The 143720-nt window shown below is 47.0% G+C and overlaps 1 protein-coding gene across 9 annotated transcripts; it reads left to right on the top strand.

Moving 5' to 3' along the window:
* Nucleotides 1-49659: 49659 nt before the first annotated feature.
* Nucleotides 49660-138945, top strand: LOC310711811 (maestro heat-like repeat-containing protein family member 2B). Of its 9 annotated transcripts, none has more exons than XR_014528645.1 (44): nt 49660-49887; nt 52890-53017; nt 56013-56178; nt 57541-57639; nt 60770-60921; nt 61977-62117; nt 63890-63982; nt 65311-65421; nt 67951-68020; nt 70594-70710; nt 71587-71660; nt 72205-72327; nt 73000-73107; nt 77394-77532; nt 77719-77759; nt 80038-80191; nt 81554-81600; nt 83178-83285; nt 87998-88117; nt 89562-89687; nt 92654-92806; nt 93243-93269; nt 93901-94023; nt 97521-97600; nt 97933-98059; nt 100788-100883; nt 102145-102246; nt 104843-104966; nt 105080-105189; nt 106353-106505; nt 109828-109982; nt 110131-110293; nt 112728-112918; nt 116282-116419; nt 117499-117610; nt 118871-119017; nt 122915-123088; nt 126594-126749; nt 128499-128630; nt 129667-129769; nt 132068-132133; nt 135484-135696; nt 138023-138081; nt 138801-138945. XR_014528645.1 is itself a non-coding variant. In XM_083514084.1 (43 exons), the coding sequence occupies exons 1-42, from the start codon at nt 49854-49856 to the stop codon at nt 135693-135695; spliced, it is 4995 nt and encodes a 1664-aa protein (XP_083370210.1). In that variant the 5' UTR covers nt 49660-49853; the 3' UTR covers nt 135696; nt 138801-138945. The 9 variants fall into 9 exon arrangements, 5 of the variants coding, with proteins under 5 accessions (XP_083370210.1, XP_083370208.1, XP_083370209.1 ...); XR_014528646.1 differs by having other exon boundaries at nt 72970-73107; XR_014528647.1 differs by having other exon boundaries at nt 72970-73107; nt 135484-135705.
* Nucleotides 138946-143720: the final 4775 nt, after the last annotated feature.

Below are 143720 nucleotides of genomic sequence, written 5' to 3'. Positions count from 1 at the left end.
TATCATTTTCAACAATAATTAAACATACTTTTACATCTTATACAATTTTTTCCGACTTCCATCAATCACATCTGAAAATTTCCCAATCTGTACACTTAATTTACATTTCTTATTTTCACTATTACATTTAAATCTCATAACTAATATCTCTCTTCTTTCTCTTCTTTGCAGTATTTCATATATTCCTCCTTACAAAACTTCTTGTAGTCCTACTAGCGTAATTTGTTGATTACAGTTGCTCTTCAAATAATTCCTGTATTTCTTCCAATCTTCTGTAAATCTCTGGTCCCACAGGTTTCAAATCCTTCCCGTCATTTTATCCAATTCTGTGTAGTCCATTAATTTTGTCTGCCATGTAATTTAAGAAGGATATTGACAAGCTGGAATGTATGCAGAGGATGGAGACCAAGTTGATCAAGGGTGTGGAAACCAAGTCTGATGAGGAACAGTTGAAGGAGCTGGGTATGTTTAGCCTGGAGAAGAGGAGACTGAGAAGATATATGAGAGCCATCTTCAAATATCTCAAGGGCCGTTACATGAAAGATGGAGCAAACTTGCTTTCTCCTGCTCTGGAGGGCAGGACTTGAAGCAATGGACAGCATTAGGGGGTTCTGTGTCCAACCCCCCCCCCCCCCCCGTCCCCAACAGCTGAAATTAGAGAGGGAAATCATGGCAAAGAAGCAGGAGATAAACAGGAAGCAATGGCCAAAAATTCCATTCTCATACTAAGGGGCTTTGTTTCCGTGTTACTGGATTCTTTGGTAACGTGCCACTAAAGCGAGACAATGTGGTGTAGTGGTCACATTGTTGGACGAATACATGGCAGACAAGGATTCTAGTTCCCACCCAGCCATGAAGCTCACGGGGGGGGGGGGCGGACCTTGGTTCAATCTCTGTCTCTCAGCCTGGCCTACCTCACAGGGTCGTTGTGAGGTTAAAACAAGGAGAGAGAGAAAACTGCTCCAGCTAAGCAAAAGACACTAAGGCAAACAAGAGGGAAGGGGGTGTTGAAAGGAAGCCGCTAAGCAGCTGATCGGCAAGCAGTCGGGAGGGAGATAAGGGAGGCTAGCGATAAAGGAGGCTGCCTGGGAGGGGGGAGGTAAAAGCACATGGATCCTCAGGATTTTTGCATTGGGTCGCCCCAAATTCACCATCAGATCACATAGCATGTCCATGGCTACAGCCTGCACCAAAAAACCAAAACACATCCACTGTTTTGTGGGGCCACAATGGCACAAAAATGTGGTTACAAAGCACGGATCCACATGGATCCTCTGGATTTTTGAATTGGGTCACCCCAAATTCACCGTCAAATCACATATCATGTCTGTAGCCACAGCATGAACCCCCAAATTAATAAATCCACTGTTTCTTTCAGAATATTTTTTTTTTGTTTTCCTCCTCTAAAAACTAGGTGCATCTTATGGTCAGGTGCATCTTATGGAGCGAAAAATACGGCATACCAAATTTATGGGACATGCTTTGCTCTCCTGGTGGCTGTTGTTGAACTGGAAGGTATCACCTTCTTGGCAATCAGCAAACCGCGGAGAGAAATGTTGCTTCCATATTTGCCCTGCCCTGTTCAATATTTGTTATTGGAGGAAAAAGCCTATCTCCTTTTGATGTGATCTGGAGCAGAACAGGCCCAGCTAAGAGATTACTTTCATATCTTAATTTCCCCCCCGAGGAAGAGCTTGTATGTTCAAAATGTGTCAGGGAATTAGTTTGGCCGTAAATTATATTCTGCACCTGGACGTCACTGCGCTACAGAGCCTCCTTGCTCTGCGGCTGAGCTCTCCTCCGTCTGCCTGAAATCCCTGGCGAATGTCCACCATGTGTCCCCAAGTGTTTTGCGATGAACGTCTCCCTCCTTTGCACTGAACGCGTTCGGCTCAGCACACCCCACGGCGCACGCAAAGCGAACCTCTTGGCTGGCTGAAGGAGAGAAACCGTCCCTCAAAAGCTCCCGAGAACGGACAGCCACTAGGAATCGTATCCAGTTAGCCTGCATTTTTATTGCCTTAAATTTATGCAGCTCCGTGCTGGGGAGGAGGGAGGGAGGGAGGGAGGGAATCCCTCTCCCCCACCGCTGCATTTTCATAAAAGTTTGCAACAAGTCAAAAGGTAAATAGGTTAGCTTCGTGCTGCAATAAATTGTGCTTTCCCCTCTCTTTACAAGCTCTCCAGCTGTTTATGCAAAAATGTAGCAGTAACAATAAAAGCGAACCGATAGTCCCTGCACATTCATTTCGCCGTAATGAAACCTCTCCCCACCCCACCCCACGTGGGCTCCTGCAACCACCTTCCCAAGAGAGGTGTGTAAGGTAAAGGTAAAGGTAACAAAGGTCCGTATAGTTCAAGCTATGGTTTTCCCAGTAGTGATGTATGGAAGCGAGAGTTGGACCATAAAGAAGGCTGATCGACAAAGAATGGGTGCTTTTGAATGATGGTGCTGGAGGAGACTCTGGAGAGGCCCATGGACTGCAAGAAGATCAAACCTCTCCATTCAGAAGGAAATCAGCCCTGAGTGCTCACTGGAAGGACAGATCCTGAAGCTGAGGCTCCAGTCCTTTGGCCACATCATGAGAAGAGAAGACTCCCTGGAAAAGACCCTGATGTTGGGAAAGATGGAGGGCACAAGGAGAAGGGGACGACAGAGGACGAGATGGTGGGACAGTGTTCTCCAAGCTATGAACATGAGTTTGACCAAACTGCGGGAGGCAGTGGAAGACAGGAGTGCCTGGCCTGCTCTGGTCCATGGGGTCACGAAGAGTTGGACACGACTAAACGACTAAACAACAAAAGGTAAAGGAGCCCTGGACAGTTAAGTCCAGTCAAAGGCGACTATGAGTTTTGTGGTGCTCACCTCGCTTTCAGGCCAAGGAAGCTGGTGTTTGTCCACAGATAGCTTTCCTGGTCATGTGGCTAGCAGGACTAAACGGCTTCTGGCGCAACAGACACCGTGACGGAATCCAGAGCGCACGGAAACGCTGTTTACCTTCCTGCTGCAGCGGTACCTATTTATCTACTTGTACTCGTGTGCTTTCGAACTGCTAGGTTAGCAGGAGCTGGGCCAGAGAAATGGAAGCTCACCCCGTCGCAGGGATTCGAACCGTGACCTTCTGATCGACAAGCCCAAGAGGCTCAGTGGTTTAGACCACAGCGCCCCCTTATGCTCAAGAGAGATGTGCATGGCATTCTGCACCGTGCAAAGGCATCGTTTTACTTCACCAGCTGGAAGGAAAAGGCATCTGTGAGCGCCTTCCCAGACTCCTAAACCATTGGTTTCAATGACATCTCCAGGGTGAATTTTGCCAAGGCGAACCCAAAACCTTTCTCCAGCTGCAGAAGGAACAAAGAGGTGCAGCTGAGGATCCATTGCGATGTCGCAGAAGATACTGATCCCAGCTTTTATCCACCTACTTTCTCCAGGCCACGCATCATTTTACAAACTCATAATCCTGATTTCTCAGGGGCAGTCCCAGAATTACGAAAGCCATTGCCACTTCCGATTTGAACCTGGAATGTCCCTTCCCCTTCCCCTCCCCCCCGTACCGCAAGCACCGAGCTTGGATAGGAGGATGAGCTGGTGCTTCTCGCGAGCAGCGATGGAGGCCGTGGCAGCTGCAAGGGAGCACCCTGTTGCCTGTCCGTGGCCTCTCCGTGGCTGCTGCTGCCAGCCTCCTCCCTAGTAATAAAAATAAATTTTTATTTATACCCCGTCCTTCCCGGTTCAAAAACCGGGCTCAGGGTGGCTAACAACAAATTTAAAACACTTAATTGTAAAAGGCAGCATAAAATACAGTATAAAAACATGAATAACAATAAAAATCAAAAAACCATTAGATAATCCCCAGGGCTAGCTGGCTGAATTGGTCCTACTTGGGGCAGCGAGGAGACCAGGGGAGAATTAGCTGTGGGGTCTCAGAGCGGGTGATCTTCATAAAAGGGGAGAGGGAGGGAAGGGAAGGGAGATAAAAGATCAGGCTGAATTCAGATTAAAGGACAGGCGGAATAGCTCTGTCTTACAGGCTTGACAGAAGGTTAAATCCTGCAGGGCCCTGGTCTCATGGGACAGAGCATTCCACCAGGTCGGAGCCATCACTGAGAAGGCCCTGGCCCTGGTGGACGGTAGTCTGACTTCCTTAGGGCCTGGGACCTCTAAACTATGCTTATTCATGGACCTTGAGGTCCTCTGCAGGGCAGACCAGGGGCATCCCGCAGCTCGTAGCAGCTGTGGGAGAGCAAGTGAGGAAGAGGAGAGGCCACCACTGCCAAGGCCCAGCCCGTGTGGCGTGGCCAGGTCTGAGGGGCTGGCAGAGGGCATGGCCGCCCTGGGCGGGCAGAAAGAGGAAATGGAATGGAGCGCAAGGGTGTGTGTGTGTGTGTGTATGATGCATTGTGCATCTAATCTTGCCCCTTTCTAAAATTTATTAGTGCATGTGTTGTTTTTTTAATCTACCAAAAAATGAAATAAAATAAAATCAGGATTAAGATGTTTTATCAGGAGGGTGGGGGACGGGTGTGTTGGGATACTGCCAGGGAGACAAAGTCCATCATGGCCCCAAGCCGTCTGCCGGACGATCCATCGATCTCCCGTAGGCACGCAGTATCAGCAATTAGTGACATGAGTTTCCTGATACAGATAGGTAGCCGTGTTGGTCTGCCATAGTCAAAACAAAAAAATTCATTCCAGTAGCACCTTAAAGACCAACTAAGTTAGTTCTTGGTATGAGCTTTCGTGTGCAAGCACGTGTATCTGAAGAAGTGTGCATGCACACGAAAGCTCATACCAAGAACTAACTTAGTTGGTCTTTAAGGTGCTACTGGAATGAATTTTTTTGTTATGAGTTTCCTGAAATATCTTGCCACATTCCGGAGCTCATGCACACTCTATCAGCAGATAGTTCACAGCAAAAGTCGCACTCAGGAGAGCATTATTTACAGGTTTTATTCAGCGTTGATCAGAACAAAGAAAACCATGACTGCCTGCGTCAGTGTCTCCAGACACAGAGAGAAAATGAAAGCAATAGGAAACATAAACATCCTGTGAACAGGAAATACGCAGACTCTGTGACTCACAGCCTGCTCCCTTTTAAGGTGGAACGGAAATATGTAGTGGCTGGTGCTGATGCTCGCCCTTCTGATAGGAAATGCTTTGCAACGGGATGGGGGACGAAAAATGGGGGGGGGGTCGGGGGTCAAGGTGGATCAGTTTGGGGGGGGGAGCGAGAAATGTCCACCTTTTCATCTGAGGGATGTTGGAGAGTAAGTAAAGTTCTGTCATGCCGGTGTGGTGTAGTGGTTAAGAGTGGTAGATTTGTAATCTGGTGTACCGGGTTCGCTTCCCCGCTCCTCCACATGCAGCTGCTGGGTGACCTTGGGCCAGTCACACTTCTCTGAAGTCTCTCAGCCCCACTCACCTCACAGAGTGTTTGTTGGGGGGGGAGGAAGGGAAATTTGATTCTTAGCCGCTTTGAGACTCCTGAAGGGGAGTGAAAGGCGGGATATCAAATCCAAACTCTTCTTCTTCTGTTACTCACTCTTATTAATCCTGATTTGTTTGTCTGGAGGTTACACACAACGTTGCACTAAGTGTTATCCCGCCTTTTCCATCATCATATTCCTTATCGCAAAAGCTCTTATCTTTGGGGGAAGAGGGTTTGTTGTGCAAAACCTGCCAATCAACTGTAATTGCACAACCTGAACTTGCTGGTATGTGCTGAATGCAAAACTAGCAACAGTCTAGAAGTGTCCTGTACAGTGGTACCTCAGGTTAAGTACTTAATTCGTTCCGGAACACTGTTCTTAACCTTAAACTATTCTTAACCTGAAGCATCCCTTTAGCTAATGGGGCCTCCTGCTGCCGCCATGCCGCCGGAGCCCGATTTCTGTTCTTATCCTGAAGCAAAGTTCTTAACCTGAAGCACTATTTCTGGGTTAGAGGAGTCTGTAACCTGAAGCGTATGTAACCCGAGGTATCACTGTATCTAGTTTCTGTTGAGCTTTCATTCTGACTCCTTTTCAGGGAAGCCAGCAAGCCTCCCTCTCAATTTGCTTGGGTAGTGTTTAGACATCTTCCTGTTCATCATTTGTTCATTCGCCTGTTTCTTTCCAAACTGCAAGAAGTCTGCTTCTTCTTTTAAAACGTGGATTACTTGCACTAGGGCACTGAAGCACTTTACTCCTCTTGAATCTATTTTTAAAAATATTTATATGAACTGTAAAAAAAACAACACCAGAGCAATTTACAGCAATTGTACATAAAAACCATACCACAAAACATACCATGGAAAGTATAAATCAGAAATCAAGTAACGGTTGTGCAAAGATGTGTTCTTAATGGCCTGCATAAGCTTGCCAAAAATGTTTTCAGCTGGCATTTAAATGATGAAACATAGGACACCTGCTGAATCTCTTATTAGCAGAGTATCCCACAAAAGGTTTCTTCTTGTTGTCAGATGAGCCGCACCGACTCAGGGAGTTGTGCAAAATCTACTTCCAAGCTAGGGAGGAGGTGGGATTGCGAGCTTCACGCCCCACCCCACACTCGCGGGGGCTGGCTCCAGCCCCACACGATAGCAGGGAATCCTCGGACGCGTCATACCCCGAGCCAGCCAATCAGCTGGCACGGGGGGCGTGGCCTCGCCTACTTAGGTCTGGCGCTGCCGAGGGTCTCCCTCTTTCCCGCACCACAGTTGACCCGGTTTTCCCTCCCCTCCCACCCGTTAGGCTAGGTTCTCTGACGTCGCTTTGAACCTCGGTTGGTCGCCGTGAAGGGGCCTGGTAGGAATTTTTCCAACTGGCAGATTGGCACCAGCCATTTGGTTTTTGCCTACCTCGGAGCAAACCGTCACAACTCCACGGTATTGGCGGTTAGGCATTGGTGGGGGTACTGTTTTATTGTTATGCAGATTAAGGGGGGAAGGAGCGCCATCACCTTCCCCCAAACAAAGGGTAGTCCGGTAAAGGACTCCGGGGGCCGTGGCCTCATCCTAAGCCTATGGAGGTGTGGGCCCACGGCACGCCCCCACGCGGTGACCCCAGGGGAGGTCCTAGTTGACGTGCCTCAGCAGGACTCCTCCCACTGGTGGTAATAATAATAATAATAATAATAATAATAATAATAATAATAATAATAATAATTTATTATTTATACCCCGCCCATCTGGCTGAGTTTCCCCAGCCACTCTGGGCGGCTCCCAATCAGTGTTAAAAACAGTACAGCGTTACATATTAGAAAGTTCCCTGAACAGGGCTGCCTTAAGATGTCTTCTGAATGTCAGGTAATTATTTATCTCTTTGACATCTGATGGGAGGGTGTTCCACAGGGCAGGTGCCACTACCGAGGAGGCCGGTTAGTTGTAGGACCAATGCCTAAGCCAATACCGCTTAATTCCTGTAATCAATAAAGTTGTGGCCTAATTTGACCCATTAACTCGAATTCTTGTGTCCTGTGTCTTTATTTCTATGGGGGGAGGCTGGAACTCACCACGCAACCTAAATTTCTCGTACGCACTCGAATCCCTCCTGCAAAATACGGACAGTCTGGAGGTGAGCAAAAGAGGTCCGGATTGAGTGAGCTCCTCATTTCTGACTTTTCCATTTCATTTCGCTTCAAAGCTGCCATCTTCCCATTCCGCTAATAAACAGCACCCGCGTCCGCTCCTCAGTAGTTCCTACTGGGCTGGCTCAGCAGAATCACAAAGCAACGTTCCTGAAAATATTGCCCTTTCGAAAAGCAGCATCTTTTTCCACGCGGCTTCATAGCAACACCTGGTTCCCGTTGTTTAAACAGCACTGCTGTGCCTGATCTCACAGGGGAGTCCTCCGAGCAGCTTTTAAACACCTGCTTGCAGTTTTACAGCCAACAGCATGCATACCTTCCTAAGTACAAACTAGGTGCAAAAATTCATGCAGCAGGTGAAACCGCTCATCTGCTCATTAAATTGTGGCTTTTACCATGCAGCTCCACAGTGCAGGCACACACAATACGTTAAGCATTAAAAACTTCCCTAAACAGGGCTGCCTTCAAATGTCTTCTAAAAGTTATGCAGTTCTTTATCTCCTTGACATCTGATGGGAGGGCGTTCCACAGGGAGGGCGCCACCACCGAGAAGGCCCTCTGCCTGGTTCCCTGTAACTTCGCTTCTCACAGTGAGGGAACCGCCGGAAGGCCCTCAGAGTTGGACCTCAGTGTCCAGGCTGAACGATGGGGATGGAGACGCTCCTTCAGGTATCCAGGGCCAAGGCTGCTTAGGGCTTTCAATGTCAGCACCAGCACTTTGAATTGTGCTCAGAAACACAGCTGTCATTTTGGGCCGACGAAGCATGAATACGGGAAAAGAGGTGTCACGTTTGAAGTCCAAAGAGGTGTGCTGGGCCCAGGGGTAACCCGAGAACCATGGTTCAGGTCCAGTCCAGAATCCATAGGTTCCGCTAGGAGTCAGTCCAACAGGGCCAAGGCAGGAAACCAGGCAAGGACAGGTGCAGGATCTGGCATACAACAATGTTGCTCCCGCAACCTGGGGCGGGGTCCGACAGCCTTTTATTTTTGTCGGGGTAGCGGCCGGTCCTGATCCCCTGGTGACTCACCTCCCTGTCTTGCCCAAAGGCAAGCACTCCTCCTGCGAGTACTCAGGTCTCTCCTTCTCTCAGACCTGAGTCTCTGCAGCTCGGGAGACGTCAGTGGGTTACTAGACCCAGGGGCCGCCTCAGCCTCTCCTGACCCAACCGGTAGTGGAGCAGCTGTAAGTGATGGCCCAGCTGGAGGCAACGAGGTCATCCCCGCATCTAGAGCCAGGGCAGGATCAGGCCCCTGACTTGGCCCAGCTGGTGCTTGTTGCAGGGGAACCTGTGCAGACTGGGACTCTTCAGGATCAGGCCCCAGACTTGGTTCAGATGATGCCTGAGGCAAAGGATCCGGTGCAGACTGAGACTCCTCTGGTTCCAAGTCCGAGCCCCAGTCCCAAGCCATCACAACAGGACAGGGACCACTTTTGTCCAAAAACATTGGTGTCGTGAGAGTGCGTGTGACCCCCACCCCCCTGACCTATCCTGCATTTTGCCTGACCAAAGGTGGCAACCCACACACGTCCACTGTTCAAAACAGGCCTCATCCATGCGTCACGTCCTACACGAACAACTTCCACACACCTCACCCAAATGGCCCGCTGGAGACTTAGAGTCACTTCCTGGTGTCACATCTGAAAAAAGATAATCTTGGGATCTGACCCCCTCCCCTAAGGTACACAGAGCATTTAAATCTTCCAGCACCTCACAGCTCTCTAATCCTTTCTGCCAGGCACATCAATAAATATCCCCAAGATGCATGGCAAAACATTTCTTCTTTTAATAACTCCAGCAGCATGGCAGGACTCTTCCTCCCCACTCCATTACATCATCATTATCAAAGTCGAAAGGAAATTAATTTTGTTTTCCGAAGGCTTGGCAGCGAGTCGGCTCAGGGCTTCGCCCGACATCTGCTGTTTTCCTACCTAGGTCATTCTCTGAAGCGCAGTTTCCCCCCTTCTTACTTCTCATAACAGTTTATCATGCGCTGCTCTTTGCCAGGGAAATAAAACGTGCGGCGAGATTTCTCACCGGCCCTGTAAAAACGTGTAAAGCTAACCCTAAAGCCGATAGTCATCGTCTATATTTCACTTTCAAAATAGTTTGGGGGTTTTTTTTGCTGGTTTCGAAAGAGAGAGGCGGAAAGAAAAGAGAGCGGTTTGGCCGGGGGCGGGGAGAGCTGGGGGCGGACATTGGAGGAACTTCTCACCAAAGACTGTCAAGCAAAAAAATAACCTCTCTTGGTCTCTGCCTGAAATTTATTACTCTCTCTGCTGAATTTTGTTTTAACAGATGGGGCTTTATCAGCAGGGTCTATGGGCAGGCTACCAGTTCCTTTTAGGAATGGGGGACTGTCTCTATTGACTTGGGCTCTTATCTCGGCACTTAGAGCTATATTCGGACCACAACATTCTAGCGGTTTTATTTTCATTTATTGATGCAGAAGATAAAGCACAGAGAATCTTATGTTCTCCCGAGTGCAGGCAGGCTACATCTCACAAGCCTTCCCTGGCCCCGTGCGTTGTCGACAGATATCGAGGGTGGCTGTCACGTACATAGCCTCCAAGCGTCCCGATTTCCCAGGGACAGTCCCAGAATTACAAAAGCCACCCTGGCTCCAGATTTGATCCCAGAATGAATGAATGAATGAATGGATCTTTATTTGCACCAGCCACCGGCCTTAACAATAAAACAACAATACGATATACAAAGAACAAAGATTTTTTTTAAAAGTCAGTTATATAAAATGCATCTGAGGGTTTTGAATCAATAGTCAAATAGTGGATCTTATTCTGGTGGCCCCAGCTAGAAACCTTGCCACCTTTGCTGTCCCCTGCTCATCTTGATCTGCGAAGAGAAGGGACACTGTGGCAGTGGCTGGGCAACCCAGAATGGACAGTAAAAGAGGGGTGATAACCTCATTCCTCAAGTCTTTATAAAGAGTGCAAGCCAGAAGGGCGTACGCCACCAATTCGGTACTGCCATCTCCACAGGGACGTAAGTGCTTTTCGTGTGGAATTTGTTGGAATGATCCCAGAATGTTCCTATTTCGCCCGCCAGTACTGAACTCGGGCAAGAGGATGAACCGGTGTCTGTCCTGACCGACTGCGGTTGCGAATGCCTGCTTTCTTACATGCTCTGTTACTTCCGGGTCGCTGCAGAGCGCAACCTGAAAATATTTAAGCTGAGGCGTATTCATCCTGAGGTATGACTGTAAATATTATTTTTAAAAAGAGAGAGAGAGATGCAATTTAAATAAAAGGACAAGTTCTACTCATGTAAAAACACCAGGCAGGGCCCACAAATAACCCAGAGATGCATATTAAATAAAAGGACACATTCTACTCATGTAAAGTTATAGATAGGTAGCTGTGTTGGTCTGCCATAGTCAAAATAAAAAAATTCCTTCCAGTAGCACCTTAAAGACCAACTAAGTTAGTTCTTGGTATGAGCTTTCGTGTGCATGCACACTTCTTAAGATACACTGTGTATCTGAAAGAAATCAGCCCTGAGTGCTCACTGGAAGGACAGATCCTGAAGCTGAGGCTCCAATACTTTGGCCACCTCATGAGAAGAGAAGACGCCCTGGAAAAGACCCTGATGTTGGGAAAGATGGAGGGCACAAGGAGAAGGGGACGACAGAGGACGAGATGTTGGATAGTGTTCTCGAAGCTACCAGCATGAGTTTGACCAAACTGCGGGAGGCAGTGGAAGACAGGAGGGCCTGGCGTGCTCTGGTCCAGGGGGTCACGAAGAGTCGGACACGACTAAACGACTCAACAACAAAGCTCTGCATGAAGATGTACAAATGATCCTCGCTGTCTAACCTGCCTGTAAACAAAACACAGCAAATACTGAATAAACAGCCATCCTCGTCAAATCTCCTTGCAGTATTTGTGCAGACAAGTCAACACGAATGATCAAGAAAGCAAACAATTTGGAAAGCCCCTGCATTTTAAAACTGAATGGGGTGGGGGAGTTAAACCCCTCCCCATTTTTCCTGCCTGCACCCTGATGCTTGGAGCACTTTCTTCCCAGCCCAGTTCTGACACCAGAAGGGAAGTGGCTCAGAGGAGAAAAGTTATTCATGCTGCAAGTTGCAGGAAGTGGAGAGCTCAGTTCCTCTCTCCAATAGGCACCATTGCTCCACTGGGTTAGGATGGAGAAACAAGGTTTTCCCCAGGCTTTGCGGTCAAGGTACAACTAAGGGTAGGGGTGGAATTCAATTCAGCTCGCATTCAAAGGAAAATACATGAATTGAAACACAGCCATTCTTCCCAATTTGCACGTCCCTGAATTTTGCAGTGCCCTTCTCTAGCCCTCTGATAGCTACAAAAAATGGAACTGCTAGGGTAAATTGTGCATAGAAATGTGAATATTAATAATAATATATAATAATAATTTATTATTTATACCCCACCCATCTGGCTGGGCTTCCCCAGCCACTCTGGGCAGCTTCCAACAAAATATTAAAATACAACAATCTATTAAACATTAAAAGCTTCCCTAAACAGGGCTGCCTTCTGATGTCTTCTAAAAGTCTGGTAGTTGTTGTTCTCTTCAACATCTGGTGGGAGGGCAATCCACAGGGTGGGTGCCACCACTGAGAAGGCCCTCTGCCTGGTTCCCTGGAACTTGGCTTCTCACAGTGAGGGAACCGCCAGAAGGCCCTCGGTGCTGGACCTCAGTGTCCGGGTAGAACGTTGGTTAGTGAAAATAACAAAGTAATTAGTGAAAATAGGGACGCGGGTGGCGCTGTGGGTAAAACTTCAGTGCCTAGGACTTGCCAATCGTATGGTCGGCGGTTTGAATCCCCGCGGCGGGGTGAGCTCCCATCTGCGGTCCCAGCTCTTGCCCACCTAGCAGTTCGAAAGCACTCTTAAGTGCAAGTAGATAAATAGGTACCGCTTGATAGCGGGAAGGTAAACGGCGTTTCCGTGCGCTGCGCTGGTGCTGGCTCGCCAAAGCAGCTTCGTCACGCTGGCCACGTGATCCGGAAGTGTCTCCGGACAGCGCTGGCCCCCGGCCTCTTAAGCGAGATGAGCACGCAACCCCAGAGTCGGACACGACTGGCCCGTACGGGCAGGGGTACCTTTACCTTTAAATTTGTGAAAATAACACGCAGAAATGCATTCTATAAGGAGAAGTAGCTTTGCAAAAATGTGCATACCAAGTGGAATTGTGTATATTAGCAGAAATTCGCACTAAAATGCTAATGAATTTTCATTCGGTTTTTTAATAAAGGTAATTGCAAATCACTGCAGAAACAAAGGAACCGACGTTACAAGTGGGAAAATGAGACAATGAAACCAAAATTGACAGATTTGCTCCTCTTTAAATATAGTCAAATGGTAGTCGAAGTTGCCCACCTATGAAATGATGCCTCTCTCCCACAAACTTAGTTTCTAAAGTAAAATTCGAATGGGTCTGCAATGGCACAAACATAGGCGATTTCTAGAAATCTGCTGCCTGGTAAGCAGGTGAGATAAGACCTGGGTGCTGAGCCTCTCATCCCTTGGTCTCCTTCTTGCAAGAGCCCACGCCGGTCACTTCCCAGAAAGAAAGGCTGCCCCACATCAGAGCCACCAGAGAACAAGGCAGACACATGAGCCCCGCGCTCTACCTTTGAAGGTGACCCGGAAACTGCAATTAATCCAGAATGCGGCAGCTGGACTGGTGACTGGGAGTGGCCGCCGAGACCATATAACACCGGTTCTGAGAGATCTGCATTGGCTCCCAGTACGTTTCCGAGCACAATTCAAAGTGTTGGTGCTGACCTTGAAAGCCCTAAACGGCCTCGGTCCAGTATACCTGAAGGAGCGTCTCCATCCCCATCGTTCTGCCCGGACACTGAGATCCAGCGCCGAGGGCCTTCTGGCGGTTCCCTCATTGCGAGAAGTGAGGTTACAGGGAACCAGGCAGAGGGCCTTCTCGGTAGTGGCGCCTGCCCTGTGGAACGCCCTCCCAGCAGATGTCAAAGCAATAAACAACTATTTTACTTTTAAAAGTCATCTGAAGGCAGCCCTCTTTAGGGAAGTTTTTAATGTTTGAAGCTGTACTGTTTTTAATATTCAGTTGGAAGCCGCCCAGAGTGGCTGGGGAAACCCAGCCAGATGGGCGGGGTATAAATAATAAATTATTATTATTATTATTATTATTATTATTATTATTATTATTATTATTATAAATGAACATTTAGGTCCTGTCTGCACCATACTCTGAAAACACATGGCTTCATACACTGAATCCTGGGAACTGTGGTTTGTTCAGGGCACCGGGAATTCTAGCTCTATGGGAATAAACTGCATTTCCCAGCAGGGCCTTCTTAAGCATATCCGGTGCCGTGGTGCAAAGATCCCTCCGGCCACCCCACCCCCCTTCCCAGCGTTGTCAACCTTTTTTAGGGCTGGAGGAGGCGGGCAGTGGCTGGAGGGCAACTCCTACGGCAGGGAAGAGGCGGAGGCTGGACGCAGTGCCTCCCAGCTCAGCTGGACGCTTTGTGCTACAGTGGCCATGGCAGGCAGCACACCGAGTGAGCGAACGTGCGCCGAGCGAGAGAGGGCGTGTGCACTGCTCCCGCTGAGCGCCGGCTCGGGTTTTTTCCCTTTCAGTCTTCTGGCGCTCCGCAGAATTCGGTGCCTGCAGACTAAAAGGGGGGAAACTGAGCTGATGCTAAGCGCACACGCACCCTCGCTCACTCAGCGCGCTCGTTCGGTGTTCCCTGGCGCCCTGCGCCACTAGCCTCTATGTGTAAGACAGGCCTGTTGTTGTTGTTTAGTCGTTTAGTTGTGTCCAACTCTTCGTGTCCCCCTGGACCAGAGCACACCAGGCCCTTCTGTCCTCCACTGCCTCCCGCAGTTTGATCAAACTCATGCTGGTAGCTTCAAGAACACCATCCAACCATCTCGTCCTCTGTCGTCCCTTTCTCCTTGTGCCCTCAATCTTTCCCAACATCAGGGTCTTTTCCAGGGAGTCTTCTCTTCTCATGAGGTGGCCAAAGTATTGGAGCCTCAGCTTCAGGATCTGTCCTTCCAGCGAGCACTCAGGGCTGATTTCCTTCAGAATGGAGAGGTTTGATCTTCTTGCAGTCCATGGGACTCTCAAGAGTCTCCTCCAGCACCAGAATTCAAAAGCATCAATTCTTCAGAGATCAGCCTTCTTTATGGTCCAGCTCTCACTTCCATACATCACTACTGGGAAAACCATGGCTTTAACTATACGGACCTTTGTTGGTAAGGTGATGTCTCTGCTTTTTAAGATGTTGTCTAGGTTTGTCATTGCTTTTCTCCCAAGGAGCAGGCGTCTTTTAATTTCGTGACTGCTGTCACCATCTGCAGTGATCATGGAGCCCAAGAAAGTAAAATCTCTCACTGCCTCCATTTCTTCCCCTTCTATTTGCCAGGAGGTGATGGGCCCAGTGGCCATGATCTTCGTTTTTTTGATGTTGAGCTTCAAACCATATTTTGAGCTCTCCTCTTTCACCCTCATTAAAAGGTTCTTTAATTCCTCCTCACTTTCTGCCATCAAGGTTGTGTCATCTGCATATCTGAGGTTGTTGATATTTCTTCCGGCAATCTTAATTCCAGCTTGGGATTCATCCAGCCCAGCCTTTCGCATGATGAATTCTGCATATAAGTTAAATAAGCAGGGAGACAATATACAGCCTTGCCGGGCCTGTATCTGTGCCTTAAATGCATGGTCTGAATGTGACCCCAGTTGCATCTGCTTTGGTCCTCGGCCTTACTAGCGAAGGAGAGAGAAAAGGAAATCTGGGTGCATGAGCAACAACTGTTTCTAGGCTGGGTTTTGAATCATAACGAAAGCATATCGGGCTTCTTGGGAGTGTCACCCAGCTGCAAGAAATTCCTCCCCTCCAGCCCCCTTTGATGGGTCCCCTGCCTTCTTTGTGTTACACTCGGCTAAGGACCACATGCCCTTCTGAAGTGCGGCCATGCTTGAATTACTTCATCTGCGTATAAATTTCATAGTTATTTGAAACACATGCAAAACGCAGATACCAATGTACTCTAAAATTGATTAAATATCTGCCTCATTAAAGTATAAAACCTGGAGCGTAAGAGGCCCCTCTGGAGTCTTCACTTTGCATTAAGGCTGCTAACCTTTGCCAGCAAAATACTATTCTCATTTTGGCCGGGGTTTAAGGGTGCCACATCCGAACTGTAACAGCTGCCTCTTTCCATGAGAAACGGGCGCACAAAAAGCTCGCAGAGAGAGGCCACGACAAAACTTTGGCTCGCCTTTGAGTACAGCAGGGGGTGAGGGAGGTTTCTTCAGTCCAAGGGCCATTTTACCTTCTGAGCAGCATCCCGAGAAACATGTGCCTAGGAGAGGCAGGATTGGAGGCAAAAGTGGGCAGAGGGTATTTTAGGGACGTGGGTGGTGCTGTGGTCCAAACCACTGAGCCTCTCGGGCTTGCCGATTGGAAGGTCAGCAGTTCGAATCCCCGCGACGGGGTGAGCTCCCGTTGCTCTGTCCCAGCTCCTGCCAACCTAGCAGTTCGAAAGCACACCAGCACAAGTAGATAAATAGGTACCACTGCGGCGGGAAGGTAAATGGTGTTTCTGTGCGCTGCTCTGGTTTCGGTGTTCCGTTGCGCCAGAAGCGGTTAGGTCCTGCTGGCCACATGACCCGGAAAACTGTCTGCGGACAAACGCCGACTCCCTCGGCCTGAAAATGAAATGAGCACCACAACCCCATAGTCGCCCTGGAGTGGACTTAAACATCCAGGGGTCCTTTACCTTTACCTTTTTACCTATTTTATGAACGAAAACATTACCTTTGGCAAGCCCCTTCCAACTTTACAATTCTAGGATTCTGTGATTGGATGTTCATAAGTTCTAATGCCTCAAGGTCCATAAATAGCAACACCCTAGTGGTCCCAGGCCCTAAGGAAGTTAGATGGGCTTCAACCAGAGGCAGGGCCTTTTACACACTGGCCCCAGCCTGGTGGAACGCTCTGCCTCATGAGACCAGGGCCCTGCAGGATCTGATTTCTTTCCGCAGGGCCTGTAAGACAGAGTTGTTCCACCTGGCCTTTGGCTTGGAGCCAATTTGATTCCCTCCCCCTCTTTCTTTTTTTCTTTTTCCTTTCTCCTCCTGTGATGAGGCTGCATTTTAATATTTTAATGTTTCAATATTTTAATGTTGTATTTTCATTTTGTTTTTAAGTTGTATTCATTCAACTTATTATTGCTTGTTAGCTGCCCTGAGCCCGGCCTTGGCTGGGGAGGGCGGGGTATAAATAAAAATTATTGTTGTTGGTGTTGTTAATGTTACAGGAGAGGGAGAAGAAACTTTTCTCTATCCACTTTCTTCGAGCCGTGCGTAATTGTATAAATTATCATGCTACCTCTTACTAATCTTTTCTCTAAATGAAAAAGCCCTGAATGCACCAACCTTCCTTGCCTGTTGCTGCACCACTTTGCTAAACGCTACCTCAGCTGGAATAAGGGACGCAGGTGGTGCTGTGGGTTAAACCACAGAGTCTAAGGCTTGCTGATCAGAAGGTCGGTGTTTCGAATCCCCGTGATGGGGTGAGCTCCCGTTCCTCGGTCCCAGCTCCTGCCAACCTAGCAGTTTGAAAGCACGTCAAAGTGCAAGTAGATAAATAGGTACCGCTCCAGCGGGAAGGTAAACGGAATTTCCGTGCGCTGCTCTGGTTCGCCAGAAGCAGCTTAGTCATGTTGGCCACATGACCCGGAAGCTGTATGCCGGCTCCCTCGGCCAGTAAAGCGAGATGAGCGCCGCAACCCCAGAGTCGGCTACGACTGGACCTAATGGTCAGGGGTCCCTTTACCCTTTACCTTTACCTCATCTGAAACCCACTTTCCTGTTGCTTGGAGCCCAAACAAGGCAGAGCAGGATGAATACTGGGATCCTGGCCGTCTACTCTCCTCCGTATTTTTTACCTGCTGCTCTTCCAGCTCTGGCTGAACCTGGAGCACAAACTCTGGTTCCAGAGCAACCAGCTCTCTCTTTCAGAAACAGGACTCAGCGATCCTCAATTAGGGTTCTGTTCGCCAATCCATAGCCTCTTCCTGGCCCTGACGTAAACAATGCCACGGGGAAATGCAAACGTAGAGAAAAACACATTTTGCTTTCATGATTCTTATTAATCTAATCTTGTTATTGGCATACCATGATGGTCCGTGAGAAATTTGGAGATGTGGTCAGTGGCCCCCCAAATCTTTGGGGTGGTGTGAAAACGGAACTGAAATGAAAATATCTGGCAAACCCCCAATCTGAGTGTACCTAAACTCTTCTCTGGAAACTGAAATGAGTTCTAAATTAACTTCCCCCGGTCAAATGCCAATTTTCCTGGAGCCTGATTCCCCCAATAAAGCAAAGCAAAGCAGTCAGGAAGTAAAGATGGAGAGCAAAAGGAAAGCTGCAAAATTAAATAGCTATTCCTTTGCATGTGGAATCTGGTGCAAAATACTTCCCTATAAATAGTTGTCGATAAACACAACTGCAGCAAACGTATTTGGTAAATGCCGGGGTCAAAGGTCTTCGATGTTTATAGCCTTGTAAACTCAAAGGCAAGTAAATTTATTGCTGGAATGAGTTTCTGAGTATTGGCCACCATAAAAACCCTCCACTCCAGGTACGAAAGGCCTCATCAGTTCTCTCTGCAGCTATTGCAGGCTTGGGGAGCCACCATTTGCTCAGAAATTCAAGCAGATATCTAGCCAGGTTTGCCATTTTGAATCCATCCTGGGCTGCCTGCTCAGTCATTGGCCATTTCCTGGGTAGAGATGCACCACTAGGTGAGCAGCTATAGGGCTTCCCTTGGATCTGGTCCTATAGTTACAAACCCACAAAGAACCTTCCGTCAGCCATGGTTGATACAATCACAGCTGTGACTCCTCCAAGAGAGAGAGATAGATTGACGTCAGTTCTTCATGCCCTGACAACATCTGGTTTGGACTACTGTAATGTGACGGACATGGTGCTGTCCTTGGAGACCACTCAAAAGTTCAACAAGTACAAAACACAATGTCTAGATGCCCAGGGTCAGCAGAAGACCTTTTGCTGCAAGAAGAAGAAGAAGAAGAAGAAGAAGAAGAAGAAGAAGAAGAGGAGGAGGAGGAGGAGTTTGGATTTGATATCCCGCTTTATCACTACCCTAAGGAGTCTCAAAGCGGCTAACATTCTCCTTTCCCTTCCTCCCCCACAACAAACACTCTGTGAGGTGAGTGGGGCTGAGAGACTTCAGAGAAGTGTGACTGGCCCAAGGTCACCCAGCGGCTGCATGTGGAGGAGCGGAGACGCGAACCCGGTTCCCCAGATTACGAGTCCACCACTCTTAACCACTACACCACACTGGCTCTGAAGGAGAAGGAGGTGTCTCTTCCCATTTCACACTCAGAAGCCAACAACAGTGGCAGCTGACTCTTGTTCCAAGCCATAGGAACCAACTCTAGGAGCTGAGGTCCCTTTAGCCACCGCCAATAAATTATTTGAGGGGCCCACAAAGTTGGTGGGCATTGCCATTCAAATGTTTTGCATGAGCCACATCTTGCAATTGATTGTACGGGGTGGGGCTTATCCTCCAATATTTTACTCAAGCGGGTACCCCTGTTCTAAACTAGCAATTGGGTAGCATCTTTCCCTGCACCTAAGAGAGCAGACCAGCTTAGGGCTGCCCAAGATAGTCTATGTAGTATACAAGGTAAGGGATGTGGGTGGCACTGTGGTCTAAACCACGGAGCCTTGCCGATCAGAAGGTTGGTGGTTTGAATCCCTCAGCAGAATGAGCTACCATTGCTCTGTCCCAGCTTTTGCCAACCTAGCAGTTCGAAAGCATGCCAGTGCAAGTAGATAAATAGGTGCTGCTGTGGCGGGAAGGTAAATGGCGTTTCCGTGCACTCTGGTTTCTGTCAAAGTGTCCCATTTTGCCTGAAGCAGTTTAGTCCTGCTGGTCACATGACCCGGAAAGCTGTCTGTGGACAAACACTGGCTCCCTTGGCCAGAAAGTGAGGTGAGCACCACAACCCCATAGTCGCATTTGACTGGACTTAACCATCCAGGGGTCATTTACCTTTCTTTTTTTTTAACCTATGTAGTATACACAGCTCTGTCCTCCAACAAGGGGGAACAGCTGAGGGAGAGCTCAGGAGGAACCACGGGCATCATCCGTCAGAGAAGGGCAGGACATACTGGTAAATGTGGATGTCAAAGTTTTGATGGGCATGCTTTTAATTCAACGGGCATAGAGAAGAGAAAGGACCAACTTTCCCATTCCATTCAGTCATTTGCTTTCTATGATCAACTGAAGTTTCTGCATCCATCTTTACAGAATCTTCTCACTGGGTTCTGAGGCTACCTGCAAGCAATTTATTTGGTTATTTCTTGAGAATGTCTCAAGAGTCTACTTCTGAGGAGGACCATATTGCTCAAAATGTGTAAGGTATTCCTTTTTTGCTTTTACCAGCACCTCAGACCCCCTCTGTGTGTGTTGTTCCATAAATTTTTGGACATGTTTTAATTGTTGTAACCCATCTTGGGACCTTAGGGTGAAGGGCAGGTAATAACATGTGATGATGAAACCTTTTCCTGATGTTTAGTCAGAATCTCCTTTCTTGTCCAAAACATCTGGAAAGCATCATGCTGGGGAAGGCTGCTCTAGAACACTGATATGTGCCTCAGCACTCCACTTGCCATCAAACACTGGAACTATTGGGATTTACTTTCCAGTAAGACCATCACTGAGCATAACCCAGCTACAGGGAATCATAGCAGGGCCTGCTCAGTGATGGCACCTTGTGCTCCCACAATAAGGTAGGTTGTAAACTGCCCTGTGATCGCTGGATGCAGGGTGGTACATAGATTTAATTAATAAATGTCAATAATAAGCTCAACTGGGTAGCAGGGGTCAACAAACTTTTTCAGCAGGGGGCCAGTCCACTGTCCCTCAGACCTTGTGGGGGGCTGGACTATATTTTGGGGGGGAATGAACCGAATCCTATGCCCCACAAATAACCCAAAGATGTGTTTTAAATAAAAGGACACATTCTACTCGTGTAAAAACACGCTGATTTCCGGACCGTCCGCGGGCTGGATTTAGAAGGCGATTGAGCCGCATCCGGCCCCCGGGCCTTAGTTTGCCTACCCCTGGGCTAGAGCGTTGTGCTGATAACGCCAAAGTTGCAGGTTCGATCCCCATAATGGACAGCTGTATATTCCTGGATTGCAAAGGGTTGGACTACATGATCCTTAGCGTCTTTTCCAATTCTACGATTCTCTGGATAAGGCAAGCTCTGATTTAGGCTGGTTATCCATTCCTCCTAAAAACATTCCTCTTCTGCCAGGCTTTTTGAGTCCGGATTATTGCCACATCCACGGAAGCGGGGCAGATCCATGCTTTTCCTTTGTGAAATTGTGCATGTTGTGATTCTGTACGGTTTTTGCGATTGTTTCTAATTGTTTTTTACCCATTCTGTGTGCCGCGGCCCACGCTGGAATTGTTTTTACAGCATAGGAAGGGATATAAATCTGGGAAATAAATATAGGCTGTTTTGACACGGATCAGGAATGTGGTTCACAGGGAGTTTTTCGGCTATTTTATGGGCAGACTCCCACCTCGCCTGCCCTTCCGCATGCGCTGGGCTGCATGCATGATTGAACTGAAATCAGGTATTCCACAGGCGACGGCAGCCAACATCTCAAAACATTTTAGGACTTTTTTCCTTTTTTTTTTTAAGGGCATGAAAAATCAACCTTATAAATCAAATTCACAACACTGTAGATTTCAGGAGGCTTTGTGACACCTCCTGGAGAATATCGGTAGCGCAAAGAGACATGTACAATCTCATCTCCTCACAAAGAAACGTTTGAGACCTACTGGAGCAAAATCTAATCTTTCCTCCGGTATTTTAATAGGAGGGCAAAGAATGTGTTTCCTGCCTTAATCCAGACAGAATTTTGAATAAGTCTCTGTGTGGAGAAATTAATCCCTGTCACTTTTGGTTGTCTTTGCATTTCAAATCGCCGCCGATAATGCGCCGAGTTCCAAGGCGCACCAGATAATAGAACTTGAAGGTGGATTCCAAACTCCCCCCTTTCCCCCTCCACATCAGCCCCCCCCCAATTACGTCAACACGGCATGTTGCGAAGGATTATCAGTGGGGTGGGGTGCACTCACAGTTTGCAAAAGATGCCAGCAGGCTTAGTGCCCTGCGCAAAACAATGGTTTATTCCAATACGGGGATGGCGAACCCATGGCTTTTGCAAATCCCATCATCTCTGACCATTATCCATGATGGCCAAGGTTGATAGGAAATGGAGTCCACCTTCTGAAGGTCCAGAGCTCCCCCATGCCAGCTCTAATGGACAGCTGACTGGGTGCAGCCTCATCCCAGCCTAGTGGGAAGAGGAACTCCGTGAGGAAGAGTAGACATTGCCGCTGCTTACTTAAACTAGGGGACTCGCTCCTGCAGGAGACCGTGGGGCCCACAGGTTTGGAGGGTTTCAAAAGAAGATTAGGCAAATTCAGGGAGAAGAGAGCTATCAGCTGGCCATGATGGCTCTGCCTCCACAGTCAGAGGCAGCAATAATAATAATAATAATAATAATAATAATAATAATATTTATTATTTATACCCCGCCCATCTGGCTGGGCTTTGTTGGGATACTGCCAAGGAGATAAAGTCCATCATGGCCCAAGCCGTCTGCCGGATGATCCATCGATCTCCCGTAGGTGCGCAGTATCATCTATTAGCGACACGAGTTTCCTGAAATATCTTGCCTCATGCACACCCTTTATCAGCAGATAATGCACAGCCAAAAGTTGCACTCAGGAGAGCATTATTTACAAGCTTTTAGTCAGCGTTGATCAGAACAAAGAAAGACATGACTGTCTGCGTCAGTGTCTCCGACAGAGAGAGAAAACGAAAGCAATAGCAAACATAAACATCCTGTGAACAGGACATGCGCAGACTCTCTGACTCACAAAGCCTGCTCCCTTTTAAGGTGGAACGGAAATATCCTAACAGGCTTCCCCAGCCACTCTGAGTGGCTTCCAACAAAATATTAAAATACAGTACAGTGGTACCTCAGGTTACAGGCACTTCAGGTTACAGGCGCTTCAGGTTACAGAGTCCGCTAACCCAGAAATAGTACCTCAGGTTAAGAACTTTACCTCCGGATGAGAACAGAAATCGCGTGGCGGCGGCGCGGCAGCAGCGGGAAACCCCATTAGCTAAAGTGGTACCTCAGGTTAAGAACAGTTTCAGGTTAAGAACGGACCTCCGGAACGAATTAAGTTCTTAACCCGAGGTACCACTGTAATGCATCAAACATTAAAAGCTTCCCTAAACAGGGCTGGCTTCAGATGTCTTTTAAAGATAAGATAGCTACTTATTTCCTTGACATCTGGTGAGAGGGCGTTCCACAGGGAGGGCGCCACCACCAAAAAGGCCCTCTGCCTGGTTCCCTGTAACTTGGCTTCTCGCAGTGAGGGAACCGCCAGAAGACCCTCAGCGCTGGACCTCAGTGTCCAGGCAGAACGATGGGGGTGGAGACGCTCCTTCAGGTATACTGGACCGAGGTTTCTGAACCCTAGTTGCTGGAAACCTCAGGAGGGGAGAGATGCTCTTGTGCTCGGATCCTGCTTGCTGCCTTCCCAAGGGCATCTGGTCGGCCACTGCGAGAACAGGATGCTGGACCAGATCTGGCCTGATCCAGAAGGCCTTCCCCATGTCCCACCAGGATCTGAAGCCCAATTGGCAGGAACTTCTCTGTGGTGGCTCCTCGTCTTGTCTCTAATGACCCTTCTCTGGCAGAAGGATGCTTTCTTTTATTTAGCCAGGGCTATGGTCCACAAGTAGTAGTTTCCCAGTAGTGATGTACGGAAGTGAAAGCTGGACCATAAAGAAGGCTGATCGCTGAAGAATTGATGCTTTTGGATGATGGTGCTGGAGGAGACTCTGGAGAGTCCCATGGAGTGCAAGAAGATCAAACCTCTCCAATCTGAAGGAAATCAGCCCTGAGTGTTCACTGGAAGGACAGATCCTGAAGCTGAGGCTCCAAGACTTTGGCCACCTCATGAGAAGAGAAGACTCCCTGGAAAAGACCCTGATGTTGGGAAAGATGGAGGGCACAAGGAGAAGGGGACGACAGAGGACGAGATGGTGGGACAGTGTTCTCGAAGCTACCAGCATGAGTTTGACCAAACTGCGGGAGACAGTGGAAGACAGGAGGGCCTGGCGTGTTCTGGTCCAGGGGGACACGAAGAGTTGGACACGACTAAACGACTAAACAACAACAACATGGTCCACAAATTGACTTGTAAATATGTAGACGTGGTTTTAGCTGGCTATCATACAGTAGCAACTCACCACTGGGGCAGAGCTTCCTGGTAGGTGATTCGCTGTTGCTTACAGAGCAAGGCAAGTGGGCAGGTTGGCGTGGTTCAAACGCATCAGCGGAACCAATCTGGCTCTTCTGCTGTTGTGTTTGCACCACACTGACCTCTTCCCACCTCCCAAGCAGTTACTGTTGCAGCTCCACCTCACCCGGTGAGCCATTTCTGAGTTTATAGTGAAATATTCTTGGAGTCGAGAGTGGATTTCATGCTCTTTATTCAGCTCATAGTGGTGAGGAGGAATGAAAGTTCCCCCAAAATATCTGCTTTATATACATTATTTACACAATGTGCTGCACGTGATTGGCTAATTCCGGGATTCTCCTGTAGGCCAATCAGGTTGTGGATTCACTTCCACCTGGAGCTGGATTGGGTGGCTCCTGCGGACCAATCAGACTACTGCATTGTTCTAGGACCAATCAGACTGCTGCATTCTGAATCCTATTGTTCTAGGACCAATCGGACTGCTGCATTTTGGATCTTATTCAACTCAGTACATAACAATAGGATGTTTTAGCTGCATTATAATTAATTATAATTATAATTGTTATGCAGCAATAAAAATGCTAGCACATTTGCAAAGCTAAGCAGGGTCTGGTATGGTTTACAACTGGGTGGGGGACCATGTGTTGAGATTCCTGCATTGCAGGGGGTTGGAAGAGATGACCTTCAGACTCCACGATTCTATTATTATTACCTGTCCTTCACCAGTAGGCCCCAGCGCAGGTCCCAACATATTAAAATCAGTTTAAACTTGATTACAGTCACATCTCAGGTGTCAAAGGTCAGGGCGAAAATGTGCGTCTTCTGCAAAAGTTATATGGTGAAGAAGGCAGATGGGCATCTGTGAGGAGTGAAGCCCACAATGTAGGAGCTGCTACCAAGGAGACCCTGTCGTGGGTCACCACCCCTGGACTTCTCTTTGCAGACTTGGGAGGGGCTGTAACTAACCTGAGCACCTTTAATTGGGGCTGCATATGGACTGGCAACTGATATGTGCTTTCTTGCTATACCATTCGGTGGGGAAGTGGGGTACAAATTTAAGTACGCAAATATATGACCCCACCAGGCCAAATTCTTTGCGACTGCCATAAAACTTAGAGAACAAGCCGCGCTACCTTAATGACTGGGACGCGGGTAGCGCTGTGGGTTAAGCCACTGAGCCTAGGGCTTGCCGATCAGAAGGTTGGCGGTTCGAATCCCCGCAACGGGGTGAGCTCCCATTGCTCAGTCCCTGCTCCTGCCCACCTGGCAGTTCGAAAGCACGTCAAAGTGCAAGTAGATAAATAGGTACCGCTCCAGCGGGAAGGTAAACGGCGTTTCCGTGCGCTGCTCTGGGTCGCCAGAAGCAGCTTAGTCATGCTGGCCACATGACCTGTACGCTGGCTCCCTCAGCCAGTAAAGTGAGATGAGCGCCGCAACCCCAGAGTCGGTCATGACTCGACCTAATGGTTAGCGGTCCCTTTACCTTTACCATAATGACTAAGGCTTTCAATGACAAATTTAGGTTATATTTTAGTGATTAAGATTTAACTGATATGTTTTTAACTGCGGTTATATCTGTATCGTCCCTGTTATGCCCTATTGCAACTTTAAATGTATCCCTATCGTGTATTATGACTTCCCTGATATCGTATGTGAGCTGGAACTGGTCTGTGACCGAAATAATAAATTGACGACCCCACCAGCGCCCCCTCTCATGCGCTGTTTGAACCGGGACGGTTCCAAACGGTGCCACCAATTGCGGCCGCCATCGTCTCTGCTTCCCATTAAAGCTGCTGCAGCCTCCACAAAACGAAACATGCAATATTGCCTTGTTAGTAGATCTTCTATTATTCCTCTGGTCAGCGCATCTCTCTCCACAGGTCTGAGCGTTCCCTCTGGATGCAAGCGAAGAGGTAATAAACATATTTGTTTCATTACAACGTCTTTTAAAATCATATATATATATATATATATATATATATATATATGCCAGAAAAACACCACTCAACCAACTGTAAGCTGACCTCCAGCCAAAGTACACATTAATTATCCAGCTTAAGTCAGGCGGATGCTCAAGGGAAGGGGAGATAAAGTTACCCCCAGCTGAATACTTTGTAGTTAGCACAAATGTAATATAAAGCGAACCAGAGTTTGTCAAGTGTCTGTCTGGATTTTCAGTTTTCATTAGTGCCCTAATTAAAACCACATTTCTCGACTATATTACCTATAACAAGAAAGGAATGAGAAATGAGGTTGTCAAGGTCAGCCTCTCCCTGCTCTTAACGCTGAGGATCTGCAGGCCACGGGGCTGGGTTTTGGTGTAAACCAGAGCAAGAGGGGTGGAATGTCACGTTGCAGCCGAAACCTTTCTGCGGGCGAAGAGGCGAGCCCATGAGATCATTTCCTCCTCATCGCCAACAGAAGGCGTTCATCGGGACGGCGCTTCTGAGACAGGGAGGTGGGCAAGGGTGGTGGCGGGCAGAAACGACAGGCACCCTGGACCTGTGTCTTGTGACCCCCGTAGACTCAAAAACGGGGAGCAGGCGAGGTGTAATTTGGGCTGTGCCTCACTACGGGTTAGTCCTAGGACAGGACACTACGGGTTAGTCCTAGGACAGGACACTACGGGTTAGTCCTAGGTTTGATGAGGCCCTAAGCTACTGAATGGGATGCGCTGTGGGTTAAACCACAGAGCCTAGGACTTGCCGATCAGAAGGTCGGTGGTTTGAATCCCCACGACAGGGTGAGCTCCTGTTGCTCAGTCCCTGCTCCTGCCCACCTAGCAGTTCGAAAGCACACCAGTGCGAGTAGATAAATAGGTACCACTCCAGCGGGAAGGAAAACAGCATTTCTGTGCGCTGCTCTGGTTCGCCAGAAGCGGCTTAGTCATGCTGGCCACATGACCCGGAAGCTGTATGCCGGCTCCCTCGGCCAATAAAGCGAGATGAGCGCCGCAACCCCAGAGTCGGTCATGACTGGACCTAATGGTCAGGGGTCCCTTTACCTTTAAGCTACTGAATGTAATGGGGCCCTTGATATGTCCAGCTGTCAACAACATTTTTTTGTGTGTTTAATATATGCTATATGGTAATTTATGGACCTAATAGGTATCTATAGCCATTTGCACATAACAGTCCGTGCAGAATGTAGGCACCCTATATAAAGAAATGAGCAAACCAGTGATATTTTAGGGAGCAGGCTAGCAGGCGGGGCCCATGACTTACATCATAGGAGCCTACACAACATAAAACACTGTTGCTGTATGTAGGTTTTATTTTATTTGTTGTTTATCTTATTTTTTGGAAATGTACATCCAGGGTTTTCCCCCCTTTAATTTTCTTGGGGGCCCCCAAGAGAGTGGGGCCCTAAGCTATAGCTTGTTTAGCTTATACGCAAATCCAGCACAGGAATTATGGCAGGGTGCCAGACAGATACAAAGAGAGAGAGAGAGAGAGAGAGAGAGAGAGAGAGAGAGAGAGAGAGAGCTGCCATTTGGGTGCTAACCTCAGGCGGCAGAAGTGCTCAGCAAAGACTCTCTGGTGAAGATCTTCATTGTGGTTCTTCAACGCCTCTTGCCTACTTCTCCCTTTGGCTGGAGAATGAGAGATGTTACGTACTGAAGTTCTCACCTTGGGCCAGCAGGGGGATACTGTAGATAGTTTTCACTCAGGTCCACATATGCAAATAAGGGATTGAAAATGACGTTCAGTGATTGGATAGTTACAGAAAGTGGTTACTGTTGCATTGTAGTGGAGCTCTATATAAGCAGGCTGGCTGAACCCTTCAGTTCAGTTCTGTTGTGGCCTGTGAATAAATAAGAGCTGTTTGAAGAATCGCTGTGTCGTCTGATATCTTCACCCACAACTTAATCTACTTAGGTATCTACTTAGGTATGGTCCCAGTAGACCTGAAGGAGCATCTCCACCCCCCATCGTCCAGCCCAAACACTGAGGTCCAGCTCTGAGGGCCTTCTGGCGGTTCCCTCCCTGTGAGAAGTGAGGTTACAGGGAACCAGGCAGAGGGCCTTCTCGGTGGTGGTGCCCGCCCTGTGGAATGCCCTCCCATCCGATGTCAAGGAGATAAAGAACTGCAAAACTTTTAGAAGACATTTGAAGGCAGCCCTGTTTAGGGAAGTTTTTAATGCTTAATGTTTTATTGCTTATTATTATTATTATTATTATTATTATTATTATTATTATTATTCTATTGGGAGCCACCCAGGGTGGCTGGGGAAACCCAGCCAGATGGGCGGGGTATAAATAATTTTTTTTTATTATTATTATTATTATTATTATTATTATTATTATTATTATTACAGACTCTAGAACAAAGGTGTGGGGTTGTGTATGATTCATCTCTTTTACATTTTCATTCTTAGCAGGTACAGCAAATTCCCCCCCTCCCCAGACATCTGTATGTGTTGCAAGGCACTAGGATTTGTTGTTGTTTTTTTAATAAATTTTTATTGAAGGTTTCAAAAGTTTTTTTTTATCACAACAAAAACAAAACAAAACTATACAATAAACAAAACAAACATAAAAACATAAAAACACATATAATTTCGACCCTTAATTTCTTGTATCTTACTTTCTCGACTTCCTCATACCTCCCCTTTCTGTATTCCAATTTCTAATTAATTGTTCAGCAAATCTTTACTTATTTTTGACTTAATTTCAATCTTACTACTTCTCTTTAACATATCCATTACCGCTTATAACCATATATTTTCAAATCGCAAGGCACTAGGATTTGATGCATTTTTTTAAAAAAACAAACAAACAGGACAATGTTTTGTTTGCCCCCCCCCAAAAAAAGCCAGGAAATGGGAACCATCCCCTCCCAAAAAAGTATTACTTTTTTTAAAAGAAAAGAAACCCAGGCAAATGTTTCTTTTGTAGAAATGGTGACTTGCTTTTAGAAAGGGTCAAGGGCCAGGTGGGAAGGGAACGCCCCGTGTGCCCCGCAAAACTGCTCCCTCTCTGTGTGAACCTCCTGGACGTTGGTTGTTGCCGGCTCTCGGGCGAAGGGGGTGCTGGGCTGGGAAACCGGGTTTCTCTCCCAAATGTCCTTTGGGCAGGCAAAAGGCCCTCCGTCCCAGCTGGCTCCAAGACCACCGCAAGAGACAGCCGTGTGGCCTCTTGTGCCAGCAGGAAGCTCTCGGGGGCCCAGATGTTCTTTTTTTAAAAAAAATTAATATTTATTGGAATTTTACAGACAGTAAAAGGTTACAAAATTTAAACATAAAAAATAAGAAAATAAGAGAATAGAAAAAGGGGGGAAAAGAGATGCAAAAATACAAAAACAAAACACATAAAATGTGAAAAACAGTTAAAAAGGAAAAAATCAATATTTTCATGTCTTATAATTCATTTACTTGTTTCATGACTTCCTCACACCTCCCCTTTTGTATTCCCGTTTAAAATTCCTTTCAGCAAATCCTTACCCTCTATCATTTATCTTTACTCAATATCTTAACCTATTATAACTATGTATTTTCAACCATTACCAATCCATATTTGCATACCCTTAATAATCTTTTTGCCAACACCACTTATTTTCCATTACAACATAATTTTAACATTCATTAATTTTACAGTATTTCTGCAAGTAGCCTTTGAATTTCTTCCAGTCCTCTTCCACCGACTCTTCTCCCTGGTCACGGATTCTGCCAGTCATTTCTGCCAATTCCCGGGGGCCCAGATGTTCTTCCTGGGGGGAGGGGGAGAAAGAGCAGGAGGCTGTGGCATCTGGAAGCGTCAGCTGCCAAGTGGGGGCTCATCATCTGCCGCTCGCAGGTGCTGCCGTTGCTGCTGGCACGCGAGGAGAGCGGAGCGAACCTGACACCCCGAGAGGATGTGTTTTCGGCTTAGCACAGCACAGGCCGCCCAGAGGCAGGGGCTGCTTCGAAGCACCCCAGATGTTCCTGCAGGCCCTTCGGTCCAGGGTCTGCTGAATGCATTAGGGCTGTGGAAATGCACCAGTCTCTCTCTCTGCGTGTGTGTCTGTTTCTCTCTCTCTCTGGCACAGGGGGCTCTTGAGATTCTTTTGCCTCTCAGATCTTTTGTAGCCAGGGCCAGATTTAGGTTTGATGAGGCCCTAAGCTCCTGGAGGTCATGGGGCCCTTGCTATGTCCAGCTGTCCTTTGTCAACAACAAATTGTCACTGTTTTTTGTGTTGAATATATGTGATATGGTAAAACCTAAAGGTAAAGGTAAAGGGACCCCTGACCATTAGGTCCAGTCGTGACCGACTCTGGGGTTGTGGCGCTCATCTCGCTTTATTGGCCGAGGGAGCAGGCGTACAGCTTCCGGGTCATGTGGCCAGCAGGACTAAGCCGCTTCTGGCGAACCAGAGCAGTGCACGGAAACGCCGTTTACCTTCCCGCCGGAGCGGTACCTATTTATCTACTTGCACTTTGACGTGCTTTTGAACTGCTAGGTTGGCAGAAGCTGGGACCGAGCAACGGGAGCTCACCCCGTGGCGGGGATTCAAACCGCCGACCTTCTGATCGGCAAGTGCTAGGCTCTGTGGTTTAACCCACAGCACCACCCGCATCCCTTTAGATACCTATTAGGTAAAACCTAATAGGTATCTAAAGCCGATTGCACATGTTGCCGTGCAACCAGTCCATGCAGAATGTAGGCACCCTATATATAGACAGCTTTATAGGTCAAAACCAGCACTTTGATTTGGACCTGGAAGCTAAGTGGTAGCCAGTGCAATCGGACCAAGATCAGTGTAATACAGTGGTGCCCCGCATGACGAATGCCGCGCAAGACAGAAAACCTGCTAGACGAAAGAGTTTTCCATTTTGGAGGTGCTTTGCAAAACGAATCTCCTATGGGCTTGCTTCGCAAGACGACAATGTCTTGCGAGTTCCTGCTGGTTTTCCCCCCTTTCCCCCCTTTTTCTAAGCCGCTAAGCCGCTTATCAGCTGATCCGATAAACAGATAAGCCGCTAAAAGCCTCTAAAAGCTGCTAATAGCGTTAATAGCGCTAATCCGCTAATCCGTCAATGGGCTTGCTTCGCAAGACGAAAAAAACCGCTAGACGAAGAGAATCACAGAACGGATTCTTTTCGTCTTGCGAGACACCACTGTATGCTCAAACTGTCTTGTTCCGACGAGCAATCTGGCCGCTGATTTCTCCTCTGTCTATCTATCTATCTATCTATCTATCTATCTATCTATCTGACCAGAGTGGCTGAGGCAACCCAGTCAGATGGGTGGGCTATTATTATTATTATTATTATTATTATTATTATTATTATTATTACTTCCCCACCCATCATCTGGCTGGGTTATCCCAGCCACGTGACAGGGACTCAAGTCAACTTGCAGCCAAATTTTAATTTCATTCCATTTATCTGTGGAAGGCGCTGCACACGATCCCTTCCCTTGCACATTTTTCCTTTACAGCCATTCTGTGAGGCAGGATTGGTGGAAAGGTTGCCATTGGCTCAAGGTGACAGGTGTCGACGTGTGTATAATGTCGATGTGCTGCGAGAGCCAACGAGGGAGAAGCTTCGTGAAATAGAACGGGACGACCCTTTTTAATCAGAGAAATATTGGAGGGTTTGGAATGCTGTCTGCACAGGCCTCGATGGACACAGGGGCTGCAACCTATAGCCCTGGCATGGGCAGCCCTCTGGATCTGCCAGGCTTGGTGCAAATGGTAAGCGAATCGCCTCCTTCGGCTCACACAATTCTGGACTCCCAGGGCTGCCCTGCTGAACATTCAGAGGGTGCAGCCTTCGAGTCTAGATTACAGTACAGCTGGCACAGCCCTGGCACAGCCTGGCATGCATGTCATACATGCATGTAAGTGTTTTCTGTGTTTTCTGTGACGTGGACCCAAAATTCTGCCATTCTTCTGCCATCCGGAAAGCAAATTTGGGATGAGTATTGAAAGCCAACAGCTCCCCCTGCTGGCTATTTTCAATATTATTGAATATTACTCTATTTGTGATAGGTAAAGGTAAAGGGACCCCTGACCATTAAGTCCACCCGTGGCTGACTCTGGGGTTGTGGCGCTCATCTCGCTTTATTGGCTGAGGGAGCAGGCGTCCAGCTACCGGGTCATGTGGCCAGCATGACTAAGCCGCTTCTGGCAAACCAGAGCAGCGCATGGAAACGCCGTTTACCTTCCCGCCGGAGCGGTACCTATTTATCTATTTGCACTTTGATGTGCTTTTGAACTGCTAGGTTGGCAGGAGCTGGGACCGAGCAACGGGAGCTCACTCCGTCGCGGGGATTCGAACCGCCGACCTTCTGATCGGCAAGTCCTAGGCTCTGTGGTTTAACCCACAGCGCCACCCGCGTCCCCTATTTGTGATAAGTTGTCTATTTTCAAGTTATGTTTTTATGATGACATGTTCGTACTGGATCAGATTGTTATAAGGTCTACTGTCTTCATTGTTTCTGCAGCTTATAAACCACCCTGTGTATGGTAATATAGAAAGGCAACCTACAAATTAAAAGTGAAATGAAATGAAGAGGAATCACAATTAATCTATGATTCTATGAGAGTTTAGTATTCCTCCCCCGCACAGATTTTTAATGGTCCGTCTTGCACTCACCCAGCTAATTTAGAGCAATAGTCCCAGTTTCTTAAGAGCGCATTTGCATTGCAAAGGGACTGAGCAGATCACCCAGCAAAGAGCATTTCTTTACGGAATTGCAATATTTGTGGATGAAGCTGCTACCTCTCCCATCCTTCGTCCTCTAGCTTACAGGAAGAGGAAAGCGCACGATGCGAGTGATGCGAGATGCGTCGACCGGCCGCTCATCTCCAAAGACCAAGGAAATCCCCATGTCTAAACATGGATCGTTAAACTGTAACATCTGGAAGGCAGGCGAGCTGTCCGCTGCAGAAGATCTCATCAAAGGACCTCGGATAACGTGCAAATGCGTCCCTGGGGTCCCTCTGGCCTTCCAGCTCCTGCGCCGCGAGACGCGTGATTTAGAGAGACGATAGCGCAGCCTGCCTCCATCTGCGGGGCTGACAAGGAGGCCTTGGGAGAGCATTAACGCAGAATTAGCACACAGAGGCAAATGCAAAGTGAAGGGTTTGTCCCGGCCAGCGCGTGTGAGGCCGCTGATGTATCAGTTTGGGAAGTTACAGTCCAAGTGGGGCCCTGCATCAAATCCTAGGAAAAATTTAACACAGTGTTTCTCAAACTCAGGTCTCCAGCTGTTTTGGGACTACAACTCCTGTTATGTAGTGTAGTTTCACCCTGGGCCAACAGGGGGATACTGTATATAGTTTTCACTCAGGTCTGTAGATAGTTTTCACTCAGGTCCGCGCCAGTTATTTTAGGCGGGAACTCTGGGCTGTTGTGGTTACAATGTTGACAGCCGGCTGCCTATAAATACAGGCCGGCTGAGCTGTTCGCAGTCAGTTCTATTCCAGCTTACCATAATAAAGAGCTACTTGAAGAAATCGCTGTGCCAGCTGCTATGTCAACCCACGACTTAACACTGGCGACGAGGGTGGGATAGATGGACATCAGAGCACAGCCAGATGCGGCCAGCCTCTGAACTGAGCTGAATCACAGAGCGAAATCACTGAGCGAAATCACTGGGCAGAACCAGTTCAGAGCTGACTGTTCTGGCTAGAGCACTGTGTTCCATCCATCGCCCTTCACGCCGGCATCGGAATCATGGCTTCACTTGTGCCTCTACCGCCGTTTGCGCCAGCCTCTGAATCATGGGACTCCTACCTCGCTCGGTTCGACTGCTACCTCCAAGCCAACGAGCTGACAGCAGTATCAAAGGATCGGAAGCGGGGCCTATTCCTCAGCCTCTGTGGGCCTGAGGTGTTTGAGACGGCCCGAGCGTTGGTTGCGCCTGAAGCAGTCCAGGCAACACCATGGGACACGATCCAAGAGAAGCTCCGCAACCACTACGCACCAAAGCCGTCCAAGATTGCTGCCCGCCATGCGTTCTACCACCGGAACCAGGCAGAGGGGGAGTCAATCAACAACTACACCACCGCCCTGCGACAGGCTGCAATGCACTGTGAGTTCCGAGACTTAGACGATGCCCTGATGGATCGAATCGTCTGCGGGGTCCGGGACATCCATCTGCAACGGCGCCTCCTAGCCAAGCCAGACCTCACGCTACAGAAAGCCATTGAGGAGGCTGTGGCCTCAGAAGCTGCTGAACGCTCCGCCCAGGAGATCCGCAAGTCCAGCAGCCCGCGTCTTGCTAGGGAGCCAGTTCCGGTGCATCATGAAGAGGCCAGCAGTGAGGAGGCGTCCTCCAGTGAAGACGATGACGTGCACCAGACAAAGCGGGAGCGCAGGAAGTTCCAACAGAAGTCCAAGGGCCAACCGGAATGTGCTGGCTGCGGAGGCAACCATTCCCGTGCCAAGTGTCGATTCAGAGACGCCATCTGTAGGAAGTGTTCCAGAAGGGGCCACATCGCTAAGGTCTGCCGATCGGCTCCGTCTGACACCCCTCCTTCATCGACTCGCAAGTCCAAGTCTTCACTCCAGTCTGCCAAGGAAAGTTGTTTCGCTCTCACCAACTGCCGCTGCCCGTCTGGAACCACGATTGGCCAAACCGACTCGCCTACGCGACGCAAGCTGAACGTCACGGTACTCATTGAAGGAGCTCCATGTGACATGGAGATCGACACCGGGTCTGCCCTGTCCATCGTGTCATGGAGCACCATCAAAAGACTGGTACCCAGAGTGTCCAAAAGGCAACTCGACTCTCACCGCGTACACCTGAGAGACTACCAGGGAAACGACATTCCCGTGGTAGGCGTTGGCCGGTTCCGGATCGCCTTCAAGGATTTTTCGGGCCTGCTCCGGTTGGTGGTGGTCGAAGGTCAGCGGCCAAGCCTCCTAGGGCTAGACTGGTTTGATGCCCTCGGCCTGGAAGTCACCGGCATCAACTGCATCTCTAACGCAGAGACTGAGGGTCTGGTCAAAGACTTTGCCGAGGTTTTTGACGGCACCTTGGGCCAATATACAGGTACGCCCATCTCCTTTAGCCTTGATCCACAAGTCGCCCCCATCAAGCTAAAGCCACGCCGGGTTCCCTTTGCTCTCAAGGCTAAGGTGGACGAACAACTGGACAAACTGATCGCCCAAGGAGTTTTGGAGCCGGTTGACCACGCAAAGTGGGAAACCCCCATCGTCACGCCTGTCAAGCCAGATGGGTCGGTGAGAATCTGCGCTGACTACAAGTGCACGATCAACAAGGCACTTCAGCAGCACGCTTATCCGGTTCCTGTTGTCCAACACCTGCTGCATTCCCTGGGTGAGGGTAAGGTCTTCGCTAAGCTGGACCTTGCCCAAGCCTATCAACAACTGCCAGTCGATGATACCACTGCTGAAGCCCAGACGATCGTCACCCACCGGGGGGCATTCCGTTGCCGCCGGTTGCAGTTCGGGGTGAGTGTGGCTCCTGGCATCTTCCAAAGCCTTATGGAGCGTCTCCTGCAAGGGCTTCTGGGTGTGATACCATATTTTGATGACGTCTTGGTGTCTGCAGACTCACACCAGCAGCTGTTCGAGCGCCTCCGTGCCGTGCTGACCAGGTTCCAGGAGGCCGGGCTCAAGGTAAAGAGGGAGAAGTGCCAGATCGCCGTTCCACAGGTAGAGTTCCTGGGCTATCTTATCGATGCCTCCGGTCTTCATCCCACCACATCCAAGATCCGCGCTATCCAGCAGGCCCCCACCCCAAAGAACAAAACGGAGTTGCAGGCATTCCTGGGGCTGCTGAACTTTTATAACATGTTCCTGCCCCACAAAGCCACAGTGGCTGAGCCTCTTCACCGACTCCTTAGCACTAAGACGCCTTGGGCCTGGGGTCATCGGGAGACGGCGGCCTTCAACGCGGTCAAGGCTCTCCTTTCTTCAGACAGTGTGCTGGTACAGTACAGTGAATCCAGGCCGCTGGTCCTTGCCTGCGACGCCTCACCTTTTGGCATCGGTGCTGTCCTTAGTCACCGTTTTCCAGATGGAAGAGAAGCACCGCTCGCCTACTTTTCCAGGACACTATCTCCGACGGAACGGAATTACAGCCAGCTCGACAAGGAGGCATTGGCACTTGTGGCTGGAGTGAAGAGGTTCCATGAATACCTCTATGGCAGGACTTTTGACCTCATCACTGACCACAAGCCACTCCTGGGCCTCCTCGCTGGTGATCGTCCAACTCCACCGGTCCTCTCACCACGCATGCTGCGATGGACTGTTTTCCTGGCTGCCTACCACTACCGGCTCATCCATCGCCCGGGGAAATCGATGGGCCATGCCGACGCCCTCAGCCGTTGCCCTCTTCCAGCATTTGTGGAAGACCCGGCTCCAGCTTCATCGCTCCTTCTGATTGAGGATCTTCCGGCAGCGCCTGTATCGGCTGCCACTGTGGCCTCCGCATCTGCCCAGGATCGCACCATCAGCCGGGTGCTCAACTGGGTGTGGAGGGGGTGGCCACAAGGGCCTTTTGCATCGGAGTTCCAGCCCTTCGCAACCAGACAACATGAACTCTCAGCTCATCGCGGCTGTCTGCTGTGGGGAGACCGCGTCGTGATTCCCCAGGGACTCCGTCAGCGCGTCCTGGAGGCTCTGCACGTTGGCCACCCGGGAATTGTCAAAATGAAGGCGTTGGCTCGGTGTTACGTCTGGTGGCCTAATATGGACGATGCCATCACTGCCTGGGTGTCCGCCTGTCAAGCGTGCCAGGAGTCGAGGCCTGCACCACCGGCAGCTAAGGGACACACCTGGGAGACGCCAAAGACACCCTGGTCGAGGGTGCACATCGATCTGGCTGGCCCCTTTCACGGCCGGACCTTTATGGTAGTGGTGGACGCCTATTCCAAATGGCTGGAGGTCGCCCTGATGCCCTCCACCACTACCGAAGCTGTCATCCGGGTGCTGCGAGGCCTGTTTGCAACGCATGGGTGTCCTGATGTCCTTGTCTCTGACAACGGACCGCAGTTCACGTCAGGCACGTTTGAGCGGTATCTTTTGGGACTGGGCATCCGCCATGCCCTAACGGCACCCTTTCATCCATCCAGCAACGGGCAAGCGGAAAGAATGGTGCGCTCGACAAAAGAGGCACTGGCGCGCCTGGACCGGGGAGACTGGCATGAGCGAGTCGCCGAATACTTGTTCGTGCAACACATCACCCCTCATGCGGCCACAGGGAGGAGTCCTGCTGAACTGCTTATGGGCCGCCGCCTCAGGTCACCGCTCGACCGGCTACACCCAGACTTTGCCGTGGCTGAACCCCCAGGCTGTGCCAACGCACCACGGTCATTTGTCCCAGGAAACCAGGTCTTTGCCCGGAACTATGTGGGGGACATCCCTTGGGTGCCAGCCACAGTAGTGGGAGTCACTGGACCTCGCTCGTACCAGGTGGCACTCGAAGACGGACGCTTGTGGCGACGGCACATAGACCAGCTTAGGCGCAGGGTTGGGGACTTGGACACTACCGAGGTGCCCCCAACTGCGCTTGCGGCTCCAGAAGAGACACGTACAGATGGCGAGGCCCCACCTACACCTCCCTCGCAAACTGCCAGCGTGGAGCCGAACCAAGCCGTTTCAGAACAGACTCAAACCACTCCACTTGCGGAGGCTCCACCCACAGCAGCGGATCCAAGGGAGTTGGTTCCAACGCCACCTAGGGTCGCACCACAGCCTCAGCGAGAACTGTGTGGCCCTCCGGACTTGGCTACCAGTCCCCGGCGGTCTGGCAGAGTTTCCAAGCGCCCAACTTATTTAAAGGACTATGTTGTTGGACAGGTATCACTGTTGGTCTAAGTATGGGAAATGTAACCGATATGCTTTTGTGCCTAATTGAACCATTACGCGTAGTGCTGTATATAAGGAAACCATTACGATTGTAACTAACGCCTTATCTCGGTGGGGAGGGGTGTTATGTAGTGTAGTTTCACCCTGGGCCAACAGGGGGATACTGTATATAGTTTTCACTCAGGTCTGTAGATAGTTTTCACTCAGGTCCGCGCCAGTTATTTTAGGCGGGAACTCTGGGCTGTTGTGGTTACAATGTTGACAGCCGGCTGCCTATAAATACAGGCCGGCTGAGCTGTTCGCAGTCAGTTCTATTCCAGCTTACCATAATAAAGAGCTACTTGAAGAAATCGCTGTGCCGGCTGCTATGTCAACCCACGACTTAACAACTCCCATGATCCCTAGCTAGCAGGTCCTGCGGTCAGGGGTGATAGGAATTGTAGTCCCAAAACAGCTGGAGACCCAAGTTTGGGAAAACCTATGCAGTTTCGATGCAATGCATCCATTCTTCCTCCTCTCCAAAGTAGACCCATTCAAATTGATGGCCAACTTAGGTCCACTAATTTCAGTGTTGATGCTTTTGAATTCTGGTGCTGGAGGAGACTCTTGAGAGTCCCATGGACTGCAGGAAGATCAAACCTATCAATTCTGAAGGATATCAGCCCTGAGTGCTCACTGGAAGGACAGATCCTGAAGCTTAGGCTCCAAGATTTTGGCCACCTCATGAGAAGAGAAGACTCCCTGGAAAAGACCCTGATGTTGGGAAAGATGGAGGGCGCAAGGAGAAGGGGTCGCCAGAGGACAACATGGTTGGACAGTATTCTCGAAGCTACGAACATGAGTTTAACCAAACTGCAGGAGGCAGTGGAAGACAGGGGTGCCTGGCATGCTCTGGTCCATGGGGTCACAAAGAGCTGGACACGACTAAATGACTAAAAAACAACAATTTCAGTGGGTCTACCTTAAGGACAAACATAGTAGTCTGAATAAGGTAAAGGTAAAGGGACCCCTGACCATTAGGTCCAGTCGTGACCGACTCTGGGGTTGCGGCACTCATCTCACTTTATTGCCTGAGGGAGCTGGCGTATAGCTTCTGGGTCATGTGGCGAGCATGACTAAGCTGCTTTTGGCGAACCAGAGCAGCGCACGAAAACTCCCTTTACCTTCTCGCTGGAGTGGTACCTATTTACTTACTATCTACTTGCACTTTGACGTGCTTTCGAACTGCTAGGTTGGCAGGAGCAGGGACCAAGCAATGGGAACTGACCCTGTCGTGGGGATTTGAACTGGCCACCTTCTGATCGCCACAGAGCCCTAGGCTCTTTGGTTTAACCCACAGTGCCACCCACGTCCCTTAGTACTCTGAATACAACCCACTAAATATACATTGACATTGGCATTTTCCGTGGAGGGCACTGACTGTGACAAAATGTGTGGCTACAGAGAAAAATGGTTGTCTGGTTGCTCCTCAATGATAAACATTTGAATTTGGCCTGCGAAAGGGTGCCTTCCAATAAGTTCAAGTCTCCTGCTTCTTTTTGAAATTCTACATATTGGCATAAACCCTAAGAAATTGTCTTCTGTTTCTGATGCCTTTGCAAAAGACAATAGAATTCCTCCACTCCCCCCCCCCAAGAAAAGGTTTGTTATAAATCTGTTAAATAAAGAAAATAAAAGCACACAGAGGTGGGTCCCGTTCAATCAGGAATCACATGGTGACTGGTATGATGTCACAATGTGACATGCTGATGTCACAGGAGGTCAGAGAATAGGAGCATGCGAGTCAACACAAGTGACCAGATACTGGACTCAGCTACGCTAGTGAAGAAAAAGCGTTTTATATGCGTTATAACAATGCCACACCAGAGGGCGCTGTGGAGTTCCATCTTCCGCCAATGTGATTTCCCACTAAGGTTTATAACACATTTTCCTGAGACGCTTTTTTGATGTATCTAGATTCAGCATTGACTGAGGATGCTATCATCGAAGGCAACCGAAGGCATGTTAAAAGAATAGCCATCTTTTTTTCTTGAGTGCACAAAAAGGAACTGTAATGGGTATGGGGTTGCTCGTGCGTACGTTGCAGCCTCTCCTGGCTTTGTTGCCTTGTTAAACCTTTCTGTCTGGACAGCCCTTCAATTCGTGGCTGTTTCAGTCGCTGGCAGAATCCGTCAGTGGGCGTCTCTTAAACCTCTTCCAACATAAAAGTTGTTTGACACCCAGTCTCCTCCTACTCTCTCTGCGTGGAAGTCTTCTGCGCAGGGAGGGCGTGGGTAGCGGAGGACCCGTGCTCTCCCCGCTGGTCTCCAGTGAAGAGTCCTGGAGCCCTCTCGCCGATTCCCCCATCAGCCCCTCTATATCCCTGGTGTTGTGCTGATTTGCTTCCCCATCTGCGGAGCTGCCTCTCTCCCTGCTGGGCCCTTCTCCAGCATCATTTGAGAGCCTTCCCTCCGCCTCAGGCGCCGATGTCAGTTCCCTGACAGGAACCTACTAAGAGTTTTCCTGGATCAGGCCAAGGGCCCATCTAGTCCACCATGCTGTTCTCACAGTGGCCAACCAGATACCTGGGGAAAACCCACAAGCACGTTTTGAACACAAGAGCATCTCTCCCCTTCTGTGGTTTCCAGTCTCTGGTATTCCAAAGCTTTGTTGCCTCTAACCGTGGAAGGAGAGGGTAGCAATTGTGGCTGGTAGCCTTCAATAGCCCCCTCCTCCATGGCTTTTTCTAATCCTTTAAAGACATTTAAGCTGGTGGCTGTCACTGCCATGTCCTCCAACATTTCTCAGTAGAAAATTGGGACGTGTGTCAGCCTCCCCTGCCACAGCCCCCGCCTGGCAGCTGCTCACTCTCTTCCAGTGCTGGATTTACATATAAGCAAAACAAGCTATAATAATAATAATAATAATAATAATAATAATAATAATAATAATATATTTATACCCCGCCCATCTGGCTGGGTTTTCCCAGCCACTCTGGGCGGCTTCCAACAGAATATTAAAATACAATAATCTATTAAACATTAAAAGCTTCCCTAAACAGGGCTGCCTTCAGATGTCTTCTAAATGTCTGGTAGTTGTTTTTCTCCTTGACATCTGTAGCTCAGGGCCCCACTCTCTTGGGCCCCCCCAAAAAAAATTAAAGGAAAAAAACCTGGATGTACATTTCCAAAAGATAAGGAAAAAGCAAATAAAATAAAACCTACATACGGCAGCAGTGTTTTGTGTTGTGTAGGCTCCTATGATGTAAGTCATGGGCCCCGCCTGCTAGCCTGATCCCTCAAATATCACTGGTTTGCTCCTTTCTATATATAGGATGCCTACATTCTGCATGGACTGGTCGCATGGCCACATGTGCAAATGGCTTGAGATACCTATTAGGTCCATAAATTACCATATAGCATATATTCAACACAAAGAACAGCGACAATTTGTTGTTGACAGCTGGACATATAAAGGACCCCATGACCATCAGGAGCTTAGGGCCTCATCAAACCTAAATCCAGCCCTGGCTGTCTTCCTTCCTTGCACCCTTCCTTCGCCTACGACACACCTCATGCCTCCATGACAGAGGCGGTGGCTTTGGTGGCAGAGCTGTCAACTTTCAGATTTGAAAATAAGGGATCAGCAGCCTCACCTGTCCCAGGGACAGTCTACAGGATATCTAACAATCCAGGGAAGCAGCGGGAAATGGCGCAGGAATGAGGGAATTTCCCACAAAAAAGAGGGAAGGCTGACAGCTGTCTTTGATGGCGGCTGAGAGGGGTGGCAAGAGCGTTACTCATGTCCGCTGCCCCTGCGGGAAAATGCCTTCCCTGTGCACAAGAGTTCCGCTTCGCGCAAGCGCTGGCTCATGCTCCTCCCTTGTCTTGTGGCAGCGGCGCTAGAGGGGGAGAATGGGACATTCCCGGGTGAAATCAGAAGCCGGGGAAAGCTTGTCTCGCAGTTTGTATGCCAATTTCTCCAATTCTGCAGAGTCCATCAATTTCTCTTGCCACTGTTCTTTGTCGGGGTTTCCTCATTCTTCCATCCTTGTGCTATTAAGACTCTTGCTGCCATTGTCACATACATAAATAGATTCTTTATTTTCCTTCGCAGGTCTTTTCCTACGATCCCTAACAAAAATGCTTCTGGGTTTTTTTACAAATGTTAATTTAAACATTTTCTTCAACTCATTATATATCATTTCCCATTTTTTTAAAAAACATTCTCTACATTCCCACCATATATGGTAAAAAGTCCCTTCTTTTTTTTTACACTTCCAGCATACATTTGACCCAGTTTTGTACTTTCTTGCAATCTGTACTGGTGTTATATACCATCTATACATAATTTTCATATAATTTTCTTTCAAAAGAGAACAGTCTGTAAATTTTAAATCTATTCTCCACAATTTTCCCCAGTCTTCAAATTGTATATTATGTCCTGAATTGGACTCCTTGGCAGGTTTTGAATAAACATACACAAATTTATTGATTGTTAACATAATAGGCAGATAATTTAAGGATCTTTACAATTTTACAATATGCAGAGAATAACCTGTGTTGGAAAACCAGAGAGAGGAGCTGAGGGAAGTCCTGGGGAAGGGAGGGAGGGATGGTTCTTCTTGGGGAGGGAAAAATGGGGGGATGAAGATGATAGTTTTTGATAATTTGTTATGTTAAAATTCTTAATGTTGTTGTTGTTTAGTCGTTTAGTGGTGTCCGACTCTTTGTGACTCCATGGACCAGAAACGCCAGGCACTCCTGTCTTCCACTGCCTCCTGCAGTTTGGTCAAACTCATGCTGGTAACTTCGAGAACACTGTCCCACCATCTCGTCCTCTGTCGTCCCCTTCTCCTTGTGCCCTTCTCCATCTTTCCCAACATCAGGGTCTTTTCCAGGGAGTCTTCTCTTCTCATGAGGTGGCCAAAGTCTTGGAGCCTCAGCTTCAGGATCTGTCCTTCCTGTGAGCACTCAGGGCTGATTTCCTTCAAAATGGAGAGGTTTGATCTTCTTGCTGTCCATGGGACTCTCATTCTTAATAAAATAATAAAATAATTCTTAGTAAAAACTATTTTTTTAAAAAAAAGAAGCCAGGGAAAGCTTCTGTAATTCCACGAATGTCCCGGGAAAGCAGGGACACTTGACGGCTATGCACTGCGTCCTGGAAAGAGCAAGGTGTTTTTAGGCCCTGTCAGAAAAGCTCACAGGAGTCATCCTGTTAATTCTGCCTCCCTCCTGGCGCTTAAGAGAACTCCCTACCCTGAAGATGTGGCCTCTGCGTCTTATTTGCGTCTCTCCATCTGCTTTCTCTCTCTTTGTGTGTGAGCGCACGTTCAGCGGCCCCCCAACTGCGCTCTTAAACCTTGGCAACGGGCCAGCGCAGGCCCCCCCGCCCACTTTTTCACGTCTCGCTTCCAATTTCCATCTTATTAAAGACATGTCCTAACTTCAATGTGTGTAACATAAACAGTATCGCAAAGAGGAAGAATTAAAGCAGGCTGTCCCTGAGTGTAGCTGCGAGGGCTGGCGGAGGACGGGGGAGAGAGAGGAATTTCACCGCATGCTTATTTCATCTTGAGGGGGCGAGGAAAGGGGGGCTGCTTGATGCTCAGGCACACGATGAACCCCATGTTGCTTTTTCCACAACGCATTTCGGACCCCTTGGCCTGAGCCCCTCAGGAGTTTCCGCCCGTGTTGTTCTTCTCGGCGAGTTTGTGATACCGTACCCCACTCCCGCCTATCTCCCGTAATCCTCTCTGTCAAGCCCGCCGCGTCCATCACGAGAGAAATTTGGAGCGCTGCTGTGGCGGACATCTGGAGAAGGTTCGTTTGCTTGAAACCGTGAGCCTCTCTCTCCTTAATGCACCCCTGAGAAAGGGCCTGACGGGCCGCATACTTCTGCAAACCGTTCCCAGAAAGACCTAATTTCCTGGCGTCCCATGTGGTGTCAATAACAGAGCCCTGAGATGGAGCAGGCACTTATGAAATATTAAATCTCCGTTCGGGCTTTGCCCAAATTCAGACCACCTGTGAGCAAGTGGCTCGCTGCAAGGAGGACTCCAAACGTCGGAAACTTGGGGCATATGTGACCGATAAGGCATAATCAATATCTTTTGGAGAGTTTGGCGCAAGAAAGGTCTTGACAGTAGTGTGTCAGGAATCTGGGGTAGAGGAGTTTCTGTGGAGCATACGATTTGGTAGGGGGAGGTTTCAGACACATTGCTCCATTGTTATAAATCTTTTAAGGATTCAAACAGTATCGGGTCACGGAGATTATTAAATTTACTGTCCTTGGCTGAGAAGAGGTCTTTATTATTCATCCATCCGTCAAGGAGGGGACCAGGCAGGGCTGACGTTTCGTGACATTTGAATTAGATCATGTTGGCCCACGCCAATGAAAACAGCCTCTCAGTGTTTTAATGTCATGATTTAATTCCTTCATTGATACTGGGAGGCAAAGGCGAGGAACCAGTGGAAAGGCTTCAGTCAGGGCTGGGGGGGGGGTACCTTAAATCACTCAGCTCCACACCCACCCGCACCCCGTCGGAGGGCAATATTACAGGACCGTCACGTCTCAAGTAGGGTGTGTGTGTTCTACATGCAGAAATGCTTTTACGTTGCCAGATCTCCCGTTTTTCTTTCTTTCTTTTAATGAAGTACAATAAATTTGGGGGCCTGCCTAAGCAAACAGAGAAACATCTGGGATCTTTTCTGCCGGCAAATGCTGGTGGACGTTTGACCTCAGAGTGGATTCCAAGATCCGAGTGTTAATTAGCAGCGCTGTTTTACGGCTTGCCAATGTTTGGACATCTGGGGAAGGGCACTTCCTGGAAGGTGGAAGAGTTGATGCCGCAGTTGGGGAAAAGCTTAAGTACCTGAGAAACGCTAGGGTAGAACTCTGCTTAGCTGCAAAGTTCACAAACGATTAAGAGACGTTGTTTCCCAGCCAGCTTTGCAACGAAAGGGATCAGGCCAAGCTCAGATCAGCGTTCTGTCTCCGCCAGCATTCCGGTGTGCCTTTCTTTTAATATGCCGTATTTTTCGCTCCATAAGGCGCACTTTTTCCCTCCTAAAAAGTAAGGGGAAATGTCTATGCATCTTATGGAGTAAGTGGTGAGTGCGTGGTCCCTGGAGCCGAATTTCCCAGGGGCAAAAAGCGGATTGTGCTTTTTTTTTTTTTAGAAAGAGGGAAGGGGGTGTTGAAACGAAGCCGCTGAGCAGCTGATCAGCAAGTGATCAGGAGGGAGATAAGGGATGCTAGCGATAAAGGAGGCTGCCTGGGAGGGAGGAGGTAAAGACAGCAAACTTGCAAGGAGAGGAGACAGGAATACTAAAACAAGCAATGAGGAGAGAAATTAAATGAAAAGTAGCAAAAAAATTGCTCCAGCGAAGGAAAAGACGCTATTTTTGCAAACATGTTCCCCAACCTAATGCATTTTTCATGTTGTGTTCATGCTGTTGTTGTTTAGTCATTTAGTCATGTCCAACTCTGGAGACAAATTCAAACTGCAGAGTTTTGAGAAATTAAAAGATAGAGTGCGAGATTGGCTACATTATTTTCAAATAAGAGAGGTATACAATTTAGACAAAAAAATCGGCTTCCGGGTGGAAAAATCAAAGCTGGAAACAGAATTGTTAGACCCCAATACTAAGATACTATCAAGAATGTATAACTTGCTGTTAAAATGGAATACTCAGGATGAAACGGTTAAATCTGCTATGATTAAATGGGCACAGGACGTTGGCCATAACATTATGTTTGCTGACTGGGAACAGTTGTGGACCACCGGTATGAAATTCACGGCATGTAATGCCCTTAGAGAGAATATTATGAAAATGATTTATAGGTGGTACATGACACCAGTCAAGCTTGCAAAAATCTACCATTTGCCCGATAATAAATGTTGGAAATGTAAAGAAACTGAGGGTACTTTCTTCCACCTTTGGTGGACGTGCCCAAGGATTAAGGCTTTCTGGGAAATGATATATAATGAACTGAAAAAGGAATTTAAATATACCTTCTTGAAGAAACCAGAGGCCTTTCTTCTGGGCATTGAAGGCCAATTGGTGCCAAAGAAGGACAGAACTTTTTTTATGTATGCTACAGCAGCAGCAAGATTACTCATCGCAAAATATTGGAAGACACAGGAGCTACCCAGACTGGAAGAATGGCAGATGAAGGTCATGGACTACATGGAACTGGCAGAGATGACTGGCAGAATCCGTGACCAGGGAGAAGAGTCAGTGGAGGAAGACTGGAAGAAATTTAAAGATTACCTGCAGAAGCACTGTAAAATTAAGGAATGTTAAAATGACGTTTGATTGAAAATAAGTGGTACTGGTAAAGAGATGCTTAAGAAAATGTAAATAGGGATTGATAATTGGAAATGGATATTTATAATAATTGGTTAATATATGGAGTAAGGATAAATGTTAGAGGGTAGGGATTTGCTGAATTTAATATTTGAACTGGAATACAAAATGGGAGGTGTGAGGAGGTCAAGAAACTAGTGAAGGAAATATAAGATTTGAAAATGGGCTTCACTGAAAACGGCTTCTCCATGTGAACCAGGAAGTGACCTCTCTGGACAATGGAACGGCTCTTCTTTATCTTATCTCTGCTGCTGAGATCTCCTGGGTGTTGTGGATGCCATTAGGCAGTTGAATGCTCATGTGTACTCTGTTTGTTTCTGTCCCTCCCCCTCCCCTCTGTGCAGCCCTGGGTGCTGGCAACCCACACTACGCCACTGGTTCATGCTGCAAAATTACTATATACTTGTTTTCTGCACACATTTTTGGGTTGGAGGAAATATCGTTAACTCTGGGAATGATGTTCCCGCTGTCAACGTGGGGCAAATTTGCATCAAGCCCACCCTGAACCACTCCACCAACCCCACTTGAACTGGGAAGAGACTCAAGGGTCAAGGGACCCCTGCTTTTCATAATCCCAAATATTCCTGGTTTTGTTTTTGCACAGCTTTGTTGCACTGTAGCGCTGGAGTTCCCCTCCAGGTGGCAGTAACAGGAAGAACAGCATCCCCAACATCACCATGCAGCAGAACAACATGTGTGGACTCTCCAGTAGAAATCCATCACCTGCTCACTATTACAGTGGTACCTCGGGTTACATATGCTTCAGGTTACAGACTCCGCTAACCCAGAAATAGTACCTCGGGTTAAGAACTTTGCTTCAGGATGAGAACAGAAATCATGCTCCGGCGGCACGGCAGCAGCGGGAGGCCCCATTAGCTAAAGTGGTGCTTCAGGTTAAGAACAGTTTCAGGTTAAGAATGGACCTCCAGAATGAATTAAGTACTTAACCCGAGGTACCACTGTATTGCAAGGACGCGGGTGGCGCTGTGGTCTAAACCACAGAGCCTAGGACTTGCCGATCAGAAGGTCGGCGATTCGAATCCCCGCGACGGGATGAGCTCCCGTTGCTCGGTCCCTGCTCCTGCCAACCTAGCAGTTCGAAAGCACGTAAAAGTGCAAGTAGATAAATAGGTACCACTCCAGCGGGAAGGTAAATGGTGTTTCCTTGTTCTGCTCTGGTTCGCCAGAAGCGGCTTAGTCATGCTGGCCACGTGACCTGGAAGCTGTACGCTGGCTCCCTCGGCCAATAAAGCGAGATGATCGTCGCAACCCCAGAGTCATCCGTGCCTGGACTAATGGTCAGGGTCCCTTTACCTTTACCTTTACCTTTAGCACTGTATTGCACTCAGTGACATGTTGCAGAAGATACCTGCAGAAAAAAACACCCATCTGAAAGCTTTTCCTATTATTCAGTTAACACCATATAATTAACAAATTGTCAACAAAACAATTACAATCTATAAAACACTGTTAATAAGCCAGCGACAAGAAACAACAACAACCACAGACTAAACATCACAGTTGCAGCATAAGGCATGATTAACAAATCATCAATAAAACATTTATAATCTAGAAAACCTTATGAACAGAATAGCAACTGAAAAATAAGCTGAACACTGTTTTGGTGTTCATATTCTCTCTCTCTCTCTCCTCCCTTCTTGTGAGAGGCACAAATACAAGATGGGTGACACTTGGCTTGAGAGCAGTACATGTGAAAAGGATCTAGGAGTCTTGGTTGACCACAAACTTGACATGAGCCAACAGTGTGACGCGGCAGCTAAAAAAGCCAATGCAATTCTGGGCTGCATCAATAGGAGTATAGCATCTAGATCAAGGGAAGTAATAGTGCCACTGTATTCTGCTCTGGTCAGACCACACCTGGAGTACTGTGTCCAGTTCTGGGCACCACAATTCAAGAAGGACACTGACAAACTGGAACGTGTCCAGAGGAGGGCAACCAAAATGGTCAAAGGCCTGGAAACGATGCCTTATGAGGAACGGCTAAGGGAGCTGGGCATGTTTAGCCTGGAAAAGAGGAGGTTAAGGGGTGATATGATAGCCATGTTCAAATATATAAAAGGATGTCATATAGAGGAGGGAGAAAGGTTGTTTTCTGCTGCTCCAGAGAAGCGGACATGGAGCAATGGATCCAAACTACAAGAAAGAAGATTCCACCTAAACATTAGGAAGAACTTCCTGACAGTAAGAGCTGTTCGACAGTGGAATTTGCTGCCAAGGAGTGTGGTGGAGTCTCCTACTTTGGAGGTCTTTAAGCAGAGGCTTGACAACCATATGTCAGGAGTGCTCTGATGGTGTTTCCTGCTTGGCAGGGGGTTGGACTCGATGGCCCTTGTGGTCTCTTCCAACTCTATAATTCTATGATTCTATGATAAAGGGAAATGTGTGGGCATTGGTATAAGCCATGTATGGAGAATCAGTGTCCTTCCAGGTGCTGGTAAACTACAACTCCCACCATCCCTGACCATTGGGAATGCTAGCTGGGTCTAATGGGGTTCAAGATATGGAGTGTCAGAACTAATAATAATAATAATAATAATAATAATAATAATAATAATTTATTATTTATACCCCGCCCATCTGGCTGGGCTTCCCCAGACACTCTGGGCGGTTTCCAACAAAATATTAAAACACAGGAATGCATCAGTCATTAAAAGCTTCCCTAAACAGGGCCACCTTCAGATGTCTTCTAAAAGTCTGGTAGTTGTTCTCTTTGACATCTGGTGGGAGGGCGTTCCACAGGGCGGGTGCCACTACCGAGAAGGCCCTCTGCCTGGTTCCCTGTAACCTCACTTCTCGCAATGAGGGAACCACCAGAAGGCCCTCAGCGCTGGACCTCAGCATCCAAGCAGAACGATGGAGGTGGAGACGCTCCTTCCGGTATACTGGACCGAGTCCATTTAGGGCTTTCAAGGTCAGCACCAACACTTTGAATTGTGCTCAGAAATGTACTGGGAGCCAATGTAGGTCTTTCAAGACCGGTGTTATACGGTCTCGGTGGCCACTCCCAGTCACCAGTCTAGCTGCCGCGTTCTGGATTAGTTGTAGTTTCCGGGTCACCTTCAAAGGCAGCCCCACGTAGAGCGCATTGCAGTAGTCCAAGCGGGAGATAACCAGAGCATGCACCACTCTGGTGAGACAGTCCGTGGGCAGGTCGGGTCTCATCCTGCATGCCAGATGGAGCTGGTAAACAGCTGCCCTGGACACGGATTTGACCTGCGCCTCCATGGACAGCTGAGAGTCCAGAATGACTCCCAGGCTGCGCACCTGGTCCTTCAGGGGCACAGTTACCCCGTTCAGGACCAGGGAGTCCTCCACACCTGCCCGCCTCCTTTCCCCCCAAAACAGTACTTCTGTCTTGTCAGGATTCAACCTCAATCTGTTAGCCGCCATTCACAACTTTGCCAAAACGTTCCTGCTAGAGGCATTGGTGTGTATATCCAAGGACGCAGGTCTGAGGCAATAATCTCCAGGTCTTAATGGTGTCAACAATCCCCCGTCGATTCCAGGGCCGTCATTGGTCAGGTTGCTTTAGTAAAGTATGACACCATCACCACCCATATCACAATGGAAGCCCCAGCTCTGTTTGCTTTCCACTCGGGCTGCAGTGCTGTGCACGTTTACTTGGGAGTAAGCCCCCTTCAACTCAGTGGGACTTACTTCCGAGTAAACATGCACGGGCTTGCCCTGTTACTTGGCTCCGAGTTCCTGGCAAGGCTGTGAGGCAGCCCTTTGGCCTGCGAACTGGTGTGATAGTTGACTGACGGCGTCCGTCATGGATGTATCTGGTGACTTAAAGACAATGAGAGGTAGGTGAGGCAATCAATCTGAATTAGCCTCCCCTGAGCTGTTTTGGCCTATAATTCCCATCATTCCTACTTAGCACATCCTGATCCTTGAAGAATAACAGCGTCCACTTTGACAATCAGGAATTATTTTCTTTTTTAAAAAAAAAAAAACACCCATGCTTTACTTACCGTATTTTTCGCTCCATAGGGTGCACCATACCATAGGGTGCACCTAGTTTTTAGGGGGGGAGAGAAAAAAATTATTCCCCCCCCCCAGCCCCAAAGAGCAAAGAAGCCAAGACAGCGAGCGGGATCCATTCCGCTGGCTGTCTTGGCTTCCTCTTTAGCTGTGTGCAATCTCTCCAGCCGGGAGAGGCTGTGCGCGGCTCTGGCAGAAGCCAAGACAGGGAGTGGGATGGATCCTGCTCGCTGTCTTGGCTTTGTTTTTAGCCGCAGGGCTGGGGTGGGGGAAGCCCGAGCTTCCCCAACCCCAGCCCCCAGAACAGGTCTGGGAGCGGCGGCAAGGTTGCGCGCAGCCTTGCCGCCGCTCCCGGAGCTTGCGGCGCTGGGGGTGCGCTCCAAAGGCTTGCGGATAGCTGCCTGAAACCTGGGGAGCGCAGCAGGAGTTGGCGCTGCACTGCCTGGGCTTCAGGCTTCAGGCTGCTATCCGCAAGCCTTCAGAGCGCAGGGAGAACTCCTGCTGCGCTCCGAAGGCTTGTGGATAACTGCCTGAAGCCTGGAGAGCGAGAGGGGTCAGTGCGCACCGACCCCTCTCGCTCTCCAGGCTTCAGCAAAAGCAACGCGAAGCCTCCAGAGTGCGGAGGGAGCGCTCCCTCTGCGCTTCGGAGGCTTCCCGTTGCTATCGCTGAAGCCAAGGAGCCTGCATTCGCTCCATAGGACGCACACACATTTCCCCTTCATTTTTGGAGAGGAAAAAGTGTGTCCTATAGAGCGAAAAATATGGTAATTCTTGCAAGAACAAAACAAGCAAGAACTTGTTATCACTGTAGAGCTTTCACCTGCAGAATGGCCCAGATTGTTGCCTACTCAGCGTTTTACAAACATTCCTCGACAAGAACTTTTAAAGCTACAAGTATCTGAGAAGGAAGTAGACATGTTCAAATATATAAAAGGATGTCACATAGAGGAGGGAGAAAGGTTGTTTTCTGCTGCTCTAGAGAAGCGGACATGGAGCAATCGATCCAAACTACAAGAAAGAAGATTCCACCTAAACATTAAGAAGAACTTCCTGACAGTAAGAGCTGTTTGACAGTGGAATTTGCTGCCAAGGAGTGTGGTGGAGTCTCCTACTTTGGAGGTCTTTAAGCAGAGGCTTGACAACCATATGTCAGGAGTGCTCTGATGGTGTTTCCTGCTTGGCAGGGGGTTGGACTCGATGGCCCTTGTGGTCTCTTCCAACTCTAGGATTCTATGATTCTATGTGGGGAGAGAGGAGGAATGAGCGAAACTGTCCGTTTCAATTCCACTCAGTTCCTCCTTTTCTCTGTCTTCAGTTCTCTGCATTGCCGTATCAGTTTGCAATTTATAAAGTCCTTGTGAAACTGAATAGCTCAGCTGGTTAGAATGAGGCGCTGATAATGACAAGGTTGCAAGATTGACAGCTGCATTGCTGGTGGTTGAATGATACGATCCTGAGTGTCCCTTCAAATCCTACAATTCTATGAGTCTATGAAAGCTCATTGTTTTTTCTTGTTGTTGCAAATTTCTCCTAACATGCTCATTTCGCGTGCAATTTTGCAAAGCAATTACCCCTCACAGAATGCAATTTTTGATGTTCTTTTAAGTCATACTTCTGCGGAGACACTTTACCTTAGAATAATATTACCATACACGTGTTGTTGTTTTTTGAGAACTCCACTGCAGATTTCAGAGAAGTGCAAATTCTGCAGAACGGTTGTGGATTCACATACAGTTCTGAACAAGTGAAAATTCGGTAGGTTCGTCTTTAAATGCAAAATAAATAGAACATTTCCCCCACTCCCAGGAGAGGACTGAAGACTGGGTGTGCAGCGTGATGTCAAACTGCATGTTACACTTGCAAACAGCTACATATATTTAAAGAAGATGAATAAATGAGCAAATTAAGTTCAAGGGGGCAGTGGTGTAGCAAGGTTAGGTGGTACCCGATGCGGAAAATTTATTGTCCCCCCTGCCCCATTGAATATTTTTATTTTTGCCTGCAAAAATGGTTTGACTTTATTTCATATTTTGGGGGAGAGCCAGAGTTGCTGAGCTTTTTTGAGCTTCTTTTGCAGAGATTGCATGCCTTGCGACAAGGAGTCTGCCTGCTGCCCTACAGCTGAGGTTGAGCTGGCAGGTGGACTGTTTTGGAAGCCTAGAATCATAGAGTTGGAAGAGACCACAAGGGCCATCGAGTCCAACCCCCTGCCAAGCAGGAAACACCATCAGAGCACTCCTGACATATGGTTGTCAAGCCTCTGCTTAAAGACCTCCAAAGTAGGAGACTCCACCACACTCCTTGGCAGCAAATTCCACTGTCGAACAGCTCTTACTGTCAGGAAGTTCTTCCTAATGTTTAGGTGGAATCTTCTTTCTTGTAGTTTGGATCCATTGCTCCGTGTCCGCTTCTCTGGAGCAGCAGAAAACAACCTTTCTTCCTCCTCTATGTGACATCCTTTTATATATTTGAACATGGCTATCATATCACCCCTTAACCTCCTCTTCTCCAGGCTAAACATGCCCAGCTCCCTTAGCCGTTCCTCATAAGGCATAAGTTCCTCGCAAGGCCTGCACATTGCAACACCAAAGCATCTCTCACAGGTGTTGAGTGCCACACAGCATTTTCTCTCCCCCCTCGGAGGTGACACGTGTGGCGAACCACACCCACCGCACCCACCTTGCTCCGCCCCTGCAAAGGCGGAGGAGGCCTGTGGCAGTTTGAGGAATAGGCGCTTGTTGCATTTGTGGTTCTTCAAAACCAGCAGATCAGATACACACATCCATCAGTGACAACCAGTACAATGACCCGTGTTGCCTTTCAGAAATTTACAACTACATCTGCTGCAGCGCTGAGCAAAATGCCGACCTGGCTGCCCAAAATCTCATCCAGTGGGTCGGACCACCGAACATTGATGCGGCCATTCATGTGTTGGTGGAGATGCTGAAGGAGGTAGGAACAGAACTGACATCATGTGGGTTCAAGTGCTTTGGGTTGTACTCAGAGCAGGTGGGCCAAAGGTAGCAAGGCATGTCAAATTTTTAAACTTTCAAATTCCAAAAAAGAGTGGTACTTATAATGTGACATGGGAATTCAAAATATAGTTTGGTTACATTAATATAATTTAGTTTTGCTTGGTAAGTAAAACATGTGTAAAATTGCATAGCATCATTTAAATGATTGCCAAGTACTTGCAGATGGGGGGACAGTGTTCTCGAAGCTACCAGCATGAGTTTGACCAAACTGCGGAAGGCAGTGGAAGACAGGAGTGCCTGGCGTGCTCTGGTCCAGGGGGTCACAAAGAGTCGGACACGACTAAACGACTAAACAACAACAACTTGCAGTTATTATTGATATTATTATTTAGCATAACCTGACATTATTATTTAGCATATTATTATTTAGCATAACCTTCCAGTAGGCAAAATTAAAATTCTTTGGTTTTCCGAAAGCAGTTTTTGTGCTTCTTCATCAAACATAGACTCACCAAGCTAAATATTGTCCAGTCAAAAAAATAATAGCAGATTTGAATTCCTCACGCACACAAAATTATTTTTAAGACCCCCTCACTTAAGAAATTTGCAAAAATTATGTTTTGCTGCCTTAAATGACATGCTCTACTAAGGCAGTCAATTCCATTAATGTCAATGAGAACATTCGGAGTAGGATGAATGTTGACTGTAACTCTTTAATCTGAATATCCCCACAAGAATTTTCAGGGACCTTTCTGGTTAGTTAAGAGTGACTGTTGTACAAAATCCTGTTTCTTAGAGTAGGACTGCACATCTCAAAGAAGAGAGAGTTGCCCTTGAAAATGGCAGCCGTGTGACTGACTCCCTATCCCATCTAGTGAGGGCTACATTTGAGACCTTTTAGTTTCTTCTTCTTCTTCTTTGGCAATCCCTCGTAGCCGAGTAAGATTGTCTTCCATGAACACGGTCTTAGCAGTGTGTCCGTAAAGTGACTGTGGAGGCCAATTCTGGATCCACACATCCTTCCACAGTGGGGACATTGGTTTCTGGGCAGGAGTTGATCACAGTGTGGATTTGCCAAGCGTGCCTTCCTCTTAGCACATTTCTCCCTTGTATCCTGAGTTCGAGTGTCTTCAAAGCCCATGATACCTTTGGTAAAGGCTGTTCCCCAACTGGAGCACTCGCAGGCCAGTGTTTCCCAATTGTCGGTGTTTATACTACATTTTTTTAGATTTGCCATGAGAAAGCCTTTGAACCTCTTTGGTTGACCACCAGCATTACGCTTTCCATTCTTAAGTTTGCAATAGAGTAGTTGCTTTGGAAGACGATCATCAGGCATTGTCAGGGAACTGCCATCAGAGGCACGGGAGAAGGAGAGGGCCTCTGATTCTGCAGGGGAAGGTCCAAGCGCTAGAGGGAGACTCAGCCGGGAAGAAGGGGAAGAGAATGAGTGTAACACCAGGGATCCAGGAGAGCAACGGGACAGGGAGGTGCAGGGGCTCCAGGACTCTTCATTGGAAGTTAGCGAGGAGAGCCCAAGCACCCCACTGCCCACGCCCACCCTGCGCAGGAGACTCCCGCGCAGTGAGAGGCGGAAACGATTGGGCGTCAAACAACTCTTATGTTGGCAACGCTTTAAGAAACGCCCACAGACAGATTCTACGAGTGACTAAGAGCAGCCACGCTGAGATGGGCTGCGCAGTCCGGAGGGTTTAACCAGGCAATCCGATGCTCAAACGGAGCAGGATTACGCACGAGTAACTCCCAACCACTACAGGCATCCACAAAACATGACCAGTCCAACGAAGTTGATGTTGGAGAATCATTGCTTCAACACTGGTGATCTTTGCTTCTTCCAGTACACTGGCATTAGTTCACCTGTCTTCCCAAGTGATGTGTAAAAGCGTTGATGGAATCGTTCAAGGAAAGGTGACTAAGGCAATGGAAGAAAGGCCAGCCATGACTTAGTTGTAGTCCTTCTAACCTAGATCATTCTTTGGGGATCCTGAAGAAAAAAATTAAGTACCCAGCTCAGGTCATTGTCTTACATAGAAGCTAGTCTGAGAAATCCACTCCACTTCCCAGTGGGAAGGAGTTGTGGTGGACCGCGTGGCCACCCACTCCCCACCGGGAGTGGGGGACTTTGTCCCCCATTGCCTGGGGGATCACGGCCACGTCAAAGCCCGGGCAGCCAATCCGCTGGCCAGGGGTGGTGGTGGCCGCAGCCGTTTAAATATAGGAGCGAGCCAGAGGACTTCCTCTTTGGCTCGCTTCCTCAATCAACCCGCCCTCCCTCCCTATTTTGCAGGTTAGGCAATGGACTTGCTATGGACTTCGGTTGGTCGCCTTGGTTGTCAGAGGGGCCTGGTAGGAATTTTTCCACTTGGCAAATTGGCACTGGCCATGTGGTTTTCACCTGCCTTGTAGCAATTGTCACAACTTTGTTAGGGTTGCGGTTAGGCATTGTTTGACCTTGTGGGGGGGAGGTGTGGCCATCACCTGCTCCTCCATGCTTAAAGGTATTCCGTTAAAGGAATCCGGGGGTGGGGTGGATCTTGTCCGAAGTCCAGGGCTGGGCTAGGGCCATGACACAACCCCCAAAGGGAACAACAGGGGGAGCTCCAGTTGGTCTGCATCCACGGGGCTCCCCCTTCCGGTGATTTACCCTTACCGGACTCCCTGCGCAGGGGGCAGGAGTCAGATATAGTTGGGTCCAATCAGTGCCTAAGCCAATACCACTCACTTTCTGTATTTTCAATAAAGTTGTGGCCAAAATTTTGCCCAGTAACATAAACCTAATATCTGTGTCCTTGCGTGAGTTATTTCCAACGAGGGGGTGGCTGCGGGGTCTTGACACCCAAGTTCAACAATCTCCCCCATTAGATCCCAACCCTCACTGGGCACAGAAGGCCAAGAACTGGGCAGCATAATCCAGACTGACCACCACAAACCTACAAGACTTTCTGCTTCCTTAGAAAGATGCGTCTGGGAGAATCGTCCAGCAAGCCAATGATGTCCTCCTATCTCTGGCAAGCTCTCTTTTCAATGATGTGATGTACAGACTTCAAAAGAATGTCAAGACTGGGATCCTCCCTCACCACATGGTTTTCAGGACCCTGGGCAACCTGGCCTCTCGCTACGGTAGGACTCCCTCCTGTTCTTCACTGTTGCATGTTCTCCCATTGAAGGAAAAAAGGGCTTGATTCCCATCTCAGATAGGATGCAATTTACATATGGGGTGTGGGGGGAAACACTGAGGACTAGTGATTTCTTTTGTAATAATATGTTGTTCTTCTTTCCGTATAGAAAATTGCATTTGTTACTCAACAATTATATTCCAGTTAAACTAGTGACTTCCCACTTGCCCGTCATCGCTGTTTATAACTCAAATACAATTGCATTTTAGGGTTCCGTCTTAATTTTTTTCTGCTGTTTTCTTACACTTTAAACCCTGCTGTGGTCTTTGCATATGGGAAATAACTTTTTATATAGACAAGAAAAGAGTTTCCAGTCTTCTTTAAAAAGATTCTAAATTTGAGAATACAAAAACCAAAAAATATAATCCAAAAACAATGGAAATGTTTAAATGATTATTTATGTAGACAAAGATTAAATGTAAGGTATTGCTTGTGTTTAGAATAGATTTATGAAATATTTAGAAAACTTATTGATTAGAATATTTGTGTGAGATAGTATAGGGAAAATGCAGAATAATAGATACAATCTTGCTTAAAATGTATAAAGGAAGCGCGGTGTAAGCGATGGAAGTCAATCAATGAAATTTTATTATTATTTTCATATTGAGATATTTGTAGAATAAATTTGGAAGAAAATCTTCCAACTTTTCTTCTTTTTTCCTCTTTATTTTTTCTTCTTTTTTCTTTTCTTCTTTTTATCTTTTCTTCTTTTCTTCTTTTTCATATATGTGTGTGCTTACCTGAAATATGTATGTATTTGCAATATTTTGCTCATATTTTGTAATAATTATGTTAAACAAAATAAAATAAATAAATTTGTATCTTCTATCAGCGCCGTCAATTTCACCCTCTCTGCATCTTCCAAGATTTCCATCAACCATTCTTCCTTTGGAAAGAGGGTTTTTCTCTCCCCCTTCCATAGGTGCTGGTTTCCTGGGCCCCCAGGTTCCCAAGCACCCACAAAATTCCCCATGAAGGAGCCAGGATTTTGGCCTCTTGGGAAAAGTCACTTTAAATATTTTCCAAATTTTCTAAATCGTCAAATATATATATATATTTATTACTGAGAACTAGTGACTTGACAAAGCTGGTTCTGTTTAATTTCACCCAGGCCACGCTAGGGGATCTAACCTCAGGAAGGGCCACACTGCAACAGAAGTTTGTGTGTTTGCATACCAAAACCAGCTGAAGTTCAGTCCCATATAAAAGCATCTCCAACAGAAGGGCTGCCCAGAGTTCGTGATCCTAAATTGTAATAAATCATTACCATCCTCTAACGAAAGGTTGCTTGTGTCTCTTCACTCAGCACTCAGGTGTATCCCGTTTTTGTCACTTACCTGTGTGTATTTAAGGGTGATGATTAAGTGGCCCATGACTAGCCACATGAAAGAAGCAATATGCTACGGTGAGTGATTCTTTTTCTTTTTCGGGCGGGGGGGGGGAATGGAATATCATCATCTTCCTTCCATTCCAGTATAGCCCCTACAACTGCTAACTGTTCCTTAAAGACCATCATCTGTGCCATTCTCTGTGCGCCCCTTCCAAGAGAAGTTTGGAAGTCAATGAGACAACAGGGCCTATTTGGTGGTGGCCCCCTGATTGTAGAATGCTCTTTACAGGGCAGTTTGCCTGGCACCATTGTTGTGCTCCTTCCAGTGCCAGACTGTGGGGAAAATTCCCCTTCGTTCAAAACGGAAGCACTGTTTTTTGGGGAAAGGAGGCAAGTGGGTTTGGAGGACTCCCTGGTCCTGAATGGGGTAACTGTGCCCCTGAAGGACCAGGTGCGCAGACTGGGAGTCATTTTGGACTCACAGCTGTCCATGGAGGCGCAGGTCCATTCTGTGTCCAGGGCAGCTGTCTACCAGCTCCATCCGGTGCACAGGCTGAGACCCTCCCTGCCCGTGGACTGTCTTGCCAGAGTGGTGCATGCTCTGGTTATCTCCCGCTTGGACTACTGCAAAGCACTCTATGTGGGGCTACCTTTGAAGGTGACCCGGAAACTGCAACTAATCCAGAATGTGGCAGCTAGACTGGTGACTGGGAGCGGCCGCCGGGACCACATAACACCAGTCCTGAGAGATCTGCACTGGCTCCCAGTACGTTTCCGAACACAATTCAAGGTGTTGGTGCTGAACTTTAAAGCCCTAAACGGCCTCAGCCCAGTATTCCTGAAGGAGCGTCTCCATCCCCATTGTTCTACCCAGACACTGAGGTCCAGCGCCGAGGGCCTTCTGGCAGTTCCCTCACTGCAAGAAGCCGAGTTACCAGGCAGAGGGCCTTCTCAGGGGTTGCACCCGCCATAGGCGCCGACTCCATGGGGCCTGAGGGGGCCCGACCCCCCTCAAAAATTCGTTTGGGGGGCTCTGCCCCCCCCAATAATCTCGGGCGCCCCTCCAGCAGAGCGCCGCCGCCGCGGTTACTTTAAAAACAAAGCAAAGCAAAGCAGTACCACTCGTAGAAACATGGGCGGTTGATCTAATGCTGCTGAGGAGAGCGGGGGGTGGGGGGGCCTGAAACTGCTCTCGCTCGCAAGAAGATCCGTTTCATTCCCCACTTGCTTTGTAGGGGGCTCAGGGTCACTCTCTTAGGGAGCAGTGCGCTGCCACTCGAGGACTCCATTTTTGGAGGAATCCTTCCCAGTCTTTGGTGCTCTGGAGTTTGACGACTGAGCCGTCCTTCCTCGAAAGCTTGGGGTTGGTCCGATCGGGTGTGAAGTGGAGCGAAGCACCCACCCCGCGCCCAAACTGGCTCCCTCCGCCGGTTACCCGGGAGGAAGAGGTCCTAGACCACTAGGGAGTTAGTTCGGAGCAGCCAGAGGCCAATGCCTTTCCCCTTCGCCCCTCGCGTCCAGGCCGCGGCTCTTGTGGTGCAAGCCTCGACTCTTTCCCTCCATGCCATTCCACAGGATCTTGGGATCTTTTTATTGCAAGAGACCCCCGCCTCCTCCCCACCTGCTCCCTCGCCAGCCAGCCAGCCAGCCGCGCGTCCTAGCCGCGAGCCCCGGCCGTCCCCGTCGCGCAATCGGCTGGATCTCCCTTCAGCAGGCCGTGCTCACAACTCGGCCCAGGGACCCCCCAGCAGCGGATCTCCGGCCCAGCTGAAGAATCTGGCAACAAGCCCCCTCCTCCCCAATCGCTCTGCCAAAATACGCTCCAAAACCCCCCAGATAGGCCGCCGGCCGCCAAGTCTCGTGGCGCCCTGAGCGAGGGTCTCTCCCCAACACCGCCACCTCGAACTGCATTCTCCCGGCTACCCGAGCGAACCAGCGGCAGGACCCCGGTATGGGCCCCCCCAATATTTTTTATAAGTCGGCGCCCCTGGCACCCACCCTGTGGAACACCCTCCCACCACATGTCAAAGAGAACAACAACTACCAGGCTTTTAGAAGACATCTGAATGCAGCCCTGTTTAGGGAAGCTTTTAATGTTTGACGCATTACTGTATTTTGATATTTGTTGGAAGCCGCCCAGAGTGGGCGGGGTATAGATAATAAATTGTTGTTGTTGTTGTTGTTGTTTGCCCTCTCCCCAACCACCTTTGGCCAGCCCAGCACGTCACCATTTTTCATCCAACTACAGCCTATGAAATACAACTGTCTCAATACCTTTTTCTTTTTGCTGTACAGTGGTGCCCCGCAAGACGAATGCCTCGCAAGACGGAAAACTCACTAGACGAAAGAGTTTTCCATTTTGGAAGTGCTTCGCAAAACGAATCTCCTATGGGCTTGCTTCGCAAGACGAAAATGTCTTGCGAGTTCCTGCGGTTCCCCCCCCTTTCCCCCCTTTTTCTAAGCCGCTAAGCTGCTTATCAGCTGATCTGATCAGCCGATAAGCCGCTAAAAGCCGCTAAAAGCCGCTAAAAGCCGCTAAAAGCCGCTAAAAGCCGCTAATCCGCTAATCCGTCAATGGGCTTGCTTCGCAAGATGAAAAAACCGCTAGACGAAGAGAATCACAGAATGGATTCTTTTCGTCTTGTGAGGCACCACTGTACATGTCAGAGTTGCTTTTCACTGTAACAGTCAGCCATTAGTTTCCCATTTAACTGGTTCTTGCCAATCTTGTGACCAGGTCCCATTGTTGTGCCCGTGACACGGGTCTGAGTAATAACAGGCCTAGCACTATTTCCACCTCAAGACAAATACAGTGGTACCACAGGTTACATACGCTTCAGGTTACATACGCTTCAGTTTACAGACTCCGCTAACCCAGAAATAGTGCTTCAGGTTAAGAACTTTGCTTCAGGATAAGAACAGAAATCGTGCTCCGGCGGCGCGGCAGCAGCAGGAGGCCCCATTAGCTAAAGTGGTGCTTCAGGTTAAGAACAGTTTCAGGTTAAGAACGGACCTCCGGAACGAATTAAGTACTTAACCTGAGGCACCACTGTATTTTTTTAACCCCACTCCTAGGAATTGGGATAGAGCGAAGGGTCAGTCTCCCATTGTGGCCAAGTGTGGACCCACAACCTCCGACTTTCGATTGCTTCAGTGCCAAGCAATCGCTTCTCAGACGCTTTTTCTCTCTTTCTCACTCATTCAGTTATGGAACATTTCTGTGCGGCAATAAACTATTACTACAAAAACTGGAGAGCATGTTCGTTCCCACGAGAGACAGAAGCTCAGCTTTGCAGCCCCGTCATTCCCATCTATCAACGCTTGGCTGGCGATTGGCTGAATGACGAGGAACCGAAGGTGAGAACCAGGAAAGTTTCATCTTATCACAGCCGCGCCCAAAGCAGGGAGTAGCTCCCCTTCCGGGCCGATGGGATTAGCTTGGAGGGGAGGGCGCTAAGCGGCTAGGGGGCAGCAGGAGGCGCTGGAGGTATAAATGAACTGTCAGACTTTGCAAAGCTGGTACCCCTGGCTCAAGATCATCAATTCTGTTGAATTAATTGTTTTTAATACTCGATTGGGAGCCGCCCAGAGTGGCTGTGGAAACTCAGCCAGATGGGCAGAGTATAAATAATAAAAAAGGGAAAGGGACCCCTGACCATTAGGTCCAGTCATGACTGACTCTGGGGTTACGGCGCTCATCTCACTTTACTGGCCGAGGGAGCCGACATTTGTCTGCAGACAATTTTTCTAGGTCATGTGGCCAGCATGACTAAGCCGCTTCTGGCGAACCAGAGCAGTGCACGGAAACGCCGTTTATCTTCCCGCTGGAGTGGTACCTATTTATCTACTTGCACTTTGACGTGCTTTCGAACTGCTAGGTTGGCAGGAGCAGGGACCGAGCAACGGGAGCTCACCCCATCGCAGGGATTCAAACCGCCGACCTTCTGATCAGCAAGTCCTAGGCTCTGTGGTTTAACCCACAGCGCCACCCGTGTCCCGCATACATAAATTATTATTATTAGTTAAACTAAATCGTCACCATTGGGTTTTGAATAAATGTGTACATCGCCCTTCATGCATGGATGTCAGGGCGGTTCGCAACATTGCAATACAAGACAGCTGCTCCAGACAGACCCTGTGGTCAATGGTTATCAAAAGCCACTGAGAAGTCGAGGAGAATTAACAGGGACACATTGCCCCTATGTCTCTCCTGGAAAAGGTTGTCATACGCAGTGAAAGCAGTTTCTGTGCCAAAATCGGGCCCAAACCCCCATACGATATGGATCTAGAAAATCAGTTTTCTCCAAGAGCACCTTGATCTGGTCTGTGACCACCCACTGGAGAACCTCTGCACTGGTTTGAAAGCAGCACTCAGCTCCACGGAAACTCTTTCCACGTGTGTCCTTTTGCAGGTGAAGGAAGCCTTGATGAAAGCTCAGTGGCCTATGCTAGGAGCTCTGGTCCGCTGCAGAACGAAGCAAGATGAGATCATCAGGAAGATCCCACAAGTCCTCCGAGATAGCAAGATTTTGGATTCTTTCCTCATTGCCAAAGTAAAGGGATACAGTGGTACCCCGCAAGACGAACGCCTCGCGAGACGAAAAACTCGCAAAATGAAAGGTTTTTTCGTTTTCGAGTTGCCTCGCAAGACGAATTTCCCTATGGGCTTGCTTCGCAAAACGAAGCTTGCCCCGGGGACAGCGGGTCTTCTCTTTTGAAGCAAGGGGCGGCGGGGAGAAGCGATCTTCTCCCCGCAGCCCCAGGTCCGGGGACAGCGGGAAGCGCTTCCCGCTGCCCCCGGACCTCTTTTGAAGCAAAGGGCTGCGGGGAGATCGCTTCTCCCGGTGCTCCGAAGCCGGGCGGGGGGGAGGGAACACCAAGATGGTAATTCTTGGATTTTCCACTTTTTAGTTAACAAAATACGAGCAGCAGTTGTGGCATACAAAAATAATTCAACATCTTTCTTGGGCAATTCCAAACCTAGTCTTTTAAAAGTCTTTTCTGATCTTTCCCGTCAGTCTCGTCATTTCTGCATATTCCACCAGCTTGGTCTGCCCCTCTTCTCTGATTGGTACTTCTTTTTCCCATCTCTGAGCTAGAAGCATCCTTGCTGTTGCAATTGCATACATAAACAGTCTTTTGTTTTCTTTTGGTAGTTCAGCGCCTATAATACCTAACAAAAAAGCCTCTGGCGTTTTTTTTAAACAAAAGCTATCTTAAACATTGTTTTCCTAACTCATTAAATAATAATAATAATAATAATAATAATAATAATAATAATAATAATAATAATAATAACATTTTTATTTATACCTCGCCCTCCCTGGCCAGAGCTGGGCTCAGGGTGGCTAACACCAGTAAAATTACAATAAAAACATAATGCGGGGGGGGGGGGTGGAACAAATTTAAAACACAGGTTAAAATGCAATTTAAAATGCAGCTTCATTTTAATAATAGCCCATAGATCAAAACCATAAGGGGAGGGAAACATAAGGGTCAAACTGAGTCCAAAGCAAAGGCCAGGCAGAACAGCTCCGTCTTGCAGGCCCTGCGGAAAGATGTCAAGTCCCGCAGGGCCCTAGTCTCTTGTGACAAAGCGGTCCACCAATTTTACTGGTGTTAGCCGCCCTGAGCCTGGCTCTGGCCCGGGAGGGTGGGGTATAAATAAAATTTATTATTAATATTATTATTATGAGAGAAAGATGGCTGCGTGACTCGGCTCTTTTATGGGGTGAGCCAGAGTCATGCCCATCTCCCTGGTCACAAGCAGGGGGAGGATGCTCCAGACCAGTGGAACAGGAAGCTATACTGGCTGGAGTAACTTCTCCCTGCCTGTGTCCAATTTAAGAAAACAAGGAATGTTGTATTTGACTGCGCCAATGGATAGGTAAAGGGACCCCTGACCATTATGTCCAGTCATGACCGACTCTGGGGTTGCGGCACTCATCTTGCTTTATTGGCCGAGGGAGCCGGCGTACAGCTTCCAGGTCATGTGGCCAGCAGGACTAAGCCACTTCTGGTGAACCAGAGCAGCGCACGGAAACGCCGTTTACCTTCCCGCAGGAGTGGTACCTATTTATCTACTTGCACTTTGACGTGCTTTCAAACTGCTAGGTTGGCAGGAGCAGGGACCGAGCAACAGGAGCTCACCCCATCATGGGGATTCGAACCAACGACCTTCTGATCGGCAAGTCCTAGGCTCTGTGGTTTAACCCACAGCGCCACCCACTTCCGCACCAATGGATAACATCCCACAGTTACAAATGTGGCCATGGCGCAGATGTTTATAAGGGCATGAACCGATTCTTTTCTTTTTCTTTTTTAGAGGCTTAATATTTTTTTGGATGTCTGCGAGGAGTACAAACCCCCAATCCCAAAGAAGATATCCCAGGCAGTTTGTGACTTTGTATTCAAGCAGGTAAGACATCAGGGAAGCTGGCGGTTTTTCGGATCCAAGTGACCTTTGTAAACGTTAGCACCGCAGGCCCAGGTCAAGGGAGACGTCGCCAATCGTGTCACCTTTGGAAATGACCTGGGTGCGCTGTACACTTGTCGTTTGTGCAAAGGGCAGCTCCTGGTTTGGGCCAATTTTATCCCTACCAGAGAGACCTCAGAAGAATCAACATGGCCTCCAGTTCCACGGGTTGACTGCCTGTGCATGCGCAGATGCTCAAAATGATGTCACGCGCATGCGCGGAAGCGGCGAAACGCGACCTGCGTACACGCAGACGCACAGACGCGTCTTACGTTTACTTCAGGATGCGAACGGGGCTCCAGAATGGATCCCGTTCGTATCCAGAGGTACCACTGTACAGTCATTTGCCAAAGGGAAAAAGAGGCTAGTAAATTAAAAAATGCCTGGGCAAACAGGAAGCTGTTTTAAATTGTTTTTAGTATTGTTTTTAATGCTGTAACCTGCCCTGGGACTGTAGGGCAGGCGTGTACCTAGGTAGGCTCCCACCAAGGGCCCAGGGGTATGTGTGCACAAAAATCACAAAGAAAGACAGAGAGCTAGCTGCCAATTGCCAAGGGCACAAGGGACGGCAGGGGAGGGGTGCTGATTTACCTCTTTGCCAAGGGCACAAGAGACCTTGATGTCAGAAACTGGCAGGATATCAGAGAGGGGGGAAAGGAGGAAGAGGAGTCCAGCAAGGGGTGTAGCTGGGACTGGGACACACTGGGGCAGCCCAAGAACGGCCTCTACTGGGAACCTCTCAGCCAACATGGTAAAATTAGCACCAGAGTCCAATAAAGCGAGATGAGCGCCGCAACCCCAGAGTCGGCCACGACTGGATCTAATGGTTAGGGGTCCCTTTACCTTTAGCGACGCGGGTGGCGCTGCGGGTTAAACCACAGAGCCTAGGACTTGCCAATCAGAAGGTTGGCGGTTCGAATCCCCGCAACGGAGTGAGCTCCCGTTGCTCGGTCCCTGCTCCTGCCCACCTAGCAGTTCGAAAGCACGTCAAAGTGCAAGTAGATAGATAGGTACCGCTCCAGTGGGAAGGTAAACAGCGTTTCTGTGTGCTGCTCTGGTTCGCCAGAAGCGGCTTAGCCCTGCTGGCCACATGACCTGGAAGCTGTACGCCGGCTCCCTCGGCCAATAAAGCGAGATGAGCGTCACGACCCCAGAGTCGGCCACGACTGGACCTAATGGTCAGCGGTCCCTTTACCTTTACTGTGCCGGCAATGCGAGCTGGGGATGGTTTCAAAGCAACCTAGGTACCGACGTTTCTTGATCTCTTCCAGGTAGTCCCACGCAGTACTTCAGGGCAACCGAAGATAATGGAAAGGTTCAAGCACCAGCGGTTCACAGTGGAAAGACAAATCCAAGAAGAAGAATCGTTCCCGTGTCATCTGGTAGCTTTCATAAGAATGTGCTTTATCCTGAGTCAGCTCACTGGTCCATCTAGCTCAGTATTAGCTGCTGGCAGGTCTCCAGGGTTTCAGAAAGGGCTTCCCCAATTTGTCTTTACTTTCTTTGTTTTTCTTCAATTCTACCTGAAGGTGCTGAGGACTGCAGTGGAGCTGTCCTTGAAACTGACCCAGAAACTCCAGCAGGTGCAGAATGCCGCAGCGAGACTCCTTACGGGGTTCTCGCCGCAGGATCACATTCATCCAGTGCTTTACCAACTGCACTGGCTCCCAGTAGAGTACAGGGTCAGGTTTAAGGTGCTGGTTTTAACCTTTAAAGCCCTATACGGCCTAGGACCCTCGTACCTATGGGACCGCCTCTCCTGGTATGCCCCGCGGATGACCTTACAGTCTTCAAATAAAAACATCTTGGAGGTCCCAGGCCACAGGGAGGTTAGGCTGGCCTCAACCAGAGCCAGGGCTTTTTCAGCTGTGGCCCCGACTTGGTGGAATGCTCTGTCACAAGAGACCAGGGCCCTGCAGGAATTGACATCTTTCCACAGGGCCTGCAAGACAGAGCTGTTCCACCAGGCCTTTGGCCAAGGCACAGTCTGACCCCCTCCTTTGGTAATCCTCATAGAACTCTAGCCCAATGGTTGCCATTAATTTGACTCTGAATTAATTTTAGAATGAATTGATTTTAGACTGTATTTCAATTAATTGATTGTGATTTTATGTAAACTGTGTTATTTTTACTGTTGTTAGCCGCTGTGAGCTCGGCTTCGGCTGGGAGGGCAGGATATAAATACATTTATTATTATTATTATTATTATTATTATTATTATTATTATTATTATTACTACTACTACTACTACTTTTATTATTATTATTTGAGGTCCTTCCTTTGTATGCACAGCTGATGCTCTGCTACTGAATTTTGGCCCTCCCCCTATTTTCTTGCTATTTATTTATTTTATTTATCAATGGGCTTTTAGATCTTTTTTTTTAAAAAAGCCATGCATATTGAAAGGAGCTTTTGCAGGAGATACAAAAGCGATTCAACATTGTAAGAACACACACACACACACACACACAACACATTTAAATAAAACAGCAACAGCACAGTAACCAAAGGTAACAGGAACTAATGCTAGTGATCAGCTTGAATGATAGGTTTTTAGACGCACCCCATTGTTGGTGCCTGTCTGATTTCAACATCCCACCTGGCAGGTGCCACAGTGGAGAAGGCCCTGCTCCATATCTCCACCAAACAGAGCTCTGTACAAATTCTTATTATTTTTATATTCCACCCATCTGGATGGCTTGCCCAGTTACTCTGGGCAGCTTACAGCACATTTAAAAACATAGTAAAAGGTCAAACATTTAAAAAAACTTCCCGATACAGGGCTGCCTTCCGATGTCTTCTAGATAATGATAGTAACAATAGTAACAATAGCTGCAGCTGCCAAACCAAACCTAAGGGCATGGGTAGGCAAACTAAGGCCCGGGGGCCGGATCCGGCCCGATTGCCTTCTAAATCCAGCCAGCAGGTGGTCTGGGAATCAGTGTATTTTTACATGAGTAGAATAATTTATTATTTATACCCCGCCCATCTGGCTGGGTTTTCCCAGCCACTCTGGGCAGCTTTCAACAAAATATTAAAATACAGTAATGCATCAAACATTAAAAGCTTCCCTAAACAGGGCTGCCTTCAGATGTCTTCTAAAAGTCCGGTAGTTGTTTTTCTCTTTGACATCTGGTGGGAGGGAGTTCCACAGGCCGGGCACCACTACCGAGAAGGCCCTTTACCTGGTTCCCTGTAACTAGGCTTCTCGCAGCGGGGGAACCGCCAGGAGGCCCTCAGCGCTGGACCTCAGTTTCTGGGCAGAACAATGGGGGTGGAGACGCTCCTTCAGGTATACTGGGCCAAGGCCATTTAGGACTTTAAAGGTCAACACCAACACTTTGAATTGTGCTCTGAAACATACTGGGAGCCAATGTAGGTCTCTCAGGACTGGTGTTATGTGGTCTTGGCGGCTGCTCCCAGTTACAAGCCTAGCTGCCACATTCTGGATTAGTTGTAGTTTCCAGGTCACCTTCAAAGGTTGCCCCACATAGAGCACATTGCAGTAATCCAAGCGGGAGATAACCAGAGCATGCACCACTCTGGCGAGGCAGTTTGCAGGCAGGGAGGGTCTCATCCTGCATCCCAGATGGAGCTGGTAAACAGCTGCCCTGGACACAGAATTGACCTGTGCCTCCATGGACAGCTGTGAGTCCAAAATGACTCCCAGGCTGCGCACCTGGTTCTTCAGGAGCACAGTTACCCCATTCAGGACCAGGGAGTCCTCCACACCAGCCCGCCCCCTGTCCCCCCAAAACAGTACTTCTATCTTGTCAGGATTCAACCTCAATACATTAGCTGCCATCCATCCTCCAACCAAGCTGGGGGGCCTTCTTCCATGACTGGCCCTTTCCTGATCTGAAATTATGGTTTCTTCAAGCCAGCAGCCTTTTTCCTCTTTCTTCTTACAGTCCTCTTCTGAACACCGGGAGCTCTGCATGGATCACCGAAATGTCCTTATGGAAGCCTTTGCACACTTGGGTAAGAGCCGGAGCAGGAATAGAGAACCTGTGCCCACCCCCCACAAATGCACCCACCAAGTGTTGCCTGACTCCAGCTCCCATCACCCCTAAATATCCTTCCTTCCTTCCTTCCTTCCTTCCTTCCTTCCTTCCTTCCTTCCTTCCTTCCTTCCTTCCTTTCCATTTGTATGCCATTGTTCCACAGTTGAAGCCATGCTCAAGGAAGCTTGCGGCATGAAAAAAACCAAAACATTTCAACAAAACATTAAAAAAAATACACAACCAAACTGAGCAATTTCCACATGAAGCACACAAGGTCTAAAATAAAGATACGAAAAGACAACAACAAAGCCAGATATTCACTAGGCCGTGTTGGACTGATGGGAGTTGGAGTCCTACAACAAGAGAGGGGGCCAACTGCTGCACCCCCAGACCAGAGACCTGAAAATATCATTTCCTTCTTGGTTTTCCTCAGAAATGTCAGGTCTTAGGTCTTGGATGAATCTGTCAGTTGTAGTTTCTGTCAGTTTCTCATTTTCCAGTCTTCATTTCTCCACATTTCCACATCAGACATATCTATCTATCGATCGATCTATCATCTATCTATCTATCTATCTATCTATCTATCTATCTATCTATCGTATTTTTCGCCCTATAGGACACACCAGCCCATAGGACGCACCTAGATTTGGGGGGGGGGGGGAATAAAGGGGGAAAAATTATTCCCTCCCCCCAGGCGCGGGGCTGGGGAAGCTCGGGCTTTGGCAGCTTTGGCATCGCTCTGGGAGCTTGTGGGGCTGGGGGCGGGGAAAGTGGAGCTTCGCCCTCCCCCAGAACAGGACCCAGAGCGATGCCGAAGCTGCGTGCAGCTTTGGCATCGTTCTGGGAGCTTGCGGGGCTAGAGGAGGGGAAAGCGGAGCTTTCCCCCCCCCCAGCCCCCAGAACGGGACCCAGAGCCATGTGGAAGCTGCATGCAGCTTTGGCATCGCTCTGGGAGCTTGCAGGGCTGGAGGAGGGGAAAGCCCTCCGCCAGCCTTCTAGCCAAGTCAGGGGACAGCGGGAAAGGTGCGCTGCGCCTCCCGCTGTCCCCCGAGTTTGCGGGGCTGGCGATGGGGAGGAGCAGGCTTCTCCCCCCCGCCAGCCTTCTAGCCAAGTCGGGGGACAGCGAGAAAGGCGCGCTGCGCCTCTCCTGCTGTCCCCCGAGTTTGCGGGGCTGGCGACGGGGCTCTCCTGACCCCTCTTGCTCTCCAGGCTTCAGCGAAAGCCTGCATTCGCCCCATAGGACACACACACATTTCCCCTTCATTTTTGGAGGGGAAAAAGTGCGTCCTATAGGGTGAAAAATACGGTATCTATCTATCTATCTATCTATCTATCATCTATCATCTATCATCTATCATCTATCATCTATCATCTATCATCTATCATCTATCATCTATCATCTATCATCTATCATCTATCATCTATCATCTATCATCTATCATCTATCATCTATCATCTATCCATATCTATCTATCATCTATCTATCTATCTATCTATCTATCTATCTATCTATCATCTATCATCTATCATCTATTCTAGTGCTCACAAAATTCACCATTTTAGTTCAAATTTCTCCTAATGGACACATTTTTGCATTCACAATTTGACCTAATAACACACCTTGACAAAGCTATGTCCCCAAATACATTTGTGTATCTAATTTTCATCAAAATAATAATAATAATAATAATAATAATAATAATAACAACAACAACAACAACAACAACAACAACAACAACAACAACATATTATTTATACCCCACCCATCTGGCTGGGTTTCCCCAGCCACTCTGGGCAGCTTCCAACAAAATATTAAAATGCACAAATGTGTGCATTTTGAAGCACACTTCCCTGCGATAGATGCATTTTTGTATACACTGCTTGGCCAGAGAACTACATCGCAAAATTCAGAGAAGGGCGAAGGGCAAAAGATCGCTACGTGTTGGTGTTCTCATCTTGTTTCAGAAACGGTGAATTAGGTTGGCTAGCTTTTAAACGTGAGCTGACTCAAACACACACATACACACTTGCAAAATAATGATAATGATGGTTTGTAAGATGATGGGATGAAGTCTGACTTGCCCAAATTTGCCATTCCTTTCTGTCAGGGAACTGACATCGGAGCGAGAGGCGAAGGGGAGGCTCCCAGGTGATGCTGGCGAAGGACCCAGCAGCAGGGGGAGAAACAGCTCAGTAGAGGGGGAAGCTAATCAGCGCAACACCAGGGAGAAAGGGGGGCAGACGGGGGAATTGGAGAGAGGGCTCCAGGACTCTCCACTGGACATCAGTGAGGAGAGCCCAGGTCCTCTGCTACCTACGCCTTCCCTGTGCAGAAGACTCCCGCGCAGTGAGAGGAGGAGGAGACTGGGTGTCAAACAACTTTTATGTTGGAAGAGGTTCAAGAAACGCCCACTGACGGATTCTGCCAGTGACTGAGGCAGCCACAATGAGAAGGGGCTGTGCAGTCAGAAAGGTTTAACAAGGCAAATTAGCCGAGAAAGGCACCAGTTTACGCACGAGTAACTCATACCCATTACACTTTCCTTGCAGTCGGCTGCTGTCCCATCGATACTCTGGACTTCTTGCAGGCTCAGATGAAGGAGGACTCTGAATATATCCGTGTGGGGTTCTTAATGCATCTGAAAATGATTGTTGGCAATGATGGCCGTAAGTAGCAGCGTCCACGATCCATATAACCGGCTTAGGTGCATAGAAGAGTAACATTAGCATTTACAGAGCATTTTCAGGTAGGGTTGGTCAGGCTTCAGTTTTGCACGATTTGCTTTGTATTTTTTTAACCCCACCTACCAGGGATACTGTAAGTAGCCCATGGCCTGATCCAGGAAGAGGTCGGGTATCCCTTGAGATGCCTTCAAACTTGATTATCCAATGTTCCTAGCTCCAGCATGTGGTTTGGCACCATTGGGATGGGCAGACAGAGCTGGGAATGGGCTGGGCGGGTTTTGCAAGGAAGGGCGCATCATTTTTTGCAAGGAAGGGCACATCTTGAAAGCCCTACATTGGCTCCCAGTATGTTTCCAAGCACAATTCAAAGTGTTGGTGCTGACCTTGAAAGCCCTAAACGGCCTCGGTCCAGTATACCTGAAGGAGCGTCTCCACCCCCCATCATTCAGTTCCGAGGGCCTTCTGGCGGTTCCCTCACTGCAAGAAGCCAAGTTACAGGGAACCAGGCAGAGGGCCTTCTCGGTAGTGGCGCCCATCCTGTGGAATGCCCTCCCACCAGATGTCAAAGAGAACAACTACTACCAGACATTTAGAAGACATCTGAAGGCAGCCCTGTTTAGGGAAGCTTTTAATGTTTGATGCATTACTGTATTTTAATATTTTGTTGAAAGCTCCCCAGAGTGTCTGGGGAAGCCCAGCCAGATGGGCGGGGTAGAAATAATAAATTATTATTATTATTATTATTATTATTATTATTATTATTATTATTATTTCACGGGTGCTTTTATGAGATGCACCTGACAAATGTCCATGTTGGAGCCCCACTGAAATCCTCTCTCCATCTCCTGCCTCTTCTAGCGTGTGAGAGCAGAAATAAGAAACAGCCAATTGTGGAAGCCGTGAAATGTCTTCTAGATGACCACCGTGAAGGGGTAAGACCAGGGAAGGGGCTCTTTTTGAGTTGCTGAAATGCTGGAAGATTCGGAACAGATACAGTAAATGTTACAGCTTTCTTCTCCCTTCACTGTTTGAGGTAGAATTTCTCTGAATACCAGTTGCTGTGGTTTCCATGAGGAAGTTACATAAGTTAACTCTCTGCTGCATGAAGAAGCTCTTTCTATAACCTTTCCTGAATTTTCCATCATTCCATTTCATGTGTTATGAGAGAGGAAGAAAAACTTTCCTCTACCCTCATTATCCATGCATAATTCTTACAAACTTCCCTCATTTCTCCTTTCCTTTTACATGCCTTTTCACTAAACGCCCCGAACACTGCAACCTTTCGTCGTAGGGACGTCAACTTCCATCCCCTTGATCATTTTGGCGGCCCTAACCTTTTCCAACTCCTTTGGGAGCTCAGGCGACCAGAACCGCACACACAGGATTCCAAATGCCATCGCGCCCTAGATTTGTAGAATGGTGTTGTGGTATCGCCTTTCGAAAGGTGAGATGACTTTGCTTTCCCCACTGCCACAGGTGAGAAAAGCACTCCTGCATTTCATCAAAGAGCTTCTTTGCTCTCAAAACGTCGAAGGCTGTCCCGTGTGGGAGATGGTTGTCTACATCTTCAGCCAGTTCACTGTGCACATCAGCCATCAAGTAAGTCGGGAAACATGCTGCTAAAATGCTCTTGACAATATAGGAGACTAAGGAAGTCAGATTATCCTCCACCAGGGCCAGGGCCTTCTCAGTGATGGCTCCGACCTGGTGGAATGCTCTGTCCCATGAGACCAGGGCCCTGCAGGATTTAACTTCCTTCCGCAGGGCCTGTAAGACAGAGCAATTCCGCCTGGCTTTCGATTTGAACTTAGCCTGATCTTTTATTCCCCTTCCTTCCCTTCCCCTCCCCTGTTTATGAAGATTACCCGCTCTGGGATCCCACAGCTAATTCTCTCCTGGTCTCCTCGCTGGCCCAATAGGACTAATTTAGCCAGCTAGCCCTGGTGATCATCTAATGTTTATTGGATGGATTTCCCCCCTAAATTGATTTTTTAATTCTGAATTTATTGTTATTCATGTTTTATACTGTATTTTATACTTTTTTTGTTGCATCAATTAAGTGTTTTAAATTTGTTGTTAGCTGCCCTGAGCCCGGTTTTCTGAACCGGGAAGGGCGGGGTATAAATAAAAATTTATTATGTTCTTATTCCAAGGCAAAGTTCACAAACCAAAACACCTCCTTCCAGGTTTGCAGCGTTCTTAATCCAAGTTGTTCATAAACTAAGCTGTTCTTAAACCAAGGTGCCACTGTATTTGCCTCTCTTGCCAAAGCATGGGAAAGACCCCGCAGTCGAGCAGAAGGAGAAAGAAGAACGGATTCAGGAACTCTGCATCGACGTCTTGGAGAATTTGAATACCTCTGCGGAAGGGATGAGCAAAGTGAGTGATTCGTATGAGTTTTTCATGGGAGAAGAGTCCTCCACAGGTCTGTGAGAGCTCCTTGCCACATACTGCAGAGGAGACGTTCAGTTCGGCTTGTATGTAAAGGCTAACCCATGGGTAGGCAAACTAAGGCCTGGGGGCCGGATCCGGCCCAATCGCCTTCTCAATCCGGCCCACAGACGGTCCGGGAATCAGCGTGTTTTTACTTGAGTAGAATGTGTGTTTTTATTTAGAATTCATAGAATCATAGAATCATAGAATCATAGAGTTGGAAGAGACCACAAGGGCCATCGAGTCCAACCCCCTGCCAAGCAGGAAACATCTCTGGCTTATTTGTGGGGCATAGGAATTCGTTCATTTTTTTATCTCCAAAATATAGTCCAGCCCCCACAAGGTCTGGGGGGACAGTGGACCAGCCCCTGCTTTAAAAGTTTGCTGACCCCTGGGCTAACTGATCAAGTTAGCTCTTTCTGATGCAAGGTGCAAACCAAAACTCACATATCCTTTGAAAATGCTCGTGTTAGGGTGAAGTTTGCCAAAGGACGGTTAGGTTTTAGTGAAAATAACATTTAAAAATGCATTGCGTTCGGGGAAATTGCTTGCAAAGATGAGCACGTTTGTCAAAACTGCATACGAAATGGGTTCATTAGGAGAAATTCGCACCCAAACGCTGATGAATTTTCACGAGGTCTTTAAAAGAAATTGCAAAATGTGGAGAACTGAATTCGAGACTGGAAAAAATGAGAAACCCCTCCTGTGTTCTATTTAGATTAGTTTCTTTTATCTCTGATTTTAAAAAAGGTATTGGATACTTAAAATCAACCTTTGCATGTTTTCTTTCAAACTTTAATAAAATCTATAGGAAAAATAAAGGAACAATGAGAAATGGAGAAAAGTGAAATTGTCAGATCCAGTCTGAGGGCCACATTCTGCCTGGACACTGAGGTCCCTCGCCACGAGAAGCCATGTTACAGGGAACCAGGCAGAGGGCCTTCTCGGTAGTGGCACCCGCCCTGTGGAATGCCCTCCCACCAGATGTCAAAGAGAAAAATAACTACCAAACTTTTAGAAGACATCTGAAGGCAGCCCTGTTTAGGGAAGCTTTTAATGTTTAATAGGTTATTGTATTTTAGTGTTTTGTTGGAAGCCGCCCAGAGTGGCTGGGGAAACCCAACCAGATGGGCGGAGTATAAATAAATTATTATTATTATTATTATTATTATTATTATTATTATTATTATTATTCCCTTATGAGGATCCTACTGGGGGCCGCATGTCAGTGGTGGGCGGGGCCCAAGGCATAAGTGGGTGGAGCATTGCACAGAGGCATCTACGAACCCCCAACCTCTCTGCATCCTCTGTCAGGGCAAGCAAGAGGCAAAAATCACTCTAGAATCATAGAATCTGTCAAGGTCGTTTTGAAGTGTGATCCTGTCCTCTGGGGTGTTAGCCACCCCTCCCAGTTTGGTGTCATCTGCAAATTTGATCAGGATGCCCTTGAGTCCATCATCCAAGTCGTTGATAAAGAAGAGTTTGGATTTGATATCCCGCCTTTTACTCCCTTTAAGGAGTCTCAAAGCGGCTAACATTCTCCTTTCCCTTCCTCCCCCACAACAAACACTCTGTGAGGTGAGTGGGGCTGAGAGACTTCAGAGAAGTGTGACTGGCCCAAGGTCACCCAGCAGCTGCAGGTGGAGGAGCGGAGACGCGAACCCGGTTCCCCAGATTACGAGACTACCGCTCTTAACCACTACACCACACTGGCTCTCTAGGCGGGTGTGGCTTCTGTGAAGGGGTGGGATTTGAGCTCCAAGGCCTGAACTTCTCCACCCCAACAGAGGCAGACTTTGTTAATATGATGTCCTGAGCAATGACAAAGTTTACCCTCGCTGCCAAAAAATATTTCTTATTTTCACAATAATTCATTTTGGTACTCACTGGGCCTAACATTGAGTAGGTACCCACATAAATATCGGTACAGTGGAATCTCAGTTTTTGAGCATCTCAGAAACCAAATGATTTGGAACCCGAATGCTGAAAACCTGGAAGTAATTGTTTCCATTTTCGAACATGCCTCGGAAGTCAAACAGCTTCCAAAGTGCGTTTTTCTCCCCCCTCCCCATTGACTTTGCAGCCAGCCCATTGATCCTCGGTTTTTCATAGAATAGAATAGAATCATAGAGTTGGAAGAGACCACAAGGGCCATCGAGTCCAACCCCCTGCCAAGCAGGAAACACCATCAGAGCACTCCTGACATATGGTTGTCAAGCCTCTGCTTAAAGACCTCCAAAGTAGGAGACTCCACCACACTCCTTGGCAGCAAATTCCACTGTCAAACAGCTCTTACTGTCAGGAAGTTCTTCCTAATGTTTAGGTGGAATCTTCTTTCTTGTAGTTTGGATCCATTGCTCCATATCCGCTTCTCTGGAGCAGCAGAAAACAACCTTTCTCCCTCCTCTATATGACATCCTTTTATATATTTGAACATGGCTATCATATCACCCCTTAACCTCCTCTTCTCCAGGCTAAACATGCCCAGCTCCCTTAGCCGTTCCTCATAAGGCATCGTTTCCAGGCCTTTGACCATTTTGGTTGCCCTCCTCTGGACACGTTCCAGTTTGTCAGTGTCCTTCTTGAACTGTGGTGCCCAGAACTGGACACAGTACTCCAGGTGAGGTCTGACCAGAGCAGAATACAGTGGCACTATTACTATTTTTGAATATTTCGGAAGTAGAACGGTCTTCCAAGACAGATTTCTTTTGAAAACCAAGGTTCCACTGTATTGTTGCCTCAGCTTCAGGATCTGTCCTTCCAGGGAGCATTCAGGGCTGATTTCCTTCAGAATGGAGAGGTTGGATCTTCTTGCAGTCCATGGGACTCTCAAGAGTCTCCTCCAGCACCATAATTCAAAAGCATCCATTCTTCGGTGATCAGCCTTCTTTATGGTCCAGCTCTCACTTCCATACATCACTACTGGGAAAACCATAGCTTTAACTATACGGACCTTTGTTAGCAAGGTGATGTCCCTGCTTTTTAAGATGCTGTCTAGTGATCCCTTCATGGATCACTGCCTTGCCATGGTGAAGGGGCTTGAATAACTCAGAGAAGCTATGAGCTATGCCGTGCAGGGTCACCCTAGATGGACAGGTCGTAGTGGAGAGTTTTGACCAAACGTGATCCACCTGGAGCAGGAACCAGCAAGCCACTCCAGTATCCCTGCCAAGAAAACTCCATGGACAAAGACAACAGGCATATTATTATTATTATTATTATTATTATTATTATTATTATGTGCCTCCTCTGCTTGGCACCGTGTGTAGGGGAACCACCTGAAATCTGGCGTTGACCCCAGCTGCTGAATATTGATCTCAGCCCTATCATCACAGTGTTGGACATTTTCCATATCTGCTATTGGGTCCCCGGAGCACAGATTCACAGAAAGTGGCAACCAACCTTGCAGGATTCAACAGGATTTATTTGAAATACATATGCAGGACAAAGGTGTTGGGATACTGCCAGGGAGACAAAGTCCATCATGGCCCCAAGCCGTCTGCCGGACGATCCATCGATCTCCCGTAGGCATGCAGTATCAGCAATTAGTGACACGAGTTTCCAGAAATTAGTAGCCACATTCCGGAGCTCATGCACACTCTATCAGCAGATAATTCACAGCAGACGTTGCACGCAGGAGAGCATTATTTACAGGTTTTATTCAGCGTTGATCAGAACAAAGAAAACCATGACTGCCTGCTTCAGTGTCTACGACACAGAGAGAAAACGAAAGCAATAGGAAACATAAACATCCTGTGAACAGGAAATACGCAGACTCTGTGACTCACAGCCTGCTCCCTTTTAAGGTGGAACGGAAATATCCTAACAGCACGATAAGCTCGCAATCTGCACACCCCAGTCAGGGTGCGCCCATTTTTTATACATTTACAGAATACAATACCACCAGTTTTCTGGGAAATCGAAAGTTATAGCAACTTCCTATGTCCTTACATGGGCTTCCCCCCCCCCCCCTTCCTGCAATGGCCCCACCGGCCTCACCACGCCACGGCAATGTGCATTCCTGAGTCTGCTTATCTCTTTACAACCTTGAATAAAAAACATTTGTACCTGTTCCATCAATGCCAGCCTTGTTCTCCTGACGCACCTCTTGTTTCTCAGAAAGGCCATTTGGGGAGGGGGGTTTCTTATGGCCCTACAACAGTGGTTCCAGTAAAACAGAACCCAGAACCAGTTGGAGCAAAAAACAAATTGCATCTCCCTCCTCTTTGCAGGCTCTGTGGCCAAGGCTCCTCTTCTTCGTTGTACCAGCTCCATACACCCCAACGCTGACCCCGCTCTGTAGATGCCTGAAAGAAATGGCCCTTGGTCGAGAGGACGACGTGACACTATTTCTTGGCTCTTGCAAAGGAGGTTTGTGGAAGGAGGTTGTCAAAGGCCGGTCCATGTGCTTGAATGAGGGCAATGTGCCAAGAGGCACCCTCCACTCTCTTCCCACCAGTGGGCCAGTGTGGGAGCTATATATGAAGCCAACGGCAGAAAACCACACCGTCCTTCCAAGCCTGGTGTACTGAATTTTCTTCTTGTTTTTCTTTTTAGTAGGCCTTCCAAGCGCCCACGGATTGGTAGCGAGGCTTCTGGTGAGGAATGAGTACAAAAAGCAGGGTTTTGTCCCCTTGAAAAATAAAATAAGCAAGTGTGACGCATTTCAGTATATCAGATCCCCTACCCCTGGGTATTTATTGATCATCAATATAGGAATTTCAATTGAAGTGTACTGCCAGGGCCAGATTGAGGTTTGATGAGGCCCTCAGCTACTGAAGGTCATGGGGCCCTTGATATGTCCAGCTGTCCTTTGGCAACAACAAATTGTCGCTGTTTTTTTGTGTTGAATATATGCCATATGGTAATTGATGGACCTCATAGGTATCTCAAGCCATTTGCCCATGTTGGCATGCAGCCAGTCCATCCAGAATGTAGGCACCCTATATATAGTAAGGAGCAAACCAGTGATATTTGAGGGAGCAGGCTAGCAGGCGGGGCCCATGACTTTCATCATAGGAGCCTACACAACACAAAACACTGTTGCTGTATATAGGTTTTATTTTGTTGTTTATCTTATATTTTGGAAATGTACATTAAGAAGAAGTATATTGATAGTGAAATACAATTAAAAAGAAGTATATCTTTTGGAGGCCCCAAGAAAGCGGGGTCCTAAGCTATAGCTTGTTTAGCTTATACGTAAATCTGGCGCTGTGTACTGCACAAAATGGTTAGGTCTAGTGCCGGATAGTGACTCTGGAGCCCCAAACTCCTAAATTGAAGCTTCCATGAATTTTGCAAACTTAGCTGTGATTCCTGCACTGCGGGGGTTGGACTAGATGACTCTGAGGGTCCCATCAAACTCTACGGTTCTAGGAGTCTGTGATTCTATGAACTGTTTGCTGTGAGTCAGACGTTTACAACCTATCCTTAACGCATAATTATCTTACTAAGCTCTCTGCCCCTGTTAATGTTGTTCCATTAAACTTGATTTTGAGGCCCCCTGCCCCCTTTGTTTACCCTGTTCCTTATTTGGTCTATGTTCCTATGCATCAACATACAGTGGTACCTCAGGTTACAGACTCTGCTAACCCAGAAATAGTATCTCGGGTTAAGAACTTTGCTTCAGGATGAGAACAGAAATCGTTCTCCGGCGGCGCGGCGGCAGCAGCAGGAGGCCCCATTAGCTAAAGTGGTGCTTCAGGTTAAGAACAGTTTCAGGTTAAGAATGGACCTCCGGAACGAATTAAGTTCTTAACCCAAGGTACCGCTGTGCTGGTGCAAGCGACAGCCACATCCTGACCACTAGTTGTCCCAGTTACAAGTGTAAGTGAGTTCTATACCTGCTCAAGCCTACAAATAAACCAGGGGTAGGCAAGCTAAGGCCCATGGGCCACAAGCAGCCCACGGGGGTCGTTTAACCAACCCACGAGCCGCCCCCAAATCAAGCCGCCCACTCAGCGAGTCCCCACGCACGCTGCGCGGGAACTTGATTACGCGGTGCCAGAAATTGCGTCTGCACAGACGTAGATGTTGGAAATTGCGGCCCACAGTCCAGCCCACAGAGGGATCTCTGCTGGAGTGACTGCCCCAGGTGAACCTTGCTGACCCTGAAATATGTGGGATGTAAACACAGGAGCAGTCAATGACAACATTCCTAGAGTGTACATGTTAGAACATGGGGAGGGATGTCTGTCCAGCAAGCAGGTAAACTTCCTGGGGACGGACTTCCTCCGCATGTGACCAGAGGTGGGTGTGGCCTCACCTGTGCAGGTAATGACAAAAGCACAGGGCAGGCAGCCACTCTCTCTCTCTGCCATCTTCCTTCGGTGAGGAAACATCTAAGGATGCTCTCTTGGCTCCCAGCCAAGAGAGGAGATAAGGAATATCTTGCTACAAGATAGATTCTGAATGTATGTAACCTTTTTAAGCTGTCTGCCTTCTGGGATCATATTGTGAACAGAACGTGAGTAAACTCTTTTATACTTTTATAAAGACTGTGTTGTGTCTTGTATTTTAAGAGGGAACAAAAGGGGAAATTACCAGGGTAATTATTATAGAGGTTCTAGCGAACCTGTGCACACGTTACCGTTGCGAACTTAAAGGGGAATGTCTATAAACTCTGCTGATATTTTGGGAACTTGTTAGCACAAGTTGGATAAGGATATAATTAGTCAATATATCCTCTTCTGCACCCCAGAACATTCCCACAAAATAAACCATATTCCAGCTGCAAGCTGCCTTGTTTACAAGCAATCTAACCGCAAGTTTGTTCTACCAGGAGCATAAGCAAGTCTGGGCTGCCTGGGGTTGTCTAGCAGTTGTAGCATTGTGGAGAAAACAACATCCTCATTCCTCACGCTCTCCTGCCGACAGGTCTTGGCGTCCAATCCGAACCAAAGAGGGAGCTGGGCGCTGCAACTCTTACACGCCTTGCACTGCAACATCCACACGGCCATCACCAAGTTGTGGGCCAAACAAATCCCATTCCTTTGGGACTCCTTCCTAAGCAAGGCGATGATGCAAACAGGTAAACCTCCTTTGTGCATGGCCACCCAGAAACACTTTCGCCCTGGCCAGATAGATAAAACTACAACCAACAGTGGCGGAGAGCAGGGGGGGCAGGGCTGGTGTGCATCCTGGGGGCGCGGGCAGGGGACCAGCCGCAATGGCACCCCACCAGGATTGCGCTGCCATGGGCGGTGCGCTCCCCCCGCACTCCTCTTCCTCCCCCAGTGGCAACCACCCTTTTCTTTTTTACGTGGGAGTAAAGTTGAATATCTGGCTGTCAGGTGGCCATATTTGCCTGTCTAATGTGTTTATAGGGACGCGGGTGGCGCTCTGAACCACTGAGCCTAGGGCTTGCCGATCAGAAGGTCGGCAGTTCGAATCCCCGCTACGGGGTGAGCTCCCATTGTTCAGTCCCAGCTCCTGCCAACCTAGCAGTCCGAAAGCACACTAGTGCAAGTAGATAAATAGGTACCGCTCCGGTGGGAAGGTAAACGGCATTTCCATGCGCTGCTCTGGTTCACCAGAAGTGGCTTAGTCATGCTGGCCACATGACCCGGAAGCTGTCTGCGGACAAACGCTGGTTCCCTCGGCCTTTAGAGCGAGATGAGCACATAACCCCAGAGTTGGTCATGACTGTACCTAATGGTCAGGGGTCCCTTTACCTTTACTTTAATGTGTTTATATACCACCTTCTTCTCAAGGTGGTGCACATGGTTCTCTGCTCCCCATTTTACCCTCTCAACAGCTCTGTGAGGTAGGTTTGGCTGAGAGGCAGTGACTGGCCCAAGGTCACCCAGTGACTTGTAAGATCAAGTCCTTACATTAGCGGAATGGGTATCATGTGGCATTTGCAACAGATGCTGGTATTAACCTTTGAAGCTTGAAATGGCCTGGAATATTAGGATATTTCCGTTCCACCTTAAAAGGGAGCAGGCTTTGTGAGTCACAGAGTCTGCGCATGTCCTGTTCACAGGATGTTTATGTTTGCTGTTGCTTTCGATTTCTCTCTCTGTCGGAGACACCGACGCAGGCAGTCATGTCTTTCTTTGTTCTGATCAACGCTGAATAAAGCTTGTAAATAATGCTCTTCTGAGTGCAACATTCTGGCTGTGCATTATCTGCTGATAAGAGTGTGCATGAGCAGGAAACACATGTCACTAATCGATGACACTGTGTGACTATGGGAGATCGATGGATCGTCCAGCAGCCGGCTTGGGGCCATGATGGACTATATCTCCCTGGCAGTATCCCAACAGTTGCGACCCAAAGGACGTTTTAGAAAACAGATTACCATGTTCTCATTATGATGTTATTTTGCTATTAATTCGGTGGTTTCATGTTTCAGCTCAAATGGCACAATTTCCTCCCCTTTTTCTCATAGAAAGTACTGAGATCAGGAACCAGGAATGGGAGAAACAGCTGCTGCAGGTAAGGAAGTGCTGAGATTTCACCTGCAACAGGTGGGGATGTGGTAGGGCAGGTCTGAAGATTTAACAGGCCTGGATACTGGCTGGTTATCCTTTCATTTTAAGCCAGTGATGGCCAGACTTGGCCCTCCAGCTGTTGTTGGACTACAGTTCCCATCATCCCTGACCACTGGTCCTGTTAGCTAGGGATGATGGGAGTTGTAGTCCCAAAACTGCTGGAGGGCCAAGTTTGGCCATCACTGATTTAAGCTCTTGAGTCAAACTATTGGTCCAACCAGCTCAGTTTGTTGCTGGGCTCCCAGCTCCCAGCAGTTCGAGCAAGCGTGGCCAATGTTAGGTAATGATGGGAAGTATAGTCCTAAAGACTTGGGGTAGAAATTCTGCAGTATCCATTTGCAAGGACACAGCCTTCACTACAAAACCTATATAATTTGGGTTGAGTAACTGTAACTCTCCTGAGGCTCCAATACTTTGGCCACCTCATGAGAAGAGAAGACTCCCTGGAAAAGACCCTGATGTTGGGAAAGATGGAGGGCACAAGGAGAAGGGGACGACAGAGGACGAGATGGCTGGAAATGAAGGCCTGGAAACGATGCCTTATGAGGAACGGCTAAGGGAGCTGGGCATGTTTAGCCTGGAGAAGAGGAGGTTAAGGGGTGATATGATAGCCATGTTCAAATATATAAAAGGATGTCACCTAGAGGAGGGAGAAAGGTTGTTTTCTGCTGCTCCAGAGAAGCGGACACGGAGCAATGGATCCAAACTACAAGAAAGAAGATTCCACCTAAACATTAGGAAGAACTTCCTGACAGTAAGAGCTGTTTGACAGTGGAATTTGCTGCCAAGGAGTGTGGTGGAGTCTCCTCCTTTGGAGGTCTTTAAGCAGAGGCTTGACAACCATATGTCAGGAGTGCTCTGATGGTGTTTCCTGCTTGGCAGGGGGTTGGACTCGATGGCCCTTGTGGTCTCTTCCAACTCTATGATTCTATGATTCTATTCTATGATTCTATGGACAATGTTCTCGAAGCTACCAGCATGAGTTTGACCAAACTGCGGGAGGCAGTGGAAGACAGGATTGCCTGGCGTGCTCTGGTCCAGGGGGTCACGAAGAGTCGGACACGACTAAACAACAACAAAAACAACTGTTTTCAAGGACTATGGTGGGTGGAAGAGAAGGTGAAGTGCTGGAGAGGCAGAAGGTGGTTGGTTGGAAAATAAACAGCCGAATGATGTGTTTTTCCTACATAAGGTAGTTTGCATTCCTGAATTAAAAGCCTGACTAATCTGGTGTGCGCCCCCAAATATTGAACCCCCCCAAAGAGAATTTTCTCCCACAAGGGTTCCTCATCCCAGTTTTTCAAAAGGGCATCTCCCTTCTTTGTAAGGTCACCATTCCAGACAGAAAGGTTGTTGAGCTTGTTTTGCAAAAAGAAATTGGATGTTTTGGAGCTATTTTTGAGTGAAATGGGCCACAACGGCACTGCCTACATCGGTTGTCATACCTTCAGATTTCCCTGGACATTTGGGAAGTGATGGTAGGCAACATATTTTGTCCCTGCTTTTGCTTTTTGTCTATAGTTCCTGAGAAGGACCTTGGAAACCATTGATGACAACACTTGGACCCAGAATCTGAGCAGAGAACTGGAAAGTCAGATGACGAGCTACGCCCAGCAGTCCCCCGAAAGGGTGTGTATCTCTCCAAAGGCATTTGTCCTCGTTCCTTTGCTAATTAGTTAATAAAAGGCATGAAGTCTGGATTAGGGTTGGGCAATATCCGGTTTTCAGCATCATGATATATCACCAACTAAACATCATGATATATCATGATGCCTGAAATATGGATGGAGTTATTTAGAGACATTGATAGGCTTCACAATTTCCCCCAAATTGTGACTTTTGATGGCAACAGTCTCTTGCTGGAGGATTGCTGAGCCAGCAGAATTAGCAGGGGCTGCAGGAATCGAGAGAAGCATTGACTGGTTTCACTGGCGTCACAACAGGATTCGTGATATATTACCAGGTCAAAAATTAGGAAACTTCAAACTGGTTTTGGAAGATAGTTCGATATATCGCCCAACCTCCTTAGCCAGGACAAAGCTGCATACAGAAATATGTATTAGGAGAAATTCACACTAAAATGTTGAGAAGTTTTCACGAGGATTTCTTTTTTTTTAAATACAAACTGATGTGGAAATGCCGAGAGCTGAAGCTAAGATTGGAAACATGTCATCCCTAGTGGGGAAGGTGAGAGTTCTCAGGTGGTCCTCTCTCTAGCTCCCTTAGTAGAGCATCTTCTTTGCTTGTAAAAGGTCCCACTCTGACACCTTGGAGAGCCTCTGCCAGTCAGTATAGCATAGGTGCCAACTCCCCAGGGCCCTGGGTGCCTGAGCCCCCACAAAATTCCCCATGAAGGAGCCAGGGCCATGCACACTGTGTGGCACCGACGGTCCCAGGCACCCACAGTCACTGAGCCAAATTGGCACTCCTGCAATGCAGACAATACTAAGCTAGATGGATCAATGGTATAACCCAACTTCCTTTGTTCTTCTCCTAGTGTGGTGTAGTGGTTAAGAACAGTGGGCTCTTATAAAAATGTTTAAAGAATTAGGTAAGAAGGTTATGGTCAAGAGAAGTTGGCGAAAATTAAGATTTAAGTTTTAAATTTTAAGGTCATATATATATATATGTGTGTGTTACAGATAGGTAGCCGTGTTGGTCTGCCATAGTCAAAATAAAAAAATTCCTTCCAGTAGCACCTTAAAGACCAACTAAGTTAGTTCTTGGTATGAGCTTTCGTGTGCATGCACACTTCTTCAGATACACTGAAACAGAAGTTGCCAGATCCTTCTATATAGTGAGAAGGTGGGGAGGGGTAATGCCAACAGTGTCCTTCAGCTCTCTATATTGGACAAACAGGCCAAACCTTACGCCAAAGAATAAACGGACATAAATCAGACATCAAGAATCACAAAACAGAGAAACCAGTAGGAGAACACTTCAATCTCCCAGGACATTCTATACAAGATCTCAAAGTAGCTGTTTTACTACAAAGGAGTTTCAGAAATAGACTGGAAAGAGAAGCTGCTGAATTGCAACTCATTACCAAACTTAAAACCATGGAGAGACCTGGTCTCAACAGAGACATTGGATTCTTATCTCATTATACATGACTAGCTATTTTTCACCTTCTCACCCCTTGCCTTTTCCTGTAAGACCTATTGCAGTCGTTAAGAGTCATCAACAGGCTCATCTCAGCTATCTGCCAATCACCCATTCCCACCACCCTTCTGAGTAATACCCCTCCCCACCTTCTCACTATATAGAAGGATCTGGCAACTTCTGTTTCAGTGTATCTGAAGAAGTGTGCATGCACACGAAAGCTCATACCAAGAACTAACTTAGTTGGTCTTTAAGGTGCTACTGGAAGGAATTTTTTTATTTTATATATATATATGTATAAGATAAGATGAAATAGACTAAGGTAATGGGATGACAGAATATTATGAATTAGGGATAGGATTTGAAAGAGGGGAAGGATTTGCTGGAATAATAATGAACTGGAATACAGAGGAGGGAGGTGTGAGGAGGTCTGGGAAATAAGTTAATGAAATATATGTGATGATTGGATTTTTTTTTAACTATTTATATCTGTTTTCTTTTCCTTTTTTATTTTTTTTCTTGTATTTTTCTTTTTTGTCTGTTTTTTCTTTCTGAAAATTTTAATAAATATCTTATTTTTTTAAAAAAAGAACAGTGGACTTGTAATCTGGTGAACTGGGTTCGCGTCTCCGCTCCTCCACCTGCAGCTGCTGGGTGACCTTGGGCCAGTCACACTTCTCTGAAGTCTCTCAGCCCCACTCACCTCACAGAGTGTTTGTTGTGGGGGAGGAAGGGAAAGGAGAATGTTAGCCCCTTTGAGACTCCTTCGGGTAGTGATAAAGCAGGATATCAAATCCAAACTCTTCTTCTCTTCTCCCATGATGCACCTACTATGATCCGTGACATCAACATCTAGCCCAGGGGGCAGCAAGGTTTACCTCACCTGGGCCGGTTCACTCCAACAGAGATCCCTCCGTGGGCCGGATCGCATGTGCTCCCATGATTTCGGGCGTCTGCACATGTGCAAGTGCGATTTCCAGCACTGCAGAAGTGAGTCCCCGCACCATGCTGTGCTGGTTTAGCACAGCGCGCAGGGACTCGCCGAGCGGGTGTGTGATGGCCTGGGATTCGGAGGCTGAACCTGAGGAATCCCCGCCTGCACAGGATTCCCCGCCTCCAGAACCAGCTGATCCAGGGCTGGGGCTTGAGCCTGAAGGGTCCTCACCTGTGCTGGATCCTCAGGTGCAGGCACCAGCTGAGTCTGCTCTGGCTCCTGAGGGGATGGAGGACCCATTGCCTGCAGGTGCTCCACTCTCAGCCCCGTCAGGGGAAGCTGAGGTTGCCTCTGGGTCCAGTAACCCTCCAGCCTCTCCTGAGCTGCAGAGGCTCAGGGCAGAGAGGTGGACGGAACTAAGTTCCTGCAGGAGGAGTGCTCGCCTCCAGGCCAGGAGAGGCGAGTCACCTGAGGATTGGGGCTGCCCTATGCCTCGGGGGAGATAAAGGCCGGCCAGCCCCAGTCCCAAGTTGCGGGAGCAACATTTGTTGGTAGCCTGTTCCTGCCTGAACCCTGTCCTGCCGGAGCTCCTGACCTCACCCGACTCCCTGCCTTGGACCCAGCTTCAGCTTTGACGGACAGCCTCCATACTGCACCCTCAACCACAGACTGGACTCGGACCTCGCCTCATGGTTAACCCATGGGACCAGCACAGGGTGGCTCAGTTGGGGGCAGCTCGTGGGCCAGTTTAACGACCCCCGTGGGCCACTTCTGGCCCATGGGCCTTAGGCTGCCGACCCCTGACCTAGCCTTTCCTTATAATATATATATATATTATATATATATTATATATATATATATTATATTATATTGCAGGTTTTGGTGTCTTCGGGTGTCTTCCCGTGTAAGAGTTGGGGTGTCTAGGCGACGTTTCGACGAGGTCTCACTCGTCATCTTCAGGCTGGTGCTTTCGGCTTCTTGTTACTGGAACAGAGCAGGATCTAAGTGTTTGAGTTCCTATAAATACTGTTGAGGGGGTGTGGTGTATAGCCTCCAACGTTCTGGGCAGAGAGGAAGTTCCCAGGTTAATGTGCCTTTTCTTCTTTTGTTCCTTAATTACTTGAGGGATATCTTGAGTGATTTCTTGAGTGATATTCTGAGTACCACTTAGGTGGGTCATTAGGTGTGGATTAGTTGCTAAAGCTTTCGTGTCTTGACCTCTTGAGCTTGTGAAGAGTTTTTCTGAGAAGATGGCTGTACTGCACTTAGTTGTGCTCTGGCTTGGCTTCGTGTATAGGGGCGAGCTGTGGTTTTGTGCCCTGTGCCAGCCAGATCTGTGTAGGGATTGCAGGGGGGTGCAGCATCCGGAGGTGCCACTATGGTTTGGCTACTGGATGGTGTCTGTAATTTATCTGTGGAGAAGGTCTGGGTTTGGGTCTGGTGTGGTTGATTGGTGATGGCGTTCTGTGTGCCTCTGGTTCTGGTGTCGGTTTTTGTGGGGAGGGCTAATTTCCAGATGTCTGGCAGGCGGGACGTGTCGTCACGCTTGTTCATGTTGTGAGGGTGTTTCTCTATCTCGATGGCTTCCATGATTATTCTCTTGTGGTGATGTTCCATGTTAAAGAGCAATTTGGAATCTGCAAAATTAATTTCGTGTCCTGTTTCTTTCATGTGTTGGAAAAGAGAGGAAGTTTTTTCTTCTTTTTTGACGGCATTCTTGTGTTCTGCGATACGTGCATTTATTCGTCTGTTTGTTTGTCCAATGTACGTGGCTGGGCAGACTTTGCAGGGTATTTCATATTATATATTATATATATATAATATTTATTCAAAGTTTAAGGTTTCAAAAAGAGAAAAGAACAATACAAAATATAAAAAAGAACAGTAACAGAAAAAAAGAAAAAGAAGGTATAAAAATACATTCAATTTAAAAAAAATTAAATAAAAAAGAACAGATTAAACCTTTACATAGCTTTCTTCCTTTACTTATTTCCTTGACCTCCTCACACCTCCCAATTTTGTATTCTACTTCAAATCGTTTTTTCAGCAAATCCTTCCAACCTTATTTTCATTTAAGTAATTTAGTTTAAAATAATATAGTTTAACGTCCTCTCTTTCATCACTTTCATCAACTCATTTTTACTTAATCCTTTATCTCATATCTACCAAAACTACCTAATTTTCTTTTTCCAACACCTTTCTAACAGTCCTTAATTTTACAATATTTTTGAAGATATGCTTTGAATTTTTTCCAATCTTCTTCCACCGACTCTTCTCCTATCCTTTCCTTATTCTTCCTTTTCAGAGGTTCCTCTATAAATCTCTGGGAATTGCCCTGACCTGTTGTGAAGACCCAGCCTTTGTTCAGAGTCGGATGAAGCACTTGATAGAAAACACGAACTATATGGAACAGCTAGAGAGAGAGGTGCGATGTTGGTGGGACCACTTCTGAACCCTTCAAATGTGATTTCTTTGCTTTGTCTCTTTGCTACATTCCCTGCTTCTCAGACCAGAACGGGCTCCTCAAACCGCCTGCAATTAACATCTGCACAAAAGTACAATATTACTAGTGGCAGTTTCTTCCAACGCCCCCTCCCACCAAAAATTCAGTGGGTGATATAATACGAGGTCCAGGCTGTCAGATTGCATTTCTTAGTGCAGAAAGAATTGCTCTAATATGTGTAGAGATCTTTCCTATTCTAATTCATTCAAGAGGGTTCTGGAAGCTTCTCTGTGTGAAAGAAACAAGCAGAAGGTTCGCGATGTTTGGGTTATTTCTTACGAGAAGCTGAGTACAGCTGGCTTAAACTGGTTCTCTTATCTCTTCTTTCAAGGCCATGAAAGTAAGGCTAGAAGGAGCCGGGGTTTCACTTTCTGTCTCTCTATTCTTTCTGGCGTGGTGTTCTGTATATAGTGTTAAGGTTTATAGACTTACTATAAGTTATTGTAAGTTTAAGTCTGCTGCAAATGGATTTCTTATGGACAGTGCCAACCCTGAATGTATTGGATCTGTGACCATTATGCTCATTTGCCTTCAGTAGCAGTAGCAAACTCTGCTGGATGAAACACAATTGTCTCTTGTCTATTTTTTGGGAACCCTGCAACGTGTTTAAGTTTTTACTCTGCTAACTATACATTGGAGTTCTGCTCTGGATCAACACTGAGTTGAATTTCATGACCCAGGCAACTCCCATTTTTGGCGCAACTGACACGTGCGCAATCATGCACAGACGCACAGCGTCAAACCAGGAAGTGATCTGAAAAAGCCATAAAGACATCACCAAAATGTTTGACCTCAAACTCATGGCATCCATTTTTGTCTCTGGGATTAGTATGTATTTCATTTTATTTATTTCAGATGTTTCTGTATTCTCTTCCTCACCCAAGCTCCTCAGCAGAATACATAAAAATTGCAAAAAATAAAATAAAAATTACAGTGTATAAAAATCATTTAAAACATAGGTAAAGGTAAAGGGACCCCTGACCATTAGGTCCAGTCATGACCGACTCGGGTTGCGTCGCTCATCTCGTTTTATTGGCCGAGGGAGCCGGCGTACAGCTTCCGGGTCATGAACCAGAGCACGCACGGAAACGCCGTTTACCTTCCCGCCGGAGTGGTACCTATTTATCTACTTGCGCTTTGACGTGCTTTCGAACTGCTAGGTGGGCAGGAGCTGGGACCGAGCAACGGGAGCTCACCCCGTCACGGGAATTTGAACTGCCAACCTTCTGATTGGCAAGTCCTAGGCTCTGTGGTTTAACCACAGTGCCACCCACGTCCAAAACATAACTAAACATAAAAACAGAAAGCACTGAGACCTGACAAGGCTGGCCAGCTGATTCTTTTCTATTTCTATTCCACTTTACAGAAGATCATCCAGATCCTTTCTTTCTCAGCTGTGGGACATTTAGATCTGACCTTAGCCACGTTGCAGGAATTTGGAGCTGGGATGGGTCTGAAAATTAAGATGTCCTCTATCATCAGCCGCTACAAGGTGAAGAGAGACTCCTCTCCTGGGTTAAACGTTGCGAGTTTAAGAATGGCCTTACAAGAAAGGAGATAACAGTTAAACACCAGGAAGAACTTTCTGACAGTAATTGCGGTTCAGTAGGGGTGGACTCTCCTTCCTTGGTGGACTCTCCTTCCTTGGAGGTTTTTAAGCAGAGGTTGGATGTTCATCTGTCAGGGAGGCTTTGGCTGAGATTCCTGCTTTGCAGGGTGTTCGACTATGTTAGATCAGGCAAACTCGGCCCTCCAGATGTTTTGGAACTACAACTCCCATCATCCCTGACCACTGGTCCTGTTAGCTAGGGATAATACAGTGGTACCTTGGGTTAAGTATTTAATTCGTTCCGGAGGTCTGTTCTTAACCTGAAACTGTTCTTAACCTGAAGCACCACTTTAGCTAATGGGGCCTCCCGCTGCCGCTGCGCCGCCAGAGCACGATTTCTGTTCTCATCCTGAAGCAAAGTTCTTAACTCGAGGTGCTATTTCTGGGTTAGCGGAGTCTGTAACCTGAAGCGTATGTAACCCGAGGTACCACTGTAATAATAAAATTTTATTTATATCCCGCCCTCCCCAGCTGAAGCCGGGCTCAGAGCGGCTGACAACAATAAAAATAACACAGTTTACATAAAATCACAATCAAGTGAAATGCATTCCAAAATCAATTCATTCTAAAATCAATTCAATATCAAATTAATGGCAACCATTGGACTAGAGTTCTATGAGGATTGCCAAAGGAGGGGTTCAGACTGTGCCTTGGCCAAAGGCCTGGTGGAACAGCTCCGTCTTGCGGGCCCTGCGGAAAGATGTCAAGTCCCGCAGGGCCCTAGTCTCTTGTGACAAAGCGTCCCATCAGATCGGGGCCACAGCCGGAAAAACCCTGGCTCTGGCTGAGGCCAGCCTAACCTCCCTGTGGCCCGGGACCTCCAAGATGTTTTTGTTTGAAGACCGTAAGGTCCTCTGTGGGACATCCCAGGAGAGGCGGTCCTGTAGGTACGAGGGTCCTAGGCCGTATAGGGCTTTAAAGGTTAAAACCAGCACCTTAAACCTGATCCTGTACTCCACCGGGAGCAGTATAGCTGGTATAGCACTGGGTGAATGTTATCCCGCGGCGAGGACCCCATAAGGCATTCTGCACCCGCTGGAGTTTCTGGGTCAGTCTCAAGGGCAGCCCCACGTAGTTGTAGTCCCAAAACATCTGGAGGGCTGAGTTTGCCTATGCCTAGACTAGACGACCCTTGGTGACCCCTTAATTCTATGATTCTGAATCCAATCTATTTCTTGTTCCTTTACTATTGTTCTAGGTTTGAGGGCTTCTCCCACTCTCCAAATCCCTTTTCTCATCTGTCATTTCTTTCCGGTCTGCCTTAGATGGCACCACCTTTTTTATCTCTGTTCCCTTAAACTGCTTACTCTGCAAGCAGAGTGGAACGCCTCCCAAGACTTCCTCTCTCCCCTGCTGCTCCTTTCAGCTTTCCTCCTTTTAATTCCTCCTCAAGCCCGTGGCCTCCCGGTCAGCATTTCTGCTTTATCTCTGCCCAGCGCCAGAAGAGACATGAGCTTCCGCATGCCCAGACCTGGTTTGCTGCCAGTGGAGCGTCCGGCATGGACTTACAGAGGCACGACACCATCTCTGTTTCCTCCTCACACTTCCTCTTTGAAAAATCTCCTTTGGGGTGTCATTGGGGACTTGCTGAGGGAGGGGATAAAGTTGCTGTGGTGTGTTTACAAGCTCATTTTAGTGAAGGCCAATGCATGTTTTGCAGAGATTCATGAGGTCCTTTACCCATCCCAAATTCAGATGAGTGAGCTTGTGGAAATAATCCTTAAAATAAATTCGTGGGGTTTTTTTTAAGAAAAGAGGAGATCAGTTATTGTGTGTTTGTCTGTGTGTGTGTGTGTGTGTGTGAGAGAGAGAGAGAGAGAGAGAGAGAGAGAGAGAGAGAGAGAGAGCGCGAGCTGCCATTTGGGTGCTAACCTCAGGCTAGCTCCCAAATTCAGATGAGTGAGCTTCTGGAAATAATACTTAAAATAAATTCATGGTGTTGTTGTTTTTTTAAAAAAAGAGGAGATCAATTATTCTCTCTCTCTCTCTCTCTCTCTGTGTGTGTGTGTGTGTGTGTGTGTGTGTGTGTGTGAGAGAGAGAGAGAGAGAGAGAGAGAGAGAGAGAGAGAGAGAGAACAAACAGGCAATAAGCAATTAAAGGGTAATTAAAGTGGCTCTTTGTCAGTATTGCTGCTGCTGTGCCGAACAGGAAGCAATAGGAACTGTAAGGAGCAAGCTACTAATTAAAAGTACGATAGTACTGGAAAGGGACGCAGGTGGCGCTGTGGGTTAAACCACAGAGCTAGGACTTGCTAATCAGAAGGTCGGCGGTTCGAATCTCCATGATGGGGTGAGCTCCCGTTCCTCGGTCCCTGCTCCTGCCAACCTAGCAGTTCAAAAGCACATCAAAGTGCAAGTAGATAAATAGGTACTGCTCCGGCGGGAAGGTAAACAGCGTTTCTGTGTGCTGCTCTGGTTCGCCAGAAGCGGCTTCGTCATGCTGGCCACATGACCCGGAAGCTGTAGGCCGGTTCCCTCGGCCAATAAAGCGAGATGAGCGCCGCAACCCCAGAGTCGGCCATGACTGGACCTAATGGTCAGGGGTCCCTTTACCTTTACCTAGCACTGAAAAACCATAAAAAGCATTTGCCAGTTTGCATCGAGAAAGCTGGTGCTTCAGTTCTTTGTTGGCTGGAAAAACAATAGCCGCAAATCAGGTTGGCAAAAAATAAAGGAGGACCGGGCTGAAAACACTGGGTAGCAAGAATCTGGCAACGGTGTGGTCTAGATTCTCTGCAAAAGGTGAAAACAAGGCTGGTGATTTCAGGTTTAAAGTTAAACAGCTCATGCGGAGGCAGCCAAAATGGAACAAGAAGCACCCATGCCCAGTAATTTTTTCTGTTGCTCAGGACTACCAGCAAGGCAGACGGGGTCACGTCCACCAAACACTGATGCTCACCTACGGCAAGGTAGCTCTCCAAGCCCCCAAGGAGCTCCTCCTGCCCAGGGTGGAAGCCGACATAATGAAGAATGTCCTCTGCTATTACCGGAAGAGCTGCCAGGCAAGTGCTTTAAAGGAGAGGGTGGTCTTTGCCACAGAGCTGCTTCCAGAGGGTGGCAAAGTTCAATGGGCCTTAGTCAAGAACCTATCATCCCTACCAGCGCTAAGAGGTCCTTCGAAACCTTCGTTGTAGGTCTTTGTGGAGGGCAGGATGGAAAGCTCACCCAAACACCTATGTCCTTTTAAATGTGCTTGTGAGAAGGTTTATTTATTGGTTTATTTGTGTATATTATTGTTTTCGTTGTGTATTTTGGCTTCTCGTTTTGCATTTTTATGTTGTGTACTGCCCTGTGAACGTCAGGTGAAGGACGGTATACAAATTTTAATAATAGTAATAGTAACAGTAATAATAGAAGAAGATGATAATGGGCTGACTGTTGTGCTGTGTTTGTTATTTGGCAATTTGTCCAGGCAATTTGTCCATTTCATTTGTCCAGGTTTTGGGCGTCAGCATTGAGAACAAGGTGAGCAAGGAATTATCTGACTTGGAGTCTTGAACAGGTAAAGGGCCCCTGGACAGTTAAGTTCAGTCAAAGGTGACTATGGGGTTGCGGCGCTCATCTCGCTTTCAGGCCGAGGGAGCCGGCGTTTGTCCACAGACAGCTTTCCAGGTCATGTAGCCAGCAGGACTAAACTGCTTCTGGTGCAGCGGGACACCATGACGGAAACCAGAACGCATGGAAACACTGTTTACCTTCCTGCTGCAGTGGTACCTATTTATCTACTTGCACTGGCGTGCTTCGAACTGCTAGGTTGGCAGGAGCTGGGACAGAGCAACGGGAGCTCACTCTGTCGCGGGGATTCGAACCACTGACCTTCTGATCGACAAGCCCAAGAGGCTCAGTGTTTTAGACCACAGCGCCGCCCTCACCACCTAGCCCAACACCCCGTTCTCACTGTGGCCAACCAGCTGCCCCCAATGGAAAACTTAAAAGCAGCACTAGAGCTTTCTCCCCTTTGTGCAAATTCACCCAAATTTTATTGAAAATTCCTCCATATACAAACATTTTTGCATACTATATCCGTTTCTTCGGAACAATGTTTCCTAATATGATAGTTTGGGGGTTTTTTGCATGTTTTCTTTTGGCAACGCAGGACTCCAATCTCAAGCTGGCCTTTGTTGAGAGCACCACAGACATCTGCCAGGCTATCTGTGAGACCCAGGACTTCCAGAACTTCACCTTAACTTGCAAAAAGGAGCTCCTGGACATCTTGTTGGTGAGGAACCTGACATTCTTTTTTTTATATATAAAGATATTTATTAAAGATTTTAAACATTAAATTCACCAAACACATATAACACCCTCACCCAAATACAACAAACAACAGAAAAAAGAACAACAGAAAAAAGCAAAAAGGATAACATATAATAACAAACACACCACAAAGTCAAATGTCCAACATCCATCTTTTCTTAAGCTTTTGGACTTCCTCACATCTCCCATTCCTGCGTTCCCAGTTATAAAATTATAAACAGCAATTTATCACCTTATTTCAACTCTTATTTTGTAGTTTACAAATATTATGTCCCCGACTTTAAACATTTTTATCAAATAGTTAAATACTTAATTCAGACATAATGTTATTCCAAAATTTATCTTATTTCTCAGATCTCACTTATTCTCATGTTTCTTTCAACTAAGTTGCTGGTGCCATGTTGTTTTCAGTCCTGCATCTTTCTTAACACTCATACAATTTACAATGTTTTTGTAAGTAGTCCTTAAACTTTTTCCAGTCCTCTTCCACTGCCTCTTCTCCCAGGTCTCGGATTCTGCCAGTCATTTCTGCCAATTCCATATAGTCTATCAGTTGCGTCTGCCATTCTTCCACGGTGGGCAAATCTTGGGTCTTCCAATATTTTGCGATGAGTATTCTTGCTGCTGTTGTTGCATACATAAAAAAAGTTCGATCCTTCTTTAACACCGTCTGACCAACAATACCCAAAAGGAAGGCCTCTGGTTTCTTAGAGAAGGTATACTTAAATACCTTTTTCAATTCATTATATATCATTTCCCAGAAAGCCTTAACCCTAGGGCAGGTCCACCAGAGGTGAAAGAATGTTCCTTCAGTTTCCTTACATTTCCAACATTTGTTATCAGGCAGGTGATATATTTTTGCAAGCTTGACTGGGGTCATGTACCACCTATATATCATTTTCATAACATTTTCTTTCAAGGCATTACATGCTGTGAACTTCACACCGGTGGTCCATAACCTTTCCCAGTCAGCAAACATAATATTGTACCCAATGTCCTGTGCCCATTTTATCATAGCTGATTTAACCGTTTCATCTTGTGTATTCCATTTTAACAGCATGTTGTACATTTTTGAAAGTACCTTAGTCTTAGGTTCTAACAGTTCTGTTTCTAGTTTCGATTTTTCCACCTGGAATCCTATCTTTTTATCCGAATTAAAAACCTCCTTAATCTGAGCACAATGTAGCCAATCTCGCACTTTATCCTTTAATTTCTCCAAACTCTGCAATCTCCAAGTATCTCCATCTTTTTCTAGTATTTCCCAATATTTCGGCCAATTGGCCTCCATATTGAGTCTTTTCCGGGCCTTAGCTTCCATTGGTGACAACCACCTTGGGGTTTTGTTTTCTAGTAAGTCTTTGTATTTTGTCCAGACATTAAACACTGCTTTCCTGACAATATGGTTCTTAAAAGCCTTATGAATTTTAACCTTGTCGTACCACAAATATGCATGCCATCCAAAAGCATTGTTGAATCCTTCCAAATCCAAAACTTCAGTGTTCTCAAGAAGCAGCCAATCTTTCAACCAGCAGAAAGCTGCTGATTCATAATACAACCTTAAGTCTGGCAGGGCAAACCCCCCCTCTTTCTTTAGCGTCAGTTAATATTTTAAACTTTATTCTGGGCTTTTTGCCCTGCCAGACAAACTTGGAGATATCTCTCTGCCACCTCCTGAAACACTCCACCTTATCAACAATCTGTAAGGTCTGAAACAAAAACAGCATTTTTGGCAATACATTCATCTTTATAGCAGCAATTCGGCCCAACAAGGAAAGTTTCAATCTTGACCAACTTTCTAGATCCTTTTTGATTTCTGACCAACATTTTTCATAATTGTCCTTAAATAAATTCAAATTCTTGGCTGTCATGTTCACCCCTAGGTATCTCACCTTTTTAACCACATTTAAATCTGTCTCTTTCTGAAACCTTTCTGATTCTGAAGGTGTCAAATTTTTTTCCAATACCTTAGTTTTTTGCTTGTTTAATTTAAATCCCGCCACCCGACCAAACACATGAATCAATTCTAAAACCCTTTTCGTACTAGATTCTGGCTCCTGTAGTGTCAAAACCAGGTCATCTGCAAAAGCTTTGAGTTTATACTGTTTAGCTCCGACCTGAATTCCTTCAACCAACCGTTCCCCTCTAATCATATTCAAGAGCACCTCCAGGACTGAGATAAATAACAAAGGGGAAATAGGGCAACCTTGTCGTGTTCCTTTTTTGATCTTAAACTCTTCTGTCACCACATTGTTAACTATCAATTTAGCTTTTTGTTCTGAATAAATTGCATCTATGCCATTTTCAAACCCCCGTCCCACTCCCATCCCTTCAAGGTTTTTCTTCATGAACTTCCATGAGATGTTGTCAAAGGCCTTCTCCGCGTCTATAAAAATTAACACTGCTTTTGTATTAATGTTTGTTTGCAAAAGTTCCAAGATGTCAATAATATTCCTTGTGTTGGCAAACAAATGTCTGCCTGGGAGAAAGCCGAGGAACCTGACATTCTGCCTGAGATTGTGGCAGCCCCCATCACTCAGAGAGGCCTTTGCGTGAAACTTTTTAACAAAGGTGCAGAACCTCTCCTAGGATTGTAAGGGGGTAGGTTTCCTGATGACATCATGGGCTCCCAGCCAATCGGCACTGTGCACAGCCAGCTCCTGCTTCAAATTTGCAGAACAGTGTTATTTCCCCAGAGGTCAGCCCCGTAGTGCAAATGTACTTTTGTAGCTAAATGCAGTGACGGCCATTCAAGATCCACCTTGGTGCTCCTAAAATGTTGCCTCTGTATCCTTCCCTCATGGATTGATTGCCCCTTAGCCTTTCAGGTAAGTTACCGTATTTTTCGCTCCGTAAGACGCACCTTTTTCCTCCTAAAAAGTAAGGGGAAATGTCTGTGTCTCTTATGGAGCAAATGCATGGTCCCTGGAGCTGAATTGTCCAGGGGCAAAAAGCAGATCGTGCATTTTTTTTATTTTTTTTTAGAAAGAGGGAAGGGGGTGTTGAAACAAAGCAGCTGATCAGCAAGCGATCAGGAGGGAGACAAGGGATGCTAACGATAAAGGAGGCTGCCTGGGAGGGAGGAGGTAAAGACAGCGAACTTGCAAGGAGAGGAGACAGGAATACTCAAACAAGAAATGAGGAGAGAAATTAGAAGAAAAGGAGAAGAAAGGGGAGGGAGATAAGGGAATATAGCAATAAAGGAGGCTGTGGCCACAGCATGAACCACAAAAATCATACATCCACTGTTTCATTCAGAATTTTTTTTTTCTTATGGTCAGGTGCATCTTATCAAGCGAAAAATACGGTAATCACTGGCTTAGCAAAGAGTGTTTGATCCTTTCTTGGTATCCTTTGGAAATCATAGAGGCCATGGCATGTCAGTGGAGGAAATCTCTCTGCCCCTCTAGGGTTTTCCCCACCCTCAATTCCTTTTGCCCTTTGCCCGTCTTGTGTTCACAGGATTTCATCAAGGAGGAACCACTGGACGCTCTGAATACTGCACTTCGTCCCCAAGCCATCACTGCCCTGGCATTCATGAGGTAGGTGTGTTTCTTAGCAGTTTTCCACATAATTTATTTTCACAGAATCATAGAGTATAAAGGGATCACAAGGGTCCTCTAGTCCAACCCCTTGCAATGCAGGAATCTTTTGCTCAGTGTGGGATTCGAACCCATGACCCATGAGACTGAAGAGTCTCACGTTCTCTCAGTTGAGCTATTCCTCTTTGGATTCTGTCTGGGTTGTTTAAGAGACTTTGGCAACAGCCATCGCTCCCTCTTGTGGGAGCAAATGTTCCACAACCAAACTGAGGTCCAGCCCACTATTCTTCAGATATCCACAAGTCTCTCCTGTGTGACCTTCCTCCTGCCAGCAAACTGAAGCCATGTTTGGCCATGGAGGAAATTCGCAATCTCCTCGATCAGAGCATCAAGAGTTTGTTTCCTCTTCCTTCCCTGGAGAAGCTGAAAGAGACGGCGGGGGATGCTCTAAAGATCGAGGTAGGTGGCAAAAGTTTATTTCCAGATCTTCTTTTCTCATCCACATGGGGGTTTCCTGGATGCATCTGATTGGCCAATACCCGGATCATACCAAAGAGCGGGACCAGGACCAGATTTAGGTTTGATGAGGCCCTAAGCTACTGAAGGTCATGGGGCCCTTGATATGTCCAGCTGTCCTTTGTCAACAACAAATTGTCGCTTTTTTGTGTTGAATATGTGCTATATGGTCATTTATGGACCTAATAGATATCTAAAGCCATTTACACATGTTGCCGTGCGACCAGTCCATGCAGAATGTAGGCACCCTATATATAGAAAGGAGCAAACCAGTGATATTTTAGGGAGCAGGCTAGCAGGCGGGGCCCATGACTTACATCATAGGAGCCTACACAACACAAAACACTGTTGCTGGATGTAGGTTTTATTTTATTTGTTTTTTATTTTATATTTTGGAAATGTACATCCAGTTTTTTCCCCCTTTGATTTTTTTGGGGGGCCCCTCAAGAGAGTGAGGCCCTAAGCCATAGCTTGTTTAGCTTTTATGTAAATCCAGCACTGGGTGGGAGTTCATTTTTTAAACACAAAAAAGAAAAGAAAAAAAGCACATATAAAAAGACAAAAATTCCTTCTTTCTTAATTTCTCCTCTTTGATTAACTTATTTTCCTGACTCCCTCGCGTCTCCCATTTTTGTATCCCTTTTAAAAGTTAGTTCAGCAAATTCATGTCCTGTTAGTCTATCTATTTATTAATCCAATCTTGCATTTTACCTTGTTGCTAAAACCCCTGCAATTCATTTCAATGTCCTCGACATTCAAAAATTTTACAGTATTTCTGCAAATACATTTTAAATTTCCTCCAGTCTTCTTCCACCAACTCTTCTCCCTGATCTCGGATTCTGCCAGTCATTTCCACCATCTGGGAGTTCAATTTAGCTCACATTTTAATACAAGCTTCCCCGAGAGAGAGAGAGAGAGAGAGAGAGAGAGAGAGAGAGTGTGTCTCATCCTCACCTCTCCAAATTTCATGGTGCAGTTATTCAACCGAGAATTCACACAAAAATTCGCATACTGCGTATAATGAATGTGGGAAAATGCATTAGTTGCTGGAAGCCACAGGATGTGGAAAATGTTAGGATATTTCCGTTCCACCTTAAAAAGGGAGCAGGTAGTTGTGTGTCACAAGTCTGCGTACTTACTTCCGGCTCACAGGAAGTTTCTGTTTTGTATATAGCTTTTGTTTTCTCTCTGTTGCCTCGACACTAAGGCAGGCAGTCATGTTTTTCCTTTGTTCTGACCACCGCTGAATAAAGCTGTAAATATGCTGCTCTCCTGGGTGAATCTTCCGTTGTGGAAACTCTGCAAAAAGGGCGTGCATGAGTCCTGGAATGTGGACAGCTATTTCTGAGGCCCGTGTCGCTAATTGACTGATACTGTTCTACGGGAGACCAGAGATGACGTGGAGGCATGAAGGCCTTTTTCTCCCTGGCAGTATCCCAACAGAAAATCCTCTTCTGCTCGTGTCTTGCTTGCAGACTTCCAAGAGGCATCTAGCTGGCCACTATGAGAACAGAATGTTGGACTAAATCAGCTCTCTTCGGTCTGATCCAGCAGCCAGACTCTTTCCAGTTTCAATCTCTAGCACCTCCAAGTAGGAATGCAGACCTAGGCTGGATCTACACTGATTGTAAAAACGCTGTAAAAATACACACATAATAATAGCTGTCAATGCAATTTCCCACTGACGACGGATCACTGCCCTACAGCACCCTCTGGTCTCACATTTTTATAACACATTTCTAACGTTAGAACTGACTAGTGTAGACCTACACCTACTTGAGATCGCACAACTCTGAGACATGATGTTGATGGGCAACCGACAAGCCCTGTCCACAACAGCCGCACAGACAAGAAAATCACTGCTTTTCAATCAACCTGGCATAGTTATATTACGTATGTGACATTGCTAGAACATAGGCAGTGCTCTTTTCCTGGCCCACAGCACAATTTGGAGCACATGAAGCACATATTTTAAATATTATTATTTCCTCCTCCCCGTTTCTGCTTTTGTGTAAACCTTGCATACCAGCACTGCTGCGGATACAATATATCTTTTGAGCTGTGGACAACAGTTCAAGCAATGGAGATTGCTATGTCTTATTTTTGTGTTAAGTTTGTGATGATATTAGCATATACACTTTGATAAAGCACTATGGAGTATTCGGAGATGATTCTTTGACTGTGTGCAATCGTTTTATCTTTGATAGTTTTTTTAAATTAAAAATAAAAGTATGCCACTTACTGTACCAACTTCATGGTGAGTACCGACACCACTTTTCCCTTTAAAAACCTCAAAAAACCACTGGTTATAGGCCTCCAAGGACTTATGGAATGCTAAAACTGAAATGACTTAAACGTTTAATTACATTTAGTGCTTCTGCTGGGTGGGTGGGATTGTTGAAGACTGATGGTTGCTTCTTGCAGAAATAAGTGAAAACGATAAAATATTTTGGGGAAAAGAATGTCTCCAGTCTGAAACCTTGGGGAGCTGCTATCAGTTGAACAATACTGAGATAAATGGACCCAGTGTCTGAGTCAGTGAAAGGCAGCGTCCTATGTCCCGACTGGACCTCTGCAGCTGCTTATTAGAGCATTTTTAATCCAGTCATGGATCTCCAGACGTCCCATCAAGCTTGGCCCTCCGATCTCCCTACTTGCATTGTGCTTTCAGTCCCTGTACTCTTGCTCCATGGACGCCCTCAGGAAACTCGTGACAAGCATCGTAGAGGACCACCCAACACCTGAGCTGATGGTCGAGATGTTCCAGGTGAGCCGCAGGAGAAACTTTCTCTATTGGCGTTCATTGGTTTGGATTAGGCAACCAATTTAGAGACCTTTTCAGGCAGCTGGAGATGCTTAAAAGGCCTCCCTCACGACTTCCCTGCCTTCACAGGTGCCCCTGCTCTGCCAAATCCACTCAGGAATGAATTGCCTTTTTTATTTTAGCTTCCAGTCTGTCTTCCAGGGGATACTCACACAGAGAACATTGCAGTTGTCTTTCTGCTAGGTTACCAACGCATACATCTGTCAGTTTGCATTTCTTAGTGCAGAAAGTCTTGATCTGATGTGTAGAGATTTTTCCTATTCTACTTAATTCAAGAGGGTTCTGGAAGCTTTTGGAAGCTTCTCTGTGTGAAAGAAACTTCAGGATGTTTGGGTTATTTCTTCAGAGAAGCAGAGTACAGCTGGTTTAAACTGGTTTTCTTATCTCTTTCTGTCGAGGTCATGCTGACTATAAAAGTAATGCCAGAAGAAGACTGGGTTTCACTTTCACTTTCTATCTCTTTTCCTTCTAGTGTGGTGTTCTGTACATACTATGTTTAGCGTTAAGGTTTTAGACTTACAGTGGTACCTCGTGTTACGGACGCGATCTGTTCCAGAGGCCCATCCGTCATGTGAAATGCCTGCAACTTAAAACACTGCCTCTGCGCAGGCGTGTGGTGCGATTTGGTCTCCTGTGCATGCGGGAAGCGCGATTTAGGACTTCTGCGCATGCGCGAGTGGCAAAACCCGGAAGTAACCCATTCCGGTACTTCCAGTTTGCCGCGGGACATAACGCAAAAAGATGCAACATGAAGCTGACACAACACGAGATGTGACTGTATTATTAGTTATTGTAAGTTTAAGTTAAGTCTGCCGCAACTGGATTTCTTATGTACAGCGCCAATCCTGAATGTATTGGACCTGTGACCATTATGCTCATTTGCCTTCAGTAGCAGTAAAGCTCTGCTGGATGAAACACAATTGCCTCTGATCTATTTTTTGGGGAACTCTGCAACGTGTTTAAGTTTTTACTCTGCTATATGTTGGAATCTGCTCTGGATCAATATTGAGTAGAATTCCAACGACAACATCACAGTGGCAAGGCCCTGTGTGAGAATAGCCATAGCTAATGAGGTGGACAAAATTGGCACTGTGTTTTTATATTGCAAACTGCCCTGTGATTGTCAGATGACGGGCAGCATAGGAATTTAACAAAAATAGATGTTCTAATATCAGTTGCGTTTGCCTTCCTGCTCCGCCAACAGCTCATAGACCCCTGGTTCACCGTATCGGACTGTAGCAGGGAGAGAGCGCTGCAGGCAAGCTCCCAGACCCTCGCTGCCTTCCAGGAGAACTATCAGCTCCCCGTGAGTTTCCTTCTCTTCACCTGCTTGCCAGCTGCTCAGTCTGCACATCTCTGCCCACTATCCCAGAAACTCCAGCGGGTGCAGAATGCTGCAGCGAGGCTCCTCACGGGGTCTCTGCCATGGGAGCATATTCACCCAGTGCTTTTCCAGCTGCACTGGCTCCTGGTGGAGTACAGGGTCAGATTTAAGGTGCTGGTTTTGACCTTTAAAGCCCTTCACGACCCAGGACCCTTGTACCTACGGGGCCGCCTCTCCTGGTATGCCCCACGGAGAGCCTCAAGGTCCATAAATAGCAACACCCTAGTGGTCCCGGGCCCTAAGGAAGTTAGATTAGCTTCAACCAGAGGCAGGACCTTTTCAACACTGGCTCCGGCCTGGTGGAACACTCTGTCCCATGGGACCAGGGCCCTGCAGGATCTGATTTCTTTCCGCAGGGCCTGTAAGACGGAGTTGTTCTGCCTGGCCTTTGGCTTGGAGCCAAATTGATTCCCTCCCCCTCTTTCTTTTTTCTTTTTCCTTTTCTCCTGTGATGAGGCTGCATTTTAATATTTTAATGTTTCAATATTTTAATTGTTGTATTTTAATCTTGTTTTTAAGTTGTATTCATTCAACTTGTTTTTATTATTGCCTGTTAGCCGCCCTGAGCCCGGCCTTGGCTGGGGAGGGTGGGGTATAAATAATAATAATAATAATAATAATAATAATAATAATAATAATAATAATAAATAATTATCTGTAAGCAACACCATTAAAATGCAGTCTTAAAAATGACTTAAAACAACTTACGCTCGCAGAAACAAATTGCGAACGTCTCTGAATGTTCACATTTTTGCAAGGATTTCTACCCCCCACCCCCCAAAAATATAATACATTTCCCCTGTTACTTTCACTGATATCTCCATGTTTGCACACACTCCCCCCTAATGTTTCTATGCTTGTACACATAATTTGGGCAGAGATTTTCAGAGCAAAATTCAGAGAAGGGTGAGTTTTGAAAGTTCACGCATTGGTTTGAGAGGGGCAAATCAGGTAGCTTCTCGTTGAAAGTCAATCAGAATTAGATTTCTCCCCAGCCCTGGTCACCATCCATCTCACAAGTGGCGTGGAGGGGGGACCCCCTGTCAGGAGGTCCTACACATGAGTAGGTGTCCGACAGAGACACATGCTCGACTGGCATGTTCTCTCCTACCTGGTCGGACGTTCGGGAGCTTCAAAAGCTTTTTTCCAGCCCAAACATCACAGCGACTGATACCAAGAGGCATCAACACACTTCGGATCAGCAGAGTATAGGCAGTCAGAGTTCAGACTCAGTAGCGCAGCTTTTCGGCTAAACTATGTTTATTTACATAGACCGTATTTTTCGCTCTATAAGACACACTTTTCCCCTCCTAAAAAGTAAGGGGAAATGTGTGTGCATGTTATGGAGTGAATGCAGGCTTTGTGGGCTATCCCAGAAGCCAGAACAGCGAGAGGGAGCGCTGCGCAGCGCTCCCTCTCACTGTTCTAGCTTTTGGCTTAGCCGTGTGAAGCCTCCACAGGGCAGTGGGGAGCCTTCATGCCCTGCAGAGGCTTTGCGCAGCTATCCCTGGCTTTTGGAAACACCATCAGAGCACTCCTGACATGTGGTTGTCAAGCCTCTGCTTAAAGACCTCCAAAGGAGGAGACTCCACCACACTCCTTGGCAGCAAATTCCACTGTCAAACAGCTCTTACTGTCAGGAAGTTCTTCCTAATGTTTAGGTGGAATCTTCTTTCTTGTAGTTTGGATCCATTGCTCCGTGTCCGCTTCTCTGGAGCAGCAGAAAACAACCTTTCTCCCTCCTCTATGTGACATCCTTTTATATATTTGAACATGGCTATCATATCACCCCTTAACCTCCTCTTCTCCAGGCTAAACATGCCCAGCTCCCTTAGCCGTTCCTCATAAGGCATCGTTTCCAGGCCTTTGACCATTTTGGTTGCCCTCCTCTGGACACGTTCCAGTTTGTCAGTGTCCTTCTTGAACTGTGGTGCCCAGAACTGGACACAGTATTCCAGGTGAGGTCTGACCAGAGCAGAATACAGTGGCACTATTACTTCCCTTGATCTAGATGCTATACTCCTATTGATGCAGCCCAGAATTGCATTGGCTTTTTTAGCTGCCGCATCACACTGTTGGCTCATGTCAAGTTTGTGGTCAACCAAGACTCCTAGATCCTTTTCACATGTACTGCTCTCAAGCCAGGTGTCACCCATCTTGTATTTGTGCCTCTCATTTTTTTTGCCCAAGTGCAATACTTTACATTTCTCCCTGGTTGGGTGTATCTTATAGAGCGAAAAATATGGTACACACTCGGAGCATCTTGACTCAGCTCCTTCCTCTTCAGCATCAGACAGCAAAGAGAGAGAACAAAGGGACAAATGTCCTACAACACAGTAATAATAACATCCTGTCTCCTTCACTTCCCACAATGTGGAATGAAAACACACGCCGGCATGTGATATAAACAATCCCATGACTACAACACGGGGAAAGAATCCTAACAGACACACCCAGGTTATAAAGATCAGGCAGGCACAAATGAACAGATTTTTTAAAAATCTTTCTTTCCCTGTAGGATGGAGAAAATTTTCAGCAATTTGGGTCGCTGGTTGCGTTCCTTGCCCCCTACACCTGTGATGGCTCCATCAGATGCCGGCAGTGGGCTGCCCAGTGCATTAGTTACCTTTTGCACATACAAGGTGAGACTAAAACCATAGAATCATAGCAATGCCTCCTTTCAGCAAAATCTATGCAGCCAGAAATGCACTGGTCAGGAAATAGATCCATCACTATTCTCTCTCCCCCTTGCCAGCTCAGTCAAAAGTCACAGCAGAGGAGGAAGAAGAAATGCTGTCTGCCTGTCGTGACCTGAAGGCTGAGGTCCCCAGCGCTCTATTCGAAGCTTCGTGCAGAATGGCCAAGGTGAATTTCCCAATCATTTGGCTAACATCTGTGGACCAGATTTCATACTGGAGAGCCAGTATGGTGTAGTGGTTAAGAGCGGTAGTCTCCTAATCTGGGGAACCGGGTTCGCTTCCCTGCTCCTCCACATGCAGCTGCTGGGTGACCTTGGGCCAGTCACACTTCTCTGAAGTCTCTCAGCCCCACTCACCTCACAGAGTGTTTGTTGTGGGGGAGGAAGGGAAAGGAGAATGTTAGCTGCTTTGAGACTCCTTAAAGGGAGTGAAAGGCGGGATATCGAATCCAAACTCCTCCTCCTCTTCTTCTTCTTCTTCTTCTTCTTCTTCTTCTTCTTCTTCTTCATTAAATCACAGAACTACAGAGTTGGAAGGGACCCCAAGGGTCATCTTAAGGTCCATAAATAGCAACACCCTCGAGGTCCCAGGCCCTAAGGAAGTCAGATTAGCCTCAACCAGAGGCAGGGCCTTTTCAGCACTGGCCCCGGCCTGGTGGAACGCTCTGTCTCATGAGACCAGGGCCCTGCAGGATCTGATTTCTTTCCGCAGGGCCTGCAAGACGGAGTTGTTCCGCCTGGACTTTCGCTTGGAATCAATTTAATTCTCTCCCCCTCTTTCTTTTTTCCTTTCTCCTCCTGTGATGGAACTCCTATTTGGGGACTTCCCTGGCTTTTTCCTGGCCCATGTAGGACCAGTCTGGATAGTTAGCCTTGGTGAAGACTTGACGTTTTCATCCCCCCCAAAAAAAAAATTATTTGAGTTTCTACTGAAATTGAGGCTGCATTTTAATGTTTTAATGTTGTATTTTAATCTTGTTTTTAACTTGTATTTCAATCAATTGTTTTTATATCGGGTATTAGCCGACTTGAGCCCGGTCTTGGCTGGGGAGGGTGGGGTATAAATACAAATTATTATTATTATTTTAATTATTATTATTTAGTCCAACCCCCAGAAATGCAGGAATCAGAGATGAAGAATCCGCAACAGATTTCCATCCAAGCTCTGTTTTAAAATCTCCAGCAAAGGAAAACCCACCACCTTCGACATGCCACTTCCATTTCTTTGATGATTTCCTTCTCTATGGTCAGAATGAACCACAGTTGCATTTCAGTGCAATTGTTATTGTGATCATAGGTTCACAAACCTTTACTTTTGGCGTTTTCACAGGTGGTCAGCGTGCATTTCCCACCAGATCAAGCCCTGGATTTCATTGAGGTCATCCTGGAAGACCTGGTGTCCGGAAATGAAATGTGCGCCATTTCCGCTGGCCGCTGGCTGCTAACCATCCTTTGGGACTCTGGAGATGCTATGGGAGCCCAGGTGACTACTGCTAACCATCCTTTGGGACTCTGGAGATGCTATGGGAGCCCAGGTGACTACTTGCCACCATGGGGGGGGGGTAGCTTTTATAAGCTTTGTTTGACATGTGTCAGACAGGTCTCCAAAGGCACCAATCTACAATTGGTTGTTGGAGCAGGCTTTGGCTGGTGTGGAAGGTTGGCTATAGCTTTTGAGCAGAGGCAGGGATCGTGTTTCATAGTTCTTCGGGGGGGGGGTACATGCCACTTGTGGGTGGGGCTGGATGGGCAAGTTGGCTGAGTGATGGGTGCGACTCTCACCTTCGCACATTCTGCCCATGCAAAAGGATGCTCTTCCTGTTAGGATATTTCCGTTCCACCTTAAAAGGGAGCAGGCTTTGTGAGTCAGAGAGTCTGCGCATGTCCTGTTCACAGGATGTTTATGTTTCCTATTGCTTTCGTTTTCTCTCTGTGCTGGAGACACTGGCGCAGGCAGTCATGTTTTTCTTTGTTCTGATCAACGCAGAAAAAAACTTGTAAATAATGCTCTCCTGAGTGCAACTTTTGGCTGTGCATTATCTGCTGACAGAGTGTGCATGAGCTCTAGAATGTGGCAAGATATTTTCTAGAAACTCATGTCGCTAATTGCTGATACTGCGTGCCTACGGGAGATCGATGGATCGTCCGGCAGACGGCTTGGGGCCATGATGGACTTTATCTCCCTGGCAGTATCCCAACACTTCCTACATGTACCCATCACTCCAAAGATCCAGCCAAGTAAAAGCTCTTGCAGAGGACACACAGCAGGGCCAGGGAGGGGTGTGGCCTTGTAGAAGGGGGTGTGGCCAAAGAGAGCCCTGGTGGCCAGGCTTGGGGGTGCATGTGGCCCCCATGGTTGAAGTTCCTTACCCTTGTTTTCGAGCAGCCAATGAACATAAACCGAAATTAAATTTTGACCTAACCAGCTTAGCACAGCAGAGCACCACTGGGTCCTGAATGAAGTACAGTCGTACCTTGGTTTTCAAACGGAATTCGTTCCGGAAGTCCGTTCGACTTCCAAAACATTCAGAAACCAAAGCGTGGCTCCTGCAGCCAACTGGAAGCCGCAGAAGCCACGCCGGATGTTCGTCTTCCAGAAATCATTCAAAAACACTCACTTCCGGTTTTTGATTGTTCGGGAGCCAAAACGTACGAGTTGGAAATGTAGAGAGGTAGAAGGTGACCTCTACCATATGTGGTGGTCGTGTGGCAAAGTGAGAAGCTTTTGGGAATTGGTTTATAATGAACTTTAAAAAATCTTGAAATATACATTTCCCAAAAAGCCAGAAGCTTTTTTGTTAGGAATGGTCGGTAAAGAAATTAAAAAAGAAGACAAGACCTTGTTTCTATATGCCACGACAGCTGCAAGAATTATGTTAGCACAAAATTGGAAATTAGAAGTAATACCCAACATAAGTGAGTGGCAGGTTAAAATGATAAATTATGCTGAGCTTGATAGAATATCAGGAAGATTAAGGGACCAAGACGAACAGAAATTTCATGACAATTGGAAGAAATATTTATTGTATATGGAATCTAAAGTTCAGGTGACACTGGCGGGGTTGAAATAACTCGCGGGAAAGGCCTATGTAAAAGAGTTAAAAAGTACGCGACTTTATAATTTATTCAATACTTACCAAAGGAGTGGAGGGAAGTCCAAGGTTCAGTTGAGACTAACTCAGTTATGTATTTTATTTATGATTTGTGAAGTGGATATAATTTGTATAAGGTATGTGGTGGATTTTTTGTTTATGTTTTTCCTGTATATATGTGCAAATATGAATAAAAATTTATGAAACAAAACGTACGAGTTCCAAAGTGTTCAACAACCAAGTGTGATGGCTTGGGAATACTCTCCGCAAGAAATGCTTCTGCTCAGTCAGAGGTACATATATACATCCTTTATTTTACATATGTACAAGCAGCACGCATAATCATGTGTCCAAATCCTGTGAGTCAGATTCCCGAAGTGACTTACGTCCACCCCTTTTCCAGCAGAAGAGGCGAGGCATTCTCAGTTGATGTCTCTGCCCCCTGCGCTTTAACCCTCTCCTTTCCTGAGCAGAAGGAACCGGCACTGCATCACTGTCAGTGCCAGAGTTTCCTGTGCAGGGTTGAGGCTCTGTTCCAGCATCTGAGAGCCTTCCCTCCTCCTGACTTCCCCTCCTTTCCTGCACTGGCACTTCCTGCCCCCCTTCCTCTGCTTGTCTCTCCTCCTCCTCCCCTGCGTTCTCCGGCAATACCATGACACCAAGGTACGGCTGAACTTGGTTTTACTTCTTCAAGAACAAAGCAGGTACTCTTCCATTGAGCTACAGCCTTTCCCCCAAATAAGATTGCAATGTTAATCTGTTCGTGGCGTGCACATTCCTTGGACCAGCCCACTACCTTGGGCTGTATAAGACCGTATAGAAATACAGGGCTGGGGAAATGCCTCTCTCTGAAACCCTGGAGAGCCATTGTGAGTATGATAGAGAGCCAGCAGGCCTGGTGGCCTGGCTCAGGACAAAGCAGGTTCTTTTTTTTCTTTTTTTCTTTTTGCTACTTGCATACAGTGGTACTTCGGGTTAAGAACTTAATTCGTTCTGGAGGTCTGTTCTTAACCTGAAACTGTTCTTCATTTTTTGTTTTTATAATATTTTATTAGGTTTTATCAATAGAAAAGTTCAGAAAAATACAAAAACAGAAAAATACAAAGTTACAAAATACAAAAATACAAACATTAAACACAGAAAAGAAGAAAAAACACATATAAAAGAAACCAAAAACTCCCTCTTTCTTAATTTCTCATCTTTAGTTAACTTATTTTCCTGACTTCCTCACATCTCCCTTTTTTGTATCCCTTTTTAAAAATTGGTTCAGCAAATTCATGTCCTATTAGTTTATCATTATCGATCCCATCTTACATTTTACCTTGTTACTAGAACCCCTTCAATTCATTTCAATGTCATCAGCATTCAAAAATTTTACAATATTTCTGTAAATATGTTTTAAATTTCCTCCAATCTTCTTCCACCAACTCTTCTCCCTGGTCTCGGATTCTGCCAGTCATTTCCGCCATTTCCATATAGTCTATTAGTTGCATCTGCCATTCTTCCAAGGTGGGTAGGTCTTGTGTCTTCCAATGCTTTGCGCCACCATTTCCATATAGTCTATTAGTTGCAAGCAGGTTCTTATGCTCCTTTGTTCAAAGAAAGCAGAGTAGCGTTAAATTTCTAAGAAGGTATTTGGAATTTCTAGAATGCAATTGACTCATATGAGTGGACTGCTGATAGCAATGCATGCACCTGAATCGCTCCTGTCAGGTTTCAGAGATCCTGGACATTTTCTACAGCCGCTTGCCCACCATCAAACAGGAAGATCTGCGGCAGGTCCTTGTGGAAGCTGTGGCTGCTGTCTCCCATTTTCACCTGGACACCGTGATCGAGAGCCTATTCTGCCGCCGCCTCCCGATGGACAGGTGCATGCCAGCATTAAGCTCAGGCTTTTGTACATTTGGGGGGAGACTCCATCTGCATTTCAGCCCACAAATTGGACCCACTGGGTTTAAGTGAACGGTGCTTGTGGGAAAACAAATCCTCTTCAACTTGTGTGTTGTTGCATTGCAGTGAAACGGGTGAACTCTGGAGGTCCCTAGGCAAAGACCCCTCCCAGGCCTTACTGATTTTATGCAAGTTAGCAGCCAGGGTGGCAGAGCCTTCAAGTCTGGAAGCCCCTTTCTCCTCAGGCAGCAATGACAGCGTGCAATTTGCAGATGAAGGACCTCTCAAGGTGAGCAAGAAGAAGTGAGGAGCAGTTGAGAAACAGGGAGGGATTCTTAGAGCGGAGAGATTTCAGTTCGCTTAATGTAGACTGAAACAACATAAGAGTACCAGGAGAGCCTGGCTACTGGGGTAGCCTCACATGCACCAGAAATCTGATGGGGGTTGAAGAGGAAAATCTAGGTATATATGAAAAAGAGAATTCCACAATGCCTAAGATCCAGGTTTGGGTTAAGTACTCTTTTGTGAGAGAACTCCAGCACAAAATTTTCCCTCCTAAGTTGTTTCCAAAGTCCCTCTCTTCTCTCCTAGCATAGAAAGAGACCACACATTTGGTAAGTTAAAAATGCTTTACTTACAAACCCTTCCAAGGTCGCATTCATGTGCTTTTCCATACAGCACACAGAAAACCAGGCAGTCTTGGAAAGTGGACTCTCCTTCATCAGAGGTTTTTCAGCAGAGGCTGGATAGCTGCCTGTCAGCAATTATTTAGCTGTGATTACTGCATTGCAAGAATTTGGACTAGATGTCAGGGACTGGGCAAGGAGGAATGGTGGAGACCGCCTCCCCGGCCTGACCCTTCCAGAGAAGAAGAAGACCGTTCAGAATCACAACAGGGGTTTGAGGGAGGTCACAGCTCAGAGGCAGATGAGGGGGGGGGGAAGCTGGGAAATAAAGGGAGATGAGGAAGAGGAACCACCAGGAGGACAACAGCTGATGGACACAGTGTCCTTAGAAAGCATTCCAGACCCAACCCTCCCAGAACCCGGCGAGCCTTGAAAGTAGGAGAGCAAAGAGCTGAGAAGCAAAGGGCCCTCATCACCACCCATAGAGATGATGATGAATGAGGAAGTGGGAGGAAAAGGGGGTGGAGAGTCACTCAGGGCAACACCATTACTCCAAGAGGCTGAGTTCCAAGCCTCTCTCTGTAAATATTGAATAAAAAGCAGATGGTAAGGACTTTTCCTTGTCTTTGTTGGGAATCAAGCCTTTATCAGGAGAAACTGGCCACTCTCCAGGCACCCGGCTTGATCTCCGGTTGACCTCCCTGTCTGCATTCCCCGGCAGGATACAGGCTAGGTCGCGATCGGCGATCCTTCTCGGCGTGAGAAGAACACCCCCCCCTCTTTCCTGCCCCCCCCGGGCAGGGGAAAGAGATAGACAGAAACGTATTTACATGCCTTTATTTCTGTCTTTGCAGCGTTACAGAGAAACACGTCTGCTCTCTTCAAACTCCAACAGCCGAGAGACAAACTCCGCCTGTACTTCCTGTACAGCTCATATTACACTCTGAGCTAATTCCGGTGCTACGCACTGTGAATAGACTGTCCCTCTGTTTCCCACGGAACAGTCCCAACATTCCCATTATGTTTTGCTTTCAAGCTAGCAGCAGCTCGCGGCCGCATTGCTTCTATATCGTAACAGTCTTATCCGTTCCTGACAACCTGCTGTGGGGTTGTTTCCTCTGCCGCTTGATACTAGATGTTGTTGCTATTATTATTATTATTATTATTATTATTATTATTATTATTATATTTATACCCCGCCCATCTGGCTGGATTTCCCCAGCCACTCTGGGCGGCTTCCAACAAAACACTAAAATACAATAACCTATTAAACATTAAAAGCTTCCCTACACAGGGCTGCCTTCAGATGTCTTCTAAAAGTTTGGTAGTTATTTTTCTCTTTGACATCTGGTGGGAGAGCGTTCCACAGGGCGGGTGCCACTACCGAGAAGGCCCTCTGTAACTTGGCTTCTCACAGTGAGGGAACCACCAGAAGGCCCTTGGCACTGGATCTCAGTGTCCAGGCAGAACAATGGATGTGGAGACGCTCCATCAGGTATACTGGGCCGAGGCCATTTAGGGTTTTAAAGGTCAGCACCAACACTTTGAATTGTGTTCGGAAACCTACTGGGAGCCGTGTAGGTCTTTCAAGATCGGTGTTATGTGGTCTCAGCGGCCGCTCCCAGTCTCCAGTCTAGCTGCCACATTCTGGATTAGTTGTAGTTTCTGGGTCACCTTCAAAGGTAGCCCCATGTGGAGCGCATTGCAGTAGTCCAAGTGAGAGATAACCAGAGCATGCAGCACTCTGGTGAGACAGTCTGCGGGCAGAGAGGGTCTCAGCCTGCATACCAGATGGAGCTGGTAGACAGCTGCCCTGGACACAGAATTGACCTGTGCCTCCATGGACAGCTGTGAGTCCAGTATGACTCCCAGTCTGCGCACCTGGCCCATTCAGGACCAGGGAGTCCTCCACACCCGCCCGTCTACTGTCCCCAAAAACAGTACTTCTGTCTTGTCAGGATTCAACCTCAATCTGACCACTGGAACTCCTTCTGACTCTACAATTCCATGATTCAGTTCTATGACGGCCGTTTTACTGGAAGACGTCCTCTCACACACCCAGGTGTCCTTTCATTCTTTTGCTGTTTCTCTGTTCAGGCCACTTGCGCCATCTACGAGGTCCTGTCTGTGCTGCACACAGAAGAGGGCATCCAGGAACTGTTTCCAGAGCTGTTCTGCACTCTCCTAAAGCAGGTCAGCAAAACCCTGGAGACGAGGATGCCCTTTTACGAGGGTCGCCGGAGGCTGTTTCTGAGAGAGCAGCATTTGTCTGAAGGCAACCCTTGCAGGTCAGTCTCCCACTTTGCCCACATCTTTTTGCATGGGCCTAGAATCATAGAAGAGTTGGAAGAGACCACAAGGGCCATCGAGTCCAACCCTCTGCCAAGCAGGAAACACCATCAGAGCACTCCTGACATATGGTTGTACATATGTACGACGCAAATGTGGCGCTGGAAGGTCTCAGAGCCCTTGCCCTGGTCTTTCCTCACCTGAAAAGGCAGGATGTGGGCTTCATGTTCAAAGACATCTCTATGAAGACCATCACCTACCTGAGTGATGTAAGCCAGTGAGAGAATCATAGAATCATAGAGTTGGAAGAGACCACAAGGGCCATCGAGTCCAACCCCCTGCCAAGCAGGAAACACCATCAGAGCACTCCTGACATATGGTTGTCAAGCCTCTGCTTAAAGACCTCCAAAGGAGGAGACTCCACCACACTCCTTGGCAGCAAATTCCACTGTCGAACAGCTCTTGCTGTCAGGAAGTTCTTCCTAATGTTTAGGTGGAATCTTCTTTCTTGTAGTTTGGATCCATTGCTCCGTGTCCGCTTCTCTGGAGCAGCAGAAAACAACCTTTCTCCCTCCTCTATGTGACATCCTTTTATATATTTGAACATGGCTATCATATCACCCCTTAACCTCCTCTTCTCCAGGCTAAACATGCCCAGCTCCCTTAGCCGTTCCTCATAAGGCATCGTTTCCAGGCCTTTGACCATTTTGGTTGCCGCCCTCTGGACACGTTCCAGTTTGTCAGTGTCTTTCTTGAACTGTGGTGCCCAGAACTGGACACAGTACTCCAGGTGAGGTCTGACCAGAGCCTCCTCTGGAAACATATAGATCTTGGGTCTGGGCTTTGAATTAGAAAATATGTTAAGAATCTCATTTATTAGGAAACCAGAAGCATATCTGTTGGGCATTGCTGATTCAGATATTCCTTAAAAATTTAAAGATCTTTTTTCGTATGCAACAGTGGCAGCCAGAGTTCATATAGCTACAAGGTGGAAGAGCGACAGAATTCTTTCTAGACAAGAGTGGATACAAAAATTGACTGAATATGCTGAATCAGATGGTCTATCTGAAAAAAAAATAAACAAATAAACTGAGAATTGAATTTGTATCAACATGGGAAGCCTTCAGAACATATCTTAAACAAAATTATACCAGGTTAAAATCTGTAGCAGCTTTTGAGTCATCCCAGCAGCTTTTATTAATATAAATATAAACATTTATAAATTGTGAAAATGTTAATATAAAAATAGAATTTTGATACGGCAATAAATTTATGTAAAAAGAAATAAGGAATAAATGGGAGGTCGGGTATAAAAGGTAATGAGATTTTTATTTTTATTGTAACGTGAAATTGCAATCACAAATTTATGTCATAATTTTTATCTTATTAACAGATTGTGTAAATTTTATTTTCTTTCCTTTTCCCTCCCCTCTTAAGCTGTACCCCTTTTCAGTATTGGTTTTTGGTTTGTTTGTTTTTTGTATGTAATAAGCATGGAAATAAGCATGAGGGGGAAAATAAATCAATAAAATAAATGAATAAAAGATCTTGGGTGTGGGCACCAAGCCTTATGAGGAACAGTTGAGGCAATTGGGTCTGTTAAGCCCAGAGAAGAGGAGACTGAAAGGTGATATGATACCTGTCTTCAAGTAACTGAACGGCTGTGTCACATGGAAGGCGTGATGGCCTGGGACTGGTGCTGGGACTCGGAACCAGAGAAGACTCAGACTGAACCAAGTCTGGGGCCTGATCCTGAAGAGTCCCAGTCTGCACAGGCTCCCCTGCAACAAGCACCAGCCGGGCCGAGTCAGGGGCCTGAGCCTGCCCTGGCTCCAGATGCAGGGATGACCTCGTTGCCTCCAGCTGGGCCATCACTTACAGCTGCTCCACTACCAGTTGGGTCAGGAGAGGCTGAGGCGGCCTCTGGGTCTAGTAACCCACTGACGTCTCCCGAGCTGCAGAGACTCAGGTCTGAGAGAAGGAGAGACCTGAGTACTCGCAGGAGGAGTGCTTGCCTTCGGGTGAGACAGGGAGGTGAGTCACCAGGGGATCAGGACCAGCCGTTACTCCAACAAAGATAACAGGCTGTTGGACCCCGCCCCAGGTTGCAGGAGGAACATTGTTGTATGCTAGATCCTGCACCTATCCTTGCCTGGTTTCCTGCCTCATGTCCAGCCTTGGCCCTGTGGGACTGACTCTTAGTAGAACCTCTGGATTCTGGACCGGTCCTGGACCGCGTTTCACGGGTTACCCCTGGGCCTAGCACAGAAGATGGAGCAAGACTGCTTTCTCTTGCTGTGGAAGGTAGGACCCAAACTGATGAATTCAAGCTACAAGCAATAAGATTCCGAAGAGAGGAATGGACTCCCTTGGGATGTTGTGGACGCTCCTTCCTTGGAGGCTTGTAAGCAGGGATTGGGTGGCCGTTTGTCAGGGTTTTTTTAGCTGAGACCCCAGCATTGCAGGCGGTTGGACTAGATGACCCTTGGGGTCCATTCCAGTTCTATGGTTTCCTGTGACAGCAGCCCTTCTGAACTAGTAAATTTGCGTATACAGAGGCTTCTCTTGTCGGCCTGCAGGAACTGAACTAACAACCCCATGAACATAGCCTACAGATGTGCAAACCTTGGGCTTCCTCTTAGACAGCTGCACATGCAGAGTTCCATCTTTATGACTTCTTTCCATGCAAAACAGGCTTTTTATTTTTATTTTTAATTTCTATCCTGCCCTTCTTCCCAATGGGAGCCCAAGACAGCAAAAAGCTAGGAAAGCAAAATGCTGTAAAATAAAATAAAATAAAATAAAATAAAATAAAATAAAATAAAATAAAATGAAGCCATTTAGTACATCAAGAAACAATGAAAGCATCAAGTACATCAACAAACATTTAAAAACAGTCACATAACCCTCAGTTATTAATTTCCAGGTTGCCAGGTGCCATAGCTTTCGGCCATCAAACCTCCCAAATGAATAGAATTGTGTGTTGTTGTTGTTTAATTGCTTCTGAATGTTAATAATGAGAGAGGCAGACACATCTCACCAAGAAGAGGGTTCCACAAATGGGGAGCCACCACCAAGAAGACCCTGTTGCAGAGGGTGGCGCAATAAAAAAGGCCTCCCCTGCCCAAAATGGTTGGTATTGGGAAAGGCAGGTTTAGGTAGTTGGAGCTCAAGTCATTTATGGCTTTGCACGTTAATCCTAACCCCTTGAAATATGCCTAGTAGGTCACCCGCAGCTGCTGGCTCAGTGCTTTTAGGACAAGAGGTGGCAGACCATTTTCAGTTTGTATTGGCCTGTTCTTCTTCAAGTATCCGACCTTCTTCCGATTCAGATGCCCTTTCTGTGCCCTTTTGCTCCACAGACTTTCTGTGGCAAGTCTGAAGGCTCTCGTGTTGAAGCTTACCACTGATCCCTCAGTGGCAGAGTTTGGAGAGGTGAACATCTGGACTTCACTTGGTGATCCTAGAACCCACGAGGAGGGGGCTTCTCTGCTGGCCAGGTGAGGGACTTGGGACTTCTTAGTGAACTAAGTCCTTCATTTGACGTTTGCCACACTTCCCCTTATATTCCGGAGCAGTGGACTATGGAGCTGCGGAACTGCCACATTCCTTTGTTATCCTATACAGAGTTCAGCAGACCATCAATGAAGCATTTCAGGCTATCTGCTATATATTGGGGAAATCGTTTGCCTGTTAGCTATGCGTTTGGTCACCTTCTAAGAGATTGCAATCAAATTATGCAGGATGCTTCCTGAGATCAAGGAGCAGATTTTGGGACAATGGCCCGCCATTTAGAGCACAGCAGAGGTTATATTTTCTGAGAATCCTCCGGAAAAATAATCTCTCAAAGGACCTGTTGATGGCATTTTAGCATTGTACTGTTGAAAGTGTATTAACTTATGGTCTGTGTGTGTGGTTTGCGAGCTGCACGGTCAGGGGAAAAACAATGCTGTCCAGGGTTGTAAAGACTGCAGAGAGAATAATTGGGTTCACTCTCCCTAAGTAAAGAGGTAAAGAGACCCCTGACCATTAGGTCCAGTTGTGACCGACTCTGGGGTTGCGCGCTCATCTCGCTCTATAGGCCGAGGGAGCACTCTTCCCACCTTGGATCAAATCTACGCTTCCAGGTGCCATAAGAAAGCTGCAGAGATAGCGCAGGATAGTGCGCACCCCGGAAATAATCTCTTTCAGCTTCTGCCTTCTGGAAGAAGGTACAGGGTTATAAAGACTAGGACTAGCCGCCTGAGAAACAGTTTCTATCCAAATGCGATTTTGGTTTTAAACGCAGTATAAGGTAGTCTCCATGGGAGTATATTGTATTTAATTATGGGGTTTTGGAGTTTTTAGGGGGCTAACCAGGCTGGGATAGCAGGCTTGTTGGTTTCTGACTGTGTGGTGTAGATTTTCAATTTCGTTGTTCTGTATGGAACAATGACAATAAAGATTATCGTATCGTATTGGGATGAAGCTACTCTGAACTAGGGGAGCTCGTATTTTGAATGACCCCAATTGAGACTCCCTCACTCGCCCACACAGCTGTGGAGGTGAGCATCTTCTAATGTTCCTTTTTCTCTTATAGACATCTGTTTCAGAACAGACTTTTGGACCAAAAGATCATTGAGAATGCCCTCCCCTGGATGACTTCCGAGTCCGAAAAGCTTCGGCTGACAGGAACTGCCTTCTTTGCAGAGGTAAGACCTGGCCATCTCAGGTGTTGCTTTCAAAAGGTGCCGTGGTATTTGAGCATAAGAACGGAGGCCTCTGGCTTGTGTCCACTGCTACTCCTAATCAGTGTAGACCCATTGAAATTAATGAACTTAAGTATGCAATTCCCATGAATTTCAGGGGTTCTACTCTGAGTAGGACTAGCACTGGCTGTGCTCCACTGTTTCCAGGAATGGCTGTGTTGTCATTGCGTAGGGCAGTAGCAGAGAGAAAACAATAGCAACATTTCTGGTTTGACAAGAGGAATAGAAAGGACTTCCGTAATCGAAAGTGTATCTCTCTTCCTGAGAATGAGGAAATCCCAACGAAAGAACAGTGGCAAGAAAAACGATGCGGAATTGGCCAAGTTGACATATAAACTGCGTGACAAGGACAATCGTGACTTCAAGGAAGAATGGGAACTTTTTACAGATTAAATAATAATAATAATAATAATAATAATAATAATAATAATAATAATAATAATAAATAATAATTTATTATTTGTACCCCGCCCATCTGGCTGGGTTTCCCCAGCCACTCTGGGCGGCTTCCATAGAAACCAAAAAACACTAAAATATCATACATTAAAAACTTCCCTGAACAGGGCTGCCTTAAGATGTCTTAAGACAACAAAATGATTTGGACTCCTTGGCAGGTTTTGAAATAAACATCCACAAATTTATTAGTTGAATAATTGATAGATAAGGCAATGCTGTGTACAATTTTACAATATACAGAGAACAATATGTGCAAAGAAACCAGAGAGGGGAGCTGAGGGAAGTCCTTGGGGGGGGGGTGAGGGGGAAATAAAAAAGGGGGGCAAATGTAAATGGATATATTGATTGAAAATATGTTTGTTAAAATTGTTTACACACACACACACACACACACACACACACACACAGGTATCTCAGATTAAGAACTTAATTTATTTCTTGAGGTCCATTCTTAACCTGAAACCGTTCTTAACCTGAGGTACCACTTTAGCTAATCGGGCTTCCCGCTGCCGCCGCCACCGCGCAATTTCTGTTCTCATCCTGAAGCAAAGTTCTTAACCAGAGGTACTATTTATGGGTTAGCCAAGTCTGTAACCTGAAGCGACCGTAACCTGAAGCATCTGTAACCCAAGGTACCACTGTATTATTATTATTAATAATAATAAGTAAATAAATAAATAAATAATAGGTATATAAATGCGACAAAATTTGGTACATAACTAAATGAAATTGTCTGTTTATTTGCAGGCGATTCGGGACCCCATGCTAGGAGAAAGGGTACGTCTGAAATCCATCCTTCCCCTCCTGATGAAGAGGGCAGGGGACCAGCAACTGGGCACCCGCCAGATGGCAATCAAGGGCCTGGCAAACGTTCTTCTCGTGGCTGCAGACAAGGTGAGGCGTTGCTCTTTAAAGGTGGCATTATTGCAGGACGCCCGTGCGTCAAAGGCATCGGCTGAGGGTGACAACATGAGACAGGGCCTTTTCTGCAGTGGCTTCCTGCTCGTGGAATGCTTTCCCCGGGGAGGCTCACCTGGTGCCTAAAGAAAGGCAACGAAGATGCCAGGCGATAATGTTCCTCTTTAGCTAGGCATTTGGCTGATTAACATCCTATGGCTTTTTTTAATGTGCTCGTAGAAGGGGGGTTATTGGCTTGCTTTTTGTTTTGCTGTGTATTTTGTGGAATTCGACATCCTCGTCTTCTGATCGTTCTGTCTGTGCAAGTTGGATAGTTCAGTTGGTTAGATTGTGGTGCTGATTTCACCAAGGTCGCAGGTTCAAGCCCCATATGGAACATATTTCTGCATTGCAAGGGGTTATACTAGACCAGGACTAGGCAACCTAAGGCCCGGGGGCCGGATCTGGCCCAATTGCCTTCTCAGTTCAGCCCACGAATGGTCCAGGAATCGGTGTGTTTTTACATGAGTAGAATGTGTGCTTTTATTTAAAATGCATCTCTGAGTTATTTGTGGGGCCTGCCTGGTGCTTTGACACGAGTAGAATGTGTGCTTTTATTTAAAATGCATCTCTGGGTTATTTGTGGGGCACAGGAATGCATTCATTCCCCCACTCCCCAAAATATAGTCCGGGCCACCACATGGTCTGAGGGACAGTGGTGTTGGGATACTGCCAGAGAGATGGGGGCATAAGGCAGGCCCCCAGCTGGCTCCAACTACCGGCCGGCAGCCGGGCGATCACCGGTCTCCCTTGGAACAGCATCAAACAGCAACACGAGCCTCAGATACATTTAGAGACTTGGCACACTCTATCAGCAGAGTGAATAAATCTTCTTGCAGCAGCAGTGGCGGACGGAACCCTGTGTAAGCATATTTACAGCATTTATTCAGCATAGTTCAGGAACAAAGGAAAAAGCATGTCTGGTGCCCAAAGATTAAGGCTTTCTGGGAGATGATCTATAATGAAATGAAAAAGGTATTTAAATATACCTTCCTGAAGAAACCAGAGGCCTTTCTCTTGGGCATTGTCGGCCAATTGGTGCCAAAGAAGGACAGAACTTTTTTTATGTATGCAACAACAGCAGCAAGAATATTGATTGCAAAGTATTGGAAGACACAAGATTTACCCACACTGGAAGAATGGCAGATGAAGGTGATGGACTACATGGAACTGGCAGAAATGACCGGCAGAATCTGAGATCAGGGAGAAGAAGTGGTGGAAGGAGACTGGAAGAAATTTAAAGACTATTTGCAGAAATACTGTAAAATTAATGAATGTTAAAGGGATGTTGGATTGAAAATAAGTGGTATTGGTAAAAAGATTAATAAGAATATGTAAATACGGATTGACAATGGTTGGAAATATATAGTTATAAATAGGTTAAGATATTAAGTAAAGATAAATGATAGAGGGTAAGGATTTGCTGAATTGAATTAAATATTTGAACTGGAATACAAAAAAGGGGGTGTGAGGAGGTCAGGAAACAAGTAATTGAAATATAAGACATGAAAATATTGATTCTTTTTTTTCTAACTTTCTTTTTACTTTTTATGTATTTTGTCTTTGTATTTTTGTATCTCTTTTTCTTTTATTTTTGTTATTCTGCTCTATTTTTTATCCTTAATTCTGTAACTTTTTTGTTTGTTTGTAAAATTCTAATAAATATCTTTTAAAAAAAACAACAAAGGAAAAAGCATGACTGCTTCCCTTCGTCTCCAGCAAGCAGCTAAAAGCAAAAGCAATATACAAACGGAAGTTCCCAGCAAGTGCGACACACAACAGTCATGCCTGTTCCCTTTTAAGGTGGAACGGAACTACCGGTATATCCTAACAGGTGGACCAGCTGAAAAATGTTGCTGAACCCCTGTACTAGACCACCCTCTGAGTCCCTTCCAGTTCTACAATTCTATGATTCTAACATTTCAGCTTGCCAGAGAGAACAATCCTCTTTCTCCCCCTGCTCCAAGCACTGCACTGGGGTTTCTCCAGACACCCCCCAAGCCAGTTTGGGGGGTGCATGTGGGAAGAAGGGGGGGAGTCCCATTGCGCAAGGGTAGTCCTTGCTGAGGGCTTCAGCTGACAATGAGGAACCCTGCCCCGTATTTCAAACTCTTTATGGCAGAATCCGAGACCAGGGAGAAGAGATGGTGAAAGAAGACTGGAAGAAATTTAAAGACTGTTTACAGAAATATTGTAAAATTAATGAATGCTAGAAGGATGTTGGATAGAAACTAAGTGGTTTCCAGCTGTAATGCTTTAAGAGATAGGAAAAAAGGTTTGCAAAAGGGTAAAAGCTTAATGGTAAGGATTTGCTGAACTTCAAATCAAATCAAATTTTATTAAATGGTCACAGACCAGATTAACTCGTACAGCTAGTCAGCGAAGCATAACACCGGAAAAAACAAAGGACAATTTCAATACAGATTAGGCCATAACAGCAATTTAAAATTAGACAGCATAAATAAAATTAATTATTTGCCTTCGCCTGCATATTGACATTGGATTTGCTGAACTAACAAACTGAAGTGGAATACAAAAAAGGGAGGTATGAGGAGGTCCGGGGAAATAAGTGTAAGGAAAATATGTTATGGAAAATCAATGTGTTGTTGTTGTTTTTTTAACTGTTTTTATTTTGTATGTTGCTTTTTATTTTTCATTTTTACTGTTATACTTTAAAAACTTTAATAAATATCTTTTTTTAAAAAAAGTATTTCAAACTCTTTATGGAAGGACCAAATGATTCATTAGGGCAGTGGGAGAATTTTATTCAATACAGTGTACGATGTTTCTGTATACAGTGGTACCTCGGGTTAAGAACTTAATTCGTTCCGGAGGTCCGTTCTTAACCTGAAACTGTTCTTAACCTGAAGCATCGCTTTAGCTAATGGGGCCTCCTGCTGCCGCTGCACCGCCGGAGCACGATTTTGGTTCTCATCCTAAAGCAAAGTTCTTAACCCGAGGTACTATTTCTGGGTTAGCGGAGTCTGTAACCTGAAGCGTATGTAACCCGAGGTACCACTGTATAAGCTAAGCAAGTTATAGCTTAGGGGCCCCACTCTCTTGGGGCCCCCAAAAAAATTTAAAGGGAAAAAATCTGGATGTACATTTCCAAAATATAAAATAAAAAACAAATAAAATAAAACCTACATACAGTAACAGTGTTTGGTGTTGTGTAGGCTCCTGTGATGTAAGTCATGGCCTGCTAGCCTACTCCCTAAAATATCACTGGTTTGCTCATTTCTATATACAGTGGTACCTCGGGTTAAAAACTTAATTCGTTCTGGAGGTCCATTCTTAACCTGAAACTGTTCTTAACCTGAAGCACCACTTTAGCTAATGGGGCCTCCCGCTGCCGCCATGCCACCGGAGCACAATTTCTGTTCTCATCCTGAAGCAAAGTTCTTAACCCGAGGTACTGTTTCTGGTTTAGCAGAGTCTGTAACCTGCAGCGTATATAACCTGAAGCGTCTGTAACCCGAGGTACCACTGTACTGCAGGCAAAATCACAGCCGCTCTAAACTAAGCCAAGAGGCAGTTGAGGTTATTTGAGAAGCCACATATCTATTGACTTAGACTTAATTAGACTTCATTTTTCCCCCCAGGCGTATTTACTAAGAATAAATGCTAAAGTGTATCTGTGTGCTTGCTGGTCGATATATTTAATTTGGCCTCGTAAATTATTTCACATAAGGGATTATGGATTTTATAGTCACCCCTCCCCGTTTTTGTTCTGTATATCATTGCATCTGTCACGAAGATAAAATGAGTATTTTGAAAAAGGACTCTTGCCTCTCTGCCATATCATGGATGCTCATCTCATGTCCTCCCTTCCAGGTGAAACAGCAGAAGAGGACCATTGTGGCTATTTTCCTGGGAACGTTGTACGACGCAAATGTGGTGCTGGAGGGTCTCAAAGCCCTTGCCCTGGTCTTTCCTCACCTGAAAAGGCAGGATGTGGGCTTCATGTTCAAAGACATCTCTATGAAGACCATCACCTACCTGAGTGATGTAAGCCAGTGAGAGAATCATAGAATCATAGAATCATAGAGTTGGAATAGACCACAAGGGCCATCGAGTCCAACCCCCTGCCAAGCAGGAAACACCATCAGAGCACTCCTGCCATATGGTTGTCAAGCCTCTGCTTGAAGACCTCCAAAGTAGGAGACTCCACCACACTCCTTGGCAGCAAATTCCACTGTCGAACAGCTCTTACTGTCAGGAAGTTCTTCCTAATGTTTAGGTGGAATCTTCTTTCTTGTAGTTTGGATCCATTGCTCCGTGTCCGCTTCTCTGGAGCAGCAGAAAACAACCTTTCTCCCTCCTCTATGTGACATCCTTTTATATATTTGAACATGGCTATCATATCACCCCTTAACCTCCTCTTCTCCAGGCTAAACATGCCCAGCTCCCTTAGCCGTTCCTCATAAGGCATCGTTTCCAGGCCTTTGACCATTTTGGTTGCCCTCCTCTGGACACGTTAAAACACAACACCACCCTTCAAATTTCCTGAGATCCGACTTTGTGTTTCAAGTTACCTTCCCATGATGAACATAGGAAACTGCCTTGCAATGAATGAGTCAGACTATGGTTCCATCTACTTCAATGTCGTTTGCGCTGACTGGCAGTGACTCTCCCAGGCTTTCAAGCCAAAAGGCTCTCCTAGCCCTGCCTGGAGACGCCAATGGGGAATGAACCTAGGACCTTTTCCATGTGAAGCAGATGTTCTGCCAATGAGCTACAGCCCTTGCCATTGCTTGCTGCCAGCTCATCTCTGCTATAAAGAAGGGATGCTCTGCAGTGATGTTGCGCAATGGACCCTCCAGGAAGCTGTGGATTGGTCTTGGGTGGTAGTTAAGGGACGCGATTGGCGCTGTGGTCTAAACCACTGAGCCTCTTGGGCTTGCCGATCAGAAGGTCAGTGGTTTAAATCCCCGTGACGGAGTGAGCTCCCGTTCCTCTGTCCCAGCTCCTGCCAACCTAGCAGTTCAAAAGCACACCAGTGCAAGTAGATAAATAGGTACCATTGTGGCGGGAAGGTAAACGGAGTTTCCGTGCGCTCTGGTTTCCATCACGGTGTCCCATTGCACCAGAAGTGGTTTAGTCCTGCTAACCACATGACCTGGAAAGCTGACTGTGGACAAACGCCAGCTCCCTTGGCCTGAAAGCAAGATGAGTGCCGCAACCCCATAGTCACCTTTGACTGGACTTAACTGGCCAGGGGTCCTTTACCTTTAAGCATGTGAGCAAATTCACTCAATGCTCTTAAGCCCATGGTGGCCAAACTCGGCCCTCCAGATGTTTTGGGACTACAATTCCCATCATCCCTGGCCACTGGTTCTGTTAGCTAGGGATGATGTGAGTTGTAGTTCCAAAACATCTGGAGGGCCGAGTTTGGCCGCCACCGTCTTAAGCAAACCAGTCTCTCACCCTCCTCTCTCCCACCATCTGCAATATAGGGGAAAGAATAACACTGGCCTGCTTTACAGGGTTGTCGTAAAGCTTACTGAGAACTTTTTAAAAGTGCTTTGAACCGTCAAAAAGTTTATTTCAGAAATATGAAGGTCTCTGGAGGATTTTTGTTTTTCTTTTCCAAACTTTCCCACTACACCACGGAGAGCTAATTTTCTGCAAGCTACTGGAATTAAGAGGTTGTAGATCCTGTCTACCCAACAATCCCTTTCAGATTAAGAGTTTCACATTCTTCCTACTGAGCTATGGTTGCCAATTTGCTAGGGTTACACCCTAGTTGCCTACTCAACCACTTTGATCAGAGAACTTAGCACTGATACAGGATAGGAGATAAGATAAGGAGTAATTGATGACTCCTGATTCCCTTTCTCTTTTAGAAATACCGCTATCTAAAGCAGATACATGACCTTGCCAACAAAGGTCTGTATAGTTCATGCTATGGTTTTCCCAGTAGTGATGTATGGAAGTGAGAGCTGGACCATAAGGAAGGCTGATCGCCAAAGAATTGATGTTTTTGAATTCTGGTGCTGAAGGAGACACTTGAGAGTCCCATGAACTGCAAGAAGATCACACCTATCCATTCTGAAGGAAATCAGCCCTGAGTGCTCACTGGAAGGACAGATCCTGAAGCTGAGGCTCCAAGACTTTGGCCACCTCATGAGAAGAGAAGACTCCTTGGAAAAGACCCTGATGTTGGGAAAGATGGAGGGCACAAGGAGAAGGGGACGACAGAGGACGAGATGGTTGGACAGTGTTCTTGAAGCTACAAACATGAGTCTGACCAAACTGCGGGAGGCAGTGGAAGACAGAAGTGCCTGGCGTGCTCTGGTCCATGGGGTCACGAAGAGTCGGACACGACTAAACAACTACAACAACCCAGTTGCTTGGGGGATGCGGGTGGCGCTGTGGGTTAAACCACAGAGCCTAGGACTTGCCAATCAGAAGGTCGGCGGTTCGAATCCCCGCAATGCGGTGAGCTCCCGTTGTTCAGTCCCAGTTCCTGCCCACCTAGCATTTCGAAAGCACATCAAAGTGCAAGTAGATAAATAGGAAGGTAAATGGCGTTTCCATGCACTGCTCTAGTTCGCAGGAAGCAGCTTAGTCCTGCTGGCCACATGACCCAGAAGCTGTCTGCAGACAAACGCTGGCTCCCTTGGCCTCTAGAGGGAGATGAGCGCCACAACCCCAGCGTCATCCGCGACTGGACCTAACGGTCAGGGGTCCCTTTACCTTTTACCCAGTTGCTTAAAAAGCTGGCATGAATTGTAACCTGTTTCAGCAGTTTATTTTCGTCTTGATTTTATTGTTTCGTCGTTTTGTAAATTGCTTTGTTTGTTGTTGTTGTTTAGTCGTTTAGTCGTGTCTGACTCTTCGTGACCCCCTGGACCAGAGCACACCAGGCACTCCAGTCTTCCACTGCCTCCCACAGTTGGGTCAAACTCATGCTGGTAGCTTCAAGAACACTGTCCCACCATCTCGTCCTCTGTCGTCCCCTTCTCCTTGTGCCCTCCATCTTTCCCAACATCAGGGTCTTTTCCAGGGAGTCTTCTCTTCTCATGAGGTGGCCAAAGTCTTGGAGCCTCAGCTTCAGGATCTGTCCTTCCAGTGAGCACTCAGGGCTGATTTCCTTCAGAATGGAGAGGTTGGATCTTCTTGCAGTCCATGGGACTCTCCAGTCTCCTCCAGCACCATAATTCAAAAGCATCAATTCTTCGGCAATCAGCCTTCTTTATGGTTCAGCTCTCACTTCCATACATCACTACTGGGAAAACCATAGCTTTAACTATACGAACCTTTGTTGGCAAGGTGATGTCTCTGCTTTTTAAGATGCTGTCTAGGTTTGTCATTGCTTTTCTCCCAAGAAGCAGGCGTCTTTTAATTTCGTGGCTGCTGTCACCATCTGCAGTGATCATGGAGCCCAAGAAAGTAAAATCTCTCTATGCAGTTGCTGATTTCTTTTACTGTCATGCAGTGTATATATTTCATGAAATTATAAATAAAGAATGATCATCGGTTGCGGGTTGTTTCTTTTCCTGTCTACAAGGTTGATGCGGAGATTCGCGAGGCGTCATTCCATCTCTTTGGCATCCTGGCTGACTCGCCCAAATTCAGATACAGAACTTTTTTTGCCGAGCAAGCGAGGAAGAGTTTGGTACCCCTTCTGATTCACCAGTGGGACCCCAATCCCAAGGTGTCTGAGGTAAGACCCAGAGCCCCGTCCATCCCATCTGGGTCATTGAATACCAAAGGAAAGTGATAGTTCCTTAGCCGTTGCCTCCTGGCAAAGTCACATTACGATGGCACAGGATGAGGCCCAAAATAGAGGTTCCTGTGTAATTTGATCTCTGAGAGATCTCTCATAATAACTGTCTAGACTGGCACCTCCTAGATCAGTGCAATCCTAAATGTGTCTACGCAGAAGTAAATCTGTCATGCTCAATGTTTATGTTATAGGAGTTCTGAGGTCTCATATATATAAATCATATGTCCATAAATTTACAAGGCAAACACATACATAAGTGCGTCTGAAATAGTACAGGAGAGCAATCCTGAAACCATTTTGACTCTCAAATATTTCTCTGCAAGGAGGAAGGAAATGGGAAAATTTCCTCCCCTTTGTCTCTTTGCTCACAAATCCTGTCTTAAGGGCGTATCTGTGTATGAATAAGGTGAGCCTGTAACCTGGATTCAGGAACTGAGTATTTAACATCACAAAAGAATGGCCAGGATGCCCAGGTAAAAGCAATCAGTGACCGTTATCGGGTATCCTGGCAGACAGGTTTTCTGCTGTAGACTGCATGTATGATGTTTTGGGGGGTGGTCTTGAGCTACAGGGGAGGCAATTTTCAAATGTCTATGTAAAAGCTTGCACACCATTGTTCTAGGTTCCTCTCCTCCCTCCCTGCGTGGGGTGAGCGGGGGACCCTGTTGCAACAGTTTAATAAAGATCAGGCTTACTAGCTGCTTTGCTTCTCAATAGTCTCTGGTTGGCCTCTGTTCACAGCTGTCAACCGTCCCTTATTTGGTGTGAAACTCCCTTATCCCAGCGCCGTTTCCCGCTGCTGTCGCTTATTGATGATGTCCCTTAAATTTCCCGGGTTTCAAAGGAAGCAGCTCCTCTCCCTCCCTCCCTGCCGGCCAGGGAGGAGGGAGGCTCCAACTGTGTTGCTTGGCTGCGTTGCTCACCCAATAAGGAGTCTAAGAACGACTGGGGGGTGGAGCTTGCATGCCTTGTGCCGATCAAATCGGCCGCATTGCCTGGGGACTCGCCTTTGCTCAGCGCTTCCCAGTGGAGAGGTGACGGTGGTTTTTCTTGCTGCATCCCCTTTGCTGGGTTGCTGCGCTGTGGGAACCACCACTTGAGGCTTCGTTTGGCTGCTGGCTGGGATTTCTGCCTTTGGCTCGGAGGGGCTCAGAAGCTGAACATACCTGTGCTTGGACTCGTATGGTTACGTCATTGACGTCTCACTCATCCTTGCCGGGGAAAAGGTCTGTCTGGAGCGGGGGCACATGGTGGGGGAAAGGAAAGGAGGTGGCTGAGTACAATGGCGGGCGGCGATCTCATGGGGGGGCTTTTGGATTTGTTTTGGAGGCTCCTTCGATTGACTGTTATGGGGCAAAGGAAAGGAGTTGGTTGTCTGAAATCCCTTATTTTGGCTGCTGATCCCTTATTTTCGAGGCTGCTGGTCCCTTATTTTCAAATCTGTAAGTTGACAGCTATGCCTCTGTTACTTTTATCCTTCCGATTGAAAACCTACTTAAGGACTCTATACGGGCTCTTAGATACCCCATAAGGGAAAGAGAGCAGTATTTTCCTTCCAACAGTTTGGTTTCTGTAAATTATTATTATTTTCCTGCAGTGCATTCACGTCCTTGAAGGAGCCTACCGATAATTCTGAAACTGCACAGTTCTGCTTTCCCCCCGCACCCTCTCTCTTCTTTCTTTCAGGCGTGCAGAGCCGCATTTCTACATTCGGTGCCATTTTTGGCCAAAGGGAAGTTGAGAGTCCATCTGGAAGAACTGTACACCACCAGCAGTTTGGGGCTCCCGAATTTACGCATGCACATATGCAAGCAGCTGGTGAGAGGCAAAGAGATCCCTGAATGAGGAGGCTATAAATCAGGCACAGGCAAACTCGGCCCTCCAGATGTTTTGGGACTACAACTCCCATCAGTGGTCAGGGATGATGGGAGTTGTAGTCCCAAAACATCTGGAGGGCCGAGTTTGCCTAGGCCTGCTATAAGTGCAGTGTCCTTGTGGCAGAGTGGCAGGAAGGCGGCAGTGAAGTTGAGAAATCATAGAAGCGTTGCCGAGTTGGAAGGTACCCCCTGGGGTCATCTAGCTCAACCCCCCCTGTGATGCACGAATCCCGCCCACAGTTGTCCCTGGGTGGTCTCGAACCCCCAACCGTATGGTTTAAAGCCTTAGCGCTGAGTTGTCACAGCTGTATTCTGCAACAGAGCCGCCCGCGAGGGGACATGCTTCTCTGGTTCCTAAGAGTAGAGGAGGCCTCAAGAATTCAGAAACTGGCCACTCCACACCCAGTATTACAGAAGGGGGACGACGACAGGGAAGAGATGGGAAATGCCTGTTGATTTTGTTTGTATATTTAATTTCTATAAAACGCACAGCACCGTGTTTGGTCATGAATCTCACAAAAGGAAAATTTATCACAAAAGGAACTACAGTGTGATCTATCTGCTTATGGCAAATTAAAATTAAAATTAAAATTATTTATTATTTATACCCCACCCATCTAGCTGGGCTTCCCCAGCCACTCTGGGCGGCTTCCAATAAAATATTAAAATACCATAATACATCAAACATTAAAAGCTTCCCTAAACAGGAAATTAAAATTAAAATTAAAATTAAAATTAAAATTAAAATTAAAATTAAAATTAAAATTAAAATTAAAATTAAAATTAAAATTAAAATTAAAATTAAAATTAAAATTAAAATTAAAATAGAAGAGAGTCGTTTTGTTGTATCACTATTGCCTCTTTTTATTTTATTTTATTTTATTTTATTTTATTTTATTTTATTTTATTTTATTTTATTTTATTTTATTTTTGCAGCCAAGGAAGCTAATGAGAATGTTGTGTTTGGTCAATGTCAGGTAAACAGCCACCCAGCGATGAGGAGGGAGCTCTTGAAAAAGACCAAAGCCTATTTCCAAAGCAGGTGGGAAGAGATCCAGATCAGAGCCCTTGAGTTGTCAGGTGAGAGGCCAGGCCGCCGGGGGCTGATGGGAGACGTAGTTTTCTCTGTCCGCCTGTGAACATGAGTTGTTGGTCTTTGCATGAGAACGTCGGTGTTTCATGTGAATGGTCCATGGTGTAATGTAATTTTGTTTAAGTTTTTAAATGCAAATCACTTGGAGACCTTTCAGATAGCCAGCTACTAATAAGTCTAATGATTGATTGATTTGATTGATTGATTGATTGATTGATTAAAACATCTGCAAGGCACCAGGTTAGAGATGATTGTTCTAGTCATATTGATGTATGCACACAGAGACACACACACATGGGAGAGAGAGGAAATAAGTTTCTGACTTCTTCAGCAGACATGAAATCTTCATGGAAATTGGTGGTTATTGTTAAATATTTAACGTACCGTATTTTTCGCCCTATAGGGCGCACCGGCACATAGGACGCACCTCGTTTTTTTTGGGGGGGGGAATGAATAAAAAAAATTTATTTCCCCCCCCAGGCCCCAGAACAGGCTGCTATCCGCAAGCCTTGGGAGCCCAGCGGCAACTCCCGCCGGGCTCGCGAGGCTTGCAGATAGCTTCCTGAAGCCTGGAGAGCGAGAGGGGTCGGTGCATTTTTGGAGGGGTAAAAGTGCGTCCTATAGGGCGAAAAATACGGTATATTCTTCCCCCAGAGCTATAATTTCAAGACGGGTTTAACAAAGTCAATCCCTCTGCTCTGCGAACTCAAGAGAATTGTAGTGGGGTGGGGAATTCTCCCAACAACTCACAGCACCCTTAAAAAACTCCAGCTCTCAGGATTCTTTGCGGGAGTTTAAAATGCTTCTAATGTATGGTGTGAACGTGGACCCTGAGTCTCCTTTTTAATAGTTCTAATGGGATTGTTTATTTTTAATTACCGTATTTTTCGCTCTATAAGACGCACCAGACCACAAGACGCACCTAGTTTTTGGAGGAGGAAAACAAGACAAAAAATATTCTGAATCTCAGTAGCCAGAACAGCAAGAGGGATCGCTGTGCAGTGAAAGCAGCTGCGCAGCGAAAGCAGCAATCCCTCTTGCTGTTCTGTCTTCTGGGATAGCTGCGCAGCCTGCATTCACTCCATAAGACGCACACACATTTCCCCTTACTTTTTAGGAGAGAGAAAGTGAGTCTTATAGAGCAAAAAATACGGTACTTCATTTGCACCTTCCCCCTTAGACGGAGTTTACAGGAGGGGCCCTCATCAGATTGACAGTAGGACAAGTCCAGGAATCTCACACTCATGTTACACTATTATACCGCATCGTGTTTTTTAAAGAATATTTTATTTATGGTTTTCAGTTTTATACATTTCAATCACTTTAACAGTTCAAAACTTGATTTCCTTCCCCCTCTTTCTTCAGTTCCTTAAATTTATTTTTAATATTTTCTGCATATCCAAATTAAATCAGTTTGCTTGTATATTCATCTCCTTTAAATGCATACTCTTATAAAACCGCAGGTTATTACAATTATGCTGCCAATGTTCTTATCTGTCTACAGTTTGTAAATATTCAGTCAATTATTTCCATTCTTTTATAAAAAAGCTTGTTATCTTGATTTCTTATTTTCTGGTAAGTTTCGCTATTATACCACTTTGGGCTCCCCAACCCCAAATAATTCTGGGAAGTGTAGTTTGGGACAGGCGCCGTGAGTTGTTGGACGACCCCTGCTCCCCTTCCGGAACTACAGTTCCCAGAGTTCTGTGGAAAGGGCTATTGATTGTTAAACCACTCTCAATTTTACCCGTGGACTGCCATCTGTCCAGATTTTAATTTGCTCTGAACTAATTTTAAGATGTATTTTAATTAATTGATTGCCTGTTTTCATGTTCTTATGTTCTTTTTACAGTGGACGCTCGGGTTGCGAACGTGATCCGTGCGGGAGACACGTTCGCAACCCACAGCGTCCGCAACTTGCAGCACCGCGTCTGCGCACATGTGGGTTTGCGATTTTGCGCTTCTGCGCATGTGCAAAGTGCGATTTAGTATATCTGCGCATGCGCGAGCCCTGAAACCCGGAAGTAACCCGTTCCGGTACTTCCAGGTTTCGGCGCGTCCATAACCCGAAAACGCGCAACCTGAAGCGTCTGTAACCTGAGGTATGACTGTATACTGTGTTAGTTTTATGATGTTAGCTGCCCTGAGCCCGGCTCTGGCCAGAGAGGGCGGGGTACAAATAAAAATTTATTATTATTTTTATTATTATTAAACCGCTCTGGGGATTTTATAGCTAAGATGGCATCAGATACCTGACCTGTCCTTGTTTGACTTCTTTCCTCCAGGAGTCATTCTGGACTGCATGCAGCTCACAGAATTAGACGAGACTTTGCGGCTGCTATTGCTGGCCTGTAAGTCACCCAAAAGTCACCTCCGCAGGGGTTTCCAAGGAGGGCAGCAGCAGCTCTGCTTGCAAGACCTGCTCAAGGATATGCTTCTCCTGTTTCTCCCTTCCATTGTAGGAGTTTTCTAACAATGCAAGTAGCGAATTGCACAGAAAATAAGTGGGAATGTTAAGGATGGTCAGAGAGGATATATTGATTCAATATTATCCTTCCTTCCATCATCATCATCATCATCATCATCATTTTATTTGTATACCGTCTTTCTTACAATAATATCTTACAATACTGTAGTGGTTGGGAGTTACTCGTGCGTAATCCTGCTCCGTTTGAGCATCGGATTGCCTGGTTAAACCTTCCTGACTACGCAGCCCATCTCAGCGTGGCTGCCCTTAGTCACTCGTAGAATCTGTCTGTGGGCGTTTCTTAAAGCGTTGCCAACATAAGAGTTGTTTGACGCCTAAGCGTCTCCGCCTCTCACTGCGCGGGAGTCTCCTGCGCAGGGTGGGCGTGGGCAGCGGGGTGCTTGAGCTCTCCTCGCTAACTTCCAATGAAGAGTCCTGGAGCCCCTGCACCTCCCTGTCCCGTTGCTCTCCTGGATCCCTGGTGTTACACTCATTCTCTTCCCCTTCTTCCCGGCTGAGTCTCCCTCTAGCGCTTGGGCCTTCCCCTGCAGAATCAGAGACCCTCTCCTTCTCCCGTGCCTCTGATGGCAGTTCCCTGACAAATACCCAAGGCGGTTTACAAGCTGAAGAAACAAAAAATGTACATCTCATAACAATCTAAAAATGTGATAATAAAACAAAACTTTAAAATAAGCAACCTACATCAAATAAAGTAACATTCAACAATTATTAGAGTAGTATAAAATAATAATATCAACATAAAAAAGTTAAACAGAAATCGAATCAACAGTTACAATAAATAATTTCTAAACTATAAAACAATGGAAAGCCACAGTACATAAAATAAAAAATAAAATAAAACAATGGAAAGCCACAGTACATAAAATAATACAATCAAATTGAAAAGCAGAGACTAGAGGGTGGAGCAAGGCAGGTGGAAGGAGGCTAATGAGTCATGTAGCAGAGCACATTCCCCTCTCCCCTCCCCCCTCTTTTTGGGATAACAGTTTGTTAATTTTCCAAAAATAACAAAAATAAAAAAACAATAATAATATTCACATCCAGAAATTTGAACCACAAATCTTAATTGACTTCCCTTAACTCCCCGTCCTGATTGAATTATTTTACTCTTATTCTTGCACGTCCTTAAAAAAACACATTCCCCTTGATACAGCAGGAAGGTAGTTTGCAGATTCGTTTGAACTTCGTTAGTTAAGCAATCCAGTCTGGCTTGATCAGACTGGATTCTTGCTGGTGTCCCATTTGATCCCTCTTAAAAGAATATAGAAGCAAGAGTCTTTCCTTAAAGGTGACATGAAGTTTACTCGCATTCATTTCGCAGTATGATCCCTGAAGGCAGGCTTCAGCTTGTAGTTACAGAACATGTTGTTGTTGTTGTTTAGTCATTTAGTCGTGCCCGACTCTTCGTGACCCCCTGGACCAGAGCACGCCAGGCACTCCTGTCTTCCACTGCCTCCCACAGTTTGGCCAAACTCATGCTGGTAGCTTCGAGAACACGGTCCAACCACCTCGTCCTCTGTCATCCCCTTCTCCTTGTACCCTCCATCTTTCCCAGCATCAGGGTCTTTTCCAGGGAGCCTTCTCTTCTCATGAGGTGGCCAAAGTACTGGAGCCTCAGCTTCAGGATCTGTCCTTCCAGTGAGCACTCAGGGCTGATTTCCTTCAGAATGGAGAGGTTGGATCTCCTTGCAGTCGATGGGACTCTCAAGAGTCTCCTCCAGCACCAGAATTCAAAGGCATCAATTCTTCGGCGATCAGTCTTCTTTATGGTCCAGCTCTCACTTCCATACATCACTACTGGGAAAACCATAGCTTGAACTAGACGGACCTTTGTTGGAAAGGTGATGTCTCTGCTTTTTAAGATGCATCTTTTAAAGATACTTTTTAAGATGGAGCAGGAACCAGCAAGCCACTCCAGTATCCCTGCCAAGAAAACTCCATGGACAAAGACAACAGGCATATAAAAGTTACAGAACATAGTGTGAGTTCATCCCTTATGGGAATTGAGCCCATGTGCTGTTGGCTGAGAGCCAGCAGACAGCAAAATACATTAAGAGAACAGCATCAAGAGAACAAAAATGGCTGCAGGAGAACATCATGGCATCAAGAGAGAGAAATGGCTGCATGACTTGGCTCTTTTATGGAGTCAGCCAGAGTCATGCCCATCTCCCTGGTCACACGCAGGGGGAGGACGCTCCAGACCAGTGGAACAGGAAGCTATACTGGCTGGAGTAACATCCCCCTGCCTGTGTCCACTCTAGGGAAACAAGGAATGTTGTATTTGACTGCGCCAATGGATAACATCCCACAAAATACCGTATTTTTCTGTTTATAACACGCCCCCGTATATAAGACGCCACCTACATTTGGGGTCTCCAATTTAAGAAAATGGGGAGGATTGCCCAAAGTTGTTGAGCCGAAAATCACTTACCCGACTGACAAACGCTGCCCATCGCATGCATCACCGAAGAAAACAAGCGTCTGACTGCTCGCTGCCACCAGCTGCCAATCACCCACCCAATTGCCACCACCACAGCCAATCCTAAGCAGCCCTTGCCACAGCCACCAATCACCCACCCAATCGCCACTGAAAAGCTCCTGCTCGCGGCTGCAACCAATCGCCTGTCCCGCATATGCACTATCCGTGGCTCAGTTTTTTGGCTCAGTTTTTTCCTTTTTAGCCTGCAGGAGCTGAATTCTGCAGGACCCAGAAGGCTAAAAGGGAAAAAACCAAGCCAACGCAGCAGCAGTATATAGTAGTGGTAAAAGTTAAAGGGTAAAGGGACCCCTGACCATTAGCTCCAGTCGTGGCCAACTCTGGGGTTGCGGCGCTCATCTCGCTTTATTGGCCGAGGGAGCCGGCGTACAGCTTCCGGGTCATGTGGCCAGCATGACAAAGCCGCTTCTGGCAAACCAGAGCAGCGCACAGAAACACCGTTTACCTTCCCACTGGAGCGGTACCTATTTATCTACTTGCACTTTGACGTGCTTTCAAACTGCTAGGTGGGCAGGAACAGGGACCGAGCAACGGGAGCTCACCCCGTCGCAGGGATTCGAACCGCCGACCTTCTGATCGGCAAGCCCTAGGCTCTGTGGTTTAACCCACAGCGCCACCCGCATCCCTTATAGTAGTGGTAGTTAGGTTCTATTGGCATATCGGCTCTTGTTACTTGAAGAGTTGGTCCCCTGACACATCTGCCCCTCCTGTTTCAGCGCTCGATAAGCTTGAGGCAGCGCCCAGCCATGACGTTCAAGTGGCAGCTTCTGAGGTGACTGCCTGCCTGCTCAAGAAGTGGGGCGGAGATCTGCTGAGGAGGAAAGTTGCCGGCCGAAGCAGGAGCAGCATCACCCAAAGGTCTGCCCCCATGTGGGGGCAACCCAGCGCCATCATGGAAGTCGCTTCCGTCCAAGAACTCTACGAGTGAGGTTGGTCCCGTAAGTACCGGTACCTCTCGCAGCTGTTGGAGAACCACCTTTCAATTCACTCATGGGAAGTTTGCACTGGGATTCAGAATTTGCAGAGATTCCTTGAGCATCCCTCTTTGGAAGCAAGAAAGCAGGGGAGAGCGGATAGGGCAATGCAATTGTTGTTTCAAGATTGGTTTGTTTGTTTTAAAAATCTAGAATCGCCCTTCAGATACCATTAAGTTGTTGTTGTTGTTGATGATGATGATTTATTTATACCCCACCCATCTGGCTGGGTTTCCCCAGCCACTGTAGGGACACAGCGCAGTTCAAATCCCAGTGATGGGACGAGCTCCTGTTGCTCTGTCCCAGCTCCTGCCAACCTAGCAGTTCAAAACATGCCACTACAAGTACAGTGGTACCTTGGGTTACAGATGCTTCAGGTTACAGACTCCGCTAACCCAGAAATAGTACCTCAGGTTAAGAACTTTGCTTCAGGATGAGAACAGAAATTGCGTGGTGGCGGTGCAGCAACAGCAGCAGGAGGCCCCATTAGCTAAAGTGGTACCTCAGGTGAAGAACAGTTTCAGGTTAAGAACGGACCTCCGGAACGAATTAAGTTCTTAACCCGAGGTACCACTGTAGATAAATAGGTACTACTGTGGCGGGAAGGTAAATGGTGTTTCCGTGCGCTCTGGTTTCCGTCACGGTGTTCCGTTGCGCCAGAAGCGGCTTAGTCCTGCTGGCCACATGACCCGGAGAGCTGTCTGTGGACAAACGCCAGCTCCCTCAGCTTGAATAGTGAGATGAGCACTGCTGGACTTAACCATCCATGAGTCCTTTACCTTTACCCCAGCCACTCTTGATCCAGAAGTGACAGGCTATACCAGGCATAGCCATTGTGCATGCTCTTCAACATCTCTCCAATGAAAATAGGGATGTCCTGTTTTTATTTTTATTTTTTTATTATTTTATTATTATTATTCATTTATTTACACCCTCCTCATCTTACTGTGTTGCCCCAGCCACTCCGGGCAGCTTCCAGCATATATAAAAACATAATAAAACATTAAACATTAAACAAACTATACAAGGCTGCCTACAGATGGCGGGGGTCAGTTAACTCCATACCCTCCAACTTTTCTCCAATGAAAACAGGGACGTCCTAAGGAAAAGCAGGACATTCCGGGTTCAAATCAGAAACCAGGACAGTAAATCCAGAACTGTCACTGGAAAATAGGGACCCCTGGAGGGTCTGAATGTGGTGTCATCCATTTATAGAGCTCCCTTTGCCCCTGACTGTTTGCCATGCTGTCTGAGACTGACCGAGTCTTATCATTTGGCATCAGATGTGGGAGAAGGAAAGAGAGACTAGGGAGGACTTTTAAGAGAGAATCAATGGGTTTGTGGGAGGTTGCATAACCTTGCCACCTGAACATATAATTTTATTTATTTATTTATTTATTTATTTATACATACATACATACATACATACATACATACATACATACCCCGCCCACCTGGCTGAGTTTCCCCAGCCACTCTGGGCGGCTCCCAATCAAATGTTAAAAACAATACAGCATTAAATATTAAAAACTTCCCTAAACAGGGCTGCCTTCAGATGTCCTTTAAAGATAGGATAGCTGCTTATTTCCTTCACATCTGAAGGGAGGGCGTTCCACAGAACGGGCGCCACTACCGAGAAGGCCCTCTGCCTGGTTCCCTGTAACCTCACTTCTCGCAGGGAGGGAACCACCAGAAGGCCCTCGGAGTTGGATCTCAGCATCCAGGCAGAACGATGGGGGTGGAGACGCTCCTTCAGGTATACTGGAGCGAGGCCATTTAGGGCTTTAAAGGTCAGCACCAACACTTTGAATTGTGCTCGGAAACGTACTGGGAGCCAATGTAGGTCTTTCAAGACTGGTGTTATATGGTCCCGGCGGCCGCTCCCAGTCACCAGTCTAGCTGCCGCCTTAGTTGCAGTTTCCGGGTAACCTTCCAAGGTAGCCCCACGTAGAGCACATTGCAGTAGTCCAAGCGGGAGATAACTAGAGCATGCACCACTCTGGAGAGACAGTCCGTGGGCAGGTAGGGTCTCAGCCTGTGTACCAGGTGGAGCTGGTAGGCAGCCGCCCAGGACACAGAATTGCCCTGCGCCTCCATGGACGGCTGTGAGTCCAAAATGACTCCCAGGCTGCGCACCTGGTCCTTCATAAATGATAAGTTGCATGTTCTTCGTTTGCATTCTGTGTCAATACATGAGCTTTGTATCAAATCAAAGTGTCTCATAAACACCAAGGAAGCGTTGTTTTAAAACGCTGGTGCATGATTTTATTTATTTATTTAGGCACATAACATGCAGTTCTGTCCTAAGAAGGCCTGGGCAAAATGAAGCTGTAGACTGAAGTAAGAATGGGGAAGAAAAGCAATTTAATTCACAATGATAAGCAAATAATCCCAATATGCACTTTCTGAAACAAGACGCGAACCAAAATCTCAGCCATCCTTTGAAATTTAAACCTCCACGGATTTTGCTATGTGGTTCTCCTGCCAAGAGATGTGTACCAAAATGTTCATAGGAGGTAAACAGTGCGCGGGGGGGGGTGCATTTCATGCTAGCATAAAGGTTTTGATTCATAGCTTCTCGGTGGATTAGTGATGGCTAACCTGTAGATTAAGGGACACGGGTGGCACTGTGGGTTAAACCACAGAGCCTAGGGCTTGCCGATCAGAAGGTCAGCGGTTCGAATCCCCGCGATGGGGTGAGCTCCCGTTGCTTGGTCCCTGCTCCTGCCAACCTAGCAGTTCGAAAGCACATCAAAATGCAAGTAGATAAATAGGTACCACTCCAGCGGGAAGGTAAGCGGTGTTTCCGTGCTCTGCTCTGGTTCGCCAGAAGAGGCTTAGTCATGCTGGCCACATGCCCCAGAAGCTGTACGCCGGCTCCCTCAACCAATAAAGCGAGATGAGCGCCCCAACCCCAGAGTCGGTCACGACTGGACCTAATGGTCAGGGGTCCCTTTACCTTTAACCTGTAGACACAGTTGGCTTGTCATCTTGAGATTTTAAGAAAACGACAACCCGTTGGTCTCTGTGCAATAATATTCCTTTCTCTCTGCTCCCAGGACATCTGGAGTGACAAAAGTCCCTGCCACTCACAAGAGAAGGGCCAGATTTGGCCCACAGCAGGAGAAGAGACCTCATCACCCCTCCAAGAGCGAATGGCTCTCAGCATTATTTGGATCAATATATTCCTCACTGTTGTGGTTCTCTTGCCCCTCTGCCTTACTCCTTTCTCAAAACAAACAAGCAAAAGTACTTCCAGAAATCTCCCACTCTGCGTGTCGGCAAATGAGCTGTGGACAGGTTCGAAGACATGAGCGTCAAGATATGCCAGTAGCAATATCTGTGGAGAGGTGAGTTTTGCTGAAGAGTCTGTTCAAAAAGTGAGTGCTGTGTTGAAAGGGCAAACCACCCTTTCAGGCCAGAAATTGCCATCCAATCTTCTTTCGGAGGTGATGGGAGATGAAGGGGCTGAAGATGATATTGTAGAGCAGACATGAGAGACCTCTTCCAGTCCACAGGCCACATGCGAGTCCCAATTTAGCCCTTGTGGCTGTTTCCCCCAAGCCACCTGCCCCACACCTGACACCATATGTTCCCCCTTTGGCTGGGATCATATGACGTCAGGTGTGGTACAGGTGAAAACACAGCTACTGTAGCCTTATTGGAGTTCACCGACTGGGTCTGCGTTGCTCCCGGGAGGGAGGAAGGAAGTCAAATGACACCGAGGTTGATTCAAAGAAAGAGTTTATTCTGCTCTCTGGATAGCAGAAGGCACTTGTGTGGTCAGTCCACAGCAAGTCCAAAGAAATGAGAAATTTCATGCAGTATATATATCCTCCAGGCACCCTCTCCCCCTTCCCCAGGAATCCAAGCACGTCAGCTTGTACACACAGGTTGACATCACAGATGTTCCTGCTCCGGAACTCTTAACCATAAAAGGCTTTTCCTTCCTGTACTCCTGACCATAAAAGGGTATTCCTGTTCCTATATTCTTATCTTGGAGTAAGAAGGTCTCCTGGCACTGTTTCCGGACTAGGTCTGTGCGTCAGAGTGTGGTCAGGACGTAAGATAAGACCTAGACGTGTCATCCCTGTTCTACTGGAACAGCCAAGGTCATCCTTGCCGTCACGAACTGATAAAGGAGAGGGCTCTGAGCACTTGTTTATACAGCCTGGTTTTTGTTTATACATTGACTCAGAGCTCAGGTTAATGGATTTTAGCTAAGGAAAAATAGGGATTTTGGTGCCCGTTTCAAACTGCCTGCACAGTCAGTTTTGGGTTTGGGAAACCCATTCCTTCACTACAGAGTAAAAATTGGCAGGCAGAAAGTACATTCCTGGTTTTTCCTTGACAATCAAGGCTTGTGTTTGGTGCCTTTTAAATTTGTAGGCTCTGCTGGGACTGCATCCATTCTGGAGGTTTTCCATGTCGGATCCAGTCTCTGCGGAACGTGGGGTTTTCTGACAGGCCCTCGTTCCACACAAGCCTCCTGAGAAGAGCAAAGCACCTACAAGACATAACACAATAAGAATATTATCTATAACACAATTTAGAATGTTATCAGGATCATACTGTGATCCCTGATTGGCTGGGAAAGAGGAAGGAGATCCACCCAGGAAATAAAAGTGGGGCAAAAAGCTGCAGGTGAAGCAATAGTTGACAGCAACAAATAGCCTTGAAGGAATGTGGCTGTTAAGGGATTCCCTTCCACGCACACCAGGAAATATCCCCCTCCTTCTCAAACGCTCTAATTGCTACTCTGATTAAACTAGGCAAACGTTAGTAGACTACTGCCTATTAATGGTCTTCTTCTGCATGCAAAGACAGGCTGCCGTGGATTGAAGATACAAGACCAATAGGGAGTTCAATGATCAATAAGGTGGTTTCTGCATTGAAATATACTCAGAGTTGAGAGTGGATTTCATGCTGTTTATTCAGCTCATAGCGGTGAGGAGGAATGGAAGTTCCCCCAGAATGTCTGCTTTACATACATTATTTACACAATGGGCCCCACGTGATTGGCTAATTCCAGAATTCTCCTGTAGGCCAATCAGGTTGCGGATTCACTTCCACCTGGAGCTGGATTGGGTGGCTCCTGTGGACCAATCAGACTGCTGCGTTTTGGATCCTATTGTTCTAGGACCACCCAGACTGCTGCATTCTGAATCCTATTGTTCTAGGACCAAGCAGACTGCTGCATTCTGAATCCTAATGTTCTAGGACCAATCAGACTGCTGCATTCTGAATCCTATTGTTCTAGGACCAATCAGACTGCTGCATTCTGAATCCTATTGTTCTAGGACCAATCAGACTGCTGCATTCTGAATCCTATTGTTCTAGGACCAAGCAGACTGCTGCATTCTGAATCCTATTGTTCTAGGACCCAATCAGACTGCTGCATTCTGGATCCTATTGTTCTAGGACCCAATCAGACTGCTGCATTCTGAATCCTATTGTTCTAGGACCCAATCAGACTGCTGCATTTTGGATCCTATTCAACTCAGTACATAACATGCATGTTTTGTAGATGGAAGTGAGGGGCAGATGGGGCTTGTCAACCTGGGAAGGGAGCTGACTTAGGAGAAGGAAAAATCTGATCCTAAACATCCGCTGCCTTGAGGCATATCTTCAGGAGAAGGAAAGGTTTTGGAGTAAACCATACCAAAATCCAGAGTTGAGTTCTAAAGACCGGGGGACGGCTCCTTGTACGCCTCCTCCTGGCAACTCCTGAAGCCCAGCTAGTGCCAAGCATCTTGCCCTGCTTTCGTTTGGACCCCATCAGTGAGGACGAGAGGGGGGTCTTGTCATCTGGGCAGCCCCGAGGTTGTGCCCCAAGGAGGTCCCTTCAGTGCTGCTAAACACAGCAGTTTGACTTCACCCCCGGAAGCAAACTCCATTGCCTCTTGTGGCAGGCGGTTGCCAGCCTATTAATGTGTCATGAGAGCCAGGAGAGGGCAGCAGTGCTCTTACTATCCTGGAACGAATCCCTTGCTTGCCTTCTGTTCCCTTGAAAGGGGCCTAGCTGTGCCAAGAAGTTTTCCCAGAGCTGCCATTTAAAATTTCTTGCAATTAGTGAGTGGAATGTGGCCTGCACAGCTTTAGCAAAAGTTGCTAAGGGGCTAAGCACCATTAAACTCCAAAGGTCTTTGAGTAGATTGTACAGCATTGTACTGTTAGACCTTTGCCTCCAAGTAAGTCCAGGAGGGACGCGGGTGGCGCTGTGGGTTAAACCACAGAGCCTAGGACTTGCCGATCAGAAGGTCGGCAGTTCGAATCCCCGCGACGGGGTGAGCTCCTGTTGCTCGGTCCCTGCTCCTGCCAACCTAGCAGTTCGAAAGCACATCAAAGTGCAAGTAGATAAATAGGTACCGCTCCGGTGGGAAAGTAAACGCCATTTCCGTGCGCTGCTCTGGTTCACCAGAAGCGGCTTAGTCATGCTGGCCACATGACCTGGAAGCTGTACGCCGACTCCCTCGGCCAATAAAGCGAGATGAGCACCGCAACCCCAGAGTCGACCCCGACTGGACCTAATGGTCAGGGGTCCCTTTACCTTTACCTTTAAGTCCAGGAGTGCAGGGAATCCATTATCCTAAATATGCCACTAGTCAGTTCCCTTCTCCAAGGGCCAACGCTTGAATGGTCAAAACTGCACCATTCACCCGCAAGAGAGAAATGATAGAAAACTCAGAGAAACCCAGCCATTCACAGTAGTACACAAAATATTCAGGAGCCGGGGAAATCCACCAAAGAACAAGCAAACCCCCAACAGCCCAACCAGGAATGAGCATGCTCAGTGGCCAACGATTGCTGAAAAGATAGTCGGAAAGCCACAGAGGATAGGGAACGGAATGGAGTCGCCTGGAAATGGGCATAGCTGAGTGGCTGGCTGGAGCCAGAGTCCTCCATGCTGTATTCATTTGAGTTCAGGTCCCGCTTTTCTGTCTCTGAATCCATTTTTCAGGCAGAGAATGTCATTACTTATGAAACCAAGACACCCCTGGTGAAACTCCAGTGTTTGTGCTGGTTGACATTTGGGTGGGGAACAAAAAACCAGGGGAAAGGGTGAATGGAATGGAGTGTCCTGGAAGGGTAACAGGGTGCCAGCCAGCCACACAATATTGTTCCACACTCATACAAAATTGATCTTTTACTGAGGCAGCGCCTACCCTCGGAACTCCCTGCCAATTGAAACAAGGAAGGTGCCTTTGCTGTATTCTTTTCAGCACCTGCTTAAAACACTTTTGTGTAGGCAAGGCTATCCAGGCATGCAGGACGCGGGTGGCGCTGTGGTCTAAAACCACAGAGCCTAGGGTTTGCCGATCAGAAGGTCGGCAGTTCGAATCCCCGCGACGGGGTGAGCTCCCGTTGTTTGGTCCCTGTTCCTGCCAACCTAGCAGTTCGAGAGCACATCAAAGTGCAAGTAGATAAATAGGTACTGCTCCGGCGGGAACGTAAACGGCATTTCCGTGCGCTGCTCTGATTCGTCAGAAGCAGCTTAGTCCTGCTGGCCACATGACCCGGAAGCTGTACGCTGGCTCCCTTGGCCAGTAAAGCAAGATGAGCGCCACAACCCCAGAGTCGTCCGCGACTGGACCTAACGGTCAGGGGTCCCTTTACCTTTACCCAGGCATTCAGATGTTGGTGTGTTTTAATCTCTCTTTAGTTTTAATTGTTTTTACTTGGGTGTGTTTTTTATTTATTTATTAAAGATTTCTTGGTTTACAAAAGTATGTGCAATGTCTCTTTTTTTTCGAGTTACATTTTCTACAGATCAGTTTCACTTGTTGAGACATTAGTGTTACATTAGGAAGAAAAGAGGGGAGGAGGTGGAGGGGGCCGTGGTGGGTGGGGGTGGGGTCGGGAGGCGATGTTTCAATTTCACTTAATGTATGTGTGGGGTTTTGTGTCAGCGTCACTTGCGCAGGTTCTCTGCTGTTCACTTGTGTTCCTTTGGTGGTGAGAGAGGTTGGGGTTGGCCT

Source organism: Podarcis liolepis, assembly GCF_965112155.1.
Source record: "Podarcis liolepis genome assembly, chromosome: 1".
Lineage (NCBI taxonomy): Eukaryota > Metazoa > Chordata > Lepidosauria > Squamata > Lacertidae > Podarcis > Podarcis liolepis.
Note: the sequence above shows the minus strand (reverse complement) of the source record. Positions and strands in the feature narration are given on the sequence as shown.

What these genes read in the sequence shown, in the direction of transcription:
- LOC310711811 (XM_083514082.1), top strand. Translation starts at nt 49,854, where the DNA reads ATGGATGTATCTGGTGACTTAAAGACAATGAGAG. An exon ending in GATTGGTAGCGAGGCTTCTG is followed by an intron (nt 77,760 to 80,037) that starts GTGAGGAATGAG and finishes TCCTGCCGACAG; the next exon opens with GTCTTGGCGTCCAATCCGAA. An exon ending in CTATCATCAGCCGCTACAAG is followed by an intron (nt 89,688 to 92,653) that starts GTGAAGAGAGAC and finishes TCTGTTGCTCAG; the next exon opens with GACTACCAGCAAGGCAGACG.